Source organism: Rhododendron vialii, chromosome 6a (genome assembly GCF_030253575.1).
Source record: "Rhododendron vialii isolate Sample 1 chromosome 6a, ASM3025357v1".
Classification (NCBI taxonomy): Eukaryota; Viridiplantae; Streptophyta; class Magnoliopsida; order Ericales; family Ericaceae; genus Rhododendron; species Rhododendron vialii.
Genome location: NC_080562.1, coordinates 3944086 through 4084246, shown reverse-complemented (window position 1 = coordinate 4084246; position 140161 = coordinate 3944086). Strand labels below are relative to the sequence as shown.

General features: G+C 38.5%; 16 protein-coding genes, 1 long non-coding RNA gene and 1 other non-coding gene across 28 annotated transcripts in view; 10 read left to right on the top strand and 8 right to left on the bottom strand.

Annotated features, from left to right (window-relative positions):
• LOC131331031 (F-box/kelch-repeat protein At3g17530-like) overlaps positions 1-2383 on the top strand; it is a 2902-nt gene extending 519 nt beyond the window's left edge. The window contains exon 2 of the mRNA XM_058364836.1: positions 1-2383. This exon is cut by the window's left edge and continues 118 nt beyond it. Coding sequence (XP_058220819.1) covers positions 87-812 — 726 coding nt within the window. The 5' untranslated portion in view covers positions 1-86 and the 3' untranslated portion in view covers positions 813-2383.
• An 817-nt stretch (positions 2384-3200) lies between these two features.
• LOC131331030 (sugar transporter ERD6-like 6) lies at positions 3201-12303 on the bottom strand. Its single transcript, XM_058364835.1, has 18 exons — positions 11848-12303; positions 10151-10213; positions 9985-10074; positions 9834-9893; positions 9681-9746; positions 9548-9613; positions 9370-9445; positions 8318-8382; positions 8137-8229; positions 7723-7803; positions 7527-7611; positions 7047-7093; positions 6876-6938; positions 6729-6788; positions 6575-6640; positions 6414-6473; positions 3805-3919; positions 3201-3554 (listed from the first exon to the last, which is right to left on the bottom strand). The coding sequence occupies exons 1-18, from the start codon at positions 12037-12039 to the stop codon at positions 3442-3444; spliced, it is 1461 nt and encodes a 486-aa protein (XP_058220818.1). The 5' UTR covers positions 12040-12303; the 3' UTR covers positions 3201-3441.
• A 10920-nt stretch (positions 12304-23223) lies between these two features.
• On the top strand, positions 23224-30126 carry LOC131331028 (uncharacterized). Its single transcript, XM_058364833.1, has 2 exons — positions 23224-24589; positions 29732-30126. Exons 1-2 carry the CDS (start codon positions 23283-23285, stop codon positions 29751-29753), a joined length of 1329 nt encoding a protein of 442 aa, XP_058220816.1. The 5' UTR covers positions 23224-23282; the 3' UTR covers positions 29754-30126.
• A 1035-nt stretch (positions 30127-31161) lies between these two features.
• On the top strand, positions 31162-31648 carry LOC131331027 (uncharacterized). Its single transcript, XM_058364832.1, has one exon. It carries the CDS (start codon positions 31272-31274, stop codon positions 31455-31457), a length of 186 nt encoding a protein of 61 aa, XP_058220815.1. The 5' UTR covers positions 31162-31271; the 3' UTR covers positions 31458-31648.
• Positions 31649-38049: 6401 nt separating this feature from the next.
• LOC131331026 (zinc-finger homeodomain protein 5-like) lies at positions 38050-39831 on the top strand. The gene is made up of 2 exons (XM_058364831.1): positions 38050-38569; positions 38602-39831. The coding sequence occupies exon 2, from the start codon at positions 38686-38688 to the stop codon at positions 39478-39480; it is 795 nt and encodes a 264-aa protein (XP_058220814.1). The 5' UTR covers positions 38050-38569; positions 38602-38685; the 3' UTR covers positions 39481-39831.
• Positions 39832-44433: 4602 nt separating this feature from the next.
• Positions 44434-44506, top strand: TRNAA-AGC (transfer RNA alanine (anticodon AGC)). Its single transcript has one exon. It is a non-coding gene; the product is annotated as a tRNA-Ala (tRNA).
• An 874-nt stretch (positions 44507-45380) lies between these two features.
• LOC131331025 (protein RADIALIS-like 4) lies at positions 45381-47135 on the bottom strand. Its single transcript, XM_058364830.1, has 2 exons — positions 46687-47135; positions 45381-45635 (listed from the first exon to the last, which is right to left on the bottom strand). Exon 1 carries the CDS (start codon positions 46984-46986, stop codon positions 46696-46698), a length of 291 nt encoding a protein of 96 aa, XP_058220813.1. The 5' UTR covers positions 46987-47135; the 3' UTR covers positions 45381-45635; positions 46687-46695.
• A 10839-nt stretch (positions 47136-57974) lies between these two features.
• LOC131331020 (pentatricopeptide repeat-containing protein At2g18940, chloroplastic) lies at positions 57975-61682 on the top strand. The gene is made up of 2 exons (XM_058364822.1): positions 57975-59523; positions 60223-61682. Exons 1-2 carry the CDS (start codon positions 58390-58392, stop codon positions 61303-61305), a joined length of 2217 nt encoding a protein of 738 aa, XP_058220805.1. The 5' UTR covers positions 57975-58389; the 3' UTR covers positions 61306-61682.
• A 598-nt stretch (positions 61683-62280) lies between these two features.
• Positions 62281-63644, bottom strand: LOC131331024 (CBS domain-containing protein CBSX3, mitochondrial-like). 2 transcript variants are annotated; one of them, XM_058364827.1, is made up of 5 exons: positions 63399-63644; positions 63048-63129; positions 62819-62895; positions 62670-62730; positions 62281-62543 (listed from the first exon to the last, which is right to left on the bottom strand). In XM_058364827.1, the coding sequence occupies exons 1-5, from the start codon at positions 63642-63644 to the stop codon at positions 62401-62403; spliced, it is 609 nt and encodes a 202-aa protein (XP_058220810.1). In that variant the 3' UTR covers positions 62281-62400. The 2 variants fall into 2 exon arrangements, with proteins under 2 accessions (XP_058220810.1, XP_058220811.1); XM_058364828.1 differs by having other exon boundaries at positions 62819-62892.
• A 1364-nt stretch (positions 63645-65008) lies between these two features.
• On the top strand, positions 65009-66991 carry LOC131331021 (uncharacterized). Its single transcript, XM_058364823.1, has one exon. The coding sequence runs from the start codon at positions 65009-65011 to the stop codon at positions 66866-66868; it is 1860 nt and encodes a 619-aa protein (XP_058220806.1). The 3' UTR covers positions 66869-66991.
• A 119-nt stretch (positions 66992-67110) lies between these two features.
• On the bottom strand, positions 67111-71016 carry LOC131331022 (tubby-like F-box protein 5). 3 transcript variants are annotated; one of them, XM_058364826.1, is made up of 5 exons: positions 70314-71016; positions 68971-69366; positions 68717-68804; positions 68143-68275; positions 67111-68060 (listed from the first exon to the last, which is right to left on the bottom strand). In XM_058364826.1, exons 2-5 carry the CDS (start codon positions 69331-69333, stop codon positions 67391-67393), a joined length of 1254 nt encoding a protein of 417 aa, XP_058220809.1. In that variant the 5' UTR covers positions 69334-69366; positions 70314-71016; the 3' UTR covers positions 67111-67390. The 3 variants fall into 3 exon arrangements, with proteins under 3 accessions (XP_058220809.1, XP_058220807.1, XP_058220808.1); XM_058364824.1 differs by having other exon boundaries at positions 68971-69411; positions 70314-71000; XM_058364825.1 differs by having other exon boundaries at positions 68971-69407; positions 70314-71000.
• Positions 71017-82182: 11166 nt separating this feature from the next.
• LOC131331018 (isoflavone reductase-like protein) lies at positions 82183-86633 on the top strand. 2 transcript variants are annotated; one of them, XM_058364820.1, is made up of 5 exons: positions 82183-82523; positions 82963-83115; positions 84089-84326; positions 85988-86191; positions 86280-86633. In XM_058364820.1, exons 1-5 carry the CDS (start codon positions 82341-82343, stop codon positions 86444-86446), a joined length of 945 nt encoding a protein of 314 aa, XP_058220803.1. In that variant the 5' UTR covers positions 82183-82340; the 3' UTR covers positions 86447-86633. The 2 variants fall into 2 exon arrangements, with proteins under 2 accessions (XP_058220803.1, XP_058220804.1); XM_058364821.1 differs by having other exon boundaries at positions 82260-82527.
• A 536-nt stretch (positions 86634-87169) lies between these two features.
• Positions 87170-89605, bottom strand: LOC131331019 (uncharacterized). The gene is made up of 3 exons (XR_009201293.1): positions 89293-89605; positions 87634-88988; positions 87170-87529 (listed from the first exon to the last, which is right to left on the bottom strand). It is a non-coding gene; the product is annotated as an uncharacterized LOC131331019 (long non-coding RNA).
• A 1126-nt stretch (positions 89606-90731) lies between these two features.
• On the top strand, positions 90732-133309 carry LOC131331016 (uncharacterized). 3 transcript variants are annotated; one of them, XM_058364817.1, is made up of 4 exons: positions 90732-90880; positions 91271-91392; positions 132373-132503; positions 132842-133309. In XM_058364817.1, the coding sequence occupies exons 1-4, from the start codon at positions 90829-90831 to the stop codon at positions 132987-132989; spliced, it is 453 nt and encodes a 150-aa protein (XP_058220800.1). In that variant the 5' UTR covers positions 90732-90828; the 3' UTR covers positions 132990-133309. The 3 variants fall into 3 exon arrangements, with proteins under 3 accessions (XP_058220800.1, XP_058220801.1, XP_058220799.1); XM_058364818.1 differs by lacking the exons at positions 132373-132503; positions 132842-133309 and adding exons at positions 91651-91784; positions 91960-92327; XM_058364816.1 differs by lacking the exons at positions 90732-90880; positions 91271-91392 and adding exons at positions 131226-131379; positions 131485-131606.
• On the bottom strand, positions 98057-124519 carry LOC131331015 (tRNA nucleotidyltransferase cca2-like). 4 transcript variants are annotated; one of them, XR_009201292.1, is made up of 2 exons: positions 100126-100679; positions 98057-98210 (listed from the first exon to the last, which is right to left on the bottom strand). XR_009201292.1 is itself a non-coding variant. In XM_058364815.1 (2 exons), exon 1 carries the CDS (start codon positions 124472-124474, stop codon positions 122786-122788), a length of 1689 nt encoding a protein of 562 aa, XP_058220798.1. In that variant the 5' UTR covers positions 124475-124519; the 3' UTR covers positions 98057-98210; positions 122756-122785. The 4 variants fall into 4 exon arrangements, 3 of the variants coding, with proteins under 3 accessions (XP_058220798.1, XP_058220796.1, XP_058220797.1); XM_058364815.1 differs by lacking the exon at positions 100126-100679 and adding an exon at positions 122756-124519; XM_058364813.1 differs by lacking the exons at positions 98057-98210; positions 100126-100679 and adding exons at positions 122480-122579; positions 122756-124519.
• Positions 110214-112986, bottom strand: LOC131331014 (tRNA nucleotidyltransferase cca2-like). The gene is made up of 2 exons (XM_058364812.1): positions 111094-112986; positions 110214-110504 (listed from the first exon to the last, which is right to left on the bottom strand). The coding sequence occupies exon 1, from the start codon at positions 112930-112932 to the stop codon at positions 111124-111126; it is 1809 nt and encodes a 602-aa protein (XP_058220795.1). The 5' UTR covers positions 112933-112986; the 3' UTR covers positions 110214-110504; positions 111094-111123.
• On the top strand, positions 118186-120152 carry LOC131331017 (uncharacterized). Its single transcript, XM_058364819.1, has 4 exons — positions 118186-118341; positions 118463-118584; positions 119404-119534; positions 119872-120152. Exons 1-4 carry the CDS (start codon positions 118236-118238, stop codon positions 120017-120019), a joined length of 507 nt encoding a protein of 168 aa, XP_058220802.1. The 5' UTR covers positions 118186-118235; the 3' UTR covers positions 120020-120152.
• Positions 133310-134373: 1064 nt separating the features above from the next.
• On the bottom strand, positions 134374-138531 carry LOC131331013 (isoflavone reductase-like protein). 2 transcript variants are annotated; one of them, XM_058364810.1, is made up of 5 exons: positions 138238-138531; positions 137275-137409; positions 135919-136156; positions 135268-135471; positions 134374-134859 (listed from the first exon to the last, which is right to left on the bottom strand). In XM_058364810.1, the coding sequence occupies exons 1-5, from the start codon at positions 138418-138420 to the stop codon at positions 134693-134695; spliced, it is 927 nt and encodes a 308-aa protein (XP_058220793.1). In that variant the 5' UTR covers positions 138421-138531; the 3' UTR covers positions 134374-134692. The 2 variants fall into 2 exon arrangements, with proteins under 2 accessions (XP_058220793.1, XP_058220794.1); XM_058364811.1 differs by having other exon boundaries at positions 138234-138529.
• Between the last annotated feature and the right edge of the window lie 1630 nt (positions 138532-140161).

The window sequence follows — 140161 nt, the reverse complement described above, 5'->3', positions numbered from 1 at the left end:
AAGTTTCTCTCTATTTTGAAGGGTTCTCTCTTTAGGTGGTCATTGAGAGACCACTGCTACTCCATACGTCGGCGATTGAAGAAGTGATGGAGATACCGGAAGATGTGTTGACGGAGATCCTGTCTACGGTGCCAGTGAAATCCCTCCTCCGATTCATATCGGTCTCTAAACACTGGCACTCTCTCATCCAGAACCCTACCTTCATCTCCCTCCACCACCATCGCTCCCAAACCAACCACTGTGTCGCCGCCACCAAACAATGTGTCTTTAAGGGACAAGTCAGAGACGGCACAGTGTTTTCCGACCACCACCAAACAATATTCCAACAGCTAGACCTGTCTTGCTCCGGTCTGATACGCAACGACGTCGACGTCGAGGTTGTCTTCCTCGTGGGTTGTCACCACGGCCTCGTGTGTCTCGCCCATGAAGTCACCTCCTCCATCATGATATTCAACCCTGCCACAAAAGAATCCAGGCTACTCCCTAAACCCCTTTATAAATCAAAGCACAGGAGCTACTTAGGGTTTACTTTTGATCCCAAGGCTAATGATTATAAGGTTATTAGATTCTGCTCCAGCTTTGAGGTTAGGACGTTTACTGTGTGTTTCGATGAGGATGACCCTTCTGACGACGCATGGTTTGAGTTTAATATTAACTGGTGGGATCAGAAAGTTCAAATCTACCACCTGAGTACCGATTCTTGGAGAGAAACCGACGCCGTTGTGCCGGAAGATTTCCCTGACGGCGCTGAACGTCATTGGATGGAGTTTTCTACTGGGTTGGCCTTGATGACGGTACTTGTGCTTGGCTAGTTAGTGCGTTCCACACGTTTGTAGAGGTGTTCGAACGGATACCCTTGCTCGACGGCATTTGCTTTCCACGTATGACTCAGCTCCGCGTTCTGCATGATTCCTTCCCTTGCCCTTGTTCTGCCTAAGGTTGGCTACCCGCTGAACGATACAAGCGTTGACGTATGGTTAATGAATGAATGCGGAGTTGATGACAAGTGTTGGACTAAAAGATACAATATTGGACCTCTCCCCGAATATCGCTGTGTGTTGGGATTTCGACAAAATATTGAGGTTCTTTTGAATCGCAATAATAGAGAGATGGTGTCATACAACCTTAATACTCATGAGATAAAACATTATAGACTCTTATACAATAAGAGGGAGTTGGGGCCACAAGTACTGCAAGTTTTTCTATATGCAGAGAGCTTGATTTCAGTTAAGAGACGAGTTGATTGAGGTAAATTAGGTTGGTACTATTTACTCATACCTAATCAAGAAGGGGGAGGTGAGGTGATGAGTGGTATGCTTGGAACTTTCCTTGGAAGTCTTCTACTTAAGCACTGGTAAAATAAAAGACAGTTTATTCAGGTTTGTCAATACGTTTAGAAGAGTGAAGGGTTGGATTTTCATGGCTTTGACCATGTACATATATTAATTTTCATTTTTTTCTCGTATATAATTGGGTTTTGTTCCTATAGTACATTACAGAATTGGATCCTTGGTTCCAACTTACATTGATAAGGAAGCACATTTAATTAGATTTTGAAGCATAAGGTTTGCTACACTGAATAAAGTTTCCTTTTATTTGGTTGTGATTGTTATCATTTGGAGAGTTGCACTATCCGTCCTCCCTCCATGGGTTTTTTTTATACAATGATGCCTTAAAACTATAAAGTAGGGTAGCCTGGTTGTTGGCTACCTTTTTGGGTTGGTATGGTTTCTGAGAGAGCAAAACAATAGGACATTTGATGGAGGGGAGGAGATTGTTTTTATCGTAAAGAGTTCATTTTCTTCTATAGTTTGTCGTCTGGATACGAGGGTAGTTCCACGTAGCTTGTATCAGTTTGTTGATTTCGTGAATTCTTTGCATACGTGTATCTTCTGGCATTTTATGTTATACTCTTCTGCATTGCTTTTATTTGATTTTGGAAGTTTAGGTTTCCCTTTTTGGACATAGTTGCATCATGTGGATGCTCTTCAACATGTTTATGTGTGAAAACCAAATAGACTAGAAACATATGGATGAGGTTGCGCATTCACCAATAAGTCAATCTTCTAGATAAGTAGATATACGCCTATATAAACATAAAGAGATGAAGTATGAAGAAAACTTATGTGAGTACACGCATATAATGGATACACCTGCCCATAAGTACTCTTTATAGATCTCAGAAGGACACTCTCTAGCTGCCACTTTGTGAATCGGTTACTTAGCGCACACTTTAGGAAACACATAAATAGGATTACATAAGAGAACGCGCTGCGTTGGATGTACCCAGTATCTTTTCTAGAGTAGACTAAGGTTGGATTAACAAGATTAGAAAATAGGACATTCAAGGGAGTTCAGGAGCCTAAAGAGTTCCTCTCTTGTTTTGTTTGGGAATAGAAGCATTGATGATGTCTTGGGGTTTTTTTTTGCATTGGTGCTTAATTAGCTTCGGTATATTTATGCTTTAGTCCTCCTTGTGTTGTGTTTACCTTCGTTGTGCAAGGTTTTCACCTTGCATCTGGGTTTCATTCCCTTGACGCTTGTTAATATATTTGGTAACCATAGACGCAGAGGGATTATGTACATCTAGAAGTAGTTGCTCGTTCACAAGTCATTTTTTTGAGTCTATGAGCATGAGTAGCTGACGGATCTTTCCATAGCATTCTGATTTTCTTGCTTTTGCTAGTGGTATACACGCAGGAGGTATACACGTTGGCATTGTTGGCTTTGTGTCCTTTTTCTCTTGTGGCAGCTGCTTTTATTTAGTTTAGGTCTATGGACTGTGTAGGTTGTATCTGTTTGTTTTTTTTTTATTATTGATATAATCTGCATTGTCTGAGATTCTCAAAAAACTTGGGATGTGTTACTCGCAATTGGCTCGATAAAATCTCGTTTGAAATCAACTTGACTGATAAATAAACCAAACTTGAACATATTTTAATATGCTCGTGAAGCATTTATACCAACCTTGAACAAGCCAGTGCTGAGGTTGTTCAACTCGTTCGTCAGCCCAAGCCAGAGACTAATAGACAAGAGTGAGAAACATTTCCAGAAGTAAAGTAACGGTTCTTCAGAATGGTGATATGAGGTGAATTTCACACCAAATATGAAAAACTAGTAGCAACCAATGAAGCATAACTTCTTGAAGGTGAAAAAGTACCTAAAAATTGAATAGCGCAAGTTTAAATCTTGTAAAAGACTAACAAAAATAGTAGTTTACTTTCAAAATTTAATTCAATGAATATAACTGGATTACAAGATCATGCAAAACCAAAACTACATACCTGCAAAATGTGCCGTATGTGTTAATAATTTTGCAAAACGGTACATAAGGTTGGGGGATATGAATACAACAACAAAAGGAAAAACAATGAAGAGAGACTCTGAAAATGAATAATTGGGTACCGGAAAACTAAAGCGAAAAAAGAAAGAGCGTGAAAATCATCTGAAAGACCACTGGATTTCTTCTAGAGTTCTTCCCTTCGTCTCAGGCACGTAGAGAGACACAAATGCAACAGTAACAATGCACATAACCATATAAATAGTGAATGTTCCTGTTGTAATGAAGAAATACCAGTTAGAAATCAAGACTTGGAACACATAATAAAAGACTCAAACTGTTTAACTGTCAAACTCCATTGTTTCCTTACTGTTTTGGATTAACTAATTGCATTTTGCTTATATACGTCGCATGTAATACCCATCGGTTAAAAAAGCCAAACACGCCGAATGTAAAAGAAAGACAGATAGGAAACACGCGCGAGTGCATGCAGAGAAAGAGAGGGGGAGGGAGAGAGGGCAAACCTCCACCGCTCCAGTTCAACATTATGTTGGCAGTCAACGTAACTATCCAGGCACAAAACCAGTTGGCCAGTGTTGCTGTGCTTCCAGCAAGGCTCTTGATATTGACTGGAAGGATCTGCCACGCAGCAACGGCATATTCAAAGGGGAATATAGGAATGAGCCACATACTTGAGTTAGCAATCGATCAGTTTTTGTTTCTATGCATTGGTCTTTGACAAGGTAGCATAGTTCAGTTTTTTACTGCTTGATTTGATAATGATGACGACTAGGTTTATGATTATAGGATAAAGATATTCCACTCAACCGATAATTTTCAAGCATTTGGAATAAATGAAACTGGCAATTTAGCCGCTTTTGTAAATCCTATAGCCAGCGGGCCAAACTTTTGAATGTTGATATAAAAACCTTAATGCCAAGATCGTTGGTCATTCCTATAGGATAATGCAACGATAAACATAAATTAAAATGCTAATAAAAACGTAATTATGCATTGACAATAAATTGGGTTGGGGAAAGGAATGTATTACAACTCCTAAATTCTCTATTATGATTAATGGAGGGCTCGAAGGGTACTTTCCAGGAGCTAGAGGTCTTAGGCAAGGGAATCCTATCTCTCCTTACCTTTTCCTCTTAGTTATGGAAGCTTTCTCTTCCTTGCTACAATGGAATATAGAAGCTGGGGAGTTCACGTACCATCCAAAATGCCAGGCTCAAGCAATTTCACATGTTGTGTTTGCAGATGATCTTTTCATTTTGAGTAGCGCTCATGAGAAATCCTTGCATATTATTTTTCAGACTTTGAAGGATTTTCATGGGTTTTCTGGAATGCAGCCCAACTTGCTCAAGAGTGCAATCTATTTTGCTGGTGTCCCTAGTACAACACAGCAAGAGTTGTCTCAGTTATTGGGCATTCCTGTGGGACAACTTCCGGTGCATTATTTGGGGGTTCCCTTAATAAGTACTAGATTAACTTCATCTTACTGTGCTGTTTTGAAAGAGCGGATTTTGGCAAAAATTCATAGTTGGACACAGAAATTTCTTTCGTATGGAGGAAGGGCCCAACTAGTTCAATCAGTTCTCTTTAATATCCAGAGTTACTAGAGCACTACCTTTGTTTTGCCTCAGAAAATTATCAAGGAGATTGAGAGTTTGCTTTGTGCTTTCTTATGGTCTGGAGCAGATTTAAAGCACACTGGTGCTAAGGTTAGCTGGGCCAACCTTTGTGTCCCAAAGAATGAGGGAGGCTTGGGTTTAGGTCCATTAAAGAGTGGAACAAAGCTGTCAACATGAAGCATCTCTGGGCCATCAGTCAAAAAGCTGATACGTTATGGGTTAAATGGGTTCATGTTTATATCTTGAGAGGTCAAAGTTTGTGGGGGGTTCAGATTCCTTGTGAGGCTTCTTGGGTGATTAGGAAATTGCTGAAGCTGAGGGATACTTGCCAAGAGTGGATTAGGTATGTCATTGGTAATGGTACAGATACTTTCTTATGGACAGATTATTGGCATCCTATTGGGGCGTTATACAAGAGATTTGGAGAGACTGTGGTGGCTCATAGGGGATAGGGGAAGAGCATTACAAGCCAAGGTCTCTTCTATCATTGATGAGGGTGTTTGGAAGCGGCCTAGGCAACGAAACAGGGCTATTATGGAAATTATGAGGGAAACTCCTGATGGGTTTCTGCCATCTCCATCTGTTAGGGACACGGTTATATGGACTCTGACTGCAGATGGTAAATATTCTGCCAAATCTGCTTGGGAGGCGTGTAGGCACCGAAATCCCATTCAACCTTGGCATGCTATTGTGTGGTTTGGTTATGGAGTTCCTTGGTGGAGCTTTATTAAGTGGCTGACTGTTTTGGGGAGATTGCCTTCTTGAGATAGGTTGGTGAGTTGGGGTATGGTGGTGTCTCCTCAGTGTGTCCTATGTTCGTCTGGCATGGAGTCTCACGCTCATCTATTTTTTGACTGCCATTTTTCTTCCTCAATTTGGCAACAAATACTATCTAGGAATGGTATTACTCGATCTATATTGCCCGTCTCAGGAATTGGAGTAGGCAGTCCAGAACAGAAAGGGAAAAGAGCTCCGGAATTCTCTCTATAAGCTCTCTTTGGCAGCCTCCATTTATTATATTTGGGGGGAGCGCAACCTGAGAATTTTTCAAGGCAGATCCAGAGATGTGACTGCGGTTTCTCTGACCATCTTTAATTCAATTCGAGCTAAGGCTAACTCTTGGGCAACGGTGAAGTTCTCGGCCCAGAACTGAGGTCTCTGTGATGCTTGGCTCGTGGACTCTCGAATTTTCGCTGTTAACAATTGTTGATAGGATGTTGTTTTCCTGTTTTGAGTTGGTTTTTTGCCTTCTGTTGGGGCTTTTGATGTATAGGTTTCCAGGGGGATGCCCCTGTTGCTTTGTGTAGCTTTTTGGCACTGTTTGTTGGTATAAAATTTTCACTTACCAAAAAAATAATAATAATTTGGTTTGATCTACAACCGACCCCGATGATTATCGATATTTAAGCAATGCGTGAATCATCAATTCCAGCAAGTTCGAGCAAGCCAATTCACTAGTGCAATGTGACATTCCATAATAACTAAATAATGGGTACCTCAGACATTATGAGCCATGGAATAGGCCCCATTCCAAGAGAAAATGCAATTATCATGCCCTGGGACAAGAATAATGTGGTCAGACAAACCAAGAAAAGTTTAGCAACAAGAAGTTCAACCATTATCTTTTATGCTTTGTGTAATTTTAAAAAGGACGTACCACAACTCCAACTACTGCGATGATGCTCAATATGGAATAAAGGGTAGTATCATTTGATATAGAATCCTGATATCAATCAAAAGCACACGCAAAAATATAAGATACGGTATGCTTAATCCAACAGAAAAGGTTAAATTACACAACACAGTACTACCTTTATGAAGAATGAAACTGCAACAACTAGGAGGCTAACAGCCATTCCAGTAGAAGACACCTGAAACAAGGGTTTAATCAATTCCCCTCATTCATGTCAAATGGCATATACGCTTGCTGTTTAGAACATTATTTTTTTCAAACTCACGATGAGTAGAATCCTACGGCCTGTTTTGTCAACCAACCATGTAGCAACTCCAGTGGCAATAACCTGAATATTTCAGAATCTCCCCGTTGATGACTTGAGCGCATTACGAACAATATCAAAATTTCAACTGGACTGAAGAAAACAATATGAATAGTATTTTTCAAACCATACCTGAACCAAGCCAAGTCCAAAAGTAGCAACATTACTTGATGTAATCCCTGTTCAAGGTTAAGGCAACTATTAAAAGCCACCTAAACTGAACTGAAATGAGTGTTCTTAATAATCAGTGCATAGACGAGATGACAAATAATCCATCAATGCATAAAGGAGAAACAAACAGTAGCACTTCTTTAGACAGAATCAACGAACATAGTCAAATGAAGATAAAAACCACAACCACCCGCAGTTTGTGGATTAATTAAGGATAAGAAGTAATTCACCTAACTTTAGCTATGAAATGCAAGTGGCTTGGAACAACTAGTATTCCTTGAAATCATCAAACTTCTGATGGGCAACCACAAAACATTTTGAGGATGCAGTTTCACTGACAGTTTTGATTGGTTAAAAGAAAGCAAGCAGCAGTACTTTGGTGACTCAGGAACACCAACCCCAGAAAATGCACAGGTAAAGACAAAACGATTTCATATTTACCAGCAGATTCGAAAATGGTACTGGAGTAGAAGAGAACTCCATTAGTTCCACTCAATTGTTGGAGGACAAGTAATCCAATTCCTACCTACAGGATATCACATAACAGGAAAGAATTAGCTCCAATGTTTCGTCACATAAAATGAGAAAAGAATAGAAACAAGCATAGAAATTAGAACTTTAAAACCACAAGCACTACCATTAGCGGAAACCAATATCTTCTTTGCTTGAGATCGCCAAAACGTACTGTAGCTCTCCTGCCAGTTGATGCTACTGACCGCTGCACAATGCATATGTGATCAATGAGAACATGTGCAAACAAACTAAACACAATTGATTTACAAAGAGAGAATCATTAAACATAAAACAGAAACCAAAAACCGAAACAGTAATTGTGTCTATCAGCAGCCCTATTCTCTTTTCTCAGGCGAACAACCCTAGCTCAATTGAAGAAGTATGATTTGGTCTTTTCTTAATATTCTTTTTGTTTGACTAGGAAGATGCACATTGTAATGTACTAACAATGAAGACTTGAGCCTGAACCTCTCCTCTGCCAGTGTAAGAGAAACCACTGGTAACAGCTGTAATAGATACAATGATGAATGATCTTTACCTTAATTTCATTTACTTCAATGGAAATGTCAGTATCAAACCCTCTGAGCACTTGCAAAGATGCTTCAAACTCTTCTGTCATTCCCATTTTTGCCTAGATACAACAAAGAAACTTGGTTTCACAGATGACAACCACATATTAAACTATGAACAAGAAAACACACTACTTTCATGAAGCTTACCAGCCACCGGGGGGATTCAGGAACGAAAAATAGGCCAGGTATCAATATCAGACATGGCAATATTCCTGAAAGTAAGTATTGAAATCTTGTTAATTCAGCGATACATATTTTATGATTTTTTCTGACATGTAAATGCGTTTGAAAAGATTTTGAACTTCTTTTTTCTTTAATTATTGTGGAAAGGCAAAGGGTTAGCACACTGGCATCCATATTGTCTCCATTTACACGGGGAATTATTTTTGAATTAACATTGGCTTCCAACAATCACAGAAAAGTGAAAATGTGCCCAGAATGGCATAGCGGGTGATGGTGCGGATAATGAGGCGGCCGATTGCATCATTCATCAAGATCTTTTAGGATTCAAGCTGTGGATGGGCTAATATTCAATCTATATTCCTGTTTGTTTGATATCTGCGTCCGTCACCCTTGATGTTTCTATTCCTTGGCTTTTGTATATTTTGCACGTATTCTACCTAATGCAACCTCCACCCAAACCCAAAATAGAATAGAGAGACAAAATAAAAACATCCCAATGCCAACTTTACCTTTCTAATTCACTAAGTTTGATTCAGAATCAATACCAATTATTGACCAGCTTTACTATTTGAGCTTGAACAAGTTTCAGCGGGAATGATTGTTTGTCAACGTATTTGGCTTCACTAACTTTTGCTAGGGGTTATGGTTATGGTGTACTTTTTTTTTTTCTTCTCTTTCCAAGAGAATTTAATGAAATGATAATAAAAATTGTATCCCCACAAGTTGTTGGTTTTTTTCTAAACATGAACCAACATCCTCCTAATTGCGCTGAAATTGGTTCCAAATTGGGAGCACCAATAGTTCTATGGTCTGAGCATCTACAGTTGAACAAACACTCCTTGGCCTAGCACTGAAGAGAAGTAAGATGAGCAGAACTGCTGTTTTATATTAGCACGTCTTTATTAGTTATATTACGTTCTCTCCAATGGGAGATTGCATTCACTAGGAATGACGATCAAAGGCACAGAAATATATAACTAGTTGGTAGAGACTTTATAAGGGCTTTAGTGACTTACCCAGAACTGCAAGTACTCTCCAATTAACGAAAAGACCAAGCAAATAGGCCAGCATAATTCCAATTGTGACAGAGAGCTAAGCACCAGGAAAATATCAAGATTAATGGGTATGGCATAATGCATTCAGACTTACAAGTGACAACAGCATATATACAACTAAGCATTTCAAGAAGACAACCTGGTTAACTGAACCCAATCCGCCTCTCAAGTTTTGAGGTGCTATCTCGGCTATATATACGGGAACCTAACGTTACGAAAACATCAATTAGGTTATTTTACCACCCAACAACAAATAAAAGCTAAATACTTACTGTATAAGAGATTATTCCCACACCGAACCCTTCCAACAACCTTCCCATATAGAGAAAAGACGAATCCTAAGCAAAACAAAAGGATGATTATTTGACGACATCTTTACGCATAAATGCTGAAGGTCTAATTACTAGAAAGTCTGAATTACTCACTTTAGCAAATGAAATGGCTAGCCAACCAATAATGTTTGGGATGGCTGCAATCATCAAAGACTGCAATTTAACAGGAGAAAGCAATAATCACTTAAGTAATTCAAATTGAGCAAATAACAACAGATCCAGAAAATCAATATAACTATCATACCCCTTTTCGCCCAATATACTCAGCAATCTGACCACTAGCTATTGCCCCAACCATTGCACCCACATTTGATAGAGAACCAAACAAAGAGTACTGATCGCAAAACCAGAGTCAGTAACCATACCGAAATAAACCCAAATGCAATAGAATGAGCAAACTTTAATCCCACCTCAGATACGGTTAGTCCAAGTTCGTCCGTGATAGCAGTTTGTGTAGGAGAAGAATAACCAGACTGAAAAAAAAAAAAAAAAAACGATATCATTCAATAACCTTTTAATTGATAACTAAGCAACAGTCCAAGAACAATATCAACCTCTGTTTGACTACCAAGAAAAAACTGAAATACTAGAAACTTCACCAATTTGATTTGAGGCTTATCAGGGCATCTCCAACTCTTACTTAAATCTTGACTTAAATTTAACTAAAGATCCCTAAATATCTCCCTACGCCTACCCTCAAACACATACCAAAAAGTGTTGCACTCGTTTTATCTTAAATTAAGAGAGACTCTTTCTTTTACTTGTTGCAGTGTTTCCGAATTTAACACGCTGCCATTGAAGCACATACTGAAACTATGATTCTATCTCGGTTTGCCAACTGGAATTTTTCATATAAGAAAAGCTTGTAATCAAATTTGTGCTAAAAATTCACCACACGCCATTAAAGAGGCTTTTTATTTTTATGATTCAGGGTATCCGGGCTAGCTTGCGCGCTCCTCAACTAATCCTAGAGGACCAATCCCGCGTCTGGGCCATCAATGAAGTTTTTTACTCAAACTATGCTTAAATCTGGGCTTGCACAAACGCATTGTTGTATAATATCAGACATAGTTTTTACTCCAACAGAGCATGAATTTGGGTAAATTGTTTGAGATGAAATCATGGGTTTCGTCAAGTTTCATTCATTGCTCCTGATTTCTCGGCAACCAAACACAAATTCAACCTGAAAGACAAGACATTTTGTACTGAAACTATATCTGGATCTTCCCAATAGGAATCTTTCATAAGAAATTTGTGCTACAAATTTAGCACACACCATTAAAGAAGCTTTTTTTATAGCCTAAGGTATCCGGGTTAGCTTACGTACACCTCAACTAATCTTGGAGGACCAATCCCACGTCCAAGCCATTAATGAAGCTTTTTTACGCAAACTATGCTTAAATCTGGGATTGCCTAATTGCAATGTTCTACATCAAACAAATTTTTTACTCCAATTAAGCACCAATTCGGGTAAAGAAGCTCTTTTTATATATAATTCAATTATTCAAGGTATTTGGCTAGCTCACACACGCCTCAACTAATCTTGGAGGACCAATCCCACGTCACGGGCCATTAATGAAGCTTTTTACTCGAACTATGCTTAAATCTGGGATTACCCAATTGCAATTTTTTACCTCAAATTAAGTTTTTACTCCTATTAAGCACCAATTTGTGTAAAGGTTTGGAGATAAATCATTGGGTTACATCAAGTTTTGCCTATGATTTCTTGGCAACCAAACAAAAATTCAACCTGAAAAACACGAAAGTTTGTACCTTAATACCATGAAACAAAATTTTTTACTCCAATTAAGCACGAATTGGGTAAAGGGTCGGAGATGAAATCATGGGTTTCAAAATTCCATTCATTGCCTATGATTTCTTGGCAACCAAACCCAAATTCAACCTGAAAGACAAGAAAGTCTGTACCTTTGTTATATCAAATAAAGTTTTTACTCCAATTAAGCACGAATTTGGGTGAAGGGTTGGAGATAAAATTATGGGTTTTTCAAGTTCTCATTCATTGCCTATGATGATTTCTAGCGGAGAGAGAGAGAGAGAGAGAGAGAGAGAGAGAGAGAGAGAGAGAAATGGGTGGGCAGGGTCTTACGGTGAAACCGAACTGGATGGGACCCAAGGCGACGATGAGGACGCATGCGACGACGGAGATTGAGCTCTCGCGAATGACCTGAGAGGAGCCCATCATGCTGGACTGCCTCGACCCCATCCGGTACCAGCTCCCCGTGTGGAGGAACGGCTTCTTGAGATCCTTCGAATCGTCACTCTCCTCCCTGAAACTCATTTTCAATCTCTCCTCCGATCCCTCCTCCTCCTCCCCTTGTCTCTCTCTTGATGATTAATTGATGGAAATCAGCAATTGGGCAGAGAGTTGTGTTCGCGTTTGGGGAAAAAAGATCTTTCGTGGGTAGTTTTTTTTTTGTTTTTTGTTTGTGTATTCTTCTTTTTCCCGTTGTTGAATTGCCGATGACAGGGTGGGTTAGAGAGAGAGAGAGAGAGAGAAAGGGAGAGAGAGATTTGAGATGTTTCTAATCTGGTGATGGATGATTGGGTGAGACCGTGAGAGCTGTGCCGAAGCGATCGTGAACGCAGTGGACTAGGGGTAATTTCGTATGCAGCATTTGCCACCGTTCCAATTTAATTGTACCTTATATATTTTAATCAGTTAAAAAATTAGTTATATTTTTAAATTTATAATAAATTTAATATCGAACATGGATCTTATTTGGTAGATCCAGATTAGTTCTATAATATTATATTTTTAAAATCACATAAAACATTATAAATTATAAAATATATACAATTGAAAAGTAACATGAACTCTCAAAAAAGACAATTAAATTGGAACGAATAAAGTAGTTTATGTGTACCACGCAATCAACCCACTCGGCGTTGCTTGAGTAATATTCCTAATCATTTACCTAGCGTTAAATGATGCGATAAGAATATTAGTACTCTATCATTCTATTTTGTTTGGTGGCTGAAAGACAATGAATGATCCACATTGTTTTTTTCTTTAACACAATGACCCACTTTGTGGGCGTTTGCAAAAACTTATTTTGATAGATTTTTAAATTTTGGCTTTTAGAAATATGTTTATAATGTTTGTCAAAAGAATTCCATAACAGATTTTTAAAATCTACAAAAACTTCAAAAATGGAAGAAATTCTCAAAGTTTCATAGCTGGATTTGGGTCTTATGACCATGTCAAGGAAAAAAAAATCTAGATTTGGGTAACTTTTGAAATTTTACAACGTAAGTTCTCAAAAAAAAAAATGAAATTCTCATAATCTCACAGCTTCAACAAATACGTTTCTCAACTTCTTTTAAACTTAGAATCTCAAATCTGCAGCAAAATCTAAAGCTAAAATCTATATCCACAACTATCGCAAACACGCATGGTGGCGATCTTTTACTTATGAGTTGTGAGAGGTACCCAATAATTGGTCGTGGACTAGTAGTCACCGATAATGAAAAGATGATAGATTTTTACAATCCCCACTTTTTTTTTTACTCCCATAAATTTAACTAACTATGCTTACTTAGGTCATCCACAACAGTATAATCAAAAGTCAGTTGTTGTTAAAGTTAACAATATTTATGCAAAAAATGACTCACAATGGTATAATCAAACTTAATAACATCCTTAGAAATAATCAAATTTTGGGCTTTGGATAATCAAAACTATCAACCTTTTTCAATAATCAAAATTTGTGAACCTTCACATTACATAAGTTAATTGGTTCCAAAATTTATATACGCGCGTATTTCAACTAGTATTTTATTCTTCTCTTCTTCACTTGCTCTATGTCTTCTTCACTTCAACTACAAATTGTTTCTTTTTCTTTTCCTCCAAAAATGAAGCTCATATTTCTGGATCATCTACAATTTAACTCATCGTTGCCGGATTAAGGTATTTCACTATTTTTTTCCGTTTTTATTTTAGGCTGCATTCTTATGAATTTAACTTCAACTTAACTTAAATCTGAAAATTGTCTTTATTTGAATTTTTTCCTATTTGTTAGTTTTGCACTAAAATTTTATGGGTTATTGATTCGTCTCGACTAGAGGAATCAGAAAAATAATTTTTTTTTTTTACTTTTACCTAAGTATTTTGAGAAATAATCACTTTTTAGCAAAAAAAAAAGTTGACTAAAAAATGGTTATTCTTTTTTTGTTCCTCCCCCTATGGTTGAGCAAATGAAGAACCTTGCAAAAAGAAGAAGAAGAAGAATCTTGCATTCTTTTCCAAATTCAAGAACATGTCTGATTTTTTTTTGAAAGATTAAGAGCGTGGTGGATTTGTGATATAGGCTACAGAAATAGGAAGAAAAAAAAAGTTTCGGTATAGTTTTGATAGATAACACTAGGAAAAACACCATATGTTCGATATATTTTTGCCCAAAAAAAAAACGTAATGGAGGGAAGTGAATGACAGAAAACAGATGGGGAGAGAGAGATTGTGTGAAATTGTAGTGGACTCCTTATTTTGGTTATGGACTAGAAGTGACCATTGTAAACCTCAACATTGTTAAGCTTAGCAACCTCTTAAATGAATAATCAAAAGCTGACGTGTCAACTTTTGATTATCCATTTTTTATTATACCACTGTGGATGGCCTTATGAATTCACTTCTCAAAACATTTTTATCATTTCACGTGAATAGATGCGAAGACAAAAAAAAAAAAGGTGCAATAAAATACAAAGAGAGTAGTACAAAACTCTGGCAAATTAATTTTAGGGACAATTTCACCAACACCATTAGGTTTACTTTGTGTACGTCTCCTCTAATAGAGATTTAACATACGTGGACAAAGAAAAGGAGAAGATTTAATTATTTCAATTTATGAATTTTTTGATATTAAAAAGAAGAGATAAAAGAATGACAAATAAGCATATTAAGGATAGTCAACTAATGACTATGGTGAAAAAAAAAGAAAAAGATAAAGTGGAGGAGAAGGGATATATTATTAAGGCATCAATTTGGTAAAAAAAAAAAATCATAATGTCATATGATTTTGTCGGGTGGCTTAGAGGGAACTAGCGATGAGGTAATTGAAATACGAATGCAAACCTAGAGAACATAAGAGAGTCTTTTTCGTTGGTGGATAAATATTTGTAAATAGAGCAAACTTAGGGAGGGCTAGTGAAATTTTTCCTAAATTAGTATTTTCTATTCTTGCTGTCCTTTCCTATTATGTTTATTGCTTATTTTAAATGTTGTAACCAAACATGGTTAATTAGTTAATTTCATTGCTTATCTTAAGCAAATAAGAAGTGGAACTAAATGGGTCCTCAGTTGCAAGATATTAATCATTGGCTTACGTCCAAAGATTCGAGGTTACATTTCTCAATTTAGGAGTGATAGGCTGGTTAATCAAAATAATCAAATTTGTTGGGCATGCTTCTTTATAGGTTCATATTTGGCTTCGATTTCGTCCACTCGTTTCTAGTTGATGATATAATATCGTACGTGTAGTTGATTTTCTTTTTTTACTGCATTCCAAATTCAATGGAAGCAACATAGAAATTAGAAACCCTGTTCAAGGTGGATGGCCAATTCTCCTTTTTGTTTTTTGTTTTGTTTTTGGGATTTTCTAACCCAGGGTTGATTCTTTAGAAATTTCAGTCATGTCGCATGATAGGAGTTAGGGGTGTGAAAAAAACCCGAGCCCCGACGGACCCGAAGGGTTTCCGGCGGGGGCAGAACATGTGGTTCGGTCGGGTACGGGTTCATTTTTTGAAAAAAATTCAATTTTTAGTTCGGGGCTCGGGGTGCTGTTTTTCTTACCCGACCCGACCAAAAGACGACCAATTCATATGATTACTTCGGTTTTGGTCGGACCCGACCCAACCAAAAAAATCGGTTACGCGGACGGTTATTCCCCCTCCTTCGGTTTGGGTTCGGGACCCAAAAATTCGATAACCGACCAGTCGGGTCGGGTTCGGGGCCGAACCCGACCCGCGCTGACCTGTGCACACCCCTAATAGGAGTATAAAAACTTATCATTAACCCCCAAGCGTCGAAGGTAAGATCCGCATTTTATTGGATTGTCCTCTTCCTTCAAAATCTCTCTCTCTCTCTCTCTCTCTCTCTCTCTCTCTCTCTCTATATGTACGTATTTTTTAGGAAACAAATCATATATTCAAAAACCAAACAGTACAAGTAACTTATTTTCCCTGGGAATACAACAAAGAATCCAAAAAGTTCGAACAAAAATAAGAAAACTAAAAACAACCAGAAGAAGGATCTAGAAGGTTCGAACAAAAATAAGAAAGCTAAAAATAATTCAAAAAATAAAGATTCAAAAAAAAATTAACAGCAGCAATGTTGGAGACCACCGATCCGCTCATGAATGTGGTTAATTAAAGGAAGTTGAAGGAATCACATTGGCATTGAAGCTCACCGTTCCCACAGACTCTATTGGTGGAGAACCAACAGATCTGTCTTATCCGATGGCCAAGCACTCCAAATCGGATTTATGAATATACATGAGCTAATAAAAAAAAGAATATGTGTGTGTGTGAGAGAGAGAGAGAGAGAGAGAGAGAGAGAGAGAGAGAGAATTTGCAACATGAAGAGAGAGTTGATTGTGGCTCTGATTTTGGTCCCAAAATGCCTCATTCATTTTTACAAACTCAACAACCATACGGGCAAAAATAACATCACGAGCAGTATCATTGACATCTCAAGTATCAGTCAACATTTTACCAAGAAAAAAACAAGCATGCCACAGTCCTATTTTTCGGATTGCGAAATTCTGTAGTGCAAGGTCATGCAAAGCACTCTGTAGGATGCACACGGGCCATCGATCTTGACAATAAATGGTTGGATATAATCCGAACTTCTACAAATCGTACCCGTCCATTGTTTGGATGAAAATCAGAACCGTCCATTGCCGAGATGGACGGCCGAATTGGCCGCACTACACGTACACTACAGCACCCCGGGTCCCTCTTTTTCTTTGCTATTCAGACAAGCAAGTCAGGTGGCTATCACTCATAAATACGATATGAATGAATGAATGAACTTAATTCAATAGTACTGTGCATGAATAACAAAGAGGATAGGATAGTGATATGTTGTTACCACTCTAGTACTACGTACCGTGATAATTAGCAGAGGATTTTTTAAATCTGAAAACCAATCCCGCCGGCTGCAACCTTAGATCGCATGTATGGCCGCACTCATGTGAATCAGAACCTCATTCCACAAAAATTCCGCACAAAGCATTCAGTTGCGGGAAGCGTGATCCGAAGGAGTTTGGATTTAGTGGTAAAAGTCCTCGAACGAGGACTGTGGCAATAAGAAACTTCCTTCCGCGCACCCTCCTTATCACTTGAGCTAATCGTTTACATTAAACCACAAAATAAATCAAAAAATGTAAATATAGAAACGAAATATATTTGTACTTACATTCAACATAGTAAAAATTTGGCAGGTCAACAATGCCATTTCACCCTGTCAGATCACAACTGGCCCAATTCGTTTTCCCCCCCTCTTTGTAGTATTCTTTATGATATTATGCATGTGGTCCAAACACTAAGATTTAATCATTTCATTTGTTTTAATCTAAATTGTTAGCACTTCTAAGAAAAAAATCTAAATTGTTAAGCATATATTCTTTTGATATTTTATGCTGACTAATCTTTAATCTACACGATGTCCTTCCATTTTAGAAAATATATTTTGATCGAGTTCAGTTAGACTTAAGTGTACGTGCTTATCTACATCACACATGCATGTACTATATTATATTTCCAAGACAGATAGACAGACTACATTTAGCAACTTCTTCTTACTCGGTATTTTATTTTATTTACCCTTTACAGAGTGTATTTATTTATGAGAGTGAAAGAGAGAGAGGGAGGGACCAGCGGCAAGATAGTTCGGTTGGTTGATGAGTTTGTTCTTTGCACAATTAACCAGAGGTCGATTCTTGGAGTCAAGCTATAAGAAATTAATTAATTTCTTGGAAATTACATAGTCTCGGCATGGATAACCGGCCTTTGACCGGTAGACCGAGAAGGTGAATAATCGACGTACGCATAAACTAGCCCAAATACTCATAAAAAAAAAAAAGAGTTCAGGACCACAGGTCCGCAACAGGCGGTCCAAATCTGAAGCCTGATTTGTCCACACTGCGTACGTAGGACGGTAGGAGCAAGTACATGTTTACAATGTGACTTGCGAGGGTAGCTGTGGCTAGACCTAAGTAACAGGTCGTGTCGAGACGTGTTTGTATCGTATTAGTCGGGTTCGTGTTACAAATCACCCAACTCGAATCCGACCCATTTAAAATTTGTGTTTCTCGAGTCGTATTATTTTCGTGTTTCGTGTTAGAAATGCTCAACCCTAACCCGTTAACTTCGTGTCCCGTTCGTGTCGTGTTATCGTGTCTTTTACCCAACTCTATATAGAATTACATATATATCATATTATATATATATATATATATATATATATGTTCGTGTCAATGGGTGACACAAATTAGTAACGATGTTAGTCGTGTCAATTTCGTGTCTCGCATGTTCAATCCGAATCCGACCCATTTAGAAGTCGTGTTCTCAAATCGTGTCATTTTCGTGTTTCATGTTAGAAATGTTCAACTTTAATACGTTAATTTCGTGTCCGGTTCATGTCGTATTATTGTGTTTCGTGTCTGTTGTCCAGCTCTAGCTGTGGCCCTCTTCAGAATTGCATTGATTGGTTAAATTGGTGAGATAGGGTAGCAATTTTTTTTTTTTTTTTTAGGAAGAATGACAAGACCTTATTAAAACAAAAAATTAAAACATTGAACAGGAGAGTAAAAAAAAAGAGTCAAATTATTATTTTTTTTTATCAACAAAAGTCAGTGTTATTAGAATAATTAGATTAACATATTGAAAAATAAGTTAAATTCCCAATCCTTTTTTTGGTACCTAAGTGCACACCTGATGCCGTTGAACCAAAGACCCTTTCGTAACGGGAGAGTCAAATTCACCCACTATCCTATCATCCTATGGGTTTTGGCAAAGGGTGCAAAGCTTGTTTTCTTTGAGACGACGGTATAAGGCCAATATCTAACTTTAAAAATGGTGTCACCTAATCACTTCACAATGGTTTGGATTTTGAGGAAAATTATTCTGATAATGAGAAAAATAAATAAATAAAAAAATAAGAATAATAATTGGAGAAAAATTATCAGGGACACAGTGAAACATACAATAGATTTCACAATTTGTAGGACTAGTTAAGGCAAGACCGCAAAAGCCTCAGTAATGCCAATTGTTCCATTCAAATGCTAAGATCCGATTTTCATAAAATCTGTTTATAATTTGGCCAAATTAAATTGGCCTTGAGGTCAAACCAGGCGTGAATGAAGTATCCTTCATTTAAGTTTTAACCCGAAGTTAATCATCTTCTTCTTTTTCTGAACAGATGGTTAAAGCTTTGGATGACCACTCTGGGTCTTCTGATTACTTTTTATTGATAACTCAAATGTCCGGGTCAGTTTGCACACGCCTCGACTTATTTTGGAAGACGAATCTCACCGCTCACTTGCGGAAATCTCGTTTCTCCGGTACTCTTCACGAATTAGTAATATGATATGATATGACCCCTACTTTAGGGACGGCAATGGGGCAGCTCGGAGTCGGATTTAGCGTCCCCCAAACCCGTCTCGTTCATATCGGATCGGAGTTGGAGCGGGGGAAATCAGGGAGGTGTCGGGGGGAAATCGGGTCCCCATTCACCATAATAATTTGACTAATTTTATTCTTTTTAGAGTGTTTTGAAAAAAAAAAAGATATTGACGAGAGATGAGAATTAAAAAAAAATAGATATGAAAAAAATAAAGACATAAATTAGTGTTTTATTAATTGTTGCTCTTGTTATATCAAAACAATGAAATTCCATATACATACAAAAATATAAATATCTATAATCGGGTTCGGATCGGGTTAAAACGGAGCGGGGGAAGTAAATACCATACCCGTCCCATTTGCCTATCATAAATACCATAAATTAGTCATATTCAAGAAAAAGATAAGAGAAGAGTACTAGAAAGAGAAAATTTTCTAAAAAATTACTCAAACAAATTTGAAAACACCCGAGATGCGTGCATAGACACCACGTGACCATGCCCACCCGACACTAAAAAATTTCTCGTACTAGAAGAGAACCCACTTGCCCGGAATAGTAACCAGAAAGATCCACGCACAAGGATGTACCATGTACTTTTTTACCTTTGGTTCACCACCATTTCTTTTTTCCATGTAAAAACATCAGCTTCGCGTTAACCGTTAATGGAGTTTGATTAGTTTTCTTTATCAATTTCGTGCTTTCTTTTTCTACACGGTTAGCAAATTATCAAGTCCATTCTGTTGTGGCAACCTTCGAACCATTTTATGGATTTCCCCTTTTTTTTCGATCAATCAAAAAATGCAGTTAATATATATAAGAAAATATTACAACAAAAAGCGGAAACTATCGGTCCGAAAATACAAAGAAAACAAAAACCAAAATACAACAACAAAATAAACCAAACCAAAAGTCGTGGCTTTCCCTTTTTAAATCACACGCAATCACTCTCATTCATAAGTTGGATAAATGACATTCAATCCTTCAACGTTAGGCGCGACAAATCTTGACATGCCCGCATTCAATCAACAAGCACTTTCACGCCTTGCTTAGCGTCGCCCCCCCCATATCTTGAGGATTTTTAGTTTCTTTTGTTTTGTTTGAAATAACTTGATCTAGAAAGGATATTTGAATGATGCATGTGTAGCATGTGCTCACCAAACACTTATATCTAGTTGCACTAGTCAGTTTTCAGTCTCATTACAGAGAAAAACAAAAAAACAAAATCCCACAACAAAACAAAACAAAACAAACCAAAAGTCGTGGCTTTCCCTTTTTAAGTCACATGCAATTGCTCTCATTCAGAAGTTAGATAAACGGCATTCAATCCTTCAATGTTAGGCGCGACAAGTGTTGGCACTCCCGCATTTAATCAACAAACGCCTAAAAGCGCGTTCACGCCTTGCTCGGCGTCCCCGTGCTAAAAACAGGAGTTTTCAACTCCTCATTGGAAAAATCCCAGTAAAATTACATCATTTCATTTCTGCGTGGAATTATCCAACATTCCAACTGAACTAATTTATTTAGCGGAAAACATGATGCTCTCAGATCAATAAAAGTACTAACCACGAAGTTGTAGAGCTAACCTTATTTACAGTAATTAATTGAATTGGAGATAATCTCGGTCTCATGCATTCCTTAGAGCATCTCCAGCTCTTACCCAAATTTGGGTAAAAATTTGATTTTGTATTGCTTACTCCAATCACAACTCCAATTTTTACTCAAATTCAATCCATTTACCACCATCACGACCCATCACCGCTGTCGTTCACAACCAAATCCCAGTCGCCTCCTTCTCTCTCTCTCTCCCCATGGTTGACCACCAATGTCATCGCTGAAAAACCAACCACTACAGTCTAAAAAGCAGAACCACCATCAACCACCACCGCCTACCACTAAAAAGTAGCTGTTGCATTTGGTTCTCACCTAATTTGGTAAAAAAATTGAGCAGAACTGAAATTTGATATGAGTTTGGGTAAGGAGTGAAGATGGTCATACTTGTGACCTCATTAGCCCTAAAACACCGCGTACACATGCCAGGTTGCGCTCCAACAGTGCTCAACAATTCCCCTGCTTTTCCCTCCATGATTCGAGGGCTAAAAATGGCAATGCACATGTATTGTACGGTACAAGATCTTGAGGGTTTTAGTTTCATTTGTTTTGTTTGAAATAACTTGATCTAGAAAGGATATTTGCATGGTGCACGTGTGGCATGTGCTCACCAAACACTTTTATCTAGTTGCACTAGTCAGTTTTCAGTCCCATTATTTCTAGCTAGCCACCAAAAATCAAAATTGTCTCCATTAAAAAATATTCCAACAACTGGTGCCCCAAAAATCAAAATTGTTGACTGGCCTGGTTGCCCTTCCAAAATGTTTCTCACTTGATTTGATTTATTTGCAGTGGAGTTCTTTCGAAACCATGTTCAATAAATGGGGCCTCAGTTTGAATCACTAGAATCAGTTTTTTGTTTAACAAAGAACGAATAAGAAGACTGTCTACTTACTGTAACATCTCCCATGCGTTGTTGTAAGTTGAAATATTCTTGCACAAAATCATGTTCAGGTGGGTTGGACGACATTATGAAAAGTACTTAACGGTTGTGTAAACATTAGATTGCCTTTTCAAATATGTATTCGAGATGCTATGGATTTAGCCTCACTAGTTCAAGAAGTGTAAACTTGAGTCTGTAAAGCATCCCAGGTCTACGTTTCAGTAATAGATTTGAGAATTTTCAATAGACTGATGTGAAATAACCTCATAATCATAACTTTTCGAAATTCATCTCTCTCTATTTTCTACTAGTTATTCAATCCTCTGGGAGATGTTCTAATTGAAAATTATTCTCTCTCTACAATTTGACATGGTGCTCATCTTTGAATAGATTTCAGAGAGGCTGTTTATGGCCTTAAAAGTAAATGGGCTAGCTAAAACAAACAATTGGGCTAAATGAAGTGTGACTATTGGATTTGTGGGTCTTGGGCCCGTAGCATTGGATATCCCATTCGATATAAGTTCGGCCCATGCCCAAATATCTGTAGAACTTGGTTAATCAAATTGAAGCGTGAACTCATCACCCCAAAAAATGTTTGCTAGTGACACTTCAAGGTTTTACAAATGTTAGATGTGCAATGACACCTCCAACTCCACGGCCCGAAACTAATCGAGTTGCGCGTAAGCTGATCCGGACATCCCGTCTTAGAAAGAGAGAAAAAGGTACCTCCAACTTCTCCATACACTTTCACTTGATAGGAAAAACCAATGGGTACTGGTTGGCAAGGCCAAATGTCAAGTAAAGTATAGAGTTTCAAGAACTCGCTTGATTGCTGGACTAGAAAGTGAAATTAGGATCAAAGAAACACACAAGTCCACATATTCTCCCATTATTCATTAGTCTCGTGTTTGTGGGCATCCGAGAATAACCATTGACTAAAAAGCGTGTGACTATTTACCCTCATAGTGACGGGATTAGCTAATATGGAAATGGTGATATTAGCTACTCTCTCCTTTGGATTATCCGTCTCATCTTGTAACAGTCAAATATAATTTTTATTTCTTTATTCCAATCTAACTAAACACAATAACAAATCTCAGGATTCATACAATCTCATCGATTATTGCGTAGACCCCACATGTCCCTCATGTCTTCATCTTTATTCTCAAATTTTTAATCGTTCCTCCAAACAATTCGACATTCAAACGTGCCCTAACTAAGAGAATTGGAACCGCCCAATAACTTGCGTTCAAATGGGGCGGACTCCATAGACGATCCAAATCAATAGAAACTCGAATTAAATCTGAACTGTCCGTATCAAAATGAATAATCGAATCGGCTTCCGAGAAGGCACTCCGGCCTACGGGATTTCCCATATATCTCGAGTATTTTCTTGGTGGACAGTAGTAACATGGTAGTGCACGAGCCGTGCGTAATTGCGGACCACTTTATTCCTCGGATGAGGAAAACCAGACAACACTTGTTCCCATCCCAGATAGTGAGAATTGGGAGAAAAAACTCAACACATCATCACCTCCTCTCCTTCTCTCTCTCGAACAGTCAAACCTCCACCCCTCTCCTCTACTTCAATCCTTCCACCACCGCCGCCGCCGCCGCCAATCCCAATTCCCACACTTCACCCATGACCGAACCAGCCCAAACCCAAACCCCAACTCAACCCCACCATGACTCCACCACCACCACCCCCACCCCACCCTCACCCACCACCACAACCGCAGCCTCCGCCAATGCCCCTCCGCAAAACCCCGCACCCATCACCAAAATCCCCTTCCGCCCCAGAAAAACCCGGAAACTCTCCCCCGATCCCAACCCCCCTTCTCCCTCCTCCTCCGAAAAAAGCCCTAGACCAAAACCCACCACGAAAAGAACCAAGACCACGCCCCTCCACCCCAAGCCCTTGCAGCAGCAGAAACCGATCGTCCCTGCCGCCGCCGCGCGATCCCTCTCCTGCGACGGCGAGATCGACGCCGCCCTCCGCCACCTCCGCGCGGCCGACCCCGTCCTCTCTCCCGTAATCTCTCTCCACCGCCCCCCCACCTTCGACTCCACCACCCACCCCCCTTTCCTCGCCCTCGCCAAATCCATCCTCTACCAGCAGCTCGCCTACAAGGCCGGCACCTCCATCTACACCCGCTTCGTCTCCCTCTGTGGCGGTGAAAACGGCGTTGTTCCGGCTACCGTTCTAGCCCTAACCCCGCCCCAGCTCCGCCAGATCGGTGTATCGGGTCGGAAAGCAAGTTACTTGCACGACCTAGCGAGAAAGTACCAAAATGGGATTCTGTCGGATGAGGGCATTGTTGATTTGGATGATAAGTCTTTGTTTACCATGTTGACCATGGTTAACGGGATTGGGTCGTGGTCGGTTCACATGTTTATGATTTTTTCGCTTCATAGACCGGATGTGCTTCCCATTAACGATTTAGGGGTGAGGAAAGGGGTGCAGTTGCTTTATGGTTTGGAGGAGTTGCCGAGGCCATCGCAGATGGAGCAGTTGTGTGAGAAGTGGCGGCCGTATCGGTCCGTTGGGGCATGGTATATGTGGAGGTTGGTGGAGGCAAAGGGGCCGCCCCAACCGGTTTCAACGAGTGGTGGTGGGGCGGTGCCGGCTGGCAGTACATTGCAGTTGCAGAATCAGGAGGAAGAGCCACAGCAGCAGCAGCAGTTTATGGATCCTATAAATGGCATTCTCAATATAGGGTATTGTTCCTTTTACTTGAATTTGCTGTTTCTTTGTTCAAAGCATGTAGCTTTTGAGTTGCTCAATGCCTTCTTGCTTGCACTAGTCTTAATACTGTTCTTAGGGTGCGTTTCTGCTGAACTAAATGGACTACAGGCTAATGGCAATAGTCAAGTTGTTTTTGCTAATTGGTAGGAGTAGTATTTTAGTTCATGTATGTATGTATGTATGTGAGGAGATTGACCTTCTTAGAAATCCGTGAAAAACATGGGCTTTTAGTCCATTTAGTTTAGCAGAAACGCACCCTTAGTTTTAAGTTTAAGTGTATATGTTCATTCTTTTGCTATGGCTGTCTGATTTATTTTTGCATCATCCTAGAACTGAAATGCATTATCATGAATAACTGAGTTTGATAGAGAGCAGATGTTGGCAAAGCATAAGTGGCTATTTTGGTCAATAGTTGGAAAGGGTGTCTCAACTCTCGAGTTTGAGCTGCGGGCTAGAGTCTTGTGCATCTAGATAATTGAGAAGAATAATTTTCGCCATTGCAGACCGTAACCTAGGTTGATGTGTTATGTTACTTTTGAGCCCTACTTGTCCAGTTGTCTGTCTTATGCTTTCTGTTTCATTCTCCTATTTGCAAGTGGATGAATTGTTTTCTGTAAGAAAATCCACTGCCAGCAACTGCTTGTGATTCTGTCAATGGCATTATCTATATAGGGTATTGTTCCTTCCACTTGAATTTGATGTTTCCTTATTCAAAGCACGTAGCTTTTGAGCCAACCAATGCCTTGTTGCTTGCATTAGTTCATAACATTCTGGTTCGTGTCGAGTTTAACTGCAGATGTTCATACTTTTGCTATGTCTGTCTTATTTTTGGCCTCATCCTGGAACTGAAATGCATTAGGATAAATAGAATGCAGATGTTTGCAAAGCGTTAGTGGTAGTTTGGTCAATAATTGGAAAGGGGTGTTTTGAGTTTGAGCTGCTGGCCAGAATTTTTGGGAAGCTAGATAATTTAGAAAGGATTATTTTTGCTATGGCAGACTGTAATCTAGTTTGATTCTTTCTTTTTTTTTTTCCTTTTCATTTTTAGGATTGCTTTTGAGCCCTATTTGTCTATTTGTTGCTTTTTGTTGTATTCATTTTGTAGTGAATGAATGTTTTCTTTAAGCGAAAATCAACTTGCCGGTAACTGCTCGCAATTCTCTCTTTTATTAGCCATTTGCTCCAGCTTTGGAGCATACTCACTTCGGGAGTATTAGGCCTATCCTGTTTGTTGCATTAGTTAATGAACTTCAATTGGTTGTCCAGTATAACATCACCATCACCATTGTTGTCTTCTATTCCCATAGCACCTCTTTTTAGGTTCTTAGTGTTCCACGTCCTAGTTAAGGCTATATAGTGTGAGTTTTTTTTTTGTTCTCTTTAGTCTTGTTATTGAGCACTGAAATTGCTATTACTAGGAAGAACTCCAAGAATTTGACCTCAACCTTCTGTACCAAAGTGTTATTGTAGCTGGAAGTCTATCAGATCCATCCAATCAAAACCTCTTGATTGCAACCTTCTCGAAATGGTTGTTCAGAAGTGGTACTAGATGCTTGCTTCAGAAGTATACTAACTGTCGAACTTGGAATTTTTTTTTAAGTCTAGGACTCCAGCAGCACGCCATGTCTTGGTGAAGCTTGAGCCCAACCCATGTTTTCTGTTTATATTGCATTTGGTGGGAAGTGCTAGGTTACTAGTTGGGCTCCTACGTAGTTACTTGCTACTGTGGACATTCGACTTTGACCTTAATATCGGGGCTATTTTGACGTGAGGCTTTTGATAGCTGGGTCAATTTCAATCTGGTTAGTCATTGCATTACAATTGTGTGTTTGGAAGATAGTTTTATTTCGACCAGATTGGTGATGGGATCACATTGGAATGACTTGCAACTAATTATATATGTATTAGTATCATTGTATATCATACCTCATACAATCAATTGCAAGCCATTATAACGTGATCCCGTCATAATAGCTAGATTTGTTGAGAAACAATCTGATGGAAATAAAATTATCTTCCAAACACGCCATTGCAGCATAATGACAAACAAATTGAAATTGACCGAGCTGTCCAAACCCTCTCTTGAAAATAGCCCTGACATTGAGGTCAAAGTTGAATGTCCACAATAACATGTACATAACTCTGTAGAAGCCCAACTAGTAACCAAACACTTCCTACCAAATGCAGCATAAACAAAATAAGAAGAAGTTCGGTTCCAACTTTAGCAAGGCATGGCATGCTCCCTTGCTAGAGTCCTAGACTCTCTTTTTTTCCAGCTTGACAATAAAGAGTACTGTTGATGCAGCATTCACGACAGCTTCTAAATAACCATTTCAAGAAGGTTGCCGCCAAGAGGCTTTGATCAAATGGATCTCTGATAGACTTTTGGCTAAAAAACCAGTTCGGTACAGAAGTTTAAGGTCGAATTCTTGAAGTTTTTTCTAATAATAAAAACTGTAGTGATTAAAACAAGACTAAAGAGAACCAAGACTAAAGAGAACCAAAAACTCACAGATATATAGTAATAATTAGGAAGTGGTTGGACGCCTCCTCCAACCCTTCTATCTAAAGAGAGGAACAAGCATACTATCACTGACTTTGTATCTAGTCATCTCTCTCCAATGCCACGTCTCTCTACTACTGCTCTGAGCTCTCACTGCCTCCACCTCCATCGGTATTGAGCCATTATAATGTTTGACATCTTCCTGGATGACCAGCTTAGCCACGTCCACCTCCAACATCCACAAATAGCACCCTAAATCATTATTCCAAGATTGTTTTTTACTTTTCTGAAGAATAAGAAACTTAGCTTCTCAAAGGATCTTGTCAACCTAAAAAATATGCTTCCCAAGATGATAATGGTACTGCAACTTGGTATGGGTTATTAAAAACACTTGATGCCAATGATGCAACTATGATACTATAACCAGCCAATTATCTTGAGCTTCAGGAACTAGATAAATATAAGACGGAAAAAAGTATGCAAAAACAATTGACTATACGTTTGTCATCCATATACTGACTCTCATGGAATTGAAAAAAAGGCATTCGTTCTCTTTCAATATTTGTGGATGACTACAAAAAATGGTGTATTAGACACATTACAGAAGGAAATGCATCAATGCCATGCAAATTGAAATATGTCCCAGCTTGCACTTAATCTAAACAAACTGAAAAGCGTAATAATAGAAAGAGGATATTACATCCAGCCAATTATCTTGAGCTTCAGGAACTAGACAAGTATATGGCATAAAAATACTTGGACAATTGGCTGTGTTACCTATATTCTGACTTTTATCATGGAATTGAATAAAAGGCTTTCTGATGTTTCTATGTGTATTAGACCCACTACAGAACTATTCAACTACTGCATTGATGCCACACAAATAAAAATACATCTCACCAGTCACCACTTACTTAACATAACCCGCAGAATGTGTCAGAGTACAACGAGGATGTACATCGTCATTTCGCAACTCAAGAATGGGAGAAGGGGGATTTTCTTGTTCCTCTCTTTAGATAGAAGGGTAGGAGGAGGGTCCAACTCACTTGAGGACAGGTGGCCAGTACCCCCCCGCCTTCTTTCATCATTCTCGAGAACTGATCAAGGGTTGAGCTCGCTCTTGTTGAGGGCAAGTTTAACCTTTTTGATAAAGCCCTTGCTATAGTCTCCAGACAACATGCCTCTTTTGGTCTAACCTCCATGCAAAATATTGGTACCTTTTTCTTGCCTACTTGGGTTTGGAAGTAAGTGATGCCCAACTTGGTTTTATAATTTTTTTTTTTTGGTTTTGTTTTGGGCCTAGTGGTTTAGTCTTTGAAACTTTGAGTTCTAATCTTGATCGAGGAATATGAATACATTAGTACCAATGAAGTATCAGTGGTCAAGCGGTTGTCCATCTCTTGGACGGCGGGATTGGTCCCCCAGGATTAGTTGAGGTGTGTGTAAGCTGGTCCGGACACCTGAGTTATCAAAAAATTTGGATGTCAGATCCTAATTCCAACTTCTTCAAGCCACCTACAATGATCTTTCTGTTGCCATTCTGTTCAATATTCTCATGCACAAATTCTTGTTTGCTGGGAGGCGAGGCTAGAAAGGGAAAGAGGGGGCTGGTTTCCTTTCCAGCCTATAAAAATCAATTCACTCAGCCTTTGCTTGTTTTACAGACAAGGGAAGGTCTGTAAATCCATTCCGTTATTTCTTTTCCACGTGGCCAAAAAACTATGAGGGAAAATACAATCCATTCCCTAATGATCCTACTTCCTCTCTTACCCCTACTCAGGTTATCTTGATAACACTAGATGGATTACAGGTCCGAATGGGATTCAAAACTGCAAATAAGGGTTGCAAGTTTTATCGATGATATTCTAAGGGAACTAGGGAGAGCCATCTTATGATTTCTTTTTAAACACCTGTATGTATTTGTTTTAAGTTGAGTCAACCTTTTCAGATTTTTAAAATCCAAGGAACAAGACCTTTTCAGATTTTAAACATCCAAGGAACAAACTTCGTTTTCTAGGTTTGGTGGCTTTTGATTTGAATCAGCAAATTCAATGCTCTGATGAAAAAAGCTTGGTTCGATGACTTTTGTAATTTATACGCATCTATTTCTGTCCTGGATTGATTGTCTAGAGCTCTATATAGATTTGAATAAGGACTCTCTCATATTGACGCATACCAATGGATTATTGACTGGTAACACTAACCTCTTTCCTAAATGTGATTGAATATTGAAGTTCATTATTGGGGCGAGCCTTCCTGCGACTTGTTGTATTGACCTAGCTTTAGTTGCTTCTGGTGTTGAGTGGGTATCTGATATCTTCGTGGGTAACCTGACAATCATTGCTCCTTCAAGGGCCCCTGATATTTTAGTTGTGCCAATCCTGTGCTGCTGAAATTTGTGGTTGTTGAATAAGCTATGGTGTGTTTATGAATTATTGAAGTCGATAGTTTATGTTCCCTAATGACTGCACTTTTCAGTTTCTCTGTTATTATCTCAGTGTTACTCATTCTGATAAAATGATGTTTGGCTTGTATACCTTTCTGTTACAGTTACTCTCTTTTAGTTACTATGTTTATGTACCAGTTCTTTCTCCTGTGCTGTGTGATTTAGGGCCTGTGCATGGGGACAATGATAGCCAAGGCGCTTGCGAAACTGAAATTCTCTGCCCTTGGAATCAGATGTGTTCTCATGATTATGTTCTTCCGTCAAGCCACTGTGAGAAGGCTCGAAAGCAATCGCGAAGGATACTACTATTGGGTTACACAAATCTTGAGTCATTGAGGCTCTGCAGATGAGTTTTTAAACTGATATCTAGTGAATCAGTCCTGGGTTTCATTGTACACACTTGTAATGCTCTAGTATTGTTAATTTTATTTCATAGTAACACTTGGAAGCTGATGTATCGGTATTTTCACATTCTGATGCTGTTTGTCCATTGTTAATTTGACGCTGGGTTCTCTAGGAGACCACTAGTCTACTGCTAACCCATGCCTCTCAACTTCCTGGTGAAGTTCTATGGTCTTTACAATTTGATTCTGCCTAAAATGGAACCACTTGCATTTCCTTTATTACGATGGGATCCAGAACAATAGACTGTCCAATTTGGCGATCACTTCTATTGTCTACTGGGGCTCAGCTAAAAGTCTTCGACGATACCTTTCAATATGAACATTTTACTGCTCCAAATTCTTAACGTTGTTTTGTAGGACACGCGGAGGTTGTTTTGTAATTTGATATTTTCACATTCTGCTACTGCTTTTCCCTTGTTAATTTGACAGACTGCGTTCGATAGTACTAACCGTGCCTCGTGACTTCCTTTTTAAGGTTTATGGTCTTGACAACTTGCTTATTCCTAAAACGGAACCACTTCCATTTCTTTTGTTACCCAATATTCGGAACTAGTATGGACCAGATAATCCGAGGTATCAATTTCATCGTCCACTAGAAAAACATGATCATGGATGTACTTCTAATCCCAATCCTTAGTACTATTGAAAAGGTTTACAAATAAGTCTAATATGTAATTGAAATTTAAAAATGTGAATTTAGGAAGAAAATTGAGGAGGAGGAGGATTATTCGCATGGTCCAAGAGCAAGCCCAACCCTTTTTTCCACCACACATTTGCCATTGGGGCATCATCCAAGAGCAAGCTCAACTCTTTTTTCCATCACACATTTGCGGTTGGGGCATCACGTAATCCTACCTTCTACACTTGAAGTATTGAATAATTTTTTGAGAGGGAGAGAATATTAAATTATCCTACAATTGCCGGAGACAAATTATGAAACCATATACATATGTATTCCCTGAAATTTCTTCTTGAGAAGGTGGGTACTATATGAGTTGACTCTTGGAGAAGGGGTTACACAGCCCCTTGTGCAATCAGCTAAGGAATAAATAATTTTAAAAAAAAGAAAAAAAAAAAAGGTAACTTGGGAGAAAGAAAACACCCGTGAAATGGAACCCCCTTTTCCAAGTTAATGACCAAACCCAACAATTTATAAACTGCATCTTAACATTCCATTATCTCCATCTCACTCATACGCAACCCAGCATCAATCCTCTCTCTCTCTCTCTCTTAAAAACAAGAAGAGAATAAAGACCCAACTTTAGTCGAATCGTTGGTTAATTTGAGATTCCTGAAAAAAAATGGGCATAATTAGAAGAAGTTTCGTATTCATGTTGGGCACAATCACCGGAATCTACGTTTCTCAGAATTACAACGTGCCCAATATCAAAAAACTGATGGACACCGGGGTTGCGATGGCCAAGGACGTAGAGGAGCGCTACCGCAAGCCCAAGAAAAACCAGGACGACCAACCCGGCGGCGAGTAATTCCATTGGTGATATTTGGAGAGAAGACACTTGCCACGTACCAATAAGAAATTGTGTTCTTTTCTCCCGTCTCTGTCATGATCAATTCTCCCTAAGGTTTTTTATTTTTATTTTTATTTTTAAATTATAGTGGCAATTTCATGAGAAATTTCGTTTTTTTTTTGTCACGCTATTTTATAAATCATAGCTTACGCGCACACTCTCTGCTCTGTTCTCTATAGGGTCTCTAAGGCTTTTTTTTTTTTGTCATGCTATTTTATGTGTTTTTTGTGTATGGCTTTCTTTGAATTGGAAAGGATTACTTGTCTACATCTTCAGTGCATATGATGAAAACAACGTTTTTCGTTATTGTTATTCTTGTTCAGAATAACGGGACAATGGGATAAATGAAGATGAATTTTTATTTATTTATTTATTTATTTTTGCAGTTACCTTTCTTATAAATGCACTTCAAAATTTGTCTTCTTGCATTTATAGCGTGTGTAATTTTAAGTGTTAACAGACAAATTTTAGAGTGCATTTTCAAGAAAATGCAGTGGAAAATCACTACCCTATTTTATGAATAACAAAACATAGTGCGGGAGTTTCGTGAGAGACAGAAGGGGACTCTCATTCTGCAATATAATGGCTCTTTTGGTTATGAGAATAAATTCTTTACACTGCCGGTGTAAACATTTGTTTCCTCCAAATAAATTGAATTGCGCCACGTCACCATGTTTTATTAATTGGGATCACTGTTTTGACATGTGTCGCAATGCAATTAATTTTTGGTACAATTACTAATTTTTGCTTACTGCTTACATGTAAACCCAACGGGCCGTAAGCTTTTAGATAAGGTTTGAACCCTGGTCTATGTGGTGTTGTCGTCCAAAGCCCAAGCCCGCCTGATTCCCCTAGCAAACATTGGTAAGTCCAGGCTCAACTGGGCTAGGATGGGCTGGCCCGACCCAAAATAGAGCTTGGTTTGTTGGAATAATAATGAAATTGATTTTGACACTCCACTTTTTTATCTTTTTTTTCCTGTTTAAAATTACAAAAATACTCTTTAAAGTGAATGAACACTACAAAATAAAGAATAATTTGGTAATTTTACATAAAATAAAGACAAAAAGTGGAGTGTTAATCGCTAAATGTGGAGTGCCAAAATTACTTTCCAAAATAATGTATTTATCTCTTAAGTTGTTTTTTTCTTCTTGTTTTTACTTCCGCAGTACGTATAAAAAGAAACAAACCTAATTTTAATGAATTGTAAAATCGTCCATGATTTCCTATGTAGCTTCTCTTCGTGCGATAATTCAAGAAAGAGAGAGAATGAGACATAATTTTTTTTTTCCCCGGCAAAAGGAACTTTTATTAAACTCGAAGGGGTACATAGAGGGGGAAGCAAACATTACATAGAACTAAAACCATAGAAAATATCCAACCAAAGTTGGATAGAACACCAAACTACACCTTCACTTTTCGAATCCTATCCAAATAACCTTTGAAATCCTCCACCATGTAGATTTTGATGTCAAACTTAACCTTCATCGACATAACTACTCTCGTTTTAATTAAATTCACCACTTTCGACTCTTGAGTTGTTGCCCCATTGAATATGTACCCATTCCTTAATAACCAGATGGACCAAAGTGTTGCAAAAAAACATACTTCCCAGATAGCTTTCTCCAAGTTTTGAATGGCCATCCATGAGAAAATTTCCACTTTAGGGGGACTCAGATTCTTCCACAAGGAGCCAAGCAGATCATTCCGTGACTGTGTCTGGACTTCCCACTGTCTATAAACTGATTTTACAGAGAAGATTTTATCGGATGTCCAAATCCACTGTAACAGATCATGCTTTGAAGGATCTAGTGTCACACCATTTAGTCTACGTTTCAAAGCCTCATATTGTTGATTTTCCCGAAACCTTAGTGTGCCCCTAAACAGCAAATTCCAATCACTATTGCCCCTTAATCCACAAAAACTGCTCAGGACCTCATTCTGTTGAGTTAATCGCCTATACAGCATGGGAAATTCATCTTTAATCGCTACAGGTCCCAACCACACATGTTCCCAGAATAGTGTATCTCGACCGGAGTTTACCTGCACCTTGAACCCCTTCCAGATAGAGAATCCAAATGCCGAATCAACATTATGCCAAGAGTGCTAGTGATATACGCAAAATTAAACAAAGAATTTCTCATAACTCATATAATAGATCTATGTGAATGTGTGTATAAGTGTATATATAGAGAATACATAGAAGAATCTAGCTCTATGAAATATTGACCATTTAGAAGTGTCTTTTTATATAGAGAATACATAGAAGAGTGTTTTAGGTGAATGAATAGGCATGTGGGAACGGCTTTTTATCAGGTGAATTTACTAAAACACACTTGCACTTTATTAGATAAATTTGCTAAAAACACCATTGCACTTTATTTGGTATCATAAAGTGCAAGAGTGTTTTTAGTAAAATTCACCTAATAAAAATAAGGAAGTAGTGTTAACAAATAGGGGAGTGACAAAATCAGCTGCCTAGTTATTTTGCTTTATGTTGACAATATCTTAAGGATGATGCTAAAAATATTTTACATAATTGTAGTAGAGTTAAAAAAGAGAGAGAGTAAAATTACTAGATTGGGGCTAGATGTGAGTGAGTTTACATGAAATCACTCTTTTCATAATTACACTAATATTATAGTATCTTCTTGTATGATAACATGGTCCTTCAATGTGCGAGAATTTTCTCACACGAAAGAACAATATTAAATTCATACACATTATAACCTAGGTCACATATTCATTGAGTATGGCATTTAAAATACTCCTATTTCTATCAGTGCCAAAATAGTTCGTTGGAGAACGTCTCACTTTGACATAATAAAAGCCACTTGCAATGATGGACAATCTGAGGGCCGGGGTCCTCCGTTTTTGTTCTACATTATTGTTCTCGGTCATTGCTCCCATAAATTTTACGTAGTAATTTGATTTATTAAAAAGAAATGCTTTCACGTTCACGATCTCATGCGCATTATGTGTGTTGGAATAGACCACAATTTGTTTTAATCAGCGGAGTATAACCCCAATTTTTTTTTATCCTTGTACTCTTTTAACAATACAACTCTTTGTAAATGATTCTCCACCTATCACATAATGCATGTGCCGTGTGACTGAGAGCATAAATGCGAGCATGAAGATATATATTTCTATTTTAATAATAACATTTTAAACTACCAAACTTCACGAGAGTAAGATTAATCGATAATAAGAACAATAGAACATACCTAAAATATGTGCCAAACAACCTCCATAACGCAAGGACGGAAAATTTATCCGTCCGACAAACAGGCCCTAACGGAGGTCCCACCCTCCACAGACTCCACCCAGCCAGCCAGATAACTGCTTTGCATTTGCATGCGTCAGAATTCTGTACCGCTCCCCCACCCCACCAGTTGCTGTGTAGATAAACAAATAACCCCAAGTACCAAAGCGCAACCGTACATGGAGAGAGAGAGATAGAAGAGACGCATCGATTACATCACAGAAAAGGTAAAGACATTGCTTAGGGAAAGCGTGGTGCTGGCAGTGGAGCAGAACCCGCACGATACACTTTAGAGACAGACAAAGAACATACATACAAGAGACCTAAGTCCGGTTGAGTTTGCTTCACATACAATTGACCAAATCAATATGATTTTTACCTGTAAAGTAATTACTAAAAAATCTCCTATTATCGGCGTCAATGGCCTGCATTTGACCGGACCAGAGAGGTAGTTGATCGAGGTGCACGTAAATTGATCTGAATAATATTAAACTCTGAATATATAGAAAAAAAGAGAGACAGAGAACATAAGAGGACAAGTGTAACTACTGTGGACCAACCTTGCCAGTTTACACACTTTACACTTCAACACTTATCTCCATCGAAATGCCTTAGTCATCGTGTCATAATGCTTCAAAATGCCCTCTGCATCTGCTTTTAATTTTAGCATTACGCTCGTATTTTCAATTATAACTCTCGTAAACTTTAATAATTTGAGCTGTGTTCTGAAGATATTTTTACACTCGCACGGACATGCGAATTACTACGTGACTTAGGGTATATATTACACATAATGGAGCTACTAATGTCATATTTCAGAAGGGTTTTATAACGGGAAAAGTGGAGATTTGGTGGGGGATTAGAGGCCAAGGAAAAAAGGGTCAAGTAGTCTATGAAAAAGAGGGCATCAAAATCTATGAGAATCAGTATAGGTGACTTTGCATAAAATTGGGCTGGGGGATAGGTAAGTACCCGAGAGGGGTATTGCAAAGACAAAGAAGGAAATCAATAATTTGGGTTTTTGGGGGGGTGGGGGTGGGGCCAAGGTGGTGGCAGGGCGTGGGGGAAGGGAGGACAGGAACATGACACTGTCGGTTGTTTCTGGCTCTCTCTCTGTGTACCCTCCACCCTCCAATCCAATCTCATCACTTCTTCATCTCTCCATTAGTTGTTTCCCACTACTTCTATTTAAGTACTCCTTCCATCCCATAATATTTGTTCGGTCTGCGAAACAAGGACTACAAAATAATGCATTTTTTTGAGAAAAAATTTAAATTTTTTTCATAAGTTAAAAGAACTCGTCGAGATCTAGTAAATTATTGAATTTTTTTTAACTTTTCTTACAAAAATAGTATTATTTTTACGTTTTCGTTTTGCGGACCGGATAAATATTATGGGACGAAGGGAGTATCTTATATGGAAAATTATTCACTGTTTTTGGATATGCACAAATAATAGTAGTACTTATTAAATTCCAAGGGGTTGGCCTAATGATGTATGGTTTGAAATTAAACGGTTTGCTCTTTCTTAATATTTTAGGTTCAATTTTTCTCGTCGACAATTTTTGAGGTCATCTCATCCATCCGCATAGAGCGCGAAAAGGCTGTGGAAGGAATGTAGGAATTAGTCTAAAAATTTTGTAAGCTGACCCCAAAGACCCTGCAATACCGGAAAAAAAGTTGCATGTTTGTTAAAAATCCGACTTGAATTGCCCTCACAAGTCTCTCCAAGCATGCTTTCAAATACTAAGCCAATTTCCAATGTGAATTCCCTTCAAATTTGAGAGCAACGGCTAAATACCACAAGCTACTCATAGTTCAAAAGAGAGTTGTTTAAACTTGTTTAGAATGACATCTATGAGGAGATGGATTTTGTGGATGTCAAATTTAAAGATGTTAACTTACCACATAAGCATTCAAAAGAATTTAACATCTCCAGATTTGAAGCTTCATGTAGAATGATTTTTACTACTTATTACACATAGCAGTATGGCAATTGTAATTCTTGAGAAAATCCAAGTAGAGTTTTTGTCTCCATTGGACATAGGCTAGATTTGTCCATTCAAAAACTGAGATTCATCAGATTAATACTATTATAAACGAAACACATTTCCTCAAAAAAAAAAAAAAAGGGGTTATGATTTTAAAAAATAAACTTGAAGAGAAATATGTTTCTTTTAGTTCATTTTGACATGACCGATAAATCAGACGAGTTAAACGAAATGAACAACTTGAATAAGTAAGAACATCATCCAAGCCATAGCATGTGCTACGAGTCCCTAACATGCTTTATATTATACACATTTATATGAGTTTTATATATAATGAGCAAAAATATATAAGCTCGTTTGCTATGCTGTCTTAGGTCTCGTTTCGGAACTCAATATAAGTACTTATTTTTTAAGAAGGCAATTTCAAGCTCAAAAATAATGTGTTTACGCAAATAATTTTTCTACCAATATGGATCTTGTTTGATAGATCTTATCGAGATCTTTTATACGGTGTAAAAAAAATAAAAAAATTATTTTCGATTTACATTATTTTTAAAATTGAAAATCTGAAATAAGTACTTATTTTTTAAAAAGGTATTCTGAAACGGGGCCTTATTAGCTAATTTTCCTTAAAATCTAAAAATGAATCTAGGCACAAATAAGCAAATTAAGCTGGAGTAATAAAACTGCATATATGTCAGACATGGCATTAACTAATGTACGTTTGTGTGGTTTTTTCCAAATCTCTGAGGTGCATTCCGGAAAGAGAAATAAATACTTATTTTTTAAGAAGATAATTTTAAGTTAAAAAATTATGTGCTTACTTAAATAATTTTTTTATCAATATGGATCTTATTTGATAGATCTCATTGAGATTTTTTATACGGCGCAAAAAAAAATTTAAAAATTATTTTTCATTTACATTATTTTTTAGTTTGAAAATGTGAAATAAGTGTATTTTTTAAGAAACTGTTCTGGAACAGGGCGTGAGTGGGACCGGGATCCTTTCGAGCAACTCCTACGGAGCACATGTAAAGCGGCCGATCCAGCCGTTTATTTTGGCACAAACGATCTGGATCGAATCTAAACACATAGAAATTTAAACTGTTCATTGCATGGTACTGCTTGCCGATCTGGCCGCTCATACACCGCTTTGCTTGGTTCTACTTGGCACTTGGCAGCATCCCATCCCCTTGGAGTGGGTTTGTGAGAGTTTTACACAATCCATGCTTATGTGTGATTTTATGAACTCGGGAGACAGGAAATGCTCCAACAACACCGAATAATTACCCTCAATCCATCTTCCTTTAGCTCCACCACAAGCAACCGAGCTGTCTCTTGTTGGTAGCAGAGAAGCAGTTTTTATCCCCATAGAATCCCCAACCTAATCCTCCTCCTCCTCCCTCTCGCTCTTTCTCTCTCCTCCCCTCCACTCTCTCTCATCCAAGACCCAGACCCATAAAGCAGCTCCTGGTGGTGCTTCTTCTAAGGTAGATTTAGGGCCCCATTTGTTTCTCCATATCCTCTTCAACCTTAGATTAATCCTTCTTTCCTAGTTCTCCCTAACCTTCAAATTCCTGTTGCACTCAGCCACTAACATTAAGGGCACCTCTCTCTCTCTCTCTCTCTCTCTCTCTCTCTCTCTCTCCATTACTACTTTTTTGCTTTCCAGTTTTGACTATCCACTCTAGAATTTAGAAGACAAGTCAGGTGAGTTATTAGCATCCAAATTGACCCAAACTTATTTACGCTAAGCTGTTCATTTTTTTGTCTGTTTATTTGCTTCTTATTTTAACAAGTACTACTACTAATCAAGTAGAGAGAGAGAGAGAGAGAGAGAGAGAGAGAGAGAGAGAGAGAGAGAGAGTTGTAGCTTTGGAAATTCACTAGCAATTAATTAATCAGATTTAGTGTTTTTTAACCTTTAAAAAATGGAATTGAAAAGTGAAGAGGGGTCATTAGGGTATACCTCCATCTTTCCAGACTCGTCAGAAACCCTAAATGCACCGCCTCTCGCTCAGCTACCAAAACGCCCGAACACAGACCACTTCAACGGCGGAGACAATAAAACCCAGCCAAAATCCGCCGCATCGGGCGGCGGCGGCAGGTTCCGCGAATGCCAGAAGAACCACGCGGCCAGCGCCGGCGGCAAGGTCCTCGACGGCTGCGGCGAGTTCATGCCCGCCGGCGACGACGGGACCCTGGAGGCCCTCAAGTGCGCCGCCTGTAGCTGCCACCGCAACTTCCACCGTAGAGAGCCCGCCGGCGGAGGCGTTTTCTCGCGGCGGGCGATGGTGCTTCCGCTACAGCTCCCTCCGCCGCCGTTGAGCCACCGCCAGGCCAATCACTGGGCTCCAGTCGTGCAACCGGTGAAAATGGCCGTTATTGGCGGCGGCGGCGGTAGGGGAAACGGTGGTACGGATTCGTCGAGTGAGGATTTGAATTTTAACGCGGCGGTGGGTGGCGGTGGTGGTCCGCCGCCACCGCCGCCGTTCGTGATGTCGAAGAAGCGGTTCCGGACGAGGTTCACGGCGGAGCAGAAGGGTAAGATGATGGAGTACGCGGAGAAGGTGGGGTGGAGGATACCGAGGGAGGACGACGCGGAGGTGCAGAGGTTTTGCGGCGAGATTGGGGTGAAGAGGCAGGTGTTCAAGGTGTGGATGCACAATAACAAGAACTCCACCAAGAAGTTGGGTCAGAATCAGGAGGAGGAGGAGGAATCATGAATTGGGAGTGAGGGATGTAAGGATTTTAAATAAAGTCCGTTATGAATGGTATCGACCGTGACGTAACGGGATTTCAGACCTGATATCGTTATTTACCTATGTAGTGGCCGGTGCTGGCCGGCCGATATATGGTCGTATCATCATCGTTATGTTGCCTGATACCGTGATTTTTAAACCCCTTGGAATCGTTTGGATGAGGAATTGGGAGATGGTGTATAGAGGGGAGGGGAATGTATGAGTAGAGAGAAGTAGAAGATCCCAAGTAGTTAGATACTAAATATAATGCATGTAAGTCTTCTTTCATGTGTATCTTTGGTTTATTTTAATGAGATCATTTGAGTTCTTCAACATCTCTTGAATTTGATTTGCTAGGAATTCACAGGTGGGATTGCAATTGCCGCACTTGTTTATCGTTACTTGCATATATCGTTGTCTTTGAGGTTGTAGATTGAGGCGAATTCAGTACTTGATTAGTAGCGTTTTCGAATGCTGTTCCATCAGCTCGAATCTAAAATCTCGAATTACGAACCGATTTTACGTAACTGTGGGGCTAACTACACACATGATCAAATTTGTTACTCATTTGACAACCTTTGTTCTATCGGTCGAAATACCAAGAGATGGAATGCATTAAAATTAGAAGCTCAGTGATTCTGCTACTTAAAAGTCTCGAACCAATGAAGTATGTGAGATAATAAGTTGATAAAAGATGGGCAAATACTTCAAAATCCAGAAGATGATTTCGAATTCTCTCAGTTATAACTACATTGGTTGGCATGAAGATTTTCTTTTTTTGAATCAGCGAAAGTTTAGTATTGTTAGAACAATTAGATTAACACATTGAAAGGAGTTGAACTCCTGATTTTCTTTCTCTTTCTCTTGACATCTAGGCAAGATTTATTTGAGTTTTAAGAACGAGGAAGAATACCTTCTTCTCCCTTTTCCTGAATTTGGGAGGATTAATATCATCATCATACTATATAAAATATTGTTCTTCCTTACATTGGCTTTTACACGCAGGAATTTAAATATTGAGTTGTATCAAGCTAACTAGTAACAACTTTAACTGATCAAGAATGGCTTGAAATTCCGCCTGCTTAAAATTTATTAGTCTACTCTTGTCGTTGAATAGGCACGTCAATACGTCATGCAGGAACATTGATGCGTCATCTCAAGACAATTTCATTGTCACATCGCTTGCGAAGCATTTTGAGGGACGTGAGCATCTTTTCTAGAAGTCAGAGTTTTGCCGCACGTATTGACTCTACAAAAATCTTATGGTTAGAAGAGCGCAACGGTTGCCGTCGCACAACCTTAGACATGAGTTTAGACAGATAATTGAGAGTGATTTGTTTCTAACTTGTGTAACCCATCGAAAATGATTTGTTTCTTACGCCAAACATTGTTTACAATCAGATCTAAATTGATTGGGGCTCATTAAATTTCCTTTGGTCCCCTTTTTTCTAAAGGGGTCCCAATCTGGACTATGACCAAAAATCCGATTAAATTCGACAGAACCAGGCTAGTCGGTTGGTTTTCTTTTTGGTTCTGTTGAGAGCTGTCCACAAACATTGTACTGTTCTTGGGCTACGCTATTTTGCTGAATGAGACACCGGAGGATGGTCCATCGCCAGACTCTCTACTCAACGTCAGTTTCCTGGGATATGGGAGTATGGTCCAGCTCCTAGGCCCCTTTCAATCGCTTCCACAAACTCACTTTTTTCCCTTTTGGCCAAGGTTGTATACATCAGCCGAGGATTATTAGGAGATTTAGTAGGTTAGTTCACGAAAAGTTTTAAAAGCTATTTGTAGCTCCTGAAATTCCAAATGCTTTTGACAGGGTTCAAACTTTAGCGTCCTACAAGTAGAGGGCCAGAAGATGCCAACTGGACTAAAGCCCATTAACATACAAACTCACTTTCACATAGTTTAGACTACAATTTTTATTGTAGATAGAGAATTCTTTGTATTGAAATAAGAATTGGCTACTCTCCGATTCTTAATTTGGACTCGACGGGACACCCCAAATTTGGATCGCTCATTGCTGCAATCAATGCTTTGAATTTGCTCAAATACTCTTATTAATGTATGATCTAGATTTGGACTGATCTGTCCAGTGGAAAAACTTGATCTGAACCAAAAAAAAAAATTACCGTATGCTTAGTTTTGATTGGATGAGGAAAAAGTGAGCAATCCTCTAGTTGATCTGTCATTATAATCCTTGGTTTATTTTCTCGGCATTTGCTTTTATTTCTCACACACACGACAAGTGGCGTCTTCTAAGAATTTTATTTACTTTGTAGGCATGTACAGATTCACGATGCTGCAAAGCAGCCTAGCTCCATGTAGAGCGTCTTGTATGGCGTATTCAGACCGTCTATCTCGACAACCAATGGTACAGATTAAAAACAAATTCTTTCAAAAAATAGTTACGAAAGAGTTAACTTTTCCCTGAAAAAGTTCGTTTGTAATCCGTGCCATTAAAAACACTTTAGACGACTATGATGTTGCATTACAGCACTTTACTGGAGAGCATCTTTGCAGCATCTCCGGAGATAAAAGGCCGTGACATTGTGTCCCCCTTCCATCAATGTGAGTGTGTGGAAATGCTGGTATCTTTGGAATCTTTAAAAATATGCTTACAGCATTCAGAATGTAATAGTCAAAATCAAAAAGTTGCTAGAGTTAGCGATATTTGCTTAAAAAAGTATTCACATTAATCAAATTTAGTAATTTCTTAGCAACTTATCAAATTTTAGCCTTTGAATAATTAAAACTAACAACCTTTTTGCCAATAATAAAATCTAATGATCCTTACATTTTCTCAATTAAGTACACCAATCATTACATAAAAACCTTCTCTCGCTCTCAACAATGTTTCCAGAAAATTATTTTCAAAAACTGTTTTTTTTTCAAACTTAAAAAAAAAAAGTATTTACAAAAACTGTTTTTTTTTAAAAGTGTTTTTACACAAAAACTGTTTTTTTTAAAAAAAAACGGTTTCTGACAGTTTTTCAAAAAAAAAAATGCTTTTTAAAAACTGTTTTCTTTTTGAAAAAAACTATTTTCAATTTTTTTTTCACTAAACTATTTTCTTAAAAAAACTGTTATTTTTTTCAAAAAGAGTATTCAAATTATTGTCAAAAATTTTAGTTTTTAGATTTTTTTAAGTTTAAAAAGGTGATGTGACAAGTTTTGGTTATCCAATTTTGATTATTACATTGTGGACTTCTACATTGCTAACTTTAGCAATGTCTTAAATGGATAACCAAAAAGATGATGTGGCAACTTTTGGTTATCCAATTTTGATTATTATATTGCGGATGCTCTTATGCTACTATGGTAGTACTGGGACAATTTGTAAGATTTTAATTTAAGGCAAAATAGTTGGATTTGTGATTTTTTTTTTTGACAAGTGCAAATCTGATTAAGCTCAACCACAAAAATCACTGTCTAGGGATGGAATTCCATACAACAACCAACAAATACAACCACAAAACAACTAGTATCTAACAAAAGAAAACTATACAGGGAAGAAAATTCTATTAGGTAAGCCCCATTGCCTGTGGGACGCGGGGGCTCTGCTGCCCACCATGGGCAGCAGCCCCTGCCCACACCTCACACGGCACCGTTTTGGGAAGGAAAGAAAAAACAAAACTCTCCGTTTGCAATCCTAAGAAGCAGAAACGTGATTATGAAAGTCATAGAGTTAAAATTTAATTATGTTTCTTTAGAATAATATGATCAGAATAATAAGATCTTCGCGTCAATTCAAACGGATTGAAAATTGGAGCACTTAAATTTTTAATCATATTTTTTAATATATAAACGGTCTAAAAAAATTAAGTGCACTAATTTTTAATTCGTTTGAACAAATACGAAGATCTTATTATTCTGATCATATTATTCTAAAGAGATATAATTAATTTTTGTCTATAGGGCTATCATAATCACGTTTTTGATCTACAGGATCCTAAATAAAGAGCATATACTTAATTATGAGAGCCCTAGAGACAAAAATTAATTATGATACTTTAGAATAATATGATTAGAATAATAAGATCTTCGTACTTGTTCAAACGAATTAAAACTTGGCGTACTTAATTTTTTTAGACCGTTTATATATTAAAAAATATGATTAAAAAATTAAGTGCTCCAATTTTCAATCCATTTAAATTGACACGAAGATCTTATTATTCTGATCATATTATTCTAAAGAGACATAATTAAATTTTAACTCTAGGGCTCTCATAATCATGTTTCTGCTCTATAAGATTGCAAACGAAAAGTTTGGTTTTTCTTTCCTTCCCAAAACGGTGCCGTGTGAGGTGTGGGCAGGGGCTGCTGCCCATGGTGGGCAACAGCGCCCCCGCGTCCCATTGCCTGCATAGATCTTAATTCTTGCTGTACGATTCTCCTTGTGTTAAGAAAATCTCTAACACCATCTGCAACGCCTTTCATCACCTGATCATGCCCCATAGCTTTCCCCTGGATTTGTGAATTTGCATTAATGATATTAATGACGTTTTGTTGATTTATTATGAAGCTGATTAATATGATCAATACCCCTAAATAATTAATTTGATACCCATAAACATGATTCAGGAATCGTCCGAAAGAAAAGTTAGTCCATGTTTATAACTTACGGAAAAGAAAGGCAAAAGAGAAGGAAAGTTTAGAGAAAATTTAAGGCTTTAGTTTGGTTATTTTCTTCTCTTTTTTTCTCTCAAACCAAACAAAGAAAGAGGAAATCTTATGATTTTCCGTTCCTTTATTTTCTTTTCCTTAGGTTCCAAACAGGGAGACGAGACTTCTATACTCGAAATTTTAGGAACCATGCAGGGTAGCTTGAAAAGAGCTTGGCAATAGCAATTTACGTGACAAAATTGACCAAAGTGTTTTCTCCTCCGACGTATATTTTTATAGCTACTATGGGACATCAACATGTCGAATGGGGATGTAGCTCAGATGGTAGAGCGCTCGCTTAGCATGCGAGAGGTACGGGGATCGATACCCCGCATCTCCAAACCTACACCAAATTTGAAGTTTTGAACCATCAGATTTTGATGATTCGCAAAGATTTTGTGCGAATGTCTAACAATTCCAGACTTTTCGTCTCTCGGTGATATTCGGTAATAGGAACAATCTTACACCACTTCCCACTTACGTTGATTTCATTTCGCTGATCAGACTTCAATATTAGTACTTCATTACCTATTGCAAGAACTGGAAACCAAAAATATGACGAATTTAACTACAGTTGTCATTTTGGCTCTTCTTCTGAAGTGTTTGTTTGGTCGCTAGGCGCAAACGTGATTCGACCCAATTATGGAATCGATGGTTTTTTTAAACCCGTCATGTTAATCTCGACATTTGGATCTTAGATCATATCCAATTTTCTCATCTGCTGGCTTTGTATTCGTAAAAGATACTGCGATTACGGCGCATTGCTTCCCCTGTATGCACTCTGAATTTACGAATGGTAAAATCAGGTCAGTTGATCACCCGACATGATCTCGATAATTTCATGTTATGTCTCTCTTTTCGTTGTTATTCGTCGTCTGTTTACTTTAAATTCAGATTTGAGAATATTCCAGTTCTTCCTAGGTACAACTTCTAATATTCTCTGTGTTATATTTCTGTAGCCAGATTTCATGTAAATCGACTAGCACTCGTTAACTTTACACTCTGATTATGCTGTTTATGCCTAATGGGATTGGGGTTTTGCTAGAGCAAGTTCAGTCTCCCATTCTGCTCTTCATTTTCTTCAAACTTTGCAAGAATTCTTCGTGTACTTTGATTTCTACTCTTTCGTTATTCGATTACTGTGCGTGCACAAGTACATGGAGCCACCCAAGGGACATAATTAAAACCACAAATTAGGAGTACTACAAATATCGTCGCGAAGAAGAGAAATCCATTACAATAGGGACGGGTTAAAAGGACATAAAACAGTTACACACTGGTTTTATTGCAACAATTACATTGACATACCAAACACCGGGAAAAGACAGGACAAATAGGAAACACAATAACCGCGTACTTCCAAGCAATGCTCTTTACGTATCTATGCATTTGCTCTTGTTATAAAATCCATCGATTGTATACTATAGCTGCGACTTGAACTTCATTGGAGCTTCAGATTCTTTGTTAGCCTGAACGGAGCAGGGAGACAAAAGTGCTCGTTAGTTCTGCAAGAAACCTCATGCATTTTCATAGAAGATTGTGACTGATCACAATACTAAATAGGAATTCGGAGTTTTAATGAAGAATCCGATATGCCTATAGGTGATCATTATCTAGACAACAATCACGGGGTAAGAGCAGCTCCAACCAGAGCTGTCAAATCCTCGGTGGCACAAGCAACAGTCGAATTCTAAGTGGAAGAATGCTCCAAGCCAGTTGTCAAATGAGGAGCCAAATCCCACATGTGGATTTGGCATGGCTTCAACACCGCCATTTTTGGAGGTAAGAAAAGGAGATGCCAAATCTCTTTCAATTTTGATAAGTGATCGTATGACAACAAAAATATACAAATTTGACACTATGGTAGGAGAGGAAGGGTTTTGTCGATGTCAATTTGCCACGTAAGTCTTTCAAAAAAAGAAAAAAAAGATATCTCCTTATTGGAAGCCATGTTTGAAGATGCTCTAACATACCATGAACATGTGATTCAAAACATGTAGGATGAGATTTCATGTGGAATGCTTTTGGTATGTTGAATGGATGTGTTTGACTTTTATAAAATATATTGCTAAAGCTCACCTTTTCTCACGTAGGAGGGGCTTCATGAGTGACCTGTAGTTAGTGCTGACCCTCAACTATCTTTTTTTTCCGTCAAAAGTCAGTGTTTGTTAGTTGCAATTAGTGAGGTTTGAACTCCACTCGGTAGGCGAAAACACTCCACTTATGACCCTCAACTTGAAAATTCTAGTACATAAATATACTACGAAAGGTGGAAGTTTTTACAAGGTAAGTATTAGATTGTGATGGTGGACTCTGTACACATTTTGTAATCTACAGAGTCTGATTTCTTTGTGGAATACATCAGGGCATTGTCTATAGCAGTGCAAGAGAGATGCTCATTTTTTGTGTAGCTGTTTCGATTGGAGAAGCAAGTAAGAAGATTTCCAAGAGGGAATAAACTCTAGCTGCAACGCAACGATAATAACTTTACTTTGTTGAGTGATGGGTGAAGAGAATTACCTCTCAACACTACCTCTGTCCATTGTAAATGGCTCTACTGTTGCCCCCACCGGCCCTGTAACTGGGGTAACTGGGAAGAGGTACTTTGTCAGATTCTATTTGCATGATGTCCTTCACAAGGATCTCGTAATGCCTCTTCACTTCCTCCGCCGATTTCCCACCCACAGCCCTGGCTATGTTCTGCCAGCGGTCTGGGGTTTCCTTGTCAAAATAGGCTAAAGCATCTTCGAACTGCTTGTTTTGCTTGGCTGTCCAGGACGAGTTAGAACTACGCGAAGACGTGATAGAACTCGATGCCATTTCTATTATATAGTGACCGGAAATTGAGATCGAATTCAGAGGAGTTCAGTGGGAAGAAGCTTCAAAAGAAAAGAGCAGTGTGTTCCTCAGTCAAGCTACAAAGAGTAGAAGACTGAAGTCAAGGGGATGGTATGAGTAAGAGATTGCCATGCCAGCTCCTTATATACAGGAGGAAAAGGTGGTGACAGAGGAGCAAGTTGGCGCGCGGTTAATTTATTTATTTATTCGTCTTTAGGTTAGGGAACGTAAAAGAAAACGAGATTTGATTCGTTTGAGCAGAGGCCACAACATGAAACAAGGCTAAGAAGGAGAAGATACGGTAAGAGAATCAAACAAGAGTATCAAAGGACAAGATGTTCCTGAATTCCTCTTCAGAATTCATTTTCTGGTCTTTTAAATAATATCATTAGCTAGTGGCTTTTCGTAGGGAATTCACCAAGATGGTGGGGATTAGATCCCTCAATTCCAAGCCTATTAGCCATCGAGATATAGATGCGCCAAAACTGTGAATCCCTATCCCGAGAATAATTTTTTCGCGATGATATTCTGTCACCGTTGAATTCCAGTAACTTCGAGGAAAAAAATAATGTTCATTATCCTCACAGTAGGAACCGAATTACCATATGCGAAATGATATGGTGATGAAAACTGTAAGAAATGTTTATTAGAAGGAGTGGGTTTGTCCCACGTTGTCTGTCTTATGTATGTGCAAGTGTAACTCTCCAGTGTAATATAAATAAAGTTATATGTGTAAGGGTTCATTAAAAAAAACCTTATACACTTATTCCTTCCTAAACAACATGGTATCAGAGTGTTATTTTCCACCACCGTAACTGCCGCCCTCCACCACCATAGCTGCTACCCTCTACTGCCGAAACCCTAACTTACTGAAATCCTCATCTACTATAGCTGACACCATCTCACCTTAACCAGCCGCTTCATCTACTCTAGCCGACAGCCTCATTTACACCAGCCGCCGCTGCTACACCCTCCAAACCCTAATCCAGCCTTTGAAACCCTAACCCAGCCTCCGAAATCCTTCGAAACCTCACGGCGACTCACCGAAGACCCTCGTCGGCCACAACCATCCACCGATGACCCTCGTCGGTGATCCTTTTAGTCCGATATCCTAGTGCTGTAACTTATTTCCCTCCGGCGACTCTACTACAGTGCTTGTCGACCACCATCAGTGGTCAATCTTCGTCAATCTTGATTGTTCTCCTTTCGCTATGATCTGAGTTTGTTCTATCTCCATATAGACACTTCTCTGTTTCTTATTGTGATGGTTGTTTGTTTATCGATCTCATGCCTTTCTTGCGGTTGTATATGAGGTTCCTGTTGGGTCTATGTTGATGATGTTGGTGGTTGGTAATTGGTCGTTGATAATTGTTTTTTGGTGGTCGTTACTGTTTGCTCGTCGTTGGTCGGTGTCGATTAGTTGGTGATTATTGTGTTTCTGCTCCTTATGTGTTTGGGAAAATGTATGACGAGAAAATCGATGCTGATACTACTTGGGGCCTATCTCTATAGTTGTTGGTACTACTTTTGGTTCTGGTTCTATTGGTAATGGTAGTCTTTTTAGTGGCTCTCAATCTCGCAAGAGGGATGCTATTACCTCCACATCATTAAATGAGGGCAATTATGTTCTTTGGGCTAAAGCTGTTGAGCTATATTATATGGGACAGTCCAAAGACTCCTATTTGACCGGCAAGCCCTCTGCTGCTGATGCACCCACATATGGGGCCTGAAAACCCGTTGATGCTTGTATTCGTTCAGAGTTATGGAATAGTATGACAGAACAAATTGCTAGTACACTAATGTTATGTGATACAACTAGAAAGGTGTGGACACAAGCAAAAGAGTTGTATTCAGGTGTCGACAATCTCCGCCACATATATGATCTTCATATGTCTTTCTTTAATATATCTTAGGGTGATGATTCTTTTGAGGATTATTATGCTAAGTTTCGGCTCATTTGTAATGAATTGGATATTTGTGAGCCACTTTCTGCTGATATTTAAGTTATACGGCGCCAGTGTGAGCGCATGAGGGTTACTCGTTTTTTATCCGGTGCATCATCCACTTTTGGCCTTATGGGTAATCAGATTTTGGGGAATCGTGACTTACCTCCCCTCAGCGAGGTATTCAATCATCTCAGGCAGTTATCGTCTATTTCTGCACCGACTTTTGACCGTTCTGCTTTGTCGTCCTCTATTTCTGACATCTCTGTTTTCTCTGTCAGCCATAGTCGTGGTCGCGGCCATGATTCTGGGTTTAGTAGTCGTGGCCGCGATTATGAGGTAATTGGTCGTGGCTTTGGCGGCCGTGATTCTGGATTTGGAGGTCGTGGTTGTGAATCTGGAGGTTGTAATTTTGGTTGTGGCTTTGGTGGTCGTGACTCTGGTTTTGATAATCATGGGGGTTGCATATCAGGGGGAGGTGGCCGCGGTCTCGGCCGTGATTCCAAATTTTGTACTCATTATTGGGAAACAAATCATACGATGGAGTTCTATTATAACCTTCACGGCTTTCCCCAAGCTTATCAGGCTGCTATCTCTCAGGATACTGGACAGTTTATTCAATCCTCTGCCAATAGTATGGCTATTTCACCTGAGGAGTACTAGCATTTTTTTTCATTTCAGGCTGCGACAGGATCCTCTACTGATACGCTCGCTTAGACCGGTTCATCCGTTGCTTGTGTTGCCTCCTTTTCTTCCTCTTTTTGGGTTATTGACTCAGGAGCCACAGATCATATGACTAATACATCTGCTTTCTTTGATCGACAACCGGTTGGTAGAACATCTCATGTTACCTTGGCTGATGGCTCTATCACTGCTGTTACTGATTTTGGTTCAGTTTATGTCACTTACTCTCTTGCTTTGTCATCTGAATTACATGTTCCTCGTTTCCCGTTTAATTTTATGTCTGTGAGTTGCCTTACAAAATCTTTAAATTGTTCCATCACATTTTTTCCTCATGGCTGTGTTTTTCAGAATCTCAAGATGGGGAGGAAGATTGGTGCAGGCATTGAGCGAGGTGGCCTATATTACTTGATTGTTCCTCAACCTGTAACTCTTCAGACATCAGTCTCCATACCAACAACACTGTTATCTTGATCATCCCTCTCTTCAGAGTTTGAAGCACCTTGTGCCCTCCTGTCGTTCCATTAATAAGTTGGTTTGTGAGGTCTGTGAGTTTAGTAAATACTGCAGAGTCATTTTTTTTACCTAGGGTTGAGCGTTGTACGTCACATCCTTTTCAGTTAGTTCATTCAGACATTTGGAGGCCTATTCATATGCCCAATGTTTCTAGTTTTTAGTATTATGTTATTTTTGTGGATGACTTTTCTCATATCACATATATCTAATGAAAGAGCGGTCTGAATTGAAATATGTTTTTAAAATATTTTACATGGAAGTCAAAAATCAATTTGATACTTGTGCTAAGATATTTCGTTCCGATAATACCCGTGAATATTTTCACCATCTACTTTCTCAATTTTTCGCTGATCATGGCATTATTCATCAATCGTAGTGCTCTCGGACTCCACAACAAAATGGAGTTGCTGAGCATAAGATTCGACACTTGTTTGAGGTTATGCGTGCCTTATTATTTCAAATGTAGGTTCATAAGTCATATTGGAGTGACGTCGTACTCACTGCATGTTACCTAATCAACCATATGTCCTCTACGATCTTAGGTGGTTAGGTTCCTCATACGGTTTTGTTTCTCGGTTAGCCTCTCCACCCTTTACCCCCTCGAATTTTTGGGTGTACCTGTTATGTTCATGCTCTTGATCTTGATCGGAGTAAACTTGATCCCCGGTCTTTTAGGTGTATCTTTTTGGGATACTCACACACCCAAAAAGGATATCGATGTTACTCTCATACTTTACGTTGTCACTTTATCAGTGCTAATGTCATGTTCAATGAGTCGTTGCCATATTACTCGGACCCTGTTACTACAAACGATATTCTTACACTCGAGTCTGTGTTACCTATGGTTGTTCCTACTGGCACTGTTCCACCCCAACCTTTGCAGGTATATGTTCATCGTTTTCCAGCATTAGCACCGCCTCCTCATCTAGCACAAACCCCACCTCAGGCACCACCTCAGCCTACAGAACCATTCCAGTCTGCCGAACTCTCTATGCCCACACCTCCATCTTCTCCCCCATCGCCGAATCCACATGCTTCTCGATATCCGACTCGTGAGAATCGTAGTCCACCAATAAAATATGTTTTTTCTAATATCTCGAGCACTACTCATCCTATTTCTCAGTTTATCTTTTATACTCATCTCTTTACATCCCTTCGTGCTTTCACTATTACTATTTCTTCTATTTTTTTTTTCTAAAACTATTCAGGAGGCATTATCTCGATCTGAGTGGTGGACAGCTATGGCGGATGAAATGCCTGTTCTTCATACTAATGGCACATGGGAGTTGGTTATTCTTCCTATTGGAAAATCTACTGTTGGCTATCGTTGGGTCTATACTATCAAGTATCTTCCAGATGGCACTATGAAGAGCACTATGGCACTATCTTCCTCCGTTTTTGTTCCTAAAACTGTTCAGGAGGTATTATCTCAGTCTGAGCGGCGGACAGCTATGGCGGATGAAATGTCTGCTCTTTATACTAATGGCACATGGGAGTTGGTTACTCTTCCTGCTGAAAAATTTATTGTTAGTTGTCATTAGGTCTATACTGTCAAGTATCTTCCTGATGGTACTATTGAGCGTCACAAAGCTTGCCTGGTTGTTAAAGGCTACACCTAAACTTATGGTGCATGTTGATTATTCCGAAATATTCTCTCCTGTTGCCAAGTTTGGCTTTTTGCGGATTCTTATTTCTCTTGCCGCCAATCTTGGTTGACCGTTATTTTAGCTTGATGTAAAAAATGTGTTTCTCCATGGTGATCTCCAGGAGGAAGTCTATATGGAGCAACTACTTGAGTTTGTTGCTCAAGGAGAGCATCATAAGGTATGTTGTATTCATAAGACACTTTATGGACTTACGCAATCTCCTCAAGCGTGGTTTAACAAGTTTAGTGAGGCTATTCTGAGGTTTGGTATGTGTCGATGTCAATCAGATCTTCCCTTATGTCGGCTCGAAGGAAAGTATTGCTCATTGTCTATGTAGATGACATTATTATTACTGGAAAGATCAGAAAGGGAGTGGTGAGTTAAAACAGTTCTTACATAGTCAGTTTCACACTGAAGACTTGGGTAAGCTACGATATTTCTTGGGTATTAAGGTAGTAAGGTCCAAGGATATGATTAGTTTGTCCTAGAGGAAATATGTATTGGATGTTCTAGAGGAGACAGGTTTGTTGGGAGCCAAACCTGTGGAGACTTCGATGGATCCTAATGTCAAACTTTGCGTTAATCAGGGGGAGGAATTTCCTTATCCATACCAATATCGTCGCTTGGTTGGTAAGTTAAATTATCTTACCAATACACGTTCTGATAACTCGTTTGCTATTATTATGGTGAGTCAGTTTATGTCTGCTCCTTGTCTTTCACATTGGGAAGCTTGTATTCACATTGTGAAGTATCTTAAGGCTTATCCTGGACGTGACTTATTTTACCATTCCAATGGTCATTTGCGTGTTGAGGCATTTACTGATGCAGATTGAAGAGAGTCACCTTCTGACAGACGTTCAACAATTGGCTACTGTACTTTTATTGCTGGCAATTTAGTTATCTAGAAAAGTAAGAAACAAACTGTTGTTGCAAGTTCTAGTGCAGAAGTAGAGTATTGTGCCATGGCTTATACTACATATGAGGTTGTTTGACTGAGATCCTTTCTTGGGAGCTGGGATTTCGGGTACAGTTACCTATTCCTATGTATTGTGACAATCAGGCAGCAATACATATCACTTCAAACCCTGTGTTTCATGAGAGAACCAAACATATTGAGGTAGATTGTCATATCATTCGAGAGAAGGTTGAAGGTGATGTATTGGCTATGCCTTTTGTGTCCACAGGAGTTCAGATAGCAAATGTTTTTACCAAATCACTGTTTAAACCTTGTTTAAAATTTTTATGTAATAAGTTGGGATTTTGTGATATCTATTCTCCAGCTTGAGAGGAGTGTTAGAAGTGTTTATTAGAGAGAGTTGGTTTGTCCCACATTGTCTATCTTATGTATGTGTAACAGAGTAATATAAATAAAGTTATATGTGTAAGGGTTCATTAAAAAAACCCTATACACTTTTTCCTTCCTAAACAACAAAAACAATACTGGAATAGTTTTCGATTGCTGCTAATGAAATTGTCAAGCTACTAGTGCCCTTAGATTAATGTATCCCTTCTGCTCTGCATATTTTGTTCTAATTTTACTTGGAATGAAGTTCTTCTAGGTGTGGGTAAGAAAACCTGCCTCGGGGACAAAAGGAACCATCCTAGCACTTCGGCGTGGGACGTACGTACTGCAGCAAAGTTGATTAAATTCCTGTGATGATTTGCCATATGATTCCATTAGTTTACCTATGCTGACCGGAAAGGTCCGAATTTCGTGCTTTGAATTTCTATCTCCTCATCGTGGAACCCAATGTCTTCGTCATTCGAAATCTTGAAACACAGTGGCCTTCTTAGTAAAAAGCCGATGCTCGTATCATTTTACTTGGTCATTGTTAGTCATAGTACAAAGCCGATGCTCGTATCATTTTAATTGGTCATTGTCAGTCAAGTTGTTTGTGTTCCTTCCCTAAAGGAGAGATCAGGTTAGGCAACTTGCCTGGTCCTTTGCTTTGAGATACTGCCCACATGCAGGTGGTGGGCAATGGTCACTTATCATGGGTGATATTTTTCTTTGATAACTGGACGTTCGGGTCCACCTCGACTAATTCCGGGGTCCTAAAGTTAATGAACAAGTGAACCCAAACCCTTTAGTCGCCCCAAGGTTTGGAATTTTTGTCCTCTGTGGGATTCGAACATGCGATCTTATGGAGGACGGACACTTATTTCTTTTCTCATTCCCACTTGGCCAAGCCCCGTTGGGGTTCTCATGGGTGATATTCAAGCCAATGCACTGGGAATCCGTATAAAAAGTACACCATTGCTTTTATATCTAGAATCCTTATCATCCCAGGTCTGTCTCAGGGAAAGTTGATGTCAATGGGTTTCACCCCTTTTTTTCACCTTCAGAGAAGGGTGTTATGTGGCTGGGTGGTCCTTCCATATGATTGGAATTGCTGATCTGAATAGGCTTTTCGCATCGTGGGGTGTTTTCATATAGCTTGTATTAACAGAACAACATCTGCTTATCGAGAAATTTTAAGTAGAATGGGTCGTATCAAAGAGTAAAACATACGGATCAGATTCGTTCTGGGTGCGGCCCACGTCATACCAACATCGGAACTTGCGAGAAGATACTTTCGTGAATAATGTAGATAGAGAAACTAGGCAATATGTCCCATGGCCATTGAAGAAAACAAGACTTACAACAACAATAACAACTGAGAAGCAACACTCAGATATGAGGAAAGAAAATCGGTTTTGAAGCCTTATTTTAATGTACTTCTCCACACTCATGAGGTATATGTAGGCACAACCAACATGCACCTAGCCATGTACTAACAAAGAGGGTTCATGCACGACCCTTGAGATACATACATACGTACGTAAATGATACTACATACGTGAATGACCTTTTAAGTTACATTCCCGGATCACCTGTACAAGTACAACATGTGCATGTAAAATGGATACGACTATATTACTATAAGTTTGATTCCATCGCGTTCAGTTCTTTATTCTATATCATGTGTCTCACTCCCTCAGTATTTTTTGGCGTCATAAAATTTCTGTTACAAAAACAACTCCAAGGCCTGAAATTTCAACAGCTCTAGGCCCTGTAGTGCACTACAAAATGGCTTACTATTTTGAAGTACAATACAACTAAGCTTGTAAGCTGGCTGAGGTCTCAGTGGCTGGAGTCCACCAAGCAATACATGGTCCACTCATCCACACTGGAGGGGAACCTTTATTCAAAGGGAACACAGAGTTGGGCAAAAAGACAATCAGAGGAAAAAGGAGTAAAAAGGATCTTTTTTTTCCCTTATGGAATTTTCAAAAAGATCACAAGGAGATAGATAGATGCATGAGGAGGGTTCTTCTCACCACCAATGGGGATTGCTAAATCTTTGCAATTGCTGAGGTAAAACATATGCTGTGATTTGTGATTTTATTCCAAGAGATTAGATATGGTTCATCTTTTGGGAGTCAGAAGCATAATTCTTTTCTTTTCCTTTTCTTGTGTCCATTAAGGAAAATTTTCCTTTCTCGATTATACCCGCAGAGGTCAAATAATTGGTAGATTCTAGAACACTTTCCTAGTGGACGAGACGCACTCAGAATGCCGATGTTTGAGTCCAATCGTTTGCGAACTGCAATTTTTCGGTTCCCTATCCACCTAGTGGACAAGAAGCATAAGCTTAGTTTTTTCTTTTCTTGTGACCATTAAGGAAATTTTTTCTCTTTCGATGATACCCGCGGAGGTCAAATAATTGGTAGATTCTAGACCACTCTTCTAGTGGACGAGACGCACTCAGCATGCCAATGTTTGAGTCCAATCGTTGAGAACTGCAATTTTTCGGTTCTCCATCCTACCAGTGGGACGAGAAGCATAAGCTTTGTTTTTTCTTTTCTTGTGACCATTAAGGAAAAATTTTCTCTTTCGATGATACCCATGGAGGTCAAATATTCTAGACCACTCTTCTAGTGGATGAGACACACTCAGCATGCCAATGTTTGAGTCCAATCGTTGAGAATTGCAATTTTTCGGTTCTCTATCCTCCTAGTGGGACGAGAAGCATAAGCTTTGTTTTTTCTTTTCACGTGATCATTAAGGAAATTTTTTCTCTTTCGATGATACCCACGGAGGTCAAATAATTAGTAGATTCTTGACCACTCTTCTAGTGGATGAGACGCACTCAGCATGCCAATGTTTGAGTCCAATCCTTGCGAACTGCTATTTTTCGGTTCTCTATTCTCCTCAATACTCTTGCAGATGTGTGAGAAGGGAAAAGCAACACAAAAAAAAAAAAAAAAACAGAACTAGAAGGAGCTTATCGATTTTGTGTCGAATTAAAGTGTAGGGACATAGAACACACAGAACTGGTGACATAAGATACATGTTTACCAATCCAGTTTTTTGATCTTCAATTTCTGTTCGCACATGAAAAAAGTATCAGTGTATTATACCAAACCGACGTTAGTACCATAAGATATTTTCGCACGCTTACCCGGTGATAAATTCTACGGTTGGGACATTCACTTTTTAGCTCACATATTTTTTGATAGGAATAGTTTTTAAGCGATAAGAGATGACCGATATGATGTGTTTTGAGGCAATTGATTAATCGGAAGAATCGCGTAATTAAGCGAGGCCATATAATGTGTAAAAGAGTTGGTCCAATATGTTTGAAACACGAGAATTTTTTGGGTGTAAATAGGATATACTCCATGTGGTACCCGAGCGTGCATCCGAGCCGTCCAAAAACTTCTCTTGAAACACGGGCTGCGATTTGGTCTGGTTTGTTCGGGTCAAGGACTCATAGAGTATGAAAGAGATTGTGTGGGCTTGACAATCTTGTTGAATGTTAGGTGGCCTGCTTTGAAAGCCTACTACTACTTCTCTTGAAAGTCCAATTCCGCACTTTTCTTAACCTTCGACTCGGTTCTCGCTTTACGTTCTTGTTCTCAATTTTTATTTTTAAAAATTTTAATAGTTTGAGATATTTTTGAAAAACGCTTTTATTTCGTTCAAATGCACGTGGTATGCAATAAATGCTGCTCATAATGTTTGATGATAAATCCATGTTAGTCCTTAGAGCATCCACAATGTAATAATCAAAACTAAAAGGTTGCTAAAGTTAGCAATGTTTGTTCAAAAAAGTGCTCATATTGTAATAACCAAACTTAGCAACCTTTTAGCAACTCATTAAATTTTGACATTTGAATAACCAAACTTAACAACTTTTACCAATAACCAAAACTCAATAACCAAACCCAATAACCAAATTCAAAACTAAAAAATTAAAAAACACCTCACATTAGAATCGTCTCATCGAGACCAATAATTTGGTGTGGTCGGGTGCGTGATTGGAACTCGTTTGCAATTGTATATAGATGCATTGCGTATTGTGGGGGTTTTTTTTTTATAGGGATACAAAAACAACCAATGTGGAGATCAAGTTTGTTATGAACTAAATGGATAATCAAATGCTGACGTGGCACATTTTGATTATCGATTTTGATTATTCCCATTGCGGATGCTCTTACTTGTTTCAATCTGTAAGAGCTTGATGAGATCTTCGCTAATTTTACGATAGGAAATTGAGCATAGAATTGATTAAGTTTTTACTTATATTCGACTAAGCTAATTTTTTACGAGAATTCTTAAAATAATATTTTAAATAAGTTAAGCGGTTCCGATTATTTGTTTGAACTTTGAGATGGGTCCCACACAACGCAGTGTGCAAATGGTATACCCATAGAAGGACTGCTCTAAGTGTTATTTTAATTACAAAACCAAACAAAAAATTACCATTTTTTAATCATTTTTTCCCTCTTTGTCCAAAAATATGCGGCTGTGATTATTCATGTGAATTCCGAGATAAATCCTATATAATGCAGTGTGCAAATGGTATACACATAGAAGGACCGCTCTAAAAGCACTATTTTAATTACCAAACCAACGAACAGAAATTGTTATTTTTTTAATATTTTTTCCCTTGGTCCAAAAATAGAAAAGTGGAATAACTTATGTCCTGTTGCAGAATACATTTTTAAAAAATAAGTATTTATTTTATATTTTTAAACTTAAAAATAATATAAATAAAAAATAATTTTTTAATTTTTTTTACCGTATTAAAGATTAATCTATCAAACATTATTCAAATTGATAAAAAAATTATTTATGTAAGCATATAATTTTTAAATTTGAAATTATCTTATTAAAAAAATAAGCACTTTCTCGGAACTGGGCCTAATACAGAAAATAATATTGAGCTAGGGTTGATACTTGGAGATGGAAGAGAAATTTGTTCCTTTACTGAGGCCGCCTACTGTCTGATTGCAAACACAGTTCAATCTCTCTCTCTCTCTCTCTCTCTCTCTCTCTCTCTCTCTCTCTCTCTCCGTTTGCGTACCACATGAATGGCCGTTTGTTGTAGAATTTACCGTTGATGTGTTAGTTATAGTTCATGTATTTTCGTATTTACGGAGTAATTGATAATCTTTAATCTTGCCCCAGAAGTATTCTGTTTTATCCTTCTCTTCTAGCTTCTGTCTCGTTCGAGGGAGATACAACAGTTCTAGGTTAGGTTTTTAGTCAAGGTTTCGTAGCCATAAACCCTAATTCTGTTCCTAAATTCATCTACTGCCCTGTCCCAGCCATGAATCTTAAGCACTTGTTTTCCAGACAGACAATCAGCTACATTTCAAGATTCAATGGTAGAGTTAAATCTCCAAACCCTTGTATTTACAAAAACTTATCGACTGTTACTTCCCCCCTTTTCATCTATTCACCACCCAATCAAAACCCTACTCCCTCCCAAAACCCTAAATTTGAAAAACCAAATTCGCCATTCATTAGATGCATCCATTCTAGCCAAGAATCAAAACTGGGTGACTTGGGTAGTGATCCTGAGATTGATATGGAAGAATCTGAGGAGGATGGGGACATGACCGAGTTTCTGTCCCGATTCGTGTGGATAATGCGACGTAAGCTATCCGAAGTGTACCTTGACTGTGACAAGAATACGATTGAGGGCATGCTTTTGATTATTGTTGGGAAGGTTGTGTCGGAAATGGAGAAAGGTGGGCTTGAGCAGATGCTTGACGCAGCGGTGGCCACCCCATCAAATGATTTCAGCGAGGATCTGTGGAAAACTGTGTGGGAGGTTAGCAGTGAAGTGCTGGATGATATGCAGAAGGCGATGAAAAAGGAGAAAATGAAAGTGTTTCTTCAATCCGAAGAGGTGAAGAAAATGTATAGATTTGCAGGTGAGGTGGGTATTCGTGGGGAAATGTTGAGGGAGTTGCGGTTCAAATGGGCTCGCGAGAAGATGGAGGAGAGTGAGTTTTACCAGAGTTTGGAGTGTCTCCGTGAGGAAGAAGCTCAGGCGGAAAAAGAGGAGGATGAAACAACTTATATCAAATCCGAAGTCGTGAGTGAAGAGGCTGTTGGGAACGATTTTGTCATGGACAAAGAGAAATCTAAGGTTATTTCTCTCCCCAAGAGACATGGGAAGATAAAATACAAAATTTATGGTCTTGATCTCTCTGACCCAAAATGGGCTGAAGTGGCTGATAAGATTCATGAGACTGGGGACATTTTTTGGCCTCAGGAGCCTAAACCAGTTTCTGGGAAATGTAAACTTGTTACTGAAAGAATCCTGTCATTGAAAGAAGAAGATAACCCTTCTCCAGTTTTGGCTGAATGGGTAGAGCTTCTACAGCCTAACCGGATCGATTGGATTACTTTGCTTGATAGATTGAAAGATAAAAACAGCCGGTTATATTTTAAGGTTTGTTCTTATTCTATTCGCACCTTTATCTGGTAGCCAAGCGACATATGGTTCTGATTTATACCTTGACAAGTGCTCACTTGTATGTTAGTTGTACTTACTTGAAAGTCATATCATACAAGTTACACAGGCAAAAATATGAAATCAAATTTCTTTTTAATCAGGTTGTGTTTTTGCAAGCATATACACTGATGCTTGTGGCATCCTCACGCAAAGTTTTTGAGTAAAATTTGGTATAGTTTTTTTGTTTCCCGTACGGTGAAGGAACTGTCAGTTGTTCATTCCAAATTTGCTGTTATGCTTGTTCTATATGACGATACCTAGGCTAACTTGTAGTATAGGTATCATCCGCTTGTCCAGAAATTGAATTTAACTGTAATTTTTTCATGCCATGTGAATTCAAGTTTTCCTTTTCTTCTCCATGATGGCAGACTTGATTGCATTGCCTCACCAAACTCAAGAAATTAACTTTTTGCATTGGTTTATTTTTGGCATGTCCTTTCTTTTTCTTTTTTGTTTGTTAGTTTTTACGTATAGTCTTCCTTTTGCATAAGGTTGTCATTCATACGATCTTGCATGCAGTGGCTGTGCAACCATAGGCATCATATGCTATTTAAACCTGAATTCTCGTGAAGAGTTCAAGTACTTGTTTTTTGAGTTCTATCTTAGCATGATGGGTTTCAAATGATATATATCTAGGTTGCAGAACTTGTTCTAGGAGAAGAGTCTTTTCAAACCAACATTCGTGACTATTCAAAGCTTATTGAAGCCCATGCTCAAGAGAACCGTTTAGATGACGCGGAGAGGATTCTGAAGAAGATGAATGAAAATGGCATCCTACCCGACATTCTTACATTCACCATATTGGTCCACACGTACAGCAAGGCAGGTAACCTTGAAAAGGCAAAAGAGGCATTTGAAAACCTAAGGAGTGTAGGCTTTCAACCAGACATGAGGATATACAACTCTATGATCATGGCATACGTAAATTCTGGTGAACCCAAGTTGGGTGAGTCCCTGATGAGAGAGATGGAGGCAAGGGACATGAAACCCACGAAGGAGATTTACATGGCCTTGCTCCGTTCGTTTGCCCAGCGGGGCGACTTTGGTGGGGCCCAACGAATTGCCACGACGATGCAATTTGCAGGGTTCCAACCTACTTTGGAGTCTTGTACGTTGCTTGTGGAGGCATTTGGGCAATTTGGCGACCCGGATCAGGCAAGAAGCAATTTCGACTACATTATTAAAGTTGGACTCAGGCCTGATGATAGGTGTGTTGCTAGTATGATTGCAGCTTACAGGAAGAATAATTTATTGGACGAGGCACTGAATCTCCTGCTGGAAATGGAGAAAGATGGGTTTGAGCCTGGGGTTTCTACTTACAGTGTTCTAGTGGATTGGTTGGGTAAACTGCAACTGGTTGATGAAGCTGAGCACTTTTTGGGCAAAATTGATGAGGTAGGGGAGTCTCCTCCCCTTAAGGTCCATGTAAGCCTTTGTGATATGTACTTAAAGGCTGGAGCTGAGAAAAAGGCACTTCAGGCCTTGGGTGTTGTGGAGGCCAAGAAGGAGCAGTTGGGAGCACAGGATTTTGAGAGGATTATTAAGAGTCTTATAGAGGGTGGGTTTGCCCAGGATGCTACAAGGATACGTGGCCTGATGGAGGCCCAAGGGTTTGTAGTTTCAGAACCACTTAGGGTGGCATTGATGGCAATGGAGTCAATTAAGTACAAGCCTGATTTATCCCATAACTTTGGCCGCAAGAGACCAATAATGAGGTAGTCTTTTTATTTGTTATCTATCAAGAAATAAGGAAGTGAGGTAGTCTTTTCAGTCCATTGAGGAATGCACTTCCGAACACAGAATGGCAGGGGAATGAACCTAAAACTACAAGGGAGTGAATTGAGCTCATTGTCACATTATTATCGAAGCCTACGTATGCAGTAACTGTCGGCAGGGTTTTTGTGCCTGTAAACATGTAATTCCAATTCTGGAAGTCACCATGTATTGAAGGCCTCGTGTGAACGGAGAGTGGTATGTTGCTTAGTTTGAACCTGCCAAATATGCAAGGTAGTCTTCTTTTCAGTAGAGGTAACCTTGGCTTGCAGAATGTGTTCTTTTTTTTTCTTCAAATATGAATCCAAAATTTGAAACCCAAGGTTGTTGATGAATGCACGTTCTATTTACTTCTTAACCATCTTGGCGTTTAAAATGTCGTCATTCATTTGCTTCATTGTCATTAATGTTTTGACTTTTTATCTCCTTCTAATGAGTAGTTTGTTAAGGCTTTGATGGTTAATATCAGTGTTCTAAAAGGCGGCCGCCTAGGCCGATTAGTCCCCGCCTAGGCGCTAGGCGGTGGTCTGACGCCTAGATTAGATAGCCGACTAGTCGGGCGCCTAGTCCCCGCCAAGGCGCTAGGCGCCCCTTTTCTGCCTGACTAGCGCCTAGCGAGTTTTAGAACATTGGTTAATATAATCAGTGGTGTGGGATTTCGTACACTAACGGTCTTTTGGTGGTTGAAATCTAGGCTGCCCGTATTACAGATCAGATTCGATGAGCTATACCTGGCTAGTAGTTTTATTTTCCAACACAAGAAGGGAAATTCCATGTGATTGGATTTGCTTTTGTTTCATTTTGTAGAAGTAGATGAGTGTGCACTCCAATTTCATATTTTGCACTGTTTCTGCAGTTTCCGTTATTGGAATTTGCTTTCATAATTCTCCAGTGTTGAAACTTTAAGCTTTGGAGGCATTAATTAACCAGCATTTGCAATAACAGCCGTGTGCAGAGAAACGAAGTCGAGTCTTCTAATAAGATATACATCCATGGGGGATTTTGTGTATACAAGATGATGTCTGATGGAGTCTTCACATTTTAGTAGTATTCTCCCTTGATGAACTCATTTAGTCTCTTCACTTCCCCACTTTGCTGCTCTACCACTGCCCGGACAACATCTACGATAGATATCATTCCAACAATCTTTCCATCGACTACTGGAACATGCCGTATGTGATTCTCTGTGAACATGAAGAATTGTTCTTATTCCCCTGCCATAAACTTGCTTCCATGGAATTGAATAAAGGTCATGACTTTTGTTTCATGGTTATTTGTTTTTGAGATAAAAAATCAAGAAGGCAATTTACCTGTCATGAGATGCATTGCATGAAGAATGTTTGTATCGGATGTCACCGTTATCAACTTGTTCTGTTTAGTATCAGAGGATGTGAAGTAAGGCCAAAGATTCTAGTGTTTTTCCTTAATAAAATAGATGTCTTAGGGTGGCAGAAATTACCTGATCAGTCATGATTTCTGCAACTCTTGTGTATTTAGAAGGTCTATCCTGTGCAATTACCTTCCTCAGGTAGTCTGCTATTTCATTCATTTCATCAACAATTATCACATTAGCTTCAAGCCTTCAATCGTAATTATTAGCATTTGAAAAAAGGTTTAGAGAGTAGGATACTTCTATTGCTTGGATGTTGTGTTTGTATGTTTCCCTCGTTCTTTGGGTGAGAAATTACCTCTTTCTGTGATGATTCCTGCAATTTGTTGTTGCTCTCCTGGCTTCAGAACGACTAAGGATCCAACATTATTTTGGGCCATCTGCAGTTTTGTCATGGCCATTTTGAACGATGGGGTTAAATTGAGTCAATTGACTTTCGCACACTTTTTAAGCCACAGGTACTCTGTTTTTCTTGTCTTTTATTCACTTGAATTGACAATATTCCCCGTTTATTTGTAAATTCGAATGAACAGGTAATGTTACAACAGGCAATGTTGTTACTTAAAAAGTTCAAAAATGATTTACCCTTGAATTGAAGTTCAGTAAATTCGTTCCTACAGTCTCATGTGTTCATGTTGTAGGAACATACTTGTTTTACAGCATCGTGGATAGTGTCATCAGTGCGACACCATAGCCAAGATCCCACTTTTTCTTCTCCCTTTGTCATCAATACTTCTGCAACCGTTGTGTTTTCTAAGCCCTTTTCCCGTGAAGCTGGAGAGGAGGCAACACGTCTACAACGGTTGAAGACATTCTTCATACCATCCGTGTCCCTCCCAAGCGATTGCTGCAGAATTTCTTGGCAAGATCGTACTGCCTGAACAAGTCGTTGCATTTTGACCCTGGTAATGGCATGGATTCGAGGGGGTAAAGTTTAATTGAAAAGTTGCGATTTGGAAAAGTTACGGAAAACAGAGAGCGATGAATTAGTACTTGACAATACCTTTTGTAACCAGGTTAGATAGGTTGAGATTGAGCTGAATGGAAGCTTCCCTGAAGCTGAAGATATGTAGTTGCCATTGGGGTGGCAATTGAAATGAGACCTGGAAGAATATCTTGCCTCTATTGCTTACTTGTTGAAATGTGTTTTGTGATGTTCTTTTCTTGTGTAGTTTTGGTCTTTCTATGGGGGTATAGTTTGCTTCTCTGGGTAGGCATAGATTTGGAAAAGAAGCTTTCACAGATCGCTATGGTATCTTATTGGATGTGTTGAAGGTTTCATGGGACGTAAAAGAATTGGCCGTTTGATTAGAAAGAGAGCAACGAAAAGTAACGGAAAAAAGGTAGTAAAAAGTTGTAGCCTTTATGTATTATTGGATTAGGAAGAGAACGAAATAAAGTGCAATAAACTAAAAATACATGCATAACCCATGCATCAAAAATTGTTCTCTTCTTTCCTGCGAAAAATATATTACTCCGTATGAGTTGAAATGTAGAACTAGAGCATGAACTATCCTTGGATTTCGAAAGAGATTTCTCCATACTTGAAACAGTGTTCAAAGGTTCAAATTCGAGTTCAACCAAAAAATCCAATGGTCGAAATTTACAAACTACTGTATCATGTTTCACGTGCTAATGTAAATTGCAATACAATTAAGCTGCACGGTCAGGCAAGCACAAGCAGCTTGGTATGCCTTTTAACCAAAACTACTCACTGATTCCATACCGGTGCCAGATCGACAATATCAGTTGTTTTGTACCCGATCAAACAATATCAAATCAAACCAAATGATTTAAAGACCCGTTTGATTCACACTAATAATTAAGAGGTGCATAATCCCATAAAGGAGATAAGTAATCTTGTTGGACTGATGGAGAAATTTCTATTGCATACGCAGCCTAATCTGCAAATTCGGACACCCATTATCAGAAAAGAAAAAGGAAAATGGAAACCCATTAGCCGAGGAATCCCAAAGCAATCAGTGAAGGAGAATCTGGAGAATCAAAAGCAATCCCTTAACAAAAGTTTCGTTCCCAAGAGGGAAAGAAGCTTTGCCTAACAAGTTTTAGATAAAAAGCAATCAGTGAATTGAAGGAGAAAACATGAGTAAACTCCCGATTGCAATCCAAGGTATCAAAAAAACAAACAAAAATATATAAACGCTTGCCTTTGGTCAAAATCTTCCATATGATCACCCCTCTGCCCATTAAATCTACTTCATCCATTTCTTTCACCAGTTTAACCTGTCTGTATCCCCTATGGCAGAAAAAAGGCGGAGCTCACGCTTTCGGCTCCCCACCTGGCTACAATCAAAACCAACATCGGCTGAAAGACCAACTAGGCGTCCAGGGGTGGCTCCGCCACTAGCCCCTCCTTCTCCACCAGGTCAAACATCACCTGAGGCTCAACCATCTCCACCATCAACTGAACGCACTCGATCCAGAGTGACTCCTAAACCAGTGTCACCACCATCTCGTGAATCAGCCCAACCCCAAGATGCATCTCCACCATCAACTGAACGCACTCGATCCAGAGTGACTCCTAAACCAGTGTCACCACCATCTCGTGCATCAGCCCAACCCCAAGATGCATCGCAAGACACGTCACCATCCCGTGAGGCAGCAGAATCCCAATCTGCCGCTCAACCTCCTTCACCGTCTCGTGCACCCCCTCAACTCCAGGCTGAGACTCAACAACCATCACAAGCGGACCCACAAACTCAATCCCCACCACCCAACTTGGCCTCTCAGCCTTCAGTCCAAACATCTTCACTGCCACCACCTTCTCCATCTCTCACAGCCACTAAAGCACAATCATCACCAGGAGAAGCAGTCACCCAGCCCCCTCTTCCATCAGAAAATTTACAACCCATGACTCGCCCATTACCCTTTCCACCTTCCACTGAGCCCATCTCATCTGTGTCTGAACAAGAACCAAAGCCAGCTAGGTCTGAACCACAATCACAAGAGCTGCAGCCGAAGGCAGAAACAGCATCTGAGAATGTTCTAAATGTTCAGAACCAAACACAGAGCCAAATGACCTTTCAGCCCAACGAAATGCCAGCAGAACATTCGGAAGCATCAGTGCGTGTAACAGAACCACCACAAACATCCACAACAGCTGAGGATCTCCCTGTCCTCACCCAGAAATCAGATTCTTCTAGTGTGAGTTCTGAAACTAAGTCCCTTCCAGAATCAGATGGACATCCAGGACAAGATATAGAAGGAAAGGAAATACTGCAGAAAGACGGAAGCAAAGAGAAGATCACTGGTGTCACTGAGATTCTCAGTGCAGCATCGCGATCAGAAGTAGCAACCCAACAAAAGCAGCTGGAGAAAGAAGAGATTATCGGCAAAAAGGAGACACCATCAAACTCCAGCTCCCATGGAAAAGAGGACCAAACTGTGATTTTAAATTTGAGGGACAAAGCCACAGTGAGTGAATCTTGCCATGAGCCCAACATATCAAACGGGGAAAAAGCCCCACTGCAGAAAGAGATTAGGGACGACATTTCCAAGTTCCTTCATGGGATGGCTACACATCAACAAAAGCTTCCATTGGGTGAGAGGCCAGCTGTTGTTGTAACCCTAGCTGGTGAAAACAGAGGAGCATCAATGCAACTAGGTTCAGAGTCGGCGAAAAGAGAAGAGACAGTCCACATCCACCGAGGCTATAAGATCAACCCAGACGAAAGCAGCACTGATGAAGAGATGATCTCCGAGGGAAGGAGGTCACAAGATTCAAAAACTGGAGAAGACGAGGAATCAAAGGCATACATAAACAGCAATGTGCAGGGTATCAACAACTCCATTATGTTTAACTGTTCAATTAAAGAAAGGGATCCTGGCGTACAACTGGCTCTTACCCACGACCTGACAGAACCTTTCAAGCCAAATAGCAATAGAAGTATGGAGTCCCCTGAGACTCGTAATGCTGGAGTCATTGTTACAACTGCGCACAAGCTCACTTATGAGCCCACAGTTAGAAGAAGATGCCTGAGAGGACTTTTCTTGGAACCAAGCGACTCGGACCCAAATAACCCTGAAAAGCCAAGGCGTCATGGTTGCCGATACGCCTGCAAGGGGAAGAGCAAAGATAATGAGACAGATGTCCTCTAACCAATTAGATTGCATTAATAATTGCATTTTAATCGCCGGATGTAAGTGTTTGTGTACATATTGTGGAACAATGTTTATAATAAATTCATAATAAGGATGCTACATCATCCACATTATAGTCTAGTAGTATCTTACTGTCGCAAATACTTTGGTACTTGTTACAGTTTGCATTGAATGTCAACCTTTTCAATACATAAGGATTCACATATAAGACTAGTGTGAATCTCTTTGCAGCTAGGAGATTATCTGAATTCCGGCAAAACTAGAAATACAAAAACTCCAAAAAGTGTTTCAGTTACTATCTCCAGAGAACAGATGCAAAACTGCCATTTGGCAGATTACATGATTTTACATTGAAACTCATTACGCAGCTCACTGCCATTACATAAACAAATGCCAACACTAACAAAGGTACTGATGGAAAAGAAACAACACCAAGGAACTTCCTTTGAAGACAATATATACAACCATCTTCTACAGAACCAAAGCACGAGCAAGGCCACCATAGGATTTGCACTATGATTATTCGCATGCCGGTTTGGTGTCAAAGCTGCTTAAACAGATTGCAAAAGCTTGGAAGGCGGAGAGAGGATAGCAGTAATCCATGGTAAAAATGTCTTTCCCTATCTTTCCAAACTGCAATATTACTTTCTCTTGTTCTGCAGCTGGAACATCGTGGCATGGTTCAACAGCTGCCACCAGCTGAAAATTCTTCACAGAAGCCACTGTGACACGTCCTTTGAAATTAAGGCACCAACACTGCAACTGTTCATGCCATCTAGGAGCTTTGTTTTTCAACATCAGTGGGTCTCTTGCATCATGGACTGATTCAAGTGGCTCGGAAGGACTACTGGAGCCAAATTTTAAGACTTCTTTCCCTTTTGCAGAGAAAAGAGAGCATCGCTCATCAACGCAACTGCGAAAGGTTGACGGAGTTGGAGCAGTTCCCCCTTCTTGAATTGCAGTGATGGGGATTGACTGCATAGCGCAAAACATTCTCCTTGGCCCTCTGGTACGAAGAAGATTGAGCTCATAAGATATTGTAGCCACATTGTGATTACCAGTTGGTACTCTAGATGATAATTGTTGTGTTGAATAGCAATTTCGAAGTGATCGACCCTTAGATTGGATTGCATGGTCACATGGAGGCTGGCAGTCATAAATACTGAACTTGGTCCCAAGTAAATTTGACCTGTTCAAGATGTTACACCATTAATTACTTGAAAAAATGAATTAAATGATGCAAAGAAAATGATATGGATCTTAAAAGCAACCTCAATTTCCCAATATATGTATCACTAGTTTTAGAGAAATCCTCAGCTCCCAAGGATATTACAAAATTTGTGCTTGTTGTCCTTCTAATCTTTCTTGCTGCCAGCAACAGTTTGCTGAAATCCCCGGACAGTGCTGCAAGTAAAAACAAAATCATCCGCAGGAGGCACCTTATGTGAGCCTTCTAATGGTACAAAGTTTTGACAAGGAAATTTAGGTAGATTATTGCAGAGAAAAAAAAATTCCAGCATTATTCATCCTGCAGCTAATTTGAACCAGGTATCAGAAGTTCTCAAAACCAAATTGAAAAGGGATCGCACATGATGCAACCAGAAACTTCTAATGGTAGTATAGACACATCGAAAGCAAGATTTAAAGGATAATAACAAAAAAAAAAGATTACAAATGAAGTTATGTTACCATGAGATTATCTATCAAGATTAGACAGTCACAGTCAAATAACATATGTAGTTCCCAGTTTCAAACACATCACGATGTTTATTCAACCCCCAGAAGCTAACAAGAAAAGTTGAGTGATAGGAAAAAGAAAGAAAGATAGAGCATCAGATTATTTACCAGGAGTCAAGCCAAGATACAAAAGATACATTGATGTTTCCCTTTCCCTTTTTATAAAGCATTGGATTGGAGAATCTCTTGGTCCTGGCTGTATTCAAAAGTACAAGTAATCCAGATGCAAAAAAAAAAAACATCGATTCAGTATGCAGAAAGCAGACGAACAAAAAATTAAGTATAAAAAAACAAAAAACAAAAACAAGGAGAAGGACGGGGTTAGGGAAGGGGGAAACTGGAAAGGGATTTTGAGGGTCAACCTGCTTTACTGAGATGGGGAAAGTAAGCAACCCACATTGCTCAGGAGTTCTCACGACCTCTTTCACGGTCTCCCTCCACAACCTGCAAACTGCACCACAAGCAACCACATCCCTCCGGGCGGGCCACAAGGTCTGGCTAGCTTCTAGCCGCTGGATTATGTCAAGAAGCAACTCAGGTGGCAAATTCGCCCAACGGCTCTCCTGAACCAACGATGCAGACAGAGATGGAGAACTTTCGGGGGCTATATGTGATCTTCCACGGCCATGCATACATTTCCTATCGGCACGCCTCCTTGACTTATTTTTAGAATCATCTTTCATTTCTCTAAACTTGCAAAATACACCCTTAAACGCCATTTTCATAAAACAAATTGTTCTCCCCTTGATGTTTTCCTACTGAAAATGTCGAAAAACACAATTTGTATCAAATCCACACTCTACCTATAGGTTTGACACCTAATTAGTAATTATAGAAAAACATGAACACACATTCACTTTAAAGTGACTACTGGAGAAATAAAGGCTTTATCTCCAAGAATTTCACTACAAAGAAGTGACAAGAAAATGAATGTCTGATCGATGAAGTCTTGCGCAATTATTAACGAAAAGGTTAACCTCAAAACCTAAACATTCTGGCTAATAATTTTTGATTCTAAACAACAGAAGAACATAAATAGCAATGAAAGGACTTGAACGTTGTGTGAACGGTGTTATATTATATTCCTTTTCTCCATCGAAACATTATGCTCATTACCAAACTTGTTGACTAGATGAGACATAATCAAGGTATATCCTTCGATTTCAGGTCGAATCTCATAAATTGGGTAAAAAGAATTAGGAAAAAATAACAAGGAGAAACCTGACTCCAGTAACAGAGTTTCGGAATCAAATCCTCTGTGCCTCAGTACCGGTGCATTTTCGGGTATGAAAATTTTATTACATAAAAGAACTAACACAATCTAACGACCCAAAACATCATCTCAATGCAGAGGTACATCAATTTCTCGGTACAAAGGATCTCAGGTGCAGAGGTTTCGACTAATCAAAACTGTGAAATTCGCCCAGAAACAATGTGCAGAAATATCCGTAGATAAAATCTCCAGTATTTCTTTTCTCGTAGTTCATCTCAATTTTCTCTAGAACCAAACGCAATTCAAAACAAAAATCAAAACACAGCGAGATTCATGTACCCGTAATTTTTTTCAAGTAAGAAATTCATCCATAATAAAAATTACAACCCAGCATCTAATACAACCGAAAAATGACCTATTGAACACGTGTGAGACAAATAACACACTCCAATCAAATCAAATGAAGGACACAACAGCGATAGATTCATGTACCTGATGAGATCGCCAGGAAAAAAATCAACGAATTTTCCCCCTGAAATCTTCGAGTACTATTTCAGATTCAAGTACTATTTCAGATCCAATGCGGGATAGTGGAAACAAAAACAAGCACGTTGCAATGTCTCCGAACAACAGAACAGAAACAAAAAAGCACTCTCTCTCTCTCTCCACTCTCTCTCACTCTCTCTTTCTCTCTCTAGGACCGAAATGCGGGGGGATCCGGTGGCCGAAGCACTCCGAAGAAATCAATTTTCAGAATAATAATCGGAATAAACGAATCCCGTTCAATTTGTTTTTGGTTTTTTTTGTTTTCTTTTTCGCAACCTTTTTCCGATGTCTCGGACGAAACAAAAGGACCCCTTTTTTTCCCAGATCAGATAAAAATCAGGGGCGAAAACCTAGAAAATGCAGACCATATGCGCGCTCTCTCTCTCTCTCTCTCTCTCTCTCTCTCTCTCTATGATGTTTTGTTTATTCCGAAAAACTATGGCTACGGAGGACCGCCGGCGGTGCTGCTAGCGCCACCGCCTCTCATTTCTTCGTCGCTGTCGTCGTAGTGGCCGCCACCTGTGGCAACGAACGAGGCCTCGACCACAAGCTTTTTTTCGGATCCCAACCCACTGCTCCTCTCATCTTTTCAAAAAGTTTATTGGGGAAATTGCACTTTCTTCCCTGAGGTTTCTCGTAAATGCATAGATCTCCCATGGAGTATTATATTAACATTCCCCGCTTTTCAAAGTATTGTTTATACCAGTACTCGTGGATTCCCCTCCTGTTAAGTTGGCACTGACGTCATTAGTTTTTTCTTTTTTTATAACCGATTGTTTGGACCAGTTTGCGTATGTGGGTGCGTGAGTACGAGCGCGAACGCGAAAGCGTCTTTGAAACAGATTTCAACCTACGAAAATTTGCAAGAACAAGGATTGAAAGTGCGAGCGTAATGCGAGATATTGATAGCCAGAGCACTTGATTTTTTGGAAAATTTTGTGACTAAGCTTTGGACACATATAGCCGTTGGTATGCACGTGCTTGATGAAAGCGGGATCCTATACAACACTAATGCACTACATGATTTTGTAGTGCACTCCATGAGGTCCATCTCAAGTTCGACATTGATCAAATCCGAACCGTTGAATCTATTGTATCCGTTGAACGAATCATTCATAATTCGTCACATTTATCGGATTTCATAGCAACAAGATGAAATTAAAGCCCATTGATTTTAGGAAAATGAATGGCCATTATGATTCAAAAATAAACTATAGGAGTAGTATTATAAATCTGTATTGTGGTTGAAGATTTAAAAAGTACAATTAATTTGATTTTTCAGCATGTAAGATCAATGTATCTAAAAAAAAGGAACAATTTAAATCATAACGTTAAGTTCTAGTTGGGCTTCTATTCATCTTATGAAAGGTGTACATTTGGATGATAATTTTGCGAAGGAAAAAAATGAATAATAATATAATTAACAATAACAACATAAACTAGCTAAAATTCGTTCTTTATTTTTCTTGTTATTGTTTTAATCTTGGTACATTTCTTCACAAAACTACTCTAATTTCAAACGCATCCTTTTTTTTGATAATTCAGTTGTTCAAGCTAGCTTAATGCGCGTCTCAACTAATTCCGAAAGACCAAACCGATCTTCCACTTGTGTAGGTCTCAATTAATGCCAGAGCAAATGCCATGTATATAGCCTGGCTTAAAAAGAGTTGATAGCATTTAAAAATTTTGAACCTAAGATATAAAAAAATAAATCCCAAAATATCATGTCTTGACCACAGGCCCAATCCTTGCCCTTGGAATTCTAACTCAAAAGGCATCTTAGCATGGAGTGTGCAAGTAGCACTTACTTTGGTACCTGACTAACTGTGGCCTACACAAAAGGGCATGCCTTTTCCATTTTCTTGCTTGGGGACACTCACTCTGGGGTGATAGTGTCACATGTTCTGGTTTAAAATGGTTTATTTAAGACCAAAGCACCAGTACTCTCCCCCAACATTGTGGAAAGAGTTGGATCTTCCAAAAGTTGGCAGAGGGACCTCTCCAAAAACCACATGCATGACCAATGGGCTTCTGTTAACTCCAGTCCTCCTCACGTGGGAGGTCAGAGTTCGGGTCCATCGTGAGCGTCTGATATTCAGAGTTATGGATAGCTTCTGAAATTTTTGGACTAACATAATAATACCCCGTTAATATATATGATATTGGAAAGAAAAAAAAAAAAACATGCATGCGTAGGGGTTAAATAGGCTAAGGAAACAAGAGTTCAGTTCATGCACCTATGTAAATAGACATGTTCAGAATATTTCAATGGGGTATGCAAACTGGCTATTTTGTCTATATAGAATCAATTTTGCAGAATGCTTTATCTAATACTGTAAACTTATCTGCTTGCAGGTTTCAAAACAATGTTTTTCTCTGAACTTTTGTGTGCACAATCTTGAAAAGATCGATGAGTGAAGATCATTGATTAATAATTAAGACATTTCCAAGAACTTGAAAATTATTTTTTATAAATAAGTCTAGAATATTAAACAATGCTTATTTCACCACAGTTCTTTTTTTTTTTTTCAATTGTGATTTGCAAAGTTGATTTCGTTCTTTCCTTATTGATTGTTATACTCCTCTCATTTTGGCAATTGTTTTCCCAACCTAGCCTTATGGTGGTGGTAGAACGAGTCACGAGGATCAATTTTTAGAACTGAATCAATGGCGGTTCTAGAATTTCTTATGAGGGTGGTCATTAAATAACTTAAGGTGGACAAATTCGATTAAAAAGTCCAACATAATGTGTTTTTGTTCATCACCTAGCCTTGTATGGTTGGAAATGTTTACTCTTCCTAATTATAAAAATAAAATAAAATGAAATTGGAGACTTTCAATTAAGGGAGACATGTTTTTGTTTAGTGCAAGAACAAAACAATACTATTTCACAATATAACTTTAGAAAATTGGCTACAAACATTATTTATATGCATAATAAGATAGCAAGAACCAAGGGCAACTTGGTAAAAAATCAACCATAATTCATTTGATCACTTCACCCAAAACACTACTTTTGTTACAACATGCACTTCGCATGTATCTTCCAAATACTCTATCAGATTCAAAATACATTCCGGCTATATATAATCCAAAAAGTCAAAAATGCAAAAAACAAATGCAAAAAGCCAAAAAAAATGGGGCTGCGAAACACGAGGCAAGATCCTCTTTGCCAAAAACTCCTGTGCCTCAGCGCCGAGCGGTTTTTCCGGCCGTTGAATTTAAAACGTAAAAAAAATCACACAATCTAACGGGTGAAAAATCTCTCGACACAAAGACACAGGGGTTTTCGCCTTTTCGGAACAGAAAAGATCGGAGCCCCCAAACGCCTCCTACTTCTCCCAAACCACGTCAGATGTGAAGTTGTGGACAATCATTTTAGAAGAGACTATTCAATGCTTCTAGAGGCTACACTCAATCTCTCCACCAAATATTGAAGTGAAATCCACACACATTTGGAATGGGAGGAGCCCTTGGAATAATGCTTGATGTTGCAATGTCAAATTAATTTAGACGCACCAAGGCCCAGTTCTGCTAAAAAGTATTTAAAAAATAATAAAATCTTAACGGAACGAAGCCTAAATAACTTTATCCATTTTCGCAAGTCAGTACGTGGATCCTGTTTAAAAAAAGCACTTCTTTGGTATCGATCTCTTGACGTTGCAATGTCAAATTAAGAAACCTAGCTAACCACCGGTAACTGGGGCCACACACCAAATTAAAAGTTGATTTTCCCAGGTAAATTAAGCACGAAACCACGAGTGGTGTCCTTTGCCCAATATAGGATTGTTTCCTTTCCTTTCATCTTTTCTCTTCGTCGTCTTCTTTTTTTATGTCACAGTGATTGGCATCTAAGAAATTTTTCAGTGCTGAGCGGGAATCACGTGGTGCCCGCTCAGCACATCCGAACCGTCCATTTCGGTTTTAAATGGCTCGAATTTGAAGAGAGAAAAAGGAGAGAGAGTAGTGGGTGAGAGGAGAGAGAGTGTTTCAATCTGAGCCGTCCAAAAATGTGTTGGACAGCACGGATGTGGGTGCTCGGCACCATATCGGCCGGTGACGTGGTGCCCACCCGGCACCCAAAAATTTCTCCGACTGGCAAAGAGGTGGGGTTGCGTTGGAATGATACATGCAAAAGGTAAAACATTCCATGCGGCTCTTTTCTTGTATTAGGTTGTGGAGGGCCAATTAAGCCCTTAGCGGGCCGAAACCAGAAGGACAGCTCAGAGCATGCATTGCTCAGAATGGGTTATGGAGCGTTGGGCCTTCAGCCCAACGCCCATCCCGTCAGCTCTATGTCACTTGGATGCCATAGCGCATTGCTCGGCACCTGGCGCGATGTTGAGGGAGCGCTCATGTATGGCTTCTTGAAAGGTTCCTGAGACCGTTACATTATTGACGTCCTGCTCCTCGCACGATGTGGAATGCGCAATAGGCCGTTAGGAGGGCACGAGACTCGCACGATGGGGTTGGAGGGGCAGGAGGGCAAGTCACTATCTATGTACCAAGTGCACAATGGAACTCTAAAAAGGTACGCTACAAATATATACTTCAAATATATACTTCGTCTTTCGTAACTTCTCAAAGTGAGACTAATATTTCTAGCATCGAAGTGCTCTCTGACTAATTTCCGACCCGTTGGTGGTAATTTTGCCGTTCATTTTGTAGAGCTGGAATTAGAAAACAATTGTTTGCAGATAGTTAACTTTCGCCTTTTAATATAGGTGACATCCAATTAGATGTAATTCACGTTATAGTACTCCTACATAATTTCCCAAGCATCGATATACAAAATGTTCGAATTTGACAGAGGCCAAACATCCAAATCTTGGGGTCGCTAGAAGATTTGACTGGTCATTAACTTTAGAGTTTCTAAATTAGTCGAAATGTGCGTAAGTTAACCCGGACATCCGATTATCAAAAAGAGAATATTGGTATAGGGAAAAAAACACAGAGCTAGAATGGTAACAAGTAGATGCTATGCAATGTGCAAAATGCCAGGAGCTATGGAAAAGATACGAACCCAGACATGGATGTGATTGGCAACTTCAATTGGAAGATAATGTTTTTGTGTTTTGATGTCTGAAATTTCCTCCATAAATTTAGCTGGCAATACCAAAGTGTACGTGTTACATGACACATACCAAACTCAGTCCCTACCCACCCAAAAAACCATGATTACATGATTAGAAATCTGCTTTCAGTGAGTTAGTCCATTTCACTCACTCCACCAATATGGGATTTGATATGGAGGCCATTATTACATGCACCACCTCAAAATTTTATTTGGGTGGTAAATAAAGACCTCAATTTATACACCCGAGCGTAATCATAGCGCTTCATATGTTTTCATGAAACAATCCAACATTCAATCTAGGCACGCGTGCCACGATTTCTCAAAAGTGGATTAAATATCTAGAGTCATGTTTGGCACTTGGCTGTTACAAAGGGCAAAAGTTTACGGAAAGGGGGTATATGGCAATTAAGTTTGGGGAGTCAAATGGCCCCACTTGCAAAAATTAGACCTATGGTTAAGAAATTTTCCAACTCAGTGGCGTCAAAATTGGCCCCATTTGCCAAGCACTGCGTCGGGATTCTTAGGAGCTGACTAGATGACAAACAAGTTTGGTAGAATTGCCTTGGGAATTTTGGGATCCCATTTTGTTACTGCCTAATTACAATGTAACGCCTTTGTCGCTTTCGGCTACTGTTAACTACGTAAAGACATAAGTTACTCAGTTCTCTTAGAGTGAGACGGAACGCCATTAAGCCTCACGTTTGTGGTAGTTTCATACATTTGTTTTTTGGTCAAACGGAAAATCTTGCATCAATTTGTGTTAGACTGTTACAACATGCCCCAAAAACCCAAAATAATTACTTATTATCAGTGACCTACTCGGATTTAGAATTCCATACCAAAATGTTCTTTTATGGTATAAATTTAACTTGCACAAAGAAAAATATTTTCCTTTATATTTGGCAGAGAGGAATGAAGGCCAAACTCTGGAAAAACAAGCCCTCTTATGCCACAAACAGCCCAGACCCATCCTAGATTGGCCCATTAGGTTCTCAGAACAAATTTGTAGTCTGCCAGCCTTATAGTCATCATGCTCCATCCCCTTCATAGCAGTCATTTCTTGAGCGTGACTATAAAAGCTTGAAATCTGCAGCAAGCCCCGAAAAGGATCAAAGAGTAATTATAGCTTCTACTGCCCTACCGAGGACTAGTTGAACCAACTAGGATTCCCAGGTAAGAAGGCAAAGTTCGAAAGGATATTCATTACACGACTCGTCGACTCGATCCTAGACCTCTTGACCACCCAAAACACCTGGGACCACTTTATCGTGGTGTATTTCAATTTGCTTGTTTCTTCTTTTTATTTTTCCAAAAGTGACCTCTTGATCAGTGTATACATCTCGATGTCATGGATGATGGTAGAGCGGGCATTAAAAAACGGACCAAAAGAGACAATGGATCTTGATATGTTGTCAACATCTGTAATGGGTGGAGACATGTTTTTAGTTTTTTCCTAAGAGAGTATTTGTTTTTGGAGGACCCCATACCGTAGGTGTAGCAATAACTTACGATGAATTCAAGCGATCTTGGTTAAAAGACGAAAAAATACCAATTTTTTTGGTTTGATTCTTTGATAGATTGTGATAATTAATCATTTGAGCTTCTACACTCGAGGTCATAATATGAATAATTTAAAAGCAACAGCTAAACTAACGGGGGAATAACAGAAATGCTAGGGGTACAACAAATCTTGTACAGCAGCCGTGCACAGACTCATTTTACGTCCGTCTCGGATTCCATAAAGATGATCAGAGCCGCTCATTTTGTTCAAAATATTTTGTTTAAGATCCCTGTAAAAAATTATCTAAATCCAATACCGGTAAGAGCATTTATGAATCATACAACTTTGCTTCAGAATTTGGCCGGAATTTCTGAAGCAAAGTCAGGCCAATTTCTGAAGCAAAGTTAGATGATTCGTAATAGCATTTACCGGTATCGGATTGAGATGATTTTTTACAAGGACCCTAAACAATTTATTTTGAACAAAATGAACGGCTCCGATCTTCTTTGTAGGATCCGAGATGGACACAAAATAGATCTGTACACGGCTGCTGTACGGAGCTTGCTGTACCCTGTAGCACTACTGGGGGAATAAATAGTAAGAAATAGTCACGGAGCCTGTACAATCTGTCTAATTTTTTGCTAGTTACCCCTGTTTGCATACAATTTTGCTACAACCACTAACATATTTACTCAAATAAATACACACTCACAATACATCTGGGATCCACAAACACTGTGCACACCTCCATTGTGTGTGGGGCCCTCATGTATTGTGAGTTCGTGGATTTGTTTGTGTAAATGTGTTTGTGAATACATGTGCGAGCCACATACACTGCACACCTCCGTTGTGTGTGGGCTCACACTTGTTGTGAGTGTGTGCATTTGTTTGTGTAAATGTGTTTGTGGTTGTAAATTTTTTTGTTGTGTATATATTATATGTTGAGAGGGCCATGTTATAGGTTTTTCAAGCATGTATAGGCTACTTCTACCCCTTAACAACTTTGGGGTCAATAAAAAACTTGGATAAAGTAGAAGTCTTTTGGAGCATACTTAGGGGGTGTTCCAGCTTCAAAAAAAGAAGGTTTTGGAAAAAGGAAGGCAATTTCAAGCCCAAAAATTATATGTTTGTGCAAATAATTTTCCTACCAATATGGATCTTGTTTGATAGATTTCATTGAAATATTTTATACGGTGCAAGAAAAATTAAAAAATTATTTTTTATTTTAATTATATTTGAGTTTAAAATTAAAAAAAAAACTTTTTAAAAAGAAGGTTAGTTGGAACACCACCTTATTTGAACTCTCTCATGTAACCTAAAATTTAGGGAAAAGTAAGATTCCTTTTGTACTCTCGTTTGCTTTGTTCTTTCTTTATGTCTTCCTTGTAAATTGCTAATCCCTCCCTGACACACCCCCGGCCCCACCTCCCTTTTTCCATACGACCCCCCCCCCCCCCCCCCCCCCCCCCCCCCCCCCCCCTTCTCTCTCTCCTCTATCTCCCCTTTTTCTTTTTTTATTTCTTTACCGTTTGGTTCTTCTTCTTTTTTTTTTCCTTTTCTTTTCAATTTCGTTTTTTTTTCATTTTATTTTCAGTTTCGTTTTTTTTTTCATTTTATTTCCTTTTTTTTCTTTCTGGTTTGAATTTTTTTTTCTCTTTAATAATAGGTTCAAGTCTAATTCTAGACTTTGTAAAGTAATTGAGAGAAAAAAAGTGTTTCAATTGATCATGTTTATCCAATTGTTTTATTTTTATTTTTTTTGTCCTTTATAGATTAAAAAATATAATTACTAAAATAAGTGTTTCAATTTTCAATCCGTTTGAACCAGTGCAAGGTTGTTATTTTTCTGATCATTTCATCCTAAATGGTCCTAATAAATTTTTGGCTCCAAGACCTTTCAATGGACACCCTAAGAGAGTTTTGAAACTAAATAATGAGTCCTAGGGTATTTGTTGAAAGGCCTTAAACCAAAAAATTCATTATGACCATTTAAAATAAAATAATAAAAAAAACGATCTTTGCCCTGATTTAATTGAATTGAAAATTAAAGCACTTAATTCTTGAATTATATTTTTAAATATACAAAGGGTGTATTTATAGAAATTAAATAAATAAGACATAAGTAATTAAATAAAAAAATAAATTAAAAAGTAGGGGGGACCCGAGGGCTCTGCTGTCCCCACAGTAGCCCCTACGAAGCCCTTAAAACGTTTTCGTTTTAGTTTAAAAAAGAATAGAAACCAGCCATTTGCAATCCTATGGAGTAGAAACGTGATTTGAAGCAACATACTACTGAATCAGTTAAGAGGATCTATCCTAAATAATGGTTAACAAATTTATTAAATTGTACTATAGTTAAAAAAAAGTAATCCTAAATATAACATTTATATTCTGGATTAGTACGTCATTTGCAAAATACATTTCGTAATTAGTTCCCGAACACTAATTGTAATCTTAATGAATTTTTTGCTTCACGGTTTTTCAACGAGCACCTTAAGACTCATTATTTAGTTTCAGGACTCTCTTAGGGTTAGAATGTTCATTACAAGGCCTTGGAGCCAAAAATTTATTACGACCATTTAGGATGAAATGATCAGAAAAATAACATCTTTGCACTGATTCAAACGGATTGAAATTGAAACACTTATTTTTGTATCTATATTTTTTAATCTATATAGGACAAAAAAAAAAAAATAAAACAGTTGTATAAACATGATCAATTGAAACACTTTTTTTTTCTCAATTACTTTACAAAGCTTAGAATTAGACTTGAACCTATTATTAAAGAGAGAAAAAAATTCAAACTAGAAAGAAAGAAAAAGAAAAAAAATGAAAAAAAAAAAATCAAACTGGAGAGAAAAGGAAAAAAAAGAAAGAAAGAAGGAAACTGTAAAAAGAAAGGAAGAAAGAAAAGAGAGAGAGAGAGGGGGTAATTCCGGGAAAGGGAGGTGGGGCCGGGGGGGGGGGGGGGGGGGGGGGGGTGGGGGTGGGTGGGGGGGGGGAGTAGCAGCTCTCGTCTCCCTTGTAGATTTAAATTCTTTCTAGAGTTACGAATGGACCAAATCCATTGCGACTAAATACCGATTGTCAATGGAAGTTATTGAAGTTCATTATGAATCTAAATTTTTTCTCTCACAAAGTTTGGCGTCTCCAAAATCCTGACTCTCCCTTTGGTTAGAAAGAAATATTAACTAGTACTACGAGAGCCAATGCAATCCATTTCGAAGTTACCTTTGACTGCAGCCATTTACAACATATGGGGTGGAAGGAACTTAGGGATTTTTCAGTAGAAAGCAATGGATGCCAGCTCGATCTCATTGTTCAAAAATCTCTAATGCAATTAGAGACTTCATTTTGGCATGGAGAAAAATTAAGCCAAGTTCAGCCAACAGGAACACTTGCAGCCTTTGGAATGTGCCTGGCTAGCTCATAGTAATCTTGAGCCTCCCCAATAGTGATTTTGGGTTGCCAAGAGAATTTTGGCCCAACGGCATCAAAGGTGCACATAGGTGCCATAAGAAATGAGATTACGAGTTCAACTCATTTTTCAAGATATTAATCCAACTAATCCAAGAATACTAATTCTCACCGATTAAAAAAAAAAAAAATTCTGTTAAGTTTGTTAGCCTTGCTCTAGTGGGCTACTCTCTGTTTTGTTGTTTCTTGTGTTTGTAGTTTTGCTTTTGGTAGCTAGGGCTTGTGTAGCTTCTGGTTTGTTGGATGTTCTAAGGGCCCGATTAGATGCTGTATGGGTTTTGTTTTATACCGTAAATATTGTAGTATACTTGTATGCTTTTATTTTGAACACCAGTTACGTGTGTCCTCTGGCTCTACCATTGCTTTCAAATTGCCCAAGAACTTGACCTGATTCTTATAAAAGAATTTAAAAAAGAAAAAAAAGAAAGAAGAACCCTCTATGGTTTTATTAGATTAACTAAATCAAGTTGCCCTGCTCAACCTTTTTTAACAATAAACTTGACCCCTGATTCTTATTATTATAGATTCCTATAGCAAAAGAAGTAAAATCTTCTTAGGTGTTCCACTAACCCTTTTTTTTATAAAAGTTTTTTTTCTTCAATTTTCAAACTCAAATATAATGAAAATAAAAAATAATTTTTGGATTTTTTTTGCACCGTATAAAAGATCTCAATGAAATCTATCAAATAAAATCCATATTGATAAAAAAATTATTTGCGTAAACACATAATTTTTGGGCTTGAAATTTACCTTCCTTTTCAAAAACCCACTTTTTGAAAAAGTGGAACACTCTAAGGGGGTGTTCCAACTTCAAAAAAAGAAGGTTTTGGAAAAAGGAAGGTAATTTCAAGCCAAAAAATCATATGTTTATGTAAATAATTTTTCTACCAATATGAATCTTGTTTGATAGATTTCATTGAGATCTTTTATACGGTGCAAAAAAAATCAAAAAATTATTTTTCATTTTCATTATATTTGAGTTTGAAAATTGAAGAAAAAAAACTTTTTAAAAAGGAAGGTTAGTTGGAACACCACCTTAAGTACTCTACAAATAATGAACAATTCTTGTACAACCACGAATACTTACACAAATTCTTATACAAACACACTCATATTTACATGGTGACCCACAAACACTACATATTTAGTGTGTGTGAAACCCACAAATAAATATCAATGTATGTATTTGTTTATGTATTGAGTTTGTGATCGTAGACTTTGTGAATAATGAAAGGTCATAACTCATAACCAAGAAAGAGTATTACCTTCTCAATTCCTTGAACATATTCAATTAAGAGAACAAACCTTGATAATGAAAATGCTATGGGAACCGATCATAACAGCATCGACTGTCATGCGGGGCTATTCGAGTCGTTTAATTAATAATTTGAAAAAAATTGAGTTGATCAGCTCAATCCGATGTGTAAATACTCTATCCAAATTTTTAATTTTTTGAATACTAGAATTTAGAAGAAAACAAACACCTAACTCTTTATGTCACCACACATACCCCTTTGGAGTTTAGGTGGTATTCCGGTTTATCTCTTCAAAAAATAAGTATTTATTTATAATTTTTTAAGTTTAAAAATAATAGACTTACTGAAATAAATAAAAAATATAATACAAATTTTGTTTTATAGATTTCGATAAGATCTATTAAATCTTGTAAAAAAAATTAAAAAATTATTTTTATAAATCTATTATTTGTAAATTTAAAAATATATCCTTATATTTTAAGTAATTATTTTAAAATGTGAAACGGGGCCTCGGTATTTTCCAAATCTTGACTGCATGACGAACTCCGGATAAATTGAGCTCCCATTGGAGGCTTGGAGCTAATCATGTAGTGGAAACAAAACACGCACACACTCTCTCTCTCTCTCTCTCTGCCTTCAAATTTAATTCCCTGAAAATTCCAATGGGCGAGAAAAGCAAAATTCTGATCATCGGAGGAACTGGGTACATCGGGAAATTCGTAGTGGAAGCCAGTGCCAAATCCGGCCACCCAACCTTCGCTTTGGTTAGAGAAATCACAATGTCCGATCCTGTTAAGGCCAAACTCATTGATAGCTTCAAAAACTCCGGCGTCACTTTGATCCATGTCTGTATGTCTTTCCTTCGCAGCACTCATTTATGTTTACCTTTTCGCACACTAGGGCTTGGCTGAGATTGGACTAAGTTACGCCAAGTTTACTGTCTTGTCTTTGTTGAATTGTTTTTAACTTCTCCGAGGTTTGATTCCTCCCCACCCTTGTTTGTATACTTGGGCCCCTTTTTTTTAAACTTCTTATTTTTCTACGTACTTATTTCTCATTTTATAAGATTATATTTAATTTAAAAAATAAATACTCATTTCCACTAGAGTTTTTTTTTTGATCAGATTTTCCACTAGAGTTCACTACGAACGTAACATCTAGTAGGGAGCAAACTGTTAGCTCCCGGGTCTTGGTCATCAGACCAACTCCTTGGGTTGATCAATATGAGTTTGCACCTCAAACTTGGAATCCAGATTGATCATCGTTGCTTGATGCTGGGAACAGGGAGATTTGAACAACCATGAGAGTTTGGTGAAGGCCATAAAGCAGGTAGATGTGGTGATATCTACTACTGGCAAGACATCCACTGATGGATCATCGCCGTTGTTAGATCAGTTCAAACTCATCGCTGCCATTAAAGAAGCTGGCAACATTAAGGTACTACTGTTGTCTTTATATGATTCTTCATGCGATCCAAAAATTAGACTTGCCACTGTTTCATTTGACGATTCAAGCAATTTATTTCGGAGTTCTTGATATGTATATTACCCATGGAGAAAATTTTCTACATGTTGATTGGGCATCTGTAGCATCACATTCGTCTAAAGGACTTGTGAGTCGAAGTCAAGAATATGTTGTAATTAATACATTTCTCTATAAAATGAGTAGTTTGGATAGTTTTGCAATCACATGACATATCTGTGAGGTTAGCTTCTTCATATGTCATACGCTTCCTTTATTGCCGCATTTTGTCCTCTGCTCATGGTCAAGAAAACATATCCTTCATTCACTGAACAGCTTGACTTATTCTGGTATTTATTGATTGGGATTAGAGTGAATATTATACGGCAGTTTTTGTGGGGATTTTTGGGCATTGAAATAGTTTTACATAGCTTCAACAGAGGGGACCACCAAAATGATGGTCTTCTATAGCATATTAGTATAGTCTAACAGCATGATCTTCGTATGAACCCTCATCAGTTTCGAAAGGGTGATGTTTTACTTTATTTGCACCACAATTCTAATCATATCATTATATGGAAAACATTGCTATGATGGTTTCATTTATTTTTCCTAAAACTATCCTAAACATGACTGTATGGTGCTATGATTTATAGGATTCTAAATAAGCAATATGGACTTTAGATGCGCTCTCATAGTTTTCTTGAATTATCCAGAGGTTCTTCCCTTCAGAGTTTGGAAACGATGTGGATCGTGTCAATGCGGTCGAGCCAGCCAAAACTGCATATGTTTTAGTTTTTGTGTTCATGTGGCACCCATTCATTATTTTTCCTTTTTGCTTTGATCTCTATCAGTTACTTTTTAGAAACGCACAGATCACTAATGATAATACTTCAATTGTTTCGTCAACTTGGTTCATAAGAAGTCATAGTTTTCTTGAATTATCCAGAGGTTCTTCCCTTCAGAGTTTGGAAACGATGTGGATCGTGTCAATGCGGTCGAGCCAGCCAAAACTGCATATGCAATGAAAGCCCAACTCCGCAGAGCTATTGAGGCTGAGGGAATTCCCTACACCTTTGTGTCTTCAAACTATTTTGCCGGCTATAATCTGCCTCACTTTGGACAGCCAGAACTTTCCGCTCCCCCCAGAGAGAAAGCAATCATACTTGGGGATGGAAATCCCAAAGGTACTAATCTATCTCCTTTCACTATTCTATTTTTCGTTTTCAGTGATGCACTTTTTCTCATTAATTTTCTCTGTTCAAGGAATCCGATAATCTGATGAAATCTGTTACGTGAACACGGTGTAAAAAGGTTTAGGGTCTTGACTTGGTTCATTTCCAGAGTGTTCTAACATCAAAAAATAGATAGTGAGGCTATTAAAATGAGAGCTAATATGTTCACTCTACCCACTTTGCTTGGCTAACTCGATGACCGAATCCATTCATTTCGTGGGGCTTGATCTTTTAATCATTCATGCGTTAACTCAGCTCAGTTGGATATTGTTAAGTTCTTGATCAAAACTTCCAATTTTTGGTCCAAAAATCTGGACCAAAATTCTGAACCAAGACTAGTGTCCTTCGATCAAACAATGACTGATAGGGTTGAGCTGATTTTTGCTCTGACTATTGAAGTATGGACCCCACACAAAGCGTGTAATATCACCCACATTTTTGGATGGGCTATCAAAAGACCACTATATGAAACTAGGTGTTCCAAGCACACGTAATATATTGGTTAGGAACCAAGTATTTGGGATAGATCTGCTTCTCCAACTTTGTGTTTTTAAATGGTTGATTAACAGACGAGAGTTCAGTTAAAAAAAACAGTCCAGAGTTACTAGAGATTCTAGTCCAAGTTTCTGAGATTCAGAGACACATCTATCGTTGTCATGTGTTGTACGTTTGTGGGACACACCTAATACAGTCTGACATGTTGGATATTTTATTCAGTTGGATATTTTGTGTACTCTCTAGGACACGTTGAGAGTTGGGACACTCTGGGGACACATTGAGGACATAAAAGAAGGTTAAATGCAGATTTTAAAAGTTAGCCCAGGGTCAAAATTTCCATGGATATTCAACTCATGATTCATGCTTATATAATAACCGTTGATGTGTATCGTCATAATGTTACTTTTATTGCATCATTTTATCTTAATTTGATGGAAATTGGGTTTTTGAGTTTTTTTATGAATTCCTATGTTGCATCTATATTGCTATTAATTGTGTTCTTGTTGTTGGAGAAATGATGTGTCCACGTGTCCGTAGACATGTTGTGACTGTGTATTGTGTCTCTATCCGTTCTTGCTAGCCAGGTTTTTGAGTACAATGTTGAATCATGTACTTCGGAGCCACTAGTATAGAGGAATACATTCAGGCTGAGAGTAGCTTTACACCAGGCTTGGAGATTTTCAAAAGAGGACATTAAATCAGTAAATAAGCTAAAACAATCCGCCTGTAGACCGAAGTTTTTATGTGCATTTCATAGACAAATGCATTTCTGCGCTGATTAAAAGAGCCAAATTTTTAGTGTTCTTTTCTTTTTCTTTCCCTGTTAGGTAAAATACTACATTGATGGGTAGAATAGGAATGCAAAACATGCTGCAAGTTTCCACTGAACAAAAACCTAATTGACACAAGGCTTTTGTTTTAGTTTTTGTGTTCATGTGGCACCCATTCATTATTTTTCCTTTTTGCTTTGATCTCTATCAGTTACTTTTTAGAAACGCACAGATCACTAATGATAATACTTCAATTGTTTCGTCAACTTGGTTCATAAGAAGTCATTCAACCCCCCCCCCCCCCCCCCCCCCCCCCCCCCCCCCCCTTCTGTTTTTTATCTATAGCTGTATTTGTTGCGGAGCATGATATTGGTACCTACACCATCAAAGCTTTGGATGATCCAAGAACATTGAACAAGATCCTTTACATGAGGCCTCCTAAAAACATGTACTCGCTCAATGAACTCGTTTCCTTGTGGGAGAAGAAGATTGGCAAGACCCTCGAGCGAATCTATGTCCCGGAGGATCAAGTCCTGAAGCAAATCCAAGGTCAGTTAGATAAACACAGTTTTTCTTTAGTATGTTGGCAAAGTTGTTTTCATGTATTGATTTGCTTTGGATCTTACTGTTGGTGTAGAGTCCCCGATTCCAATCAAAATTACTTTAGCAATCTGCCACTCTGTATATGTGATGGGAGACCAGACGAACTTTCAGATCGAGCCCTCGTTTGGGGTTGAGGCTTCTGAGCTTTATCCTGATGTCAAATACACCACTGTTGATGAATACCTTGATCAGTTTGTTTGAGAGATCCTAACACGAGAGTTTATATTCAAGGTGAATGTTTGATTCAATAGCTTCTTATAAGAAGATTTGAGTTTGATGAAATGAAAATACGAGGGATTGTTATACATGTTTGTCTTTATCTTGACATAGTAACCTAAAGTGTTTGAGAAACTGGTTCAATCTAATTGATGCCTAAAACTCATTACTAGTGTTTTAAGTTCCGTGTACTAAATAATAATGCGAAAGCTCATGTTGCTTCCAATGCCTTTGCGCAACCGTAAGACATGAGGACACAGCAGAAATTGATTTGGCGTCAAGCAGTGCAATGCTTGTTTAACTTATGATACACTTATTGTGCTATAATTGTATCTCTATTGAACATGAATCGTGGCGTTTGTTGACATTCTTATAGTCCATTTGGTGAGAAAAGAAAGCCATCATGATTTCTCACCTGCATGAGAAAAGAGAGAACAAAAAGGAAAAGACAGAATTGTGTTTTTTCACCATCCTGTTTGGTTGTGTAAGAAAAGGTTGTGAGATCGGGATATTCTTTTTCTTTCTTTTCGTATTTCAATTTTCAATTGGCAATCCCAAATACCACGAAAAACATGCATGCACAGAGTTTTGTTTCCCAGAAAGAAAGGCGAGACTGGCGAGAAACAAAACTGTGGCAAGTGATGGTTTTGTCTTAGCATTCCTGCAATGCAGGGGGTTGGCCTTTCCAAGTCCAAATTACACAGAAAATAGAAGGTTAAAAACACCAGGCATGAATGAATTTATACAGAAGCTTTATGCAATTTGTACAAGTTGTTCCCTATTAGTTGATTTGTTGGCCAACAATATGCCTGATTCTGCCTCTTATTGGGAACTAATGCAATTAATCATTTTGCTGTGTCTGTGAATAACATACTATGTACAATCACGAGTGATAAGAACCCCGGTTGTCATCTGTGGTAACCTTCTTGATTCCAAACTGCGGTGCCATTTGGGGTGCTGTTGTCGGTGCAAGAGGCAGAGGTGGTGGCTGTGGTGGTGCTGTGGCTACAAGCGCTCTTCTGGGTAACCATGTCTTTAGTCCAGCCTTTGTTCTTTCGATCATCTCACCTGCAAAAGATGAAAAGATCCGAGTTTCCATGAGAATGACTTGAACATGAAACCCTCAAAACTCAACCACTCAGTATCGTCGATCACTCAGTATCTTATAGTACCCTCAAAATACATTGCGGGTTTTGCTGCTGAAGCTGACAAGCGAACAAGAATAGGCGTGACAATGGTGAGGACAGCCCAGAAGAACAGTATCAAAACCGTTGTTCTCCCGTTCATTTTGTTGCAGAAAAAAGTACGGCTGACGATTTCGGAGTGTTCAGCTAATGGGGTTTTATGTGTTGTAACCTGAGATAGCTGGAGAGGAAGGAAGACCTCTAACAACTTAGCTGGCCATGTTATCAGAATGCAAAGCTCTATACAATCATATCTGTTGGTTATGTGTGAATAAGTATATTGCTTAGTATAATCAAAGTCAGATTATTAGGCAATGACCTTGTGAATTTTCCATTCCAGTAGTTGGAGAGTAGTTGTACCAATGTGGGATTAATTCCACCTGTCTTTACATTTTTTTCACTGCAACTTGGGTACGGTCACAGTAACTTTTCACTTTTGACTTCATCAACGGTGTTTTTTTTTTTTTCCTACTCAAACGGGTGGGCTGAATTGAACCGGCGTGATGACCTCACGATAAACTGGGAAACTCACCCAACCTAAAATGTTCGGACTTAAGCCGTAGCTGACCCGGCCGGAGAGGAAATATTGATCCATCACCATGTTGCGGGCTCTGTCACTAGGCCCCACCGAAAATGCTAGTTACATTGGAGCCTCCTTTCCCAACCATCTGGTCCTAAGTATCGAACTCAAGACTAGTGGAAGAGGAGCAACCTTATGTTACCTGCTCCAACCACTTGAACTTCCACCTCCGTGGTTCATCAATGGTGTTTTGCTTAAATAGGTCAAAGCAGAAGTGGGATTTAAACCATTGGAAGCAACTGCCACTAATCACCTATAAGACACAAGAATATCCATCAAATGAACTAGACTGAAACCCCCCCCCCCCCCCCGGATTCGTCTGGTGGTCCAAGTTTGTAGGTGTTTGCTCTCTCCCGAGGACTAAAGTTTGAAATCTTGCAATTATCATAATTTTTGTGGGGTTAGTCCATACGGGACTTTGCCCAGCTTTAATTGGGGCTCCCAAATACTAAACAGCGGAATTGGTTTTTTAGAGATTAGTCGAGGAGCACATAAGCTAACCCGTACACAAGTTACAAACGAAAGAAGAGCAACAAGAAAACACTGAGGGAATGTTGGTTGGGTTGCCAGCTAGAGACAGCTCTGAAATACCAAAAGCCAGTGCTGGATTTTATTCAGCAATCAGCAGATCTGATTCCTCTTAAATAGATTGGTTTGATGACGAAGAAGAATATTACTGATATCATTGGCAGAATCCCAAGTTTGAGAAGTTGACCAGAACTGAATCTGACTCATCCATGTGACTGAAATATGTTAAAGTCAGCTCACTAAGGGTGGTTAAGTGCAATTAAGATGGCAGTTTGGTTGGTTGGTTAAGAGGAGGTTAAGGCAGTTGAGTGGTTGATCCCAGCTTGCTCCAGCTCAGCTTTAGTGTCCACCTGAACAATCCGTGTATCTGTTTCTCATCCTATAGGAAAGCTTGCAGAGTTTAGTGTTTCTTCTGAGTCTTGTTTGTATAAATAGGGTAGTCCAATGCTTCGTAAAGAGAATGAAAAACAGATCAACAGGAATGAGATTTGGTTTGTTTGTTTCTCTCTCTACATTTTTATAAAATATATTATACTAACTTTGAAGAAAAGGAAAATCCTGAAGTATGGAGTTGCAATGTTCTTTGGAAGTGGATCCTTGTGTGGTTTTGGGTGATTTTTCTTTACGCTAAGCCGAAAAGGGTAGGTTGGATTGAACCAGGGTAGCGAACCCCGATCAAGTTGGGAACCCACTTGACCTAGAATGTTTGACTTAAGCCATAGCTGACCCGGCTGGAAAGGAAATATTGATCTGTAACCAGGTTGCGGGCTCCGCCACCAGGCCTTCACCGAAAGGTAAGTTAAATAGGAGCCTCTTCTCCCAACCATATGGTCCCAAGTATCGAACTCAAGAATGGAAAGAGGAGCAATTTTATGTCAACTGCTCAAACCGCTTGAACTACCTCCTCGGTGTTGGAAAATGTTTTAAAAGGAAAATCTTCTTTCGTTGAGGCTCTTTTTTTTGGGTCCCCCCTCTTTGCAGAAATTCCCATGGTTGAATGATGAACAGCAGCAGGATATGGGTACAGGTTCGCTTGCCTTAAGCATTCAGCATCACTTTAGGCTCCCTGGGAATTTGGACTAGTTCGCAGTACGTTGTAAAATGTTGCGGATCTTTAAGGTGAAAAACATCTGTGGCGCCGTGCAGAGCGACAAGGCTATGTATGCAGTACGCCCAGTTAGTACAAGGAGTCGGGAATTTTAGATCGGGCACAAACATAACCTTCGACAAGAACCGTGCTAAGACTGTCCTCATCGTTGCCCCAAATGCTGTTGAACTTTACTGAAAACTCCTTGAGATTGAATTAAATTGGTTTCATTAGAATCTGCTTCTACTATGCAGATAAAAGATAGTCCGGCCGAATTTTTCTATGGGCTAAAAGGGCTTATTTCCCGTATATTTTGTGAAGGAAAATAAACCCATTTGACCCATTTAGCCCCTCTAACAGTCTAGCTTGCAGGAAAACTCGGCCAATCTACTTCCAGAGCACGGGCTTTATGCTGGCAATAGTTACTATACAAAAGTCATAAATCTGTCGGCTGCTAGAATGGTTCGCCCAGATTTTTACATCCGTTAGTGGAACATTATCATATTCGTACGCAAAAAAACAAGGAAGAAAGAAAAAGGAACCAGTCCCGTAAAAAGACTACGGGTGAGTTTGGCCCAACTTAGGGACTTTTTAACGAGGTCTTTTTGGTTGTTTTCTTCTAACTTTTACAAAATTCGGGTCAAATTTTTACATCATATTTTTCGTTTTGATGAGAGAAATTGAAAAAATATAAAAACATAGACCAAACCGAAGTTGAAAAAAATTTATATAAGATCCGAAAAATACTCCAAAGCTATCTCTAACACGTAGTAAGATACTAAGATATAGTAGTATATAGTCTTGCGATAAGATCAAAAGCTTCAAAATATCTAAGGCCCACCACCATCAAGACCTTTATAAAATATCTTTTTCTTTTTTCTTTTTTTTTTGATCCGTCCTTTATAAAAGATCCATTAACTACTTTCAGGATGAGCATCCAAATCTGTTTGAGTAATTTGGTTTAAAGAAATTGAAGGTTTTCGAGCCAATGGGTTCTCTAATGGGAGGTTGGGATTCACCTGTTTATGATCCTACAACTGGTAAGTAAGCTCTCACTAAAAACCATTCTTTTCTCCTCTGATCATAATGATAGTAGTATTATTAGTGTTGGAATGTGTTCCACATCGCCTAGACATGCCCCATCTATGCTAGTTATAAGGCTCCAGTTTTCCTTTTTTAACACCCGAGTTTGAAGGAGTAGTGTGGGCTGGATTTTTCAATTTGGTATCAAAGCTTGGTTGGGCCTTTGTTTGATGGACCGTTGTCCGGTTGCCATGCCATGTGGACCGTTGTCCGGTTGCCATGCCCCATCTATGCTCATTTCCCTCTTCCCTCTTCTTAACACGTGGGTTCCGAGGAGTAGAGTGGGTTGGTCTTTTCAATCATTAGTGATTGCATGGATTCTTAGCCGAGTGTAATTTAATTTGCAGTGAAATTCCAGAGGAACAAGTCAGCGACCAAAGAGGAGATTGAGGCTTACTGGAGATCAAAGAAGAAAGACGAGGAAGAACGTCCCAAAGCTATTTCTGACACGTTAATGAAGAGCGATGAGGTTCGTGATCTCTCTACTACACATAGCTTTTCTCTAGAGGGGCTTTTAATTTTGTAGTTTGTTAGCTACTTACTCTGGCTCAGCTCGTTAAAAGTTCGTTCGAGACCGGCTCGTTCTGCAAACACTTTAAGCTCGTACGTATTTCGATGGCAGTTGGCACATTTATTTACCTGAATATATATATATTGCAGCATGAGCACATATGTGGAAGCATATGAATTGAAGTATGGCTTTCTGATGTTGTTGTTATTATGCTAGGAAAGCATACTCAAGGAGCCTGAAAGAAAGATTCAGAGATCAAACTCTGTGCCTTTGTCCAGCGCAACGGATGGCCACCTGCTGGATACGGGAACTGAAACAAGCTTGGAGAAGCTTATAACGAAAAGCGGATGGTATGTAATTGTCACAACTCTCATAGCAGTTCAATCCCGATGAAAACAAATTTAATCGAATTTTGAAGATTAATTAGCCCCTCGGATGATATAGTCCTATGTAATATTGCTCATATCTTGTCAAACAAACCGGATCGATCGATCTCAAGGCCTTATAGTATTGGTGGGTTTGCAGGTGGACTAGGTGCACCTCTGCATTTCTGAACGAGCCTCGGTAATTGTATCAGAAGGGCTTACAATGTACCTATCGCAGTTCTATTTGGCAGGAATCGCCACCCCGAAATCACGCACCGGCACTGGAATTAGTTCTACATGATTTCTGATCCAATACTAATGTAATTTGGTTGTGTATGTGTATATATGTATGTGGGTGAAAGAAACCTGAGGAGTGAGCTCCATACTATATCACTTCAGTTGAAGAGGGGCTGTTGAATAAAACTGAAAATTAGGTATTGAAAGATGAATGCTTAATTTTTTTAAGTTGAAAAGCTGTTTGATGTATATACTAAATTTGAAGCATGAATTAATTAAGTTGTTTGATATGTACGAGGAGTTGAAGTCTTTTAAATTCACTTATTTTTCTAACTTTGCCCTTCATATAGTCATCTTTCGGTTTGTGAAAGAAGTGGTTTTTGTACTACCATTTTAGTATAAGTTGATTACCATTTTAGTATAAGTTGATAAAAATATTTGTTGCAATTGTGAGATTATGAGAATTTCATTTGTTTTTTGAGAATTTGTGTTGTAGAATCTCAAAAAGCTACCCAAATTCAACTTTGGAATTTTTACAATTTATTACCTTTTTTAGGCTCCAGAATTTGTAGATTCTAAATATAAGTTATGTGGAATTTTCAACAAACATTCTAAATTGATTTTTAGAAGTTATATTCTAAAAAACTGTCAAAAGAATTTTTTGCAAACACCCACTAAGCAATGATCACGGAAATCGAAAAATCAATCTCAATGTGGGAGTAATTCCAATATTTTCAGAAACTTTTGGATCCAATGCCAATTGATAAATCATTCCAACGGAAATATGAGGATCAACGGTAATAACTTAATAAGACAAGTTAATCAAAATAATGAGATCTTGTGTTGGTCTTCTTCCACTTTTTAGCAAGTATTCTCTTCTAATAATCCAGCCCCAAAACAGAACTGATTCCAGAACAAGTGTTATATGAAAATCGCCTTCCGTCTCAGAGCAAGTATTCTCTTCTAATCTGTGTCCATTAGCTCTCATTTCCGACACAGCACATCATACAGGACTTAAAATGATACAGGTCTGCACACGCACTGCTAGAAACTAACACTAAAGAGGAGAGGTACAAGCATAATAACCAAGAGAAAGTAAATGATTTTGAGCTTTTAAAGGTATGTTGTCCCCCTTATATACAGTACAAAAAATACTCTTGAACCAATCTTAAGATTATTTCCAACTATGATGAAGTTGCACACAGATCAGAAGCCACGAAGGTAAGATAATTTTGCTACAGAATTTAGAGCAAAACTCATAGGGGACTTGATCTTAGCAACTAAAAATACTGCTACAAGCCAGAATGCCTCAATGCTTAAGATCTCGGACAAATTTCTGTACTTCTCCTTTTTCTTGATGATAATAGCACTATCAAGACTCAAATATTGATACGGCAATTAACTAACATATGATGCAATGCGAATAACCACGTGTAACTTTCAACTGCAAAAACAAGAAGCAGAAGCAACCTAAACATTACATGGTACTATATAAGGAAACACTAGCTCAAATTTTTAAGCCATGCCGGAGAGGCTGGTAGCGCGTCGTTACACTAAATACAACTCAAAGACTATGGAGGAAAAACAAAAGCAAAAAAAAAACGAGTAAACCCTAAAGAGCAAGAATCCATTAACAAAAATATTGGTTGGGAACACTACCTTAGACCTGCTAGCCCCACAATTCTTACAGTTTAGACGATCCAACAGTTCGTTGCATGTGAGACACCTTGTCCTCAAATCATTTTCGCTTGTCTTTAAATCAAATGTCTTAATCACCTACAAGATTATTTAAGGTAAATAAATAGAATTTGTACCTCTCCAATTGATTTTTTTTAATATGTGATCTTGTAATGCCTATGTGCAAGATTGTAATTTCTTACCCCTGTGATTGCCTGCTCAACATTGAAAACAAAGTGCAAATGTTTTAAAAGTATGTTGAAAACCATTCTAGAATACTATACAGAGAGATGTATTTATGTATTTTTCTTATCATCTGTGTGTGAATGTATTAGGTCCTTATTTGTATTTCAATGTAATGGGTTCTTGGGTTAGTTTTTTTTGGGTTTGCTCTCTCAAGGGTGGGTGTGGTGTATGATCTTTCTGGTTGGGGAGGGTTTTGTTTGTGGGGTTTTCTGGGTTTTGGCCATTTTTTTTAGTGTGAGGTAAGTATGTGTGGAGTCTGAGTCTTCTGTGGGAGGTGGTGTGAGTCAGTTAGTGCACAAACCTACATCCATATGAACGTAATTTTCTTGCAGAATCTTTTTTGTTTCCTTGCCACCACTTTCTTTTGCTTCCCCAACCTAAGTAAGTAAACCGGTATCAATTCCTGCCTGCCGTCCACAACATAGGGCACAAACTTTCAACCTATTGTTAACATCATTTCATAGTTAATATAGTTTAATCTCTAAATAATAAATCTATCTCTAAACCATATATGGGCTTAAGTGGTGTGGCTTGTGTACCGTTCCATCACATTTCTTGGGTCCAGTACCATACGATTGAGTTGATACCATAGATATTGTCGACTCTTTTGTTGCCTTGTCTTTCCTTCTTTTCTATTCCGAGGTTATTTTCGAAAGCAAAAGCTACAAAAAATCGAAGCTCAAAGAGTTCAGTGCTTCTTCATCACCTGCATCAACAATCCACAATTTTACTTTACTTACTCAAACAGATATACCAGCTTATGAGCTTACTACAACCTTCCTACGGCTTTATAAGTCAAGGAAAATGAATTTTTTTTTCTCTATTCGATCTAAAAAAGAAATATATACCTGCAACAAGCACAAACAAAGTACATACCTGCAATGAATTTATCATAGATTTGCAACAAACACCAAGCATCGTTTGCAGCATATTTGAGTTGTTTGTCCGTCAATGTGCTTCTTATCAATGCCAAGCATACTATCAAAAACCATCAAGACAGTAAATTCCAATGCACAGGTGGGGCATGGAATGACGGGCAATGTCGCTTTGAAGGTCGGGGACTGGAATGGGCAGGTGGATTTGATGGTGTATCCACTTGACGACTTTGAACTTACACTGGGTAATGAGTTCTTCGTGGCTGCAAAAGTGGCTGTGATGCCACATCTTGGTGGGATTTTGATTGCCGATGAGAAACGGCCCTGCTTTGTACCGCATTGGATAGGAGAAGCCTTTGGCAGGACTTGAGGCTTATTTCTTCTTGTATTAGTGCATCTCCCTGGGTTCAACTAGGGGATTATAATGTGGTTAGATGAGCCAATGAAAGACTTTGTGATTCTGAGGGCTAGGTTGGGGTTTGTAAGGGTTTTTTAGCACTGGATTAGTGATTCGGGGTTGTTCCAGCACTGGGTCATGCGGGCAAGAGAACGAATGGGTGGCTGGCTATCGGCAATTCAAATGCAGAATTTTCCAGACTTGGGAGATCCTGGAAGAAAACAGGCTCAACAAGCTTCTCTCGCTGTTCAGATGTACGGGATTATGGATGATAAGGCAAAAAGGCAAAGTGAGGCAAATAGGAGAACCTTCAGTTTGGCGAAGTGTGAAAATGGGCAAGACTTAAAGGCTACATGGGAAACAGATGCGACTTTGTGGCAATTTGAGAAGCAAGTGTTGGAGTACTTGCGGGCCTTACCGACGAGGACGTTGGCCTCTTCTAGTGGGGGTGGTTTGTTAGCACCTTGATGGTCAAGGCTTGCTAAGCTTGGCTAGCAGTGGCACCTTGCACCCTAGCCAACTAGTAAAACGAAGGCATGAGGCAGGCATGTCTTTACAAGGTGACCCAATGGTGTCGGTTGGTGTCGGCACTAGTCCCCTAGGCAAGTGGTAGTCGTGATGCACGTGAAGGCAATCGAGGCATGGATGCTAAATGGGAAGCAGGCTTGTCGGACAAGACAATCAAAAAAACGGCTAAGTCTTGGGAGCTGGGGTTGGATCACCAAATTGGGCAGGCAGGCTTGGGTTGGATCAGGCAAAACGGTTACCGGTGGTTGCAAATATGCACATGTTGTTGGGGCAGTGGACAGGTGTCCAAGGCAGAGCATGCAAGGGCGGTTACCAGCGGGCAATTAGTTCTAGCAAGATGTGGACAGGTGTCTCAGCAAGGCAACAAGCAATTTCGGCAGTTTCTTATGTGCTGGGAGATTCTGGCAAAGCCAGCACAGCCCTAGGGCAGTTGGGGGTGTCAACTACAAGATCATGGGTTTGCCCCATGATCTCATGTACTTAGTGGCCACGTTTTTATGATTGTAAGCCTATTTAGGCAAAGCATTTTCATAGCCTAAGGCAGAGGAGTGTTCTATCTAGACTCTTGAGTGTTTCCTTTGTAAGTTGGTGCTTAATAAAGGTTGGGACGGTTCCCGTAACTCTTGTGTGTTTTAGACGTTCAAACATATCGGGTGTGTGAGTTAACACTAGTTGGCTGAGACCAAGTTGTTGGCAAACTTGGTGCCATCACGGGAAAAATTTCTAGGCGAAAACAGTCTCATGACAGTAACTTAGGATGGTTTTTAATATTATGCTTGGCATTGATAAGAAGCACATAGCAGCGACTGGTTGCACCGGCCATTGACGGACAAACAACTCAAATATGCTGCAAAGGATGCTTGGTGTTTGTTGCAAATCTATGATAAGTCCATTGCAAGTATGTACTTTGTTTGTGCTTGTTGCATGTATATATTTCTTTTTTAGATCAATAGAGAAAAAAACTTTATTTTCCTTGACTTGTGAAGCCGTAGGAAGGTTGTAGTAAGCTCAAAAGCCGGTATACCTTTTGAGTAAGTAAAGTAAAATTGTTGATGCAGGTGATGAAGAAGCACTCAACTCTTTGAGCTTTTGCTTTCAAAGGAACAGAAAAGAAGTAAAGACAAGGCAACAGAAGAGTCAACAATACCTACGATATCAACTCAATCGTACGATACTGGACCCAAGAAATTTGTGTGATAGAACGGTACACAAACCACACCACTTAAGCCCATACATGGTTTAGAGATAGATTGATTATTTAGAGATTAAACTATATTAACTATGAAATGATGTTAACAACAAGTTGAAAGTTTGTGCCCTATGATGTGGACGGCATGAATTGATACCGGTTTACTTGCTTATGTTGGGGAAGCAAGAGAAGGTGGTGGCAAGGGAAAAACAAAAGATTCTGCAAGAAAATTACAGTCATATGGATGCAGGTTTGTACACTAACTGACTCACACCACCTCCCATAGAAGACTCAGACTCTACACATACTCACCTCACACTAAAAAAATGGCCAAAATCGAGAAAACCCTAGAAACAAAACCCTCCCCACCCTCCCCAACCAGAAAGATCATAAATCACCCACCCTTAAGAGAACAAACCCAAAAAAACTAACCCAAGAACCCATTACACTGAAATACAAATAAGGACCTAATACATTCACACAGATGATAAGGAAAATACATAAATACATCACTCTGGTAGAGTATTCTAGAATGGTTTTCATAATGCTTTTAAAACATTTGCACTTTGGTTTCAGTGTTGAGCAGGCAATCACAGGGGTAAGAAATTAACAAGCTTGCACACAGGCATTACAAGATCACATATTAAAAAAAAAATCAATTGGAGAGGTACAAATTCTATTTATTTACCTTAAATAATCTTGTAGGTGATTAAGACATTTGATTTAAAGATAAGCGAAAATGATTTGAGGACAAGGTGTCTCACATGCAACGAACTGTTGGATCGTCTAAACTGCAAGAATTGTGGGGCTACTAGGTCTAAGGTAGTGTTCCCAACCAATGTTTTTGTTAATGGATTTTTGCTCTTTAGGGTTTACTCGTTTTTTTTTTTTTTTGCTTTTGTTTTTCCTCCATAGTCTTTGAGTTGTATTTAGTGTAACAACGCGCTACCAGCCTCTCCGACATGGCTTAAAAATTTGTGCTAGTGTTTCCTTATATAATACCATGTAATGTTTAGGTAGGGTTTGGTTGCTTCTTGTTTTTGCAGTTGAAACATTTGCACTTTGTTTTTAGTGTGTGTTGAGCAGGCAATCAAGGAGCAAAGAATAATTTTGACGAGGAAACACATACTAGTATATTGCCAGAGTGGTACTCCACGGACCGAAACTGTTCATTTTAGAATATCCTTAAAACGCCCAGTGGTCCTTCCAGCCAACTTCCTCCTCCAATCCAGCAAGCTCTCGATATACAGGTAGTTTTCTTCCTGGATCCAAAAGAGCAATACGTCAAAATTACCATATGAAGTCGTAAGTGTCATAAACACAGCACTATAAGCATTGTATGAATTCCATGGCATGCATAATGTAATCACTCTGCTGCTAAGACCATGAATTGATTGCAATGACACAAGACAGCATAGTGTATTCTAGATAGGCACCACAACATATTTTTGGTAGAGAACCAGGGAAGTTTTTGGGCCCAGTACATAATTCACTACTTAAGTACTTAGTACAAAACAATTGTGATTGACAGTGGCAAAGTGTTGTCAGAAGCTGATAGGACTCACTAACCAGTTGCTTGTAAGAAAACAGATGTGCTGTGCTGCTTTAAGTCCCAGGATATACTAAAAGGCAGAATTACAATATGTGTTCCCTTGATTTGAAGTCCTATCAAAATTCAATATTTTTACAGAAAATCATTTTCAGAAGAAAAACAAGCAGCCATTGTTGCTTTTTGACAATACCAGAACCTAGAGAGGGGTAACAATCACAACAGAAAGCATTGTTAATGCCCAAAATTCCTACTAACAATCAACCCCACAAAATAAAGTATCAGAAAACATGGTTTGAAAACTAAGAGTTAATTATCTTTATTTTCTTTACCGTTCAGGGCCAGGAAATCCGTATAAGCGTGACAATTAAATCAACTTCAAAACCAGACAACATTAGATTGAGATCAAAGAAATAAAAAAAACAGGAATCTATCCAACCAGGGCCTCAAAGTTCAAATCCCCAACTAGCCCTTTTTGACATAAAAAAAAAAACACAAAAACCATAATAACTGGAATCGGGGGCCTGTAGTAGATACCCCTGTAGGATCAAGTGCTTGCCATTTTATCAAAACCCACAGGTGGTGGTAAATGTGCAACTCTATTTCCTTATACCAAATCATAGCAAACCCTAAGCGCCACGGTTCGACCCGCGTGGGCAAGATACTGGTCCGCGATCAACGAATCATTAGAACATGAGTAATCAAGCTTAGAGATGGTTTAACGATGTTTAAAAGGGGTTAGGAGTGATTAGGAGTCAAAACAGACGAACGAGGACTAACGGACCAAAACTGTCCCAGAGAGCAGTCAGTGTTCGACAATTAAATTAAAAATTTCATAATCAATATTTTTCAATGATTCCAACGCCAAAGGATCACCAACTTACCAATCTTTAAAACCCATAAGGACCCATAACCAATAGCGTAATTTAACCATAACAAACGATGAAAAATGCAGCTCTGTAAGCTGCCCAGATTTCCAGATTACAGCTCAATCTTCTATAAATCACTATAAATCGAGTTCTTAATACTTTTGAACGATTCTAGTCCCAAAAGTGGCGCAATTGAACGAAGCTTATAAGGTAGAAGGAACCCTAGTCAAATCTGCACTCCAAGGATGGTTAAACAGGCATTTACCGAAGCAATACAAATCTGTCACGCATCAACGTGACAGATTGACACACCTCCACTCAAATGATCATAACTTTCGGTGTACTAAGAGTTTTAAGGCGATTCTAGTGACAATACAAAGCTGACTTCAAGATCTCGAAATTGATATAAAGTTTGCATGAATCGGATATCAGACGAGAAAGTTACAGCCATTTAAAGTTGGGCGTAAACCCAGAACACGAGACAGATTCGTGACCAGATTTCTAAAATTCGCCATTAATTCAATTCTCAATGGTTTCGAGTGATTCCAGCGGCATTAGAGCGGGCTCTAAGTCTACTCTATTTCATATGAAGGAACCAAAATTCAATTCTGAGCTTAAGAATGCGTAAAAAATCCCAAAACAAAGACCCTATTTTGCAGATTTTCGGAAATAGAAGGAACAACTTTAAACAACGAGGCAAGGCACAATCTAGGTACATAAACACCATATAAATGCATAACAAGAGTAAAAAATCCCTACCTCATTGGTTTTGAGCAAAACCCGACTCTTTGACCTGGTCAACCGAGCTCCCACATGGTCCGATCATGATTTTTCTTGGATATTCGGAAAGCCTGTGTTCCGAATCGAAACTTTAATTCTTGGACTTCGTCCGTAATCATGCTCTAAGGTGTTGAAATCAAAGAGAGAAGAGAGGGAGAGTTTTCGGATGGAGAGGAAGAGAGAGACTGCCGAGGGTGAGAGCATGTACACCAGTTGTGAGCAAAAATGCCTATGAATAGTATCCAATATTTACTTTACCTATTCATTTTCTTCTCCCACACTGCACTAGTCTTCCTACTTTACCTACCCACACTGCACACAAGTGCTGACTACCTAGTCACACAGAGAGAGAGAGAGAGAGAGAGATAGAGTAGTATTTTACTTATACCTGTGCTACAGTACATCACCAAAACTACTGAGCAAAAATTTCAAATGTATTTTACCTTTCTTTTTACCTAGTCTGTTGTACCCTAATTTTCTCACTTTGCATAGGCAAAGTACCTAAAATTGGGTGTTTAACTGGTCTTGTGTACATGCTTTGAGAAAGAGAGAAAATGAGAAATATTTCTCCTCCCGGAGAAATAATAGAGGTGGGGGAGTAATCCCCTACTTCTCACACCACACACTCATTCGTGCACCACTCGCTCAATTATTCTTATATCATTCTACGAATACGCCACACCAAATATTCGCACCATCTATCTCGGCGGGCCCTGGGTTTACAAGAGGAAAGAAAAAAAAAATACGGCCTCAAAATTATGGGTCTCTACAGAAATCAAAGCAAGCCAAAATCTAGAGCTAAACCCCAGAAATTAGAGGGAAGTTTATTACTAGAAGAGAGATTGAATCGAATCCACGAAATCTATGGGAAAAAACAAACACAGAAAAATACCAGCGGAAGCGTAACAGAAATTTGATTTCAGAAAACGGATGCACAGCCAGCAGAATTGAATCTATGAATTTTGATTTCACTGCCAACTCTAGTGTTCTAAAACAAACACAGAAAAATACAACAGCGAGAGTTTAACCGAAACCACAATGGATCGAGATTTGACAAGAAAAAGCAATAATACCTTTCCTCACGGATCTAGCAGAAATCGATTTTCCAGAGAATCCAAACAAAGCCCTAACAAAATTTAACCCCGTCATCTGAACTTGAAATCACAAACATGCAAATCATAAAGACAAAAGAATTATAAGGAAAAGGATGGCCCTAATGCCACGATACAATTGTCTAGTGCCACGAGCATTTATCCCATTTGCCTTTTTTACCCTCAATTTTCTCTCTCAAAGAATTTTGCTTCTCTCCTCATTTTCCATCCCTGCCAATGTCAGATTAATATAACAATAGTCCGGAAGTGAGTGGTTCGGGTTACCTCTTGCGAACTTCAATAGTGCGGAAGCGGATGGTTCGGGTTACCTCTTGCGAATTTTAACCAAACTGGACCTTTGTGGATGGATTACAAACTCTCGATCACATACTAAATCAGCTGTGATGGAGCGATACTACGTGGATTGAGTATCACCCTCTATCCCACAGTGCAAAACTCGGATTACTCTTTAATGGTAGAAAGAGAGATCTATTGAAGATAGAGAGTTTCTCAAAACTCTATTCTTTTGTATATCACTTTTGTATATCATATTGTATATTTCTATGAACATCCTGGAGAAAATAAATAGAAAGAGAGCATCCTAGATACTTTAGAAGTCTTCTAAATCTAAGAGATGAGAATTACTTCAACTTCTCCTAGAACTCTCTAACTAATGGGTCACCAGGTCATGCCCACATGGGGCAACCCGATTTGGTCCCGGACCGGCCCAAATTTCAACATCTCCCACTCATCCGTGCATGGGCATGACAAGTTGTATCTATCTCTTTTCCATCCACCCAACTAGAAGCAAACTCATACGCGCTAATGAACCATGCGATCGCTAGAGCACGTGCAAGTGAGAGCTCTACACTAGAAACTCTCTAAGAGCTAGTATAGAGACATCAACCCATAAAAGTGTCTCATGTACCCTGAATCCATTTAGTTAAACCGGACCAAGCTTCTTTAATCCTTCCAAAAAGCATGCTTGATCCCCAAAAGTCATGCACTCTATATTCACACTTGATCCACATCCAAATGAGCAACCTGAGTTGTCAACAGTGAATTAGAAAATAATAATACCATACATGTTGCAAGATCAAAAACTCGCAAAGCTTATAAATCATCTCCTGCACCTCTAAGTATTTTATTATTGTAATTTAATTTAATTCATGCACAAAATTTTAGTTTTCGAGAAAAACATATATAAATATTTTCTCTACCAAACAACCTCCCACTAGATATGGCATATCACAAACATGAAACAAATTTATTGTAGTGCATAACACAGTTTATGCATTAAACAGTAGTTTTTATGCTATTAAAATGAATAATTTAAATATTGAACAATGCCAAAAATTATCCTAACATGTCACATACAACATGTAAAATCATCCAAAATATTAAACATGTTGTTCTAAATATTCTGTAAATTCAAGTAGTTCACATGCAATTAGGTAGGCAAGAGAAGCAATCGCTTCTGGCAAGGGCCTGTCCAGGCACAAGGCCCACAATCTCCAAAATGTACAATTTTTGAGGCATCCAAATTTTTTTTAGTATATGGGTTGGGTAGGACTCTTTTTAGGAAAAATCCAGTCCAAGTTTCAAAAGTAAGGCCCAGTCTCTAGAGTATTGGTACTGAGGCAATAAGACTTTCTACTTATAAAAGACTCTTTACCTTCATCGTTTCCTTCAACTAGCGATGTGATACTATAGGTGGGAAGGCTTTGTTTTGCAACTTGTTTGTCCCACATCGATAGAGCAAAGGCTCAATTGGCAAAGTACTCACCTATAAAGTCCTCTACTCTACCTGTTTCACTTGCTCACGAAGTGGTTGCACGTGAAAGCAACATGTGGGTAGCAAGTATCAAAATTAAAATTGTTTGAAGGGAAATTTCAATTTTTTAAATATATATATATATATATATATATATGTGTGTGTGTGTGTATGTATGTATTAGTCAAGGGGATTTAATACTATAGTTTTGGCTTTCTTTGATTGTTTATTATTTTTCCCGTAAAAATTGACAAGCTTTTAGGGTACCATTCTTAGAAGAGACCTTGGGCACCCAAATACCTCTGGCCTGCCCTGGCTTCCGGCCCCCAAAATTTGATCCAAAATTAAGGCCCCACCATAATGTAACTTACATATAATATTAGAATATTTCCAAATAAAAATACAATTTTATTTTATTTTCTTAAAAAAGTTTGCAATCATATCTTTTTACATTTATATTGTCATTCTTTTAGTTTGAATTTTTCGTTATTTTTTGTATTTCTATCATTTCTTAAAGACATTCATGGATATGTAATGCGATCAATATAGAAAATTCGCTTCATGCCCTGATGGCCGGCTGGGAGGCTCCGCCTCCAATCCAATTATCCAACCTCACCCACTGAATAGTGACACAATCGTTCTTCACAATTAAAACTAAATTCAAGAATTAACATAAACGAAGGAATTACTCAATGGCTCTCTCACTCTCTTTCTCTCTCGCTCATAGATTCGATCTCTGCACCCATGTATATATAAATATGTTTTAGATGTATATCAATACAAAGAACAGAGCAACAACATGAACAATTCTGAGCACGTCATCAAAGATTTCTCTTCCGTTCGGCTGTCCCGCCACTACCGAATAATCAACGTTCAATCTCCTTGCTCAACGAGGCCGAACCACCGCCACCGCCAGTAAGACATCTTCCTAGGAGAAAACACTCGGGTCATACGGCTTGAGGCTTCTTAAGTTCCTCCATTCGAGTTCGACTAGTTTTCAGTCATTCAAAGAAGAAGGGCCTATGTTTACCGCTTACTGGAAGATAGAAAGGTTTTTTTTTTTCCTTGAACCGAAGAACAAAGAAAAGTTGAGATGTACGTGAATCTTTGGAGGGAGGGAGAAACAAGCACAGTGTCAGGTCCCACTTTACGGTCAAGGGCAAAAACGTCACACCCCTGGAAAGATCGTGGCACTATAGTTATCTATCGTGGCTTTAGCATTGGAAGTTAAGCTTGAGTTTGGGCCAGCCCGAATTAAATGAGAATTAAGTGGCACTTTTTTATACTTACAGGTAAAAAACTGTATTTCTATTGAAGATTGGGCCTAATGCCTAAAATTTTAGGAAAAATGACAGCTAATGACGTGTTTTAATAATTAATATCCGTCAATGACATTTTCAGTATTAACAAATATTCTTAGCTTATCCTTAGCAGGTATTAATTATCAAAACACGTCTTGGGTCGTCATTTTCCCAAAATTTTATTAACATATACCCAAGCTCACGGCTTAGGTTTCTTTGGTAAAAGAAGGGGAAAATGACAGCTTAAGACGTGTTTTGATAATTAATACCCACCAAAGACATGTTAAGAACATTTGTTAATACTGAAAATATCCTTAGCGAATATTAATTATCAAAACACGTCATTGGCCGTTATTTTCCCCGAAAGAAGAGAGTTTTCTCGACTTGTTTAAGAGCCCAGATTCACATTCTATGGGAAATCCCGTGGATCAGTTTATTTAGCCCAAGGTCAAGGGCCAAGAGACACCGTCGGGCTATTGGGCTTTTTGAGTAGGTCCAAATCAGTTAAGGCCCAAGTCTGGGCCCAATCAGAGAAGGGATTCAAATCAACCCTTCAAGAAACTACATTTTAAGCTCGTACGTATTTCGAAAATATTGAATTTTCAGAATTTGGCTCGATGAGCTAATTAATATTGCATGAGATGGCAAGCTACTTGGGTTCGTCTCTTGATCGGAGAATTATTGTGTGGTGCCACATGACGCCCTCCAACGTTATACGTTCTTGTGACATCAACCGTCGTGTTTATGAGTCCCACAAGAATGCTTGGTCTTGGAGAGCGTTGCGGTGCCTCAAGACCACTGAATGATTATTACTCCTCTCGATCAGCTCAAATGAAGCTTGTTTGAGCTTGACACGAATGATAAACAAGCTCAATTTTAATGTTTTTTTTTTTTTTTTTTGCTTTCTAGTCTCAGTTGGCAGTGGGCACATGTAAATTGAAGTATGGCTTTTGATGTTATTATGCTAGGAAAGCATACGCAAGGAGCCGGAAAGAAAATTCAGAGATCAAGCTCTGTGCCTTTGTCCAACGCAAAGGAGGGCCTGCCGGATATGGGAACTGAAACAAGCTTGAAGAAACTTATAAAGAAAAACGGATGGTATGTAATGAACACAGGGCCCGTTTGGCTGATGGGACGCGCAACGGTGCAAGATAGATAATCTCCCAGTCGATGTTATCCCGTCAGGCTAACACTGATGACTTTATTAGCCCGATGAGCACAAATTTGATCGAATTTTGAATAGAGATTAAATTCTTTATTCCGTCGAGATAAATATTTATCTTCTCCAAATCAATTATATTGTGTCACGTCGCCATGTTCTATTGATTGGGACCACTGTTTTATAACATGGCGCGATGTAATTGATTTGGAAGAAACAAATGTTTATCCCGTTGGTGTAAAGAATTTATTCTCTTTTGAATATTAGCCCCTTGGATTATATAGTCCTATAATCCTATTTTAACACTCATATCTTGTCAAATAGACCGAATCTCAAAGCCTTATTGTCTGTTTTCTTAATAAATACTACAATCTATGAAGTACTTCTTCAATCCATGCTTGTAATCATCTGTACTATTGGTGGGTTGCAGGTGGACTAGGTGCACCTCTGCATTTCTGAACGAGCCTCCGATGATAGCATCAGACGTACAGCGGCTCTGCTTACAAGTACCTATTTTAGTTCCATGTGGCAGGAATCGCCACCCTAAAATCACGCACCAGCACTGGAATTAGTACTACATGATTTCTGATCCAATACTAATGTATTTTTGATTGTGTATGTGTATATGCATGTATGTGAGTGAAAGAAACCTGAGGAGTGAGCTCCATACTATCACTTCATTTGAAGAGGTGTTTTTTTTGTCGAGCATAATATGGTAATCAGTTTGTATGATACGAAAATACTTTGTAGAAATATATCTCAGCAAGGGAAAATATATCACTTAACTACGGGGCTGTTGAATAAAACTGAAAATTAGGTATTGAAAGCTGAATGTTTAATTTTTTTTAAGTTGAAACTGTTTGATACATACTGAATTTGAAGCATTGAATTAATTAAGTTGTTTAATAATATGTACAAGGAGCTGAAGTCTTAAATTCACTTATTTTTCTAACTTTGCCCTTATATAGTCATCTTTCGGTTTGTGAAAGAAATGATTTTTGTAGGAAATGATTTTGGCACTCCCTTTTTTGTTAACACCACTCTCATGCAAGTGTATTTTTGCACAAAAAATACACTTACAAGGGAGTGGCGTTAACAAAAAAGGGAGTGCCAAAATTAGCAGCCTTTTTGTACTACCATTTTAGTATAAGTTGATAAATATGTTTGTTGCAACTGTGAGATTATGAGAATTTCATTTCTTTTTTTGAAAATTTGTGTTGTAGAATCCCAAAAAGCTATGCAAACCTAACTTTGGAATTCTTACAATTTCTTTCCTTTTTTACGTTTTCAGAATTTGTAGATTCTAAAAATAAGTTATGTGGAATTTTCAACAAACATTCTAAGTTGATTTTTAGAAGCTATGTATAATCTAAAAAACTTTCAAAGAATTTTTTGCAAACACCCACTAAGCAGTGACCATGGAAATCGAAAAATCAATCCCAATTGTGGATCAACGGCAATAACTTAACAACGGCAATAACTTAATAAGACAAGTTAATCAAAATAATGAGATCTTATATTGGTCTTCTTCCACGTTTTAGCAAGTATTCTCTTCTAATAATCCAGCCCCAAAACATAACTAATTCCAGAACAAGTGTTATACTATGAAAATCTGTCTTCAGTCTCAGAGCAGGAACCAAAGATTGAAATTGAAGCTAAGCCAGCCTTGGAACATCATATCCAAGTGTACTACACAAAAGAAATGCAATACATGCACTTCTAATCTGTATCCCATTAGCTGTCATTTTTGACACAGCACATCATATTGGACTTAAAATGATACAGGTCTGCACACGCAGTACTGCTAGAAACTGACACTAAAGAGGAGGTACAAGCATAATAATTATCCGAGAGAAAGTAAATGATTTTGAGCTTTTACCGGTATGTAGGTCCCTCCTATATACGAAGTACAAAAATTCCTCTTAAACCAATCTTAGATTATTTCCAACTATGATGATAAAGTTGCACATGGATCAGAAGCCACGAAAGTAGCAAAACTCATAGGGGACTTGATCTTGGCATCTAAGGATCCAATTACAAGCCAGAATGTCTCTCAGTGCTTAAGATCTCGAACAACGTTCTGTACTTCATCTGTTTCTTGATGATAATAGCACTATCAAGACTCAAATATTGATACGGTAATTAACTAACATAGGATGCAATAGGAATAACCATATGAACTCGTGCAACTTTCAACTGCAAAGACAAGATCGCAGAAGCAAGGCACATAGAGTTATCCTTAGATACAAATTAATCTACATCTTAGTAATCCTTATATATTATTGAAAATCAAATTGTTAATGTAAGTGAAATTGCATTTGCAAGATAAAAACAAATAAGTCACAAAGTAAATCAACACAAAAGATCATTGGCATTATGTTTAAGGCATAAAAGGTCAACTTAAAACAAAATTGCATTGCCATTACTACTTGGAAGTAAAATGCTCGGAGACAAAAATCAACAAACCACAAGTTCACCAAATGGTGCCACCCAATACAAAAACTCCACCTAAAGCCTAAAGGCACCAAAGATATTAGTTTCAGGGGAGCTATATATCTATTCATTTCCATACTATGATTCACCCCTGCTGCTTCTTTCTTGATTGCTTAAAGCTTAAAATACAGCTTAGCTAGAAATAAAATAACTTAAAAACAATTGCATATAGAGATACTCGATAGACCTAGTGATCTGTCCAACAAAAGGAAAAAAATCAATGATCTTTCAGGCTTAAATTTTTCCAGTTGGCCCGACTTAAGACTCTTCAAAGGCAAACAATGTTAGAAACTTTAGTTTCTGGTTCATCATGTTCTTACCTTTCTCTTTCCCTCCATAAATTCTTGCCCTAATCCATGATCCCAAAACATCCTAAAAGCCGTAAGATAGTTTTATTCCCTTACTTTCAAGCAATATTTTGAAATCGGGATACATATCGTGTATCGTTTTTTCATTTGTATCGATCATATCGGAATACAAATCGCGTATCTGTTTGTTCAAAAAAATTTGGAAGAGGGAGAATACTAAAAACAAGATTAGGGAAGGAGACACTTGAACTCAAACTTTTTTTTTTTTTGGCTTGGTATAAAATAGCTAAAACCCACCCCTATTTATACTACTTCATGAAAGATTCTAGTACAAAGATATTTTCATACAAGATAAATTTTGAGGTAATTCTAGAATCACACATGTGACTATTTCTCACAAAAAAACTCTATGATAAGTGGAGTATTTCATAAGGATATTCTAGAACTTCTAGAGTTAGATATTTTAGAGTTTTTAAAAACTAGATATTTATATCTTCTTCAATAATATCTTTCATCTTTGGATTTTGTCAATCGGAAATTTGTCAATTAGATTTTTTTGTACTTAACTTTCTTTTGCCAAAATACTAAATTTAGTTTATACTTCAACAACGTTAATGATTATAGTTAATACTACCTCCGTCCCAAAATATTTTTCTGCTCCGCAAAACGAAAAAATTTAAAAATACGAGTATGCATTTCTTTTAAGAACTTTTTTAAATTTTTTTTTCACAAATTAAAAGAAATCGTCGATATCTAATTAAGCTGTTAAAAAAATTTTAATTTTTTCTTGCAAAAATTGTATTATTTTTACGTCCTCGTTTTGCAAAGTGGACAAATATTATAGACAGAGGGAGTATATAATAAAAAAGTAGATACACATAATAACACTAACAAACTATACTTACATTTAAAAAAAAGTTTTTAAAATAAAAATTTTAAGTCTCTCAACTGGAGCCTATTGCATTAAGACTTTATATTCCCTTTGTTAGGGAAAGAAAAGTTAGACATAACACAATCAAAGTATGATTTTTTCTTCTATACAAGCCCTATATTGAGGTCGAATTTCTATCAAATGGTTTGAAAGATGCCATAATTCGATCAAATGGCTTAAGATTAATGCATTTTGGGTTCCATTTCCTTAAATAAAGTCTGACTTTTTCCCAATAAGTAGTCGTAGGATACGTACCGAATTAGGATACATGCATAAATCATAAGATACGCGGTCATATCGTAAAATTTCTATACAAAAAGAATACAGGTTGGGATACGTATAGCGTTCTCCGAAGGTGACAATACAAACCGTAGGATACGCATCATGTATCGTAGGTTTTTAACAACTATGCTTTGAAGGGAGTTATGTCATTGTGAAAATAAAAATGTGAGAATCATATTAGAGAAAAAAATTTGCAAATTGAGAATATATAACTTCCAATAATTACATTTTTAAAATAGGAAATTTTTTTAGTAAGTTCTCCCTCTGTCCCTAAATAAGTGTCCGACGCGCAAAACTAGACTTTATAAAACATGCGTATTTTTTATTAAAAAATTTAATTTTTTTTCACAATCTAATAGAACTCATTGCTATTTATTGATTTGTGAAAAAATAATAATTTTTTAACGAAATAAATGCATCTTTTTGAAGGCCTAATTTTGCGCGCCGGACACTTATTTAGGGACGGAGGGAATATCACTTTTCCTTTAACGGTTAAGTATTTAAATATATTTTATATACATATTTTTATATAATATATATACGCTCCTTAGGCGCTCTCAACCTTAGGAGCTTCTAGGTGCCTCCACTCCCCCGCCCCCACTCCCGCTTCATGCTACTAAGGAACGGCTTAACCAATATTGTAGCAGGACATATTTGTATTAGATTAAGGACTTTTTCAATTAGCAGGTTTAGACTTCAGATTTAGATGTATTCCCTCAGCTGCCGCAGAGCTGTTCTAGCTCAGTCCTTGGTGTTTGTTAAATTAGTTCAAGTGTTTGTTTGGGCAGAGGGTTTGTCATGCTAGGTGTACATGGCTAGTTAGGTCAGGGATTGCTGGATTCAGTCTCTAGAGTTGTATAGAGTAGCTCATGCAGTGTATTTGTCCCCACAATTGGTATTCACTCATCTTTACGTTGGCAATTTAGGCTTTATCAACATGGGATGGATTAGAAAAAATCTGTCCCAGCCGACTTCCTCCTCCAATCCAGCAAGCTCTCGATATACAGGTAGTTTCCTTCCTGGATCCAAAAGAGCAAAACGTCAAAATTACCATATGAAAGTCGTAAGTGTCATAAACACAGCACTATAAGCCTTGTATGAAATCCACGGCATGCATAATGTAATCACTCTGCTGCTAAAACCATGAATTGATTGCAATGACACAAGACGGCTCAGTGTATTCTAGCTAGGCACCACAACATATTTCCGGCAAGAGAACCAGGTTACACGACAGAAGTTCTTTGGCCTAGTACATAATTCACTGCTAAAATGTTAGTACAAAACAATTGTGATTGACAGTGGCAAAGTGTCATCGAAAGCTGATAGGACTTACTAACCAGCTGTTTTCTTACAGCTGTTCTGCTTTAACTCCAGGATATACTAGCAGGCAGAATTCCAGTATTTGTTCCCCTGATTTGGAGTCCTATCAAAATTCTATATTTTTACAGAAAATCATTTTCAGAAGAAAAACAAGCAGCAGTTTCATACAATCTATGGTACTCGACAAAATAATCATGAAATGATGACACAAAAAGCAGAACCCCAACAGTTTAATACACCAAGAGACCAAGTAGAGACTATTAATGTAAATGAACAATGAACCCATACCCTAACTGGAAAGAAGCGGAATACGACACCCTAATTTGAGCTTCTTGTTTTCAAAAATAGTGGATATTCATTCTCCATCCAATTCCTACAATCTTCAGCAGTCGCCAAGGGATGAGCAAGCTGGAACTGGAGCACTTTCCTCTTTAATCGCCCAATATGCGGCCCCCTTACAACGTAAAACATATCCATGAGATCCGTTCCATTGAGCAGCGGTTTTTCTTCCCAAATATTCTCCAGACACATATTTTCAATAAGACCCTTTACTTTGTGAAATATATTTAGGCGCCGTTCCTCCAAAGAACACGTTGCTGCAGTAGCCTCATCAGTGGATTGGTACAACACTGTTGAAAGCAACAGTAGAACACGCCAAAGATCTCCAATTTCACGCAGAATCTCACCAGACTTTACTCGAAGGCTCGAAGAAGTTCTTAAATCACCACCATCACAAGAGTAGTCAGCTGGAGGTGGTTTTAGGTCAGCAATGGCCAAGAACCGGGGAAACAAGGCAGAGAATTTGGGAGCGTACCAGTTCAATTTCCCAACTTTTTCACTTTCACTGGACCTTCGCCTGAGAGACTTTTGAAACAAGAACCTGATGACAGCTTGGCCCGTGAATCGCCTATTGACAACTTCGCCCTTGAATCGCCCATCACACAGTGGCAGGAGTAATGCAGCGTACAAAGCAAGCCTCTTTTCCTCAAGAGTCTTGAAGGTAGAGAGTCCAACTCGTTGCATAAGTCTCCATGCATCCTCCATGTAAGCAACACAAACTACATCAGGGGTTGGAGACATCCCAAAATCAGACGGATCCATATTGAAGACTTCCCAAAATAACCCCATGCCACAAATCATTCTTAATGCCTCAACATGTTGATTGTCCTTGGCCGATGAAAACATAAGATAAACTTCATGACCAATAGATGGCCTCCACATTACATGATTGATAGCAGCTTTCACATCACTATCAATCGCGGCAGCTCGTAGCTCTTCATCTAGCTCAAATCCAAGACTTGTAGCTAATCGTATAGCTCGAAAAACTCGAACGGGATCATGATAAAATGTTGCCTTCGGATTTAAAGGGGTCATTATTTTTCCAGATTTAAGGTCTCTCATACCTTTTCCAGTAAAATCTTCAACTGAATTGGTGTTGACGTTGTAGAACAAGCTGTTAATGGTAAAATCCCTAAGAGATGCATCCAATTCATATTTCCCTCCAGCAGAGAGGAAGAGACCGCTCCTCATAATGTAGTGCTTCGATCTCAACTCCACAAAATCAACGCGCATGTCAAACAGCAACATCCTCGCTCTCTCCAAAGACGAAGATCGAAAGGATTTGGATTTGTTTCGGATGACTGTAATTTCCTGTACTCCTATTCCACGAAAGGACAATAACAGATTGACTTTTTCACAAAATTTTCTACCATTCATGTTGTCCACAACAACCTCAATACGATCAGAAGCACGCTGTCTGTCTAGAAACTTATCACGAACCCAACCACCGGCAATACGGATTTCAGTATCGAGATCAGAATGGCGTGTAACCTGAAGAAGAAAGTCGAATAGCAGCCTCTCGTTATCCATGAGCTCAATTTTGTCTCTCGCCTGAGAGGAGTAAGAAGGTGGTGGCGTTGCCTCAAGGGGCAGACACATTGCCTCTTCCTCCTCAAGAAGGCCAACATGAATTGGTTCCTTTCCTGTATGGAAATAAGTCCATGGTCCAAAGAACACTGGGGGGCCGAGCAACTCGTCCCCACGAGCTTCGGAAGCCGGATTGGGACCCAATTTGGGAATACAAAAATGCCTGCTGTTCCCTCCCTCTGCACTTCCCATCATAGCCATTGTTGTTCTTTGACAATACCAGAACCTAGAGAGGGGTAACAATCACAACAGAAAGCATTGTTAATGCCCAAAATTCCGACTAACAATTAACCCCTCGATATAAAGTATCAGAAAACATGGTTTGAAAACTAAGAGTTGATTTATTTTTATTTTGTTTACTGTTCAGGGCCAGGTGGTCTGTCGTTTCAAAAAACCAAAAATATAATTTATAAAAATGGGAGTTAACTACTGTTGTGAAATTTTAAAGTACTCGCAAGCGCACGAATCGTACCGAAGTATAGTATGGTGAGAGGTAGGTCGAACCCAGGGCCGGCCCAAGGCTTTTTAGTGCCCAAGGCCTAATAAAAAAAGTGTGCCCTTAGAGAAAAAAAATTTGCACGATTCCCCAAAAGAGGCAAGCAATTTGGGACGGAGGGAGTAATACTTAACAATTTTTACAGCAACAATCACAATACGAGAAAGCCAAACCAATATAAATTTTTGCTTACCAAATTAATACTTAACAGTTTCTAAGTTTTTGCTTACCAAATTAAGAGGAGTAAGGCTCATTCCAAAATATACCCAAATAACAGAAGAGGACAATTTAAAGCAATTGTATCTCTAACAAAATAAAACAGATTTTCATACATGGTCTGACTAGTAAAACATCAAAAGGGTCAAAAAAAATCTCACCTCCTCCTGCGTTCTATCTTCTCCTGTGACTCTCAAAGAGACAAAGATCGCAGCGAAGAAGGCCAATCACCACCTCTCTGACTCGCACCTATCCTGCAAATTGAGAATGAACACATAGAATAAAAGAACAGAAAACATGCGAAAAAGTATATTCATTGAAAGAAACTGAGAATTTACCCATGCCTAGAGCGCAAGGGGAACAGAAACTAATTAGAGGCCAAAGGAGAACAATCAAAACAATCTTCTATTAGATTTAGAACAACAAATTGAGCAGACAAAATTCAAGAAAGAGAAAAACTCTGTGACCTCTCATTGTTTGGGATTTTCAATTCATCTCAATGTTTTTCTCTTCCCAATCGTTTTCATTCCTAAACTTGCAAGAGCATACAAACTCGAGCGAAATTTAATGGAAAAAATTTACAGAATACTCAACAATCCAAATTAATCCACCTGCCTGTGAGTTAATTGGGATGTTGGAACTCTTATATGGCGATCCATCATTTCATCTCCATTTATCCTTGTGCTTTTCAGCCTTGGGGTACCCATCAGTAATTGCGGGGAGCACCAATGGGGATTCCGTTCTTTGAGGAATGCAGTGGGAAAGGAGAAATTGGCCATGACAGGGAAATTAAACTAGTAGAATCTAAGGGAAAGTGTGAAGGGATACAAATCTACGAACACACATGCATATCTCTTTACACATAATGACCAAGAGAGATGATAGGAAGAGAGATGATAGGATGGAGAGAGAGAGACAGAGAGGAGAAGAAGAACGTACCAGTTTGATGGCGTCGAGCGTGATAGTTTCAGGAGCAGCCGAGTAGTGATTCTAGGGCTAGGGCTAGGGCTAGGGCTAGGGCTTGTTGTGAGAGACTGAGACGAGAGATTTGTTTTGTTTGAGTGGAAATTAAATGGACCAATTAGATATTTTATTTACAAAACTGCCACCGAAATTTGTTGGGCCTTCTTCCATTGATTGTCTCCAGCTGGGCCTTTTAATTAATATGGAATGGGCCAACTTTTTCCTTTTATTGGGCTAAAAAAGATTCCTAATCAAGCCCAAATAAGAAAATTAGTGTTGTGCCCCTAAAATTTGGCCTTTTTGGGGTACCCAAAGCCCAGGCCTCTTGGGCCTTGGGGTTGGGCCGGCCCTGGTCGAACCCACAGGGACTTTTTTTTTTAATAGAAAAACTAAATAAACTTAAATCGATTAAACCCTAACCTAGTTGTCAAAATTCGAGATTTGTTTGATGAGAATAAAATTGAAACAAATAGAAAAAATAAGGAAACTATCAAAGACAAGGAAACTAAAGTTTATTTTTAATCAAAGAGAAAATACTAAGATTTTGGAATCCACACTCATTAACTCATATCATTATATATTCATGATCGTTGACTCTACCCAAAATTTCTTCATGATAATCTGAAAGCTAATTCTATTACCATGAAAAATGTCGTTGTGAAAGTTTATTAAAAAGTTATTAAAAAGTCTAATGTATGTTCCTCCCGCTCGCAAGTATAAAACCAAATCATTAATAGTATCTCATTTAACAAATCACATTAATAAATATCCAGTTTCATAGTGGAAAACCAGCTAAAGACAATTCCAAATCATGAGAATATCCCAAACAATTGATTTGGAGTAAGAACAATTTAATTAAAATCAACCACATATCAAATCTCATGAATATATAAAAATAATAATCACTAACGGGGCTTCATCCTCAAAAGTTGAAAAGTTTAGCCAATCATGGACTACAGAAACATGTTCATCATGTGTAATAATAAAACTCCATTTGAGAAGATAAAGGTCTCACAAAATATGAAAAGATGTTCAACAGTACTTATTCCTTCTTGCTCCAGCCGTGGCCTCTGATCTTCGAATTGCCGTCGTGATCGTCAACTCCAGCCGAGGTAGTGCTTCTGTATTTTCGCCGTGTCCGAGATCCCCCTTCAAACCCTCCTTTCTTTTCTTTTTATAGTGCTAGCCGAGACTTATTTCCTTTGTAAGAGGAATCCTTGTTTCACACGTGCACCTCCTTAGGAATTGTTATTCTCCACGATTCCAAATCTGAGTTCTGCCTTTCTATTTTAACGGGTGAAATAAATAATATTATCATCTTTTCCTGCAAAAAAAAAAAATCAATAATTTAATGTTATAAGATAATATTATGGTAAATTACGTGCTATTAAGGACTGACAACATGTGATATTAGGGCCTCTAAGTGTGAATAATTTGTGTTCATCAACTACTACTCCGTAAAAGTTCTCGCGGAGAGTAAAAAGCTAAGTTACTATACTTTCAATTAATTTCTACTTTAGTTGGAAAAGCAAACAGAAGTTGGATTTTGTGATTGTGATTTGAATAAACTAAAACTAAACTAGAAAGCAGATAAAGGATTTGGTAACAAATGAGAGAAGGGACTAGGGTTTCCGATTCAGTCTCCCCTTGTAATGCAATTGTTTCAAAACCTAGGATTCATATTCAACATTCAACTAGACTACCGTAAGGTAGCAATTTCTATCGATAATCCTCAAAAATATAATCAAGATTCATACTCCGTATGGGCTATCTCAACACGGCATGAATTGTCTTACTGGATTTAACCAACAGCACGACCCGTCTCACGTCGTATAGTCTATTTCAAAGCCTATCAAAACATTAAAAACCATGACAGTGCTTGAAACCATGGATACAAACATAGTTGTTAAAAACCTACGATACACGATACGTATCCCATCCTGTATCATTTTTTTGTATAGAAATTCTACGATAGACCGTGTATTTTACGATTTATACGCGTATCCCAATTCGGTACGTATCCTACGATTACTCCGTATTTGAATATCTGAGAGCCAGTTAGAACCGTGGAGGCAAGATGCTTTTGTGGATTGCTTAGTGAAGGCTATTCGTTCTCTTTTTCTTTTTTTTTCTTGGCAAACAAAGCTATTATACCAACTCCAAAGGGTACATCGAGGGGGCCTCGAACGACGTAAGCTAAACAAACTTACTCATTCAGGCCGAAAACCAGAAAAAGAAAAAAACAGGCCTCTTACAATGCCTTCCAACAGAAAGTTGGAAGAAAAAACAAGCACCTCAACCAAGGCTATTCGTTCTTAATCTGTGGTGTTATTAGCGGAGTATTTTGTTTAATTCGCGGAGTATTCGTTTTAATCCGTGAAGTCGTTCGCGGAGTATTTTCATGTCATCCGTGGAGTATTTGGTGAAGCGTGGAGTTTCGTTGAATCAAACAGAATCTATGAGCAAGTGGTGATCTTCAGGTATGTTTTCTAACAAAAGAAACTTCCAGAAATACCCATCAAAGCCGCACCCTCTTCTGAAAATTCAAAGAATAAAGTTTGGCAAGTTTCCGAACTCTCTCTCCAGTAAAAGTGGGCAATAAAGGGATAGTGTTGGACGCCCAACCTCCAAAATTGAATTTGAGTGGATTAATAGCGTGTTCCATCGAAAAGTTCGAACTCTCCTGCCTCTATTCGCTTCAAATTTCTTCTATTTCTTCTGATCCCGATCCGCCTCACCCTCTCGGGCCTCTCCCCTTTCTTGTGACCACCTGTTCCACCACTGTTACCCGTGTCTTCTAATATCGCTCTCAACCTTGCAACTCCGTGCAATGTTAAAAGTCTGCTCGTATCGTACCAAAATTCTAGTTCCGTCCTTAGATAGACCTAATATCTATTTGTTTATATGTTGCTTTGTGCTTTGTCACCTTGCTTATAAATAGTTATAATTGCTGCATACAAAAGTCACAAATCTGTGGGCTGCTACAATGTGCGCCCATATTTTTACATCCGTTAGTGGTGGAGCATAATCATATAGTAATGCTAAAAAAAGGGAGCCAGTCCCAGCAACAGAAAGTCTATGGGTACAGAAATTTGGTACAGATTTTGTACATAGATTTTTTGTGGGGCCCACTACAGGTCCCCACACAAATGATCCGAGCCGTTCACTAAATGTAAAATATTTTTTCAAGGGCTCTCGCAAAAATTTAGCTCAATCTGATACTTATAGATATTCGATCCAATCATCTAATTTTTCATTTAGATTTCAGGATACGAAAAAGTTAGATGATTGAATCGAATATTTATAAGTATCAGATTGAACTGAATTTTTGCGAGAGCCCTTGAAAAAATGTTTTACATTTAGTGAACGGCTCAGATCATTTGTGTGGGACCTGTAGTGGACCCCACGAAAAATCTGTACTAAATTTCTATACAAATTGACTTTCTGCATAAAAAGCCTATCTAAGTCCAAAGCTGCGATCCCAAGGGTCAGCCTAGTGATCAAAGACTAAAACTTAAGGGTTTATTCTCTCCTTACGTCTCATATTTGAAACCTCTTAAGAACTATCAACTACTTTGGCGTCAGTCCATACTGAGTTTTGCTGCGGCTTTAATTGGGCTTCACACAACTGAACGGTGGGATTAGGCAGACTAGTCGAGGTACGCGTAAACTGACCCGAATACTAAATTATTAAAAGAAAACGTCCAAACCCATCAGATATCTCTAACACGTAGTAAAATGGTGTCTATAGTTTTGGGATAAGGTCAAGACATCTAAGGCCCACCACCAATAAAGACATTCATATAAAGATCCATTAACTACTTCCTGGATGAACACAAATTTGTGTACACTTGGGTTGAAGAAATTGAAGGTTTTTGAGCAAATGGGTTCTCTAATGGCAGGTTGGGATTCACCTGTTCAAGATCCCAAAACTGGTAATTTCTTATTTGCTGTCGTGTACACTGATTTTTTAATGAGATGATCGGGTCAACTAGCGCGCACTTCAACTAATTGAGTGCAAGGTGCTAGGATTCTGAGCTGAGTGTAATTTTGCAGTGAAAATCCAGAGGAACAAGTCAGCGACCAAAGAGGAGATTGAGGCTTACTGGAGATCAAAGAAGAAAGATGAGGAAGAACATCTCAGAGCTATTCCTGACATGTTAACGAAGAGCAGTGAGGTGTGTGATCTCTTCACATGTCAGCTTCTCTCTAGATGTCCTTTTCCTTATTAGGCTGCTATGACTTCGTAGTTTGTTTTCTGCCCTAGCTTGACTCGTTATAAGGTCATTCGAGACTGGCTCGTTATGCATACATTTCGGTTGTGGGTTAGGAAAATTTTTAGGATTGGTTTTGGGTAATAAGTGAGGAGAGAAAATAGGGTAATAATTGGGGATATGGGAAATAAGTGGAGAGAGATAGACCGAGAAATGAAATTAATGATTGGATATATGAGTAATGAGTGGAGAGAGAAATGAAAGTAATGATTGAAAATATAGGTAATGAGTAGCTTTGGGTTTGGGAAAAATTTTCCAAACCCACAACCGAACAAGGACTTTAAGCTCGTAGTATTTCAAAAATATTGAATTTTCAAAATTTGGCTCGATGAGCTAATATTGCATGAGAATGAGATAGCAAGCTACTTGGGTTCGTCTCTTGATCGGAGAATTATTGTGTGGTCTTGCGCACTGTCACGTGACGCCGTCCAATAGAATATTTTCTTGGGGGTCAACAACCATGTTTATGAGCCCCACAAGAATGCTTGGTGTTGGAGAGCATTGGGGTGCCTCAAGACCACTGAATGATTACTCTTCTCGATCAGCTCAAACGAAGCTTGTTTGTGCCCGTTCGTATTATAAACAAGCTCAATTTTAATGCTTGTTTTTCTCTAGTCTCAAATGGCAGTCGGCACATTTACTTCCCTGAATATATATGCAGCATGAGCACATGTAGAAGCATGTAAATTGAAGTATGGCTTTTTGATGTTGTTATTATGCTAGGAAAGCAAACTCAAGGAGCCTGAAAGAAAGCTTCAGAGATCAAGCTCTGTGCCTTTGTCCAACACAAAGGATGGCCTGCTGGATATGGGAACTGAAACAAGCTTTGAGAAACTTATAAAGAAAAACGGATGGTATGTAATGAATATAGGGCCCGTTTGGTTGATGGGACATGCAAGATAGATATTCTCATCGAGTATATGTTGTCCGATCGGATGAATAGTGATGAAAATAGTAATGTCACAACTCTCATAGCGGTTCAATCCTGATGAAAACAAATTTAATCGAAATTTGAAGATTAATTAGCCCCTTGGATAATACTTCTAGTCCTATGTAATGCTCATTTCTTGTCAAATAAACAGGATCTCAAGGTCTTCTATAGTCTATTTTCTTAATCAATAACTACAATCTATGAAGTACTTCTTCGATCCATGCTTGTAATCATCTGTACTATTGGTGGGATAAATGCAGGTGGACTAGGTGCACCTCTGCATTTTTGAACGAGCCTCCGGTGATTGCATCAGACGGCGGCCCTGCTCACAAGTACCTGTCGCAGTTCCACGTGGCAGGAATCGCCACCCCGAAATCACACACCGGCACTGGAATTAGTACTACATGATTTCTGATCCAGTACTAATATATGTTTGACTGTGTACTTGTATATGAGAATCAGTTTGTATGATAGTAATACTTTGTGTGTGTGTGTATATATATATAAAATCTCACAGCATTACTCATTGAGGAAAATATATGTCTCTCTGTCTCTATGCTTAACAAGTACCTTTTGCAAGGAAGACTCAATCCATTTTCTATATTCTCTTCCTTTTTGAAAACCTCATCACTATATATAATGCAAGTGGCAAAGAAGAATATGGTTGAGATTAATTAAGGGGATGGCCAATATTCAATGGCATTAAGCAATGAATACGGAGATCGAAAAATCAATCCCAATGAGGGAGTAAATCCAATATTTTCAGAAACTTTTGGATCCAATGGCAATTGATAAATCATTGCAACGGTAATATGACAAGGATCCACGGTAATAAGTTCAAGAAAATAATGAGATTTTAAATTAGTCTTTTGTTTTTAGGATAACTCGGGTGTTCGGGTCAGCTTATGCGCACCTCGACTAATCCTGAGGCCCAACCCACGGCCGCCCACTTGCGGGAAATCCAATTAAAGGCGGAGCTAAACTGCTTATGGACTGATTCCAAAGGAGTTGATAGCACTTGAAAAATTTTAAACAAGAGACATTATGAGGAAGTAACAAGTCTCAAGCCTTAACCTTTAGGCTAACCACTTGAGTTATTTTAAATTAGTCTTATAGACTTATAGAAAGTTTATGCCCACCGCACCTCCCCAACCTCTCAATCTCACCATTCAAAAGTATTTTGGATGGTTTTGGATTGAAAAAAAAATTCTTCCAGATAAGGGTTGAAGAGTCTTATTAAAATTTAGACCATTGATTATTGAGACAGACAATGAAATGTTGAGTGGTGAAACAAAGCGGTGGGCATAGCACCATTATCACCCACCCTCAGTACTGTTTGAAAAGTAAACCAAATACAGCAATTCACTGACTCATCATCAGATCGAGCGGTTGAGTGCTAAAATAACTCGAATTGGAATCGGGGACTCTGCAACAAGGGTTAAATCTGAAACCAATTAATACATACAACCCTACCATCTACCCTACTACGAGATTATGTTCTAAACTGTGCTTAGGCTCTATTTGTTTCATCGGAAATAATATTCTAGATAAAATTCATTAGCGGTGAATAAGTAATTCACACTCTCCAGGTGTTTGTAAGAAAAATGAAAAGTATTTTACTGTCCTCCCGTACAAAAAACTTCCGGGTAAATTTAGGAGGTCATGTTGCATTCTTTTCTGAATAAGTTTTCCCAAAATTCTGGAATAAGCAATGAGACAAACACCCAAACTTTATTATTTCGCCGAATTTTAGCCTATTTCTTAATTCTGCAGTGAAACAAGCAGAGCCTGAGCGATATGATGATTCAGAACAAGTTTGCTAAGTTCTGCGGACCTTGGATTTGCTTCAGATTTTGATCCTCAGGGACATGGATTCTTTCCAGGGTCTTGCCAATCTTCTTCTCCCATAAGGAAACAAGCTCGTTGAAGGAGTAGATGTTTTTAGGAGGCTTGATGTAAAGAATCTTGTTCAATGTTCTTGGGTCATCCACAGCTTTGATGGTGTAGGTGCCAATGTCATGCTCCTCCGTGAAGACAGCTATCGGTAAAAACCACAAAATTGAAAAACAAATGTAACTCCCAAACCAAGTTGACCAGCAATGGAAAGTTTCATTTTATGTGTACCGTGTTCCTATTAAAGAACTAACAGAGACCAGAGTAAGAAGGAAAGATAACGCATTTCTGCAAAATCAAGACAATTGCCTTGAGTTGATTAGGTTTTTATAGTTCTGAAACTATGGTGTATTGAGGATGAACATGTTTTGCATTCCTGCTCCTTATTTCAATGAGTTATTTTACGTACCAGAAGATAAACATAAAAACCCTGGACAATTTTTCTCTTTTCATCCTTGCAATATTGCAGAAATTCATTAGTGTATGACAAGATTTTGTCAGATTCTCGGATTGCTTGAGAAGGGAAGATTCATGAGAAAAAAAAAAGTGCATAGTTAAACTAAACATAGATTAGGGTGTAGAGAGCAATTAATACCTTTAGGATTTCCATCCCCCGGGATGATTGCTTTGTCTCTGGGGGGTACAGAATGTCCTGGCTGCGCTAATGTAGGCAAAAAATTGCCCGCAAAGTTGTTTGAAGACACATAGGTGTGGGGAATTCCCTCAGCCTCAATAGCTCCGCGGATTTGGGCTTTCATTGCATATATCACTCTGCTGCTAAAACCATGAATTGATTGCAATGACACAACACGGCTCAGTGTATCTAGCTAGGCACCACAACATATTTCCGGCAAGAGAACCAGGTTACACGACAGAAGTTCTTTGGCCTAGTACATAATTCACTGCTAAAATGTTAGTACAAAACAATTGTGATTGACAGTGGCAAAGTATCGTCGAAAGCTGATAGGACTTACTAACCAGCTGTTTTCTTACAGCTGTTCTGCTTTAACTCCAGGATATACTAGCAGGCAGAATTCCAGTATGTGTTCCCCTGATTTGGAGTCCTATCAGAATTCTATATTTTTACAGAAAATCATTTTCAGAAGAAAAACAAGCAACAGTTTCATACAATCTGTAGTACTCGACAAAATAATCAGGAAATTATGACACAAAAAGCAGAACCACAACAAGTGTTAATACACCAAAAGACCAAGTAGAGACCATTAATGTAAATGAACAATGAACCCATACCCCAACTGGGAAGAGGCGGAATATGACACCCTAACTTGAGCTTCTTTTTTTCAAAAATGGTGGATATTCTTTCTCCATCCAATTCCTACAATCTTCAGCAGTCGCCGAGGGATGAGCAAGCTGGAACTGGAGCACTTCCCTTTTTATTTGCCCAATAAGCGGCCCCCTTACAACGTAAAACATATCCATGAGATCCGTTCCATTGAGCAGCGGTTTTTCTTTCCAAATATTCTCCAGACACATATTTTCAATAAGACCCTTTACTTTGTGAAATATATTTAGGCGCCGTTCCTCCAAAGAACAAGTTGCTGCAGTAGCCTCATCAGTGGATTGGTACAACAGTGTTGACAGCAACAGTAGAACACGCCAAGGATCTCCAATTTCACGCAGAATCTCACCAGACTTTACTCGAAGGCTCGAAGAAGTTCTTAAATCACCACCATCGCAAGAGTAGTCAGCTGGAGGTGGTTTTAGGTCAGCACTGGCCAAGAACCGGGGAAACAAGGCAGAGAATTTGGGAGCGTACCAGTTCAATTTCCCAACTTTTTCACTTTCACTGGACTTTCGCCTGAGAGACTTTTGAAACAAGAACCTGATGACAGCTTGGCCCGTGAATCTCCTATTGACAGCTTCGCCCGTGAATCGCCCATCACACAGTGGCAGGAGTAATGCAGCGTACAAAGCAAGCCTCTTTTCCTCAAGAGTCTTGAAGGTAGAGAGTCCAACTCGTTGCATAAGTCTCCATGCATCCTCCATGTAAGCAACACAAACTACACCAGGGGTTGGAGCCATCCCAAAATCAGACGGATCCATATTGAAGACTTCCCAAAATAACCCCATGTCACAAATCATTCTTAATGCCTCGACATGTTGATTGTCCTTGGCGGATGAAAACATAAGATAAACTTCATGACCAATAGATGGCCTCCACAATACATGATTGATAGCAGCTTTCACATCACTATCAATCGCAGCAGCTCGTAGCTCTTCATCTAGCTCAAATCCAAGACTTGTAGCTAATCGTATAGCTCGAAAAACTCGAACGGGATCATGATAAAATGTTGCCTTCGGATTTAAAGGGGTCATTATTTTTCCAGATTTAAGGTCTCTCATACCTTTTCCAGTAAAATCTTCAACTGAATTGGTGTTGACGTTGTAGAACAAGCTGTTAATGGTAAAATCCCTAAGAGATGCATCCAATACATATTTCCCTCCAGCAGGGAGGGAGAGACCGCTCCTCATAATGTAGTGCTTCGATCTCAACTCCACAAAATCAACGCGCATGTCAAACAGCAACATCCTCGCTCTCTCCAAAGACGAAGATCGAAAGGATTTGGATTTGTTTCGGATGACTGTAATTTCCTGTACTCCTACCCCACGAAAGGACAATAACAGATTGACTTTTTCACAAAATTTTCTACCATTCATGTTGTCCACAACAACCTCAATACGATCAGAAGCACGCTGTCTGTCTAGAAACTTATCACGAACCCAACCACCGGCAATACGGATTGTAGTATCGAGATCAGAATGGCGTGTAACCTGAAGAAGAAAGTCGAATAGCAGCCTCTCGTTATCCATCAGCTCAATTTTGTCTCTCACCTGAGAGGAGTAAGAAGGTGGCGGCGTTGCCTTAAGGGGCAGACACATTGCTTCTTCCTTCTCAGGAAGGCCAACATGAATTGGTTCCTTTCCTGCACTACTTGCCGTCATAGCCATTGTTGTTCTTTGACAATACCAGAACCTAGAGAGGGGTAACAATCACAACAGAAAGCATTGTTAATGCCCAAAATTCCGACTAACAATTAACCCCTCAATATAAAGTATCAGAAAACATGGTTTGAAAACTAGGAGTTGATTTATCTTTCTTTACTGTTCAGGGCCAGGTGGTCTGTCGTTTCAAAAAACCAAAAATATAATTTATAAAAATGGGGGAGTTAACTACTGTTATGAAATTTTAAAGTAACTGCAAGCGCACGAATCGTACCGAAGTATAGTATGGTAAGAGAGAGGTCAAACCCACATGGACTTGTGATTTTTTTAATTGAAAAACTAAATAAACTTAAATCGATTAAACCCTAACCTAATTGTCAAAATTCGAGATTTGTTTGATGAGACTAAAATTGAAGCAAATAGCAAAAATAAGTAAACTATCACATACAAAGAAACTAAAGTTTCTTTTTAATCAAAGAGAAAATACTAAAGTTTCGGAATCCACACCCATTAACTCATATCGTTATATATTCATGATCAACTACTCTACCCAAAATTTCTTCATGATAATCTGAAACTGTTATCATGGAAAATGTCATCGTGAAAATTTATTAAAAAATCTAATGTATGTTCCTCTCCGCTCGCAAGTATAAAACCAAATCATTAATTGTATCTGCATTTAACAAATCACAATAAATATTCAGTTTTATAGTTAATGGTGAAAACCAGCATTCAACGCTAAAGACAATTCCAAATCATGAGAAAAACATGATTGAACTTATATCTAAAATCTATCTCTAACAATTGATTTGGAGTAAGAACAATTTAATCAAAATCAACCACATACTCGGGTAAAATCAAATCTAATGAATATAAAAATAATAGTCGCTAATGGGGCTTTATCCTCAACCCTAGTTGAAAAGTTTAGCCACTCATGGAGCAGAGAAACATGTTCATCATGTAAAATAAAACTCCATTTAAAAATATGAAAAGATGTTCAACAGTACTTATTCCTCCTTGCTCCAGCCGTGGCCTCTGATCTTCGAATTGCCGTCGTGATCGTCAACTTCGGCCGAGGTAGTGCTTCTGTTTTTTGCCGTGTGTGAGACCCCCTTCAAACCCTCCTTTCTTTTCTTTTTATAGTGCTAGCCGACACTTATTTCCTTTTATTAATTGAGGAATCCTTGTTTCTACCAAAAATAAGTTACAAAAATGATACTCACATAACCGTTGCGTGTGTTGTGTAACAAATTCTGGTCGTCTAGATGTATTTGGACGTCCTAGATATTAAAAAAACTCTTCCAAGGAAAAATTTAACTTTTTTGGAAAAAAATTTGAACGAATCTTGACCATTTATTACAACAATGAACGGATAAAAATTGATTGTGTTTGATATTTTCCACAACCATTGTGCGTCCAATTGAAGTTTCCTTTTTACGTTTCACACGTGCACCTCCTTCGGAATTGTTATTCTCCACAATTCCAAATCTGAGTTCGGCCTTTCTATTTTAATGGGGTGAAATAAATAATATTATCATCTTTTCCAGCAAAAAAAAATCAATAATTCAAGACCAATAAGATAATATTATGGTAAATTACGTGCTATTAAGGACTAACAACATGTGATATTGGGACTTCTAAGAGCATTCACAGTGGAATAAGCAAAATAAAAAATTGTTAAAGTTAGTAATATTAGATCAAAAAAGTGTTCATATTGAAATAACCAAACCTAACAACCTCTTAGTAACTCATCAAATTTTGGCTCTTCAATAATCAAAACTAGCAATATTTTGTCAATAACCAAATTTTCTCTCAATCAAGTACACCAACATTACACAAAAATACATTCTCTCTCTCAACAATGTTTTCAAAAAATAATTTTAAAAAACTGTAACTTTCAAAAAAAATTTCTGTTTTTTTTTTCAGAAATATTTTTTTTACAAAAAACAATTTTTTCAAAAATTTTAAAAACTGTAAGTAAATAAAGTGTATTTTTCAAAAAACTGTTTTTGAAATTTCAAAACTCTTTTATAGAAAACTGTTTTTTACACAAAATTTGTTTTTAAAAAACTGTATTTATAGTTCTTAAAATTTCAAAATTATTTGTGTAAATACAATTCTTTCAAAATTTATCAAAATTATATTTATAGTTTTTAAGTGAACAAAGTGTGTGTTTTTTGAAAAACTGTTTTTTGTTTCGAAAACTTTTTTCTTTGAACTGTTTCTAACATAAACAGTTTTTTTTTCCTTCAAAAACCGATTTTTCAAAAAATATGCATGAAATGAAGGAAAAAAGTTTGGAGGGCCCATTGGTTTTGATTATGGGCAAAAAATAACCAATGTGAGATTTGATATTGTTAACTTTAGTAACCTCTAAATGGATAATCAAAATCTAATGTGGCATATTTTGATTATTCACATTTGCTTATTCCACTATGGATGCTCTAAGTGTCAATAATTTGTGCTCATCAACTACTACTCCATAGAAGCTCGCGGGGAGTAAAAGCTAAGTTACTATACTTTTAATTAATTTCTAATTAATTTGAAAAGCAAACAGATCGAAGTTGGATTTTGTGATTGTGATTTGAGTAAACTAAAACTAAACTAGAAAGTAGATAAAGGATTTGGAAACAAATGAGAGAAGGGACTAGGGTTTCCAATTCAGTCTCCCCTTGTAATTGGATTGTTTCGAAACCTAGGGTTCATATTCAACTAGACTACCATAAGGTAGCAATTCCTATCGATAATCCCCAAAAATATAATCAAGATTTATACTCCGTATAGTCTATCTCAACATGGCACGAATCGTCTCACTCGATTTAACCAACGGGCACAACCCGTCCCACGTCGTATAGTCTATCTCAAAGCCTATCGAAACATTAAAAACCATGACAGTGCTTGAAATCATGGATACAAACACATTCGAATATCAAAAAAATATAAACTCTCACAAAAAGTTATGAATCGACCAAGTCATACAATCAAGTTAAATATAAAACCCTACGAATCAAACATCTATGCTACTTGAAGAGACATTCTCGTTACCCTAGCCGTGCATGGAGGAGAGGATCATCGCACAAAGATAAAACTCCAATCCGTAGTGCTCTCTGTTTCTTGGTTCGAGAAATTCTGATGCCGCTTCTCCTGTTCTTTGTTACTGCGTTAGAATAAGATCATCCTCAAAACCCTTTTTTTCTCTTCTTTATATAGTGCTCCACTAAAATTGCGATAAGCCGAGATTTTGGCTTCCTTCCATTCGTTTCAAATTGCAATTAGTGGGCCCACTTTTCCCAGCCACAACTTAACCAGTGCAAAGGATATTATATACTCTAGTCTCTGCTTCTCTCTTCTATTTTTTCTACTGTATTATATACGCTCACCCCATCTCTTGATTAATTTTTTCGGCACCGGTTTGACACCAAATAAAATTCAACTTTGCACTTTAGCTCCAAATGTTATTCATCGGCTTCGAGAGTCCTGAAACGCAATTTAAAAAGTATCAAACTCCAAGTAGCGAGTTAAATGAAACATAACAAGTCTAAATTAAGGGGTGTAAATAGTATTTACGCACCTATCACCTAATCATCATTTAGTATTTACGCACCTATACCCTTTGACATGAATTGCATGAAGTGGCTGTCCTAATTGTTGCCCCAAATGTTGTTAAACTCTACTAAACCTCCTTGCGATTGCATTAAATTTGTTGCAATAGAGGCAACTTCACAATGCAGATAAAAGATAGGCAATCCACACAGAGTCCGCAACACAACACATGGACCCAATATATATTGAATGACTCATATCCAATTAAAAGGCTAAGCCTTATAAGTGTGTCATCCAATTGTATATTAAGATCCAACTCTTTTTTCGATTTATCCGATGTGTGATTCCCCTTCACTCATGTTCCCGACAGATTCTCTTACTAAACCTTAGGACGAGATGAAAACAGTAACCTCAGAGGCTAAAGACAAACAGCATCATGTAATTCCATTTGTGGATGTAGCTAAAACGACGCTATGGTTTTGAGCATCAAAATTTCGTAGTTGAATTGCAAGGTATCACGGTTGGCCAACCCTGCCCGGTAAATTGATTCCGGGCATTGTTATTGACTACCAGAAAACGATGAACCCAAACCAGTGTCACTCCACCAAGCAGCTTAACCAAATGCCATACAAGTAAACCTGAGTTCAACGAAAGCAAAACTTTGAAATGCATGCACTAATCATGGGAAAGACGGGTATCCAACAGAGATATTATGTAGTGCATGTGACGCAGCGGAATTAACAAAGAGATTAGTTGCGTACTAATCAAACGAATGATAGGTACTCGTAGCCACAAGCAGTTCTTGAATCCTCAAGAGAAAAAGACAAAATCTGAATATTATTGATAAAAAGCTGCATAAACTCTAGGTTACAAACCCTTAAATAGGCTGAAACCCTAGAAATTCTAAAAATAAACTTGGAAAATAAAAAGTCCCAGAATTTGGGGCTTTTCCTAAAACTGAAAACGGGAAAGAAAAACAAGACTTTCCCAAAAAGAATCAACTTAAAAGGAATTACGGTCTAAGAGCTATTAACGAAACAAATCTTTCTTAAAACGGCAAAATAACGCAATTGAAGGCCTAAACGAAGGAATTAGGCCGAAAAGCACCATCGATCATCAACTTAGAGTTCATGAGTATTGACCGGAGCGCGAAAATAAGTCAGCCCACCAAGTTTGGGCCTATTCCGAGCTCGTCCGAATTTAGCCAATTTGGATAATCTGAAATTAAACACCGTTTGGACTTTTGGGGCTTGACTCGGTCCAGCTGATCATGGAATTGGGCCTCCACGTGTTCTACATCATCATGACACACCATCCACATTCCTTCACCTCATTCTGCCAACAACTCTTGCGACCTCTGTTAGTTTTATGCCCTGAAAACCAATTGTTGAACTTGTTTTTCTTTTGGTTAAGTTAATTGTTTGGCACTTTAATTTTTCATTCGTTGATATGTGTTTTATTCACTGCTACATGAGATGTGAACATAAAGTTCAACGGGCTACACTGTAGAAAAATCATGTTATGGTTAATGAATCAATAGTAGGGAGTTATGATTTTTCAGTACTTTGTAAACCCCAAAACAATCCTAGGTCGTGAGTGTGATTGGGCATCACACTACGAAGGCCCACGCTTATTATGCTTCTATATGATAGAATGTTTGACTCTGTCATTGAGGTAGTGACCTTAAGCAAATAAGTGAATATAATATGATTGTCACATGTATTGAACATGTATTGAACATGATCTAGATAATGAACACCCTATGTATATGATAACCGTAAATTTAGAAGGGTAGTTCTACTACGAAGGCCTACGTTTATTTGTTTTATTAATTATTTATTCGTGTAACTTTGATATTGTCAATCGGTGACGCCGATGCCGATATAAAAGGCTATATACGGACATGTTGGGTTATATGATGTCAATTATATTATATTAGTTCTCAACATGTAATCCGTCATTTTGTATTTAAAAGAAAGTATATTCAAGCAATTTTCACAATAACATTGGACCAAATAAAACCGGCCGGTGACATGTTCTTTTAAAGTGTTTATTTATTATTATAGAAGTATAATATACTAAAAGTGAAAATTAAGAATTTCATATACATGAATGAAATTATTCGACGGTTATGGTTTATCCATGTTCATTGATTCATGTGGAATATAGTATGATGGAAGGATATAAATAAAATTGTACGAAAGGGTCTCACTGATAATTCTCTATAGTTAAAATGTAATTACAATATGTTGATGGACATTGTTGTAATATGTGGAAGTGATAAATATCTGTATAACAGATTGATAAAAAAAAGAAAGAAAGGGAATTAAAATTGCGCACAATCAACACAATGGTGGTGCGTATAGCATTTTTGCTGAGAAAGTGGTCCACGAAAATTCAAAGAACAAAGTTGGCAAGTTTCCGAACTATCTCTCCAGTAAAAGCCCTACCTCCGAAATTGAATTCGAGTGGATTAATTGCGTGTTCCATCGAAAAGTTCGAACTCGATCTCCTGCCTCTATTCGCTTCAAATTTCTTCTGATCCGCCTCACCCTCCCGGGCCTGCTCTCCCCTTTCTTGTGACCACCAGGTCCACCACTGTTACCCGTGTCTTCTAATATCGCTCTCAACGTCGCAACTCCGTGCAATGTTAAAAGTCTGCCCGTGTCGTACCAAAATTCTAGTTCCGTCCTTAGATAGACCTAATATCTATTTGTTTATTTGTTGCTTTGTGCTTTGTCACCTTGCTTATAATTAGTTATAATTACAGCATACAAAAGTCATAAATATGTGGGCTGCTACAATGTGCGCCCATATTTTTACATCCGTTAGTGGAGGAGCATAATCATATAGTAATGCAATAAAAAGGGAGCCAGTCCCATAAAAAGCCTATCTAAGTCCAAAGCTGCGATCCCAAGGGGTTAGCCTAGTGATCAAGCCTGAGACTTAAGGGTTTGCTTCCTCCCTACGTCTCAGGTTTGAAATCTCTCAGGAACTATCGACTACTTTGGGGTCGGTTCATACTGAGTTTTGCCGCGGCTTTAATTGGGCTTCCCACAAGTAGACGGTGGAATTGGACACGGACTAGTTAAGATGCGCATAAGTTGGCCTGAACACTGAATTATAAAAAGAAAACGTCCAAACCCATCAGATATCTCTAACACGTAGTAAAGTGGTGTCTATAGTTTTGGGATAAGATCAAGACATCTAAGGCCCACCACCATAAAGACATTCATGTAAAGATCCATTAACTACTTCCTGGATGAACACAAATTTGTGTACACTTAGGTTAAAGAAATTGAAGGGTTTTGAGCAAATGGGTTCTCTAATGGCAGGTTGGGATTCACCTGTTCATGATCCCAAAACTGGTAATTTCTTATTTGCTGTCATGTACACTGATTTTTTAACCAGATGATCAGATCAGCTAATTGAGTGCAAGGTGCTAGGATTCTGAGCTGAGTGTAATTTTGCAGTGAAAATCCAGAGGAACAAGTCAGCGACCAAAGAGGAGATTGAGGCTTACTGGAGATCAAAGAAGAAAGATGAGGAAGAACATCTTAGAGCTATTTCTGACATGTTAACGAAGAGCAGTGAGGTGTGTGATCTCTACACATGTCAGCTTCTCTCTAGATTCCTTTTCCTTATTAGGCTGCTATGACTTCGTAGTTTGTTTTCTGCTCTAGCTCGACCCGTTATAAGTTCATTCGAGACTGGCTCGTTCTGCATACATTTCGGTTGTAGTTTTGAAAAAAATTTGGGTTTGGTTTTTGGGTAATAAGTGAGGAGAGAAAAGAGGGTAATAATTGAAGATATGGATAATGAGTGGAGAGAGAGATAGAGAAATGAGATTAATGATTGGATATAGGAATAATGAGTGAATTTGGATTTGGAAAAATTTTTCCAAACCCACAACCGAACAAGGCTTTAAGCTCGTCGTATTTCAAAAATATTGAATTTTCAAAATTTGGCTCGATGAGCTAATATTGCATGAGAATGAGATGGCAAGCTACTTGGGTTCGTCTCTTGATCGGAGAATTATTGTGTGGTCTTGGGCACTGTCACGTGACACCCTCCAACGGAATATTCTTGGGGTCAACAACCATGTTTATGAGCCCCACAAGAATGCTTGGTGTTGAAGAGCGTTGGGGTGCCTCAAGACCACTGAATGATTACTCTTCTCGATCAGCTCAAACGAAGCTTGTTTGCGCCCATTCGTATGATAAACAAGCTCAATTTTAATGCTAGTTTTTCTCTAGTCTCAAATGGCAGTTGGCACATTTACTTCCCTGAATATATATGCAGCATGAGCACATGTAGAAGCATGTAAATTGAAGTATGGCTTTTTGATGTTATTCTGCTAGGAAAGCATACTCAAGGAGCCTGAAAGAAAGATTCAGAGATCAAGCTCTGTGCCTTTGTCCAACACAAAGGATGGCCTGCTGGATATGGGAATTGAAACAAGCTTTGAGAAACTTATAAAGAAAAACGGATGGTATGTAATGAATACAGGGCCCGTTTAGTTGACGGGACGTGCAAGATAGATATTCTCATTGAGTATATGTTATCCGATCGGATTAATAGTGATGAAAATAGTAATGTCACAACTCTCATAGCAGTTCAATCCCGGTGAAAACAAATTTAATCGAATTTTGAAGATTAATTAGCCCCTTGGATAATACTTCTAGTCCTATGTAATGCTCATATTATTGTCAAATAAACCAGATCTCAAGGCCTTATATAGTCTATTTTCTTAATCACTTACTAAAATCTATGAAGTACTTCTTCGATCCATGCTTGTAATCATCTGTACTATTGGTGGGTTAAATGCAGGTGGACTAGGTGCACCTCTGCATTTCTGAATGAGCCTCCGGTGATTGCATCAGACAGCGGCCCTGCTCACAAGTACCTATCGCAGTTCCACGTGGCAGGAATCGCCACCCCGAAATCACACACCGGCACTGGAATTAGTACTACATGATTTCTGATCCGGTACTAATATATGTTTGATTGTGTATGTGTATATGAGAATCAGTTTGTATGATAGTAATACTCTGTAGAAATATACAGTACTAGTGTTTGTCCATGGCTACGGCACTACCGGAGTGCGTAGTGCCATAGGCATGGACATTTTTGTAGTATATTTGTTTTTTTAAGCCAACTTCAGAAGCCGAACAGTGGGTAAAAAGAACCGATGGCATTTTTGTAATATATTTGTAAGAGTGTGGGTGTTTTCTTAAGAGAGTTGGAGAGCACACATTAGCCCTTGGATCAAATGAATCTCAACCATTTTTTCAATTTGTCTTTGTGTGATCCCCACACCCTTATGTTTTATTAGGTAGATATCTAAGCATTATTCATTGAGGAAAATATATCACTCTCTCTATGCTTTACAAGTACCTTTTGTAAGGGAGACTCAATCCTTTTTCTATATTCTCTTCTTTTTTGAAAACCTCATCACTGTATATAATGCAAGTGGCAAAGAAGGATATGGCTTGAGATTAGTTAAGGGGATGGCCAATATTCAATGGCATTAAGCAATGAATACGGAGATCGAAAAATCAATCCCAATGAGGGAGTAATTCCAATATTTTCAGAAACTTTTGAATCCAATGGCAATTGATATATCATTGCAACGGTGATATGAATAGGATCCACGGTAATAAGTTAATGAAATTAATGAGATTTTAAATTAGTCTCTTGTTTTTAGGATAACACAGGTGTTCAGATCAGCTTATGCACACCTCGACTAATCCTAAGGTCTAATCCCACGGTCGCCCACTTGCGGGAAATCCAATTCAAGGCGGAGCTAAGCTGCTTATGGACTGATTCTAAAGGAGTTGATAGCACCTGAAAAATTTCGAACATGAGACATTATGAGAGCGTAATAAGTCCCAAGCCTTGACCACTAAGCCAACCACTTGAGTTATTTTAAATTAGTCTTATAGACTTACAGAAAGTTTATGCCCACTGCTCCCCCCCTTCCCCAACTCTCAATCTCACCGTCCAAAAGTATTTTGGATGGTTCAGATTTTAAAAAAATTCTTCCAGATAAGGGTTGAAGAGTCTTGTCAAAATTCAGACTATTGATTATTGAAACAGACAGTAAGATGTTGAGCGATGAAACAGAGCGGTGGACATAGCACCACTATCACCCACCCTCAGTACTGTTTGAAAAGTAAACCAAAAACAGCAATTCACTGACTCTGTCTAACCAAGAATAATGCTGCTAAACAAACGAAGATCACTCGAATTTGAGCTATATTTGCTCGTTACGGGTGCATATGGTATGGAATGTGTTTAACTTTTGCAAGTAGCACTTTTTCCTTTAGAAAAATCTGGTAAGTTATTTTGGACAATAGTAGTGCCTAAAATAAGTAGCCAACTTCTTTTTTTCCTTAAGATAAACAAACAAGTCACACAAAAATAATCAACTCGATTGGTTACAAGAGTTTGATTAAGCGAATGTTTGTTGTCAAATAGGGGTGCAAACAAGCCAAGCCAAACTCTACAGTATTTGAGCTCGGCTTGTTTAAAAATTCAGTGTGCTTGAGCTTGAATCAAGCCCAAATATTTCATCTCGATTAGTACTTGAGAACTCTAGCCTGGTTCGAGTATTGAACGAGCCTCTATAAATGAGTCAAAGCCCATACACGGGAGCCGAGCCTAATGTGTTATAATCTCTCAAACAAACTGATCAAGGTACTCCTCAACTGTGGTGTATTGGACATCCGGATAAAGCTCAGAAGCTTCAACCCCAAACGAAGGCTCAATCTTGAAGTTGGTCTGGACTCCCTTCACGAACACCGAGTGGTTGAGTGCTAAAATAATGCGGATTGGAATCGGGGACTCTGCAACAAGCGTTAAATATGAAACCAATTAATACATACAACCCTACCGTCTACCCTACTACGAGATTATGTTCTAAACTGTGCTTAGGCTCTATTTGTTTCATCGGAAATAATATTCTAGATAAAATTCATTTGCGGTGAATAAGTAATTCACACTCTCCAGGTGTTTGTAGGAAAAATGAAAAGTATTTTACTGTCCTCCCGTACAAAAAACTTCCGGGTAAATTTAGGATGTTGTGTTCCATTCTTTACTGAATAAGTTTTCCCAAAATTCTGGAATAAGCAATGAAACAAACAACCAAACTTTATTATTTCACCGAATTTTAGCCTATTTCTTAATTCTGCAGTGAAACAAGCAGAGCCTGAGCGATATGATGATTCAGTAAAAGTTTGCTAAGTTCTGCTTACCTTGTATTTGCTTCAGATTTTGATCCTCGGGGACATGGATTCTTTCCAGGGTCTTGCCAATCTTCTTCTCCCATAAGGAAACAAGCTCGTTGAAGGAGTAGATGTTTTTAGGAGGCTTGATGTAAAGAATCTTGTTCAATGTTCTTGGGTCATCCACAGCTTTGATGGTGTAGGTGCCAATGTCATGCTCCTCCGTGAAGACAGCTATAGGTAAAAACCACAAAATTGAACAACAAATGTAACTCCCAAACCAAGTTGACCAGCAATGGAAGTTTCATTTTATGTGTACCGTGTTCCTATTAAATAACTAACAGAGACCAGAGTAAGAAGGAAAGATAACGCATTTCTGCAAAATCAAGACAATTGCCTTGAGTTGATTAGGTTTTTATAGTTCGGAACCTAGGGTGTATTGAGGATGAACATGTTTTGCATTCCTGTTCCATTTTTCAATGAGTTATTTTACGTACCAGAAGATAAACATAAAAACACTGGACAATTTTTCTCTTTTCATCCTTGCAATAATGTAGAAATGCATTAGTGTATGACAAGATTTTGTCAGATTCTCGGATTGCTTGAGAAGGGAAGATTCATGAGAAAAAAAAGTGCATAGCTAAACTAAACATAGATTAGGGTGTAGAGAGCAATTAATACCTTTGGGGTTTCCATCCCCCGGGATGATTGCTTTGTCTCTGGGGGGTGCAGAAAGTCCTGGCTGCGCTAATGTAGGCAAAAAATAGCCAGCAAAGTAGTTTGAAGACACATAGGTGTGGGGAATTCCCTCAGCCTCAATAGCTCTGCGGATTTGGGCTTTCATTGCATATATCGTTTTGGCTGGCTCAACCACACTTACACGATCAACATCATTTCCAAACTCCGAAGGAAAGAACCTCTGGAATATTCACAAAAACAATAAGACCATCTGTCATCTACACCAAAATTACTTCTAAGGATGCTTTAGGGACACGCGCGTTGAAATTACCATATGATTGGCATGTTGTAATGATATCAGGACTGCAAAACTAATCAAATTTCAGTTTATGCTGATCATAAGAATGCATATGAAGATGACAGACCATAATATTACACTCAAAGTTAATCTGCTAATAGTCTTTCCTTGAGTATCCGCCAATATCAATATAGAAAGGAAGAAACACTACATCTTGTGTTTGCCTTTTCGTTTGAAGCTAAGTAACGCTACTTTCAATAACAAAATTACTCTTAAAAAATTGCATCCTGTTTTATTTCTCAACAACTACTGATTAGTCCGTATCCATTCCCCATCTCTTCTCAACTGCTTCAATTCTGATTTTGGATAAATATGGCTTGAATTTCCTGGAACTTTCATTCCACACGCATTGTGTGCACACGCCGCACACCACTCATATGTATACACCCAACAAAAAAAACGGTTCCCAACTACTTGTGTTGCCTCCATGAATCCACTTTGTCTTGGTTAAGTACCATAATACAGAATGAAGCAAACACTTTTCCCAACTTCTACTAGACTCCAAACAATTGAGTGTAAAATCTTAACATTCATATTCTGTAATGTAGAAACCCAACTAACCAAAAACACTAGCGCAATCCTCTTTTTATCCATTTCACTAGATCAGGGGCCACGGTGTTAACGATATACAAGGGTGAAGAGATGTATTGGCAAGGAGGGTCACTTGACCTCTATGAGTTGAAATTATTTTCTTAGGATATGGCCAATTGTAATTGATTTTACACATAAAGCAATAAAGAACCATATTTGTTTTTCATCATTGCCAAGCGAGACCTGATTGCGATAGAACGTATGATTTTAGGCATTTGCATCCATTGCCAATTAAATGTGGCTGCGTGCCTGACAGCCTGAGTCTATATCCAAAATCCGAACAATCAATGCCAAATTGAGCCAATCTGTTTAGCAAAACTAAGTACGTTCATTTCATTATCGTGAAGCAGACAGAAATGGGTAGATAAATAAGACATATCACGTAATATGTAAAGAAAAAAATGAGGAACCTTGATGTAGCCAACTTCTTTAATGGCGGCAATGATTTTAAGTTGATCTAATAACTGCATCGATCCAATGGTGGATATCACCACATTCACCTGTTTTATCACTTTCACCAAACTCTCATGGTCGTTCAGATCTCCCTGTTACATTCAACAACAAAAGAACAATGTCAACTTAATCGGACCCAAGATTCTAACCTTGGGAGTGAATATACATATGGGCAGTGGGCTCAATGGTCGTGTTTTGATTCGAGCTCAAGGAGTACAACACCCTTTAGTGAATCAATCCGGCCACCAATATGTGCGCAGCTGTCTCATAAGTTTGGGTCTCTTGTGCATCGAATCGTCCGGTTACATATGTTTCTGATTTGTGTCTAGACAACTGTGTCTGGATTTTTTGTATACAAATGTGTTTGCAGCCGTCTCATGCATTTGGATCTCATGTGCATGGAACGTTTTTGGACACAGATGTGTTTGATCTGTGACTAAATATCAGTGTCCGGATAATTTGTATTAACCAAATACTCCATCAAAAGCCGATAACCTTAAAAGTCCTCACTCAGTCCTAACCCAGCCAAGCCGCAGTGTGCCAAAAGGTAAACATTATGGGTGAGTTCACACAATTTTTTTGTCGAGCAATACTACTAATACCGCATTTTGACACCGTATTTTATACTTCATAGACACATGTGTGGTGGGCTCCAATCAAACACTTGCGTAGGGACCACCATCAAGATCGGTGTCACTAGACTTTCTCTTTCTTGTCTTCAAATAGATGACAAAATTTCCACTAAAAATACCATCTAGACAACAAAATTAAAGGAAATGAGTTGCCTTCGGCAGTGGGTATATTTGGACTCAAATACCAAAAATACCTTCAGACAATAACGTGAACTCAACCAATAAATGAGTGCAGTGAGCAATAAGAAAGTATGTATGCGTAGAATCGTAAAGGAAGGACATACGGACATGGAGCAAAGTGACGCCGGAGTTTTTGAAGCCATCAATGAGTTTTGCCTTAACAGGATCGGAAACTGTACTTTCTCTAACCAAAGCGAAGGTGGGGTGGCCGGATTTGGCACTGGCTTCCACTATGAATTTCCCGATGTACCCAGTTCCTCCGATGATCAGGATTTTGCTTTTCTCGCCCATGGGAATTTGAAGGCAGCGAGAGAGAGAGAGATGTAATTTGATTGTGTCCCATGACAGCGGGGAGCGTATAAATAATCGGAGGAGTGGCGAAATGAAGTTACCGAAATTACCTTCTTGATTAGGGCATGTACTTGGTCCAACTTAGTTCGGAAAACAGAAAATGCTATTAGGAATGTGTGAAGCCACGTGTACGTGAGATGTTAGGTTTGAAATTGAGTTTGGACTGTTGACTTATTGTGTGAGTAACATTTTTTATTAATCGGAAAGTTTATCCTTACCAACCCAAAATCTCGATCAGAATCCCGACGCCCCATCGGGCACACTCCGGCCACCGTCCAAAAATTCTAAAAAAAAAAACTGAGTGGGCCTACGCAAGAATAAACGGCTTTCAACGGGTGTCGATAGCCGATCTAAACAATCCATTTTTGTGTTTGGATCTGCCAAAAATGGAGTGTTTGGATCGGCCAAAAATGGAGTGCTTGGATCGGCCACCTACACACGTCGGATGCCGTTTATTCCTTCATAAGCCCATTTGATTTTTTTTTTTTGAATTTTTGAACGGCTTGGATCGGCCGTCCGGTGGCCGGAATGTGCCCGGCGGGGCGTCGGGATTCCGATTGGGATTTTGGCCATTGGGAACTGTAGCTTTACTCTTTTTTTATTCTAAATCGGATATACTCTCTCTCTTCTCCATCTCACACACGAACCACGATCTCTCTCTTCTCCTCTCCTCCAACCCTTGCCTCTCTCTGTATCGATTCACCACCACGAGAGCCCCACCATCACGCCCTCCCACCACCAATGCCGCCCCTCTCTACCACCAATTGACCACCACCGGAGCTCATCTCGAATAATTTGAATTTTGATATATTATAAGCCGAACGACCCGAATAGTAATTTGTTCGTGCTTGATTTGAAACATTAATAAGTTTCAAAATAGGGAAATGTTACGGTATACACCCTCGTACCATATGCACCCGTATAACCAAAACCATTGAGAGGCGTAACCTTTATGCTTCTCAATGGTAAAATGTTACACCTCTCAATAATTTGGTTACGCCTCTCAATAGTTTAATTATACGGGTGCATATGACATGGGGTGTAACCGTAACATGACCCTAATGTTCTACCAAAAGTCCCATCAATCGTTAATCAGAAAGCAAAGTTTCAAATCAACATTACCAACATAACAAATGCTATATCCTCCAACAAAAGAATGCATAAACATTACACTTAAATGTGTCAACAAAGACAAGTCGTTGGTTTTTTCAATCCAAACATCTCACCTAAAGCTCATCTTACATTAGCCAATCGTGTCGGAATCTCCATGGAAGTCAAAGAGGCTAAGTACTTTGGCCTCCCTGTCTTCCTTGGAAATTCCAAGCGTGAGCTTTTCTCATATGTGAAAGACCGTACGATTAAACGGTTAAAATCATGGACAGATTCAAGGCGAGAAGTCTAAATCAAATCAGTCCTCTTGACAATTCTGAACAATGCTATGTCCTGTTTTCGGTTGCCCAAACAGCTCATGAATCAAATCTCTGTCGAGATCGCAAAATTTTGGTGGGGTTTGAAAGAAGAAGAACACAAAATTCACTGGATAAAATGGGATAAACTGAGTCGGTGCAAAGGCAAAGGTGGATTGGGGTTTCGTGACTTGGAAGCTTTTAACAGGGCCTTGATAGCTAAACAAGGGTGGAAAATGATTTCCGGTGAATCGTCTCTCTTTAAACAAATTTTC

Excerpts from the sequence above, each read along its gene's own strand:
- LOC131331022 (XM_058364826.1), bottom strand. The coding sequence starts at position 69,333 with ATGAAAATGGCGTTTAAGGGTGTATTTTGCAAGTTTAGAGAAATGAAA. Across the intron at positions 68,805-68,970 it reads TCCCCATCTCAGTAAAGCAG|CCAGGACCAAGAGATTCTCC; the intron begins GTTGACCCTCAA and ends TTTTGAATACAG. Across the intron at positions 68,276-68,716 it reads GTATCTTGGCTTGACTCCTG|CACTGTCCGGGGATTTCAGC; the intron begins GTAAATAATCTG and ends TTTTACTTGCAG.
- LOC131331027 (XM_058364832.1), top strand. The coding sequence starts at position 31,272 with ATGGGCATAATTAGAAGAAGTTTCGTATTCATGTTGGGCACAATCACC.
- LOC131331020 (XM_058364822.1), top strand. The coding sequence starts at position 58,390 with ATGAATCTTAAGCACTTGTTTTCCAGACAGACAATCAGCTACATTTCA. Across the intron at positions 59,524-60,222 it reads ACAGCCGGTTATATTTTAAG|GTTGCAGAACTTGTTCTAGG; the intron begins GTTTGTTCTTAT and ends ATATATATCTAG.
- LOC131331018 (XM_058364820.1), top strand. The coding sequence starts at position 82,341 with ATGGGCGAGAAAAGCAAAATTCTGATCATCGGAGGAACTGGGTACATC. Across the intron at positions 82,524-82,962 it reads CCGGCGTCACTTTGATCCAT|GGAGATTTGAACAACCATGA; the intron begins GTCTGTATGTCT and ends TGCTGGGAACAG. Across the intron at positions 83,116-84,088 it reads AAGAAGCTGGCAACATTAAG|AGGTTCTTCCCTTCAGAGTT; the intron begins GTACTACTGTTG and ends TGAATTATCCAG.
- LOC131331014 (XM_058364812.1), bottom strand. The coding sequence starts at position 112,932 with ATGGCTATGATGGGAAGTGCAGAGGGAGGGAACAGCAGGCATTTTTGT.
- LOC131331017 (XM_058364819.1), top strand. The coding sequence starts at position 118,236 with ATGAACACAAATTTGTGTACACTTGGGTTGAAGAAATTGAAGGTTTTT. Across the intron at positions 118,342-118,462 it reads TGTTCAAGATCCCAAAACTG|TGAAAATCCAGAGGAACAAG; the intron begins GTAATTTCTTAT and ends GTAATTTTGCAG. Across the intron at positions 118,585-119,403 it reads TGTTAACGAAGAGCAGTGAG|GAAAGCAAACTCAAGGAGCC; the intron begins GTGTGTGATCTC and ends TTATTATGCTAG.
- LOC131331028 (XM_058364833.1), top strand. The coding sequence starts at position 23,283 with ATGGTAGTGCACGAGCCGTGCGTAATTGCGGACCACTTTATTCCTCGG. Across the intron at positions 24,590-29,731 it reads AATGGCATTCTCAATATAGG|GGCCTGTGCATGGGGACAAT; the intron begins GTATTGTTCCTT and ends TGTGTGATTTAG.
- LOC131331013 (XM_058364810.1), bottom strand. The coding sequence starts at position 138,420 with ATGGGCGAGAAAAGCAAAATCCTGATCATCGGAGGAACTGGGTACATC. Across the intron at positions 136,157-137,274 it reads AAGAAGTTGGCTACATCAAG|AGGTTCTTTCCTTCGGAGTT; the intron begins GTTCCTCATTTT and ends TGAATATTCCAG. Across the intron at positions 134,860-135,267 it reads AAATCTGAAGCAAATACAAG|AGTCCCCGATTCCAATCCGC; the intron begins GTAAGCAGAACT and ends CGCTTGTTGCAG.
- LOC131331030 (XM_058364835.1), bottom strand. The coding sequence starts at position 12,039 with ATGAGTTTCAGGGAGGAGAGTGACGATTCGAAGGATCTCAAGAAGCCG. Across the intron at positions 6,789-6,875 it reads GCCGTAGGATTCTACTCATC|GTGTCTTCTACTGGAATGGC; the intron begins GTGAGTTTGAAA and ends CCCTTGTTTCAG. Across the intron at positions 6,641-6,728 it reads CAGTTTCATTCTTCATAAAG|GATTCTATATCAAATGATAC; the intron begins GTAGTACTGTGT and ends GATTGATATCAG.
- LOC131331025 (XM_058364830.1), bottom strand. The coding sequence starts at position 46,986 with ATGGCATCGAGTTCTATCACGTCTTCGCGTAGTTCTAACTCGTCCTGG.
- LOC131331016 (XM_058364816.1), top strand. The coding sequence starts at position 131,274 with ATGAACACAAATTTGTGTACACTTAGGTTAAAGAAATTGAAGGGTTTT. Across the intron at positions 131,380-131,484 it reads TGTTCATGATCCCAAAACTG|TGAAAATCCAGAGGAACAAG; the intron begins GTAATTTCTTAT and ends GTAATTTTGCAG. Across the intron at positions 132,504-132,841 it reads CTTATAAAGAAAAACGGATG|GTGGACTAGGTGCACCTCTG; the intron begins GTATGTAATGAA and ends GGTTAAATGCAG.
- LOC131331015 (XM_058364815.1), bottom strand. The coding sequence starts at position 124,474 with ATGGCTATGACGGCAAGTAGTGCAGGAAAGGAACCAATTCATGTTGGC.
- LOC131331024 (XM_058364827.1), bottom strand. The coding sequence starts at position 63,644 with ATGCAACGACTTGTTCAGGCAGTACGATCTTGCCAAGAAATTCTGCAG. Across the intron at positions 62,731-62,818 it reads CAGAAATCATGACTGATCAG|AACAAGTTGATAACGGTGAC; the intron begins GTAATTTCTGCC and ends GATACTAAACAG. Across the intron at positions 62,544-62,669 it reads TGCAATGCATCTCATGACAG|AGAATCACATACGGCATGTT; the intron begins GTAAATTGCCTT and ends TCATGTTCACAG.
- LOC131331026 (XM_058364831.1), top strand. The coding sequence starts at position 38,686 with ATGGAATTGAAAAGTGAAGAGGGGTCATTAGGGTATACCTCCATCTTT.
- LOC131331021 (XM_058364823.1), top strand. The coding sequence starts at position 65,009 with ATGGCAGAAAAAAGGCGGAGCTCACGCTTTCGGCTCCCCACCTGGCTA.